This window comes from Bos indicus, chromosome 13 (genome assembly GCF_029378745.1).
Source record: "Bos indicus isolate NIAB-ARS_2022 breed Sahiwal x Tharparkar chromosome 13, NIAB-ARS_B.indTharparkar_mat_pri_1.0, whole genome shotgun sequence".
Taxonomy (NCBI): Eukaryota; Metazoa; Chordata; class Mammalia; order Artiodactyla; family Bovidae; genus Bos; species Bos indicus.
In genome coordinates this window covers 50,919,978-51,063,678 of record NC_091772.1, presented here as the reverse complement: position 1 = coordinate 51,063,678, position 143,701 = coordinate 50,919,978, and the positions used below count along the sequence as shown (strand labels likewise).

Here is a 143,701-nt window from a genome sequence, read left to right as displayed (position 1 = left end):
ATTGAGGTGCTCTTATGTTGGGTGCATATATATATATGTAATCGTTATATCTTCTTGGATTGAACATTTGATCATTATGTAGTGTCTTTCTTTGTCTCTTATAACAGTCCTTGTTTTAAAGTCTATTCTGTCTGATATGAGTATTACTATGCCGGCTTTCTTACCATTTATTTTTACCATTTATATGGAATACTTTCTCCCATCCCCTTACTTTCAGTCTGTAAGCCTGGCTAGGTCTGAGGTGGGTCCCTCATAGACAGCGTATACACAGGTCTTATTTTTGTATCCACCCGGGCAGTCTGTGTCTTTTAGTTGGTGCATTGAATCCATTTACATTTAAGGTAATTATCAATATATGTGATCCTTTTACCATTTTCTTAATTGTTTTGGGTTAATTTTTGGTAGATCTCTTCCTTCTCTTGTGTTTCCTGTCTATAGAAGTTCCTTTGCATTTGTTGTAAAGTGGTTTAGTGGTGCTGAATTCTCTTAACTTTTGCTTTTCTTTAAAGCTTTTGACTTCTCCATTTAATCTGTATGAGAGTCTTACTGGGTAGTGTATTCTTGGTTATAGGTTCTTCCCTTTCATCACTTTGAATATATCCTGCCATTTCCTTCTGGCTTGTAGAGTTTCTGTTGAGAAATTAGCTGATAACCTTATGGGAGTTTCCTTGTATGTTATTTTCCCCTTGTTGCTTTTAATATTTTATCTTTGACTTTAACTTTTGTCAGTTTGTTTACTCTGTATCTCAGTGTGTTCCTCCTTAGGTTTTTCTTGCCTGGTCCTTCCTGGACTTGATTGACTATCTGCTTTCCCACGTTGGGAAATTTTTGTACCTATTATCTCTTCAAATATTTTCTTGAGCCCATTCTCTCTCTTCTTCTTCTTCTGGGGCCCCTATAATGCAAATGTTGATGCATTTAATGTTGCCCCAGAGGTCTCTTAGGCTGTCTTCATTTCTGTTTTGCAGCAGTGATTTCCACCATTCTGTCTTCCAGGTCACTTATCCATTCTTCTGCCTCAGTTATTCTACTATTGATTCCTTCTAGTGTAGTGTTCATCTCTATTTGTTTGTTCTTTAGTTCTACGTCTTTGGTAAACATTTCTTGCATCTCCTCTGTTCTTTTTCTGAGGTCCTGGATCATCTTTACTATCATTATTCTGAATTCCTTTTCTGGAAGATTGCCTATCTCAACTTCATTTAGTGTTTTTTTTTTTTTTGTATTTATCTTGTTCCTTCATCTGAGGCATAAACTTATGCCTTTTCAATTTGATTAGTTTTCTGTGATTGTGGGACTGGAGTTCTGTGGGATTGTAGTTCTTCTTGCTTCTTCTGTCTGCCCTCTGGTGGATGAGGCTAAGAGGCTCGTCCAAGCTTCCTGATAGGAAGTGAAGTGAAGTGAAAGTCTCTCAGTCCTGTCCGACTCTTTGCGACCCCATGGACTTTACATTCCATGGAATTCTCCAGGACAGAATACTGGAGTGGGTAGCCTTTTCCTTCTCCAGGGGATCTTCCCAACTCAGGGATCGAACCTGCTGCTGTGCTAAGTTGCTTCAGTTGTGTCCAACTCTGTGCGACCCCATAGATGGCAGCCCACAAGGCCTCCCCGTCCCTGGGATTCTCCAGGCAAGAACACTGGAATGGGTTGCCATTTCCTTCTCCAATGCATGAAGTGAAAAGTGAAAGTGCAGATGCTCAGTCATGTCTGACTCTTAACGACCCCATGGATTGCAGCCTACCAGGCTCCTCCGTCCATGGGATTTTCCAGGCAAGAGTACTGGAGTGGGTTGCCATAGGAGGGACTATCAAAGACAAAGATAAAATATGAAAAACAACAGAGACAAAAGGCCAATAACATACAAGGGAACTCCCATAAAGTTATCAGCTGATTTTTCAACAGGAGGGACTGGTTGTGGGGAAATCTGGGTCTTGCTGTGGTGGGTAGGGTCTGCTCAGTAAAAGTTTAATCCTATTATCTGCTGATGGGTGAGGCTGAGTTCTCTCCTTGTTGTTTAGTCTGAGGCCACTCAACCCTGGAGTCTACAGGCTAGGTAGGTAGGGTGAGTGGTGACCTCCAAGATGACTTGTCAAAGAGCACCTCAAGACTGCTGCTGCCAGTGCCCCCGTCCCTGCAGTGACCTACTGTAGACCCATGCCTCTGCAGGAGACCTTACAACACTCATAGGTGGGTCTTGCTCAGTCTCCTGTGGAGTCATTGCTCCTTTACCCTGGATGCTGCTACACACAAAATTTTGTTTGTGCCTTCGAAGAGTGAAGTCTGTTTTCCCCAGCCCTGTGCAAATCCCACAGTCCAATCCTGCTGGCCTTTGAAGTCAGATTTCCTGGGTATTCCTAGTCTCTTTGCTGAATCACTAAGCTGGGAAGTCTGATGTGGGGCCCAGAACCTTTACAACAGCACAAGAATTTCTTTGGTATTATTATTCTCTAGTTTGTGGGTTGGCCACTGGTAGGTATGGGATTTGATCTTATTGTGATTGCGCCCCTCCTACTCTCTTATTGTGACTTTTCCTTTGTTCTTGGAGGTGGGTTATCTTTTTTTGGTGGGTTCCAACATTTTCCTGTCAATGGCTATTCAAAAAGTAGTTGTGATTTTGGTGGTCTTGCAGAAGATGAATGTATATCCTTCTACTCTGCCCTCTTGAATCAATCTGAATATTTTATACATTTTAATGTTTAAACATTTCTGAGTTCTGGAAGTAAATATAACTAGGGTATGCTGTATTGTTGCTTTAACTATCTAGCTGGATATATATATTTTTAGAATTTTGTATTGAATTCTCATATTTATGTTTTAGAGATATTGGTCTGTTATATTTCTTTCTCATTTTATTCTTGTTTGATTTGGACATTCAGGATTTTCTAACTTCATAAAATAAATTGGGGCATGTTCTCTTATTTTCTGGAACAGTTTTCATGAGATTGGAATGATCTGTTCCTTGAATGTTTAGAAAGTGAAAGTGAAGTCTTTCAGTCGTGTCCTACTCTTTGCGACTCTGTGGACTGTAGCCTACCAGGCTCCTCCGTCCACGGGATTCCCCAGGCAAGAGTACTGGAGTGGGTTGCCATTTCCTTCTCCAGGGGATCTTCCCAACCCAGGAATCGAAGCCGGGTCTACTGCATTGGAGGCAGATGCTTTAACCTCTGAGCCACCAAGGAAGCCCCTGGGAAACCCCTGGGAAGCCCCTGAATGTTTTCAAGAAACTGCCTATAAAACCATCAGAGACTATTAATGGGTAGATTTTTTAAAGTTTTGATTATATTTCTCAAATGTTTTTCAAATTATGTAGCATTTCTATTTCTTCTTGAGTCAGTTTGGGATAGATATAAAATGAGTACACTACCCGTTTCATCTAAGTTTTCATGTTTAGTAGCAAAAAATTTTCATAGTTTGTAGTTATTTATGGTTTAAATTTCTGTTTTTTATGTAATTAATTCTTACTTTTATTATTTTATTCCGTCTGCTTTCTTCAGACTTATTCTATTATTATTTTCTTCCTGTTTAATGTTGACTGATTAACTCAACAATTTTCCACCTTTCTATCTGTAGAATCTAGAAAATACAACAAACTAGTGAATATAACAAAGAAGAAACAGACTTATAGAGAACAAATTATTGGTTACTAGTGGGGAGAGGAAAGGGAGGAGGGGGGAGAGGATTAAAAGTTACAAACTATGATGTACAATAAATAGATATAAGGATATATTGTACAACACAGAGAATATAGCCAATATTTTATACCTTTTAGCCATGAATGGAGCATAACCTTTAAAATTGTAAGTCACTGAACTGTACACCTAGTCAAGGCTATGGTTTTTCCTGTGGTCATGTATGGATGTGAGAGTTGCACTGTGAAGAAAGCTGAGCACCAAAGAATTAATGCTTTTGAACCGTGGTGTTGGAGAAGACTCTTGAGAGTCCCTTGGACTGCAAGGAGATCCAACCAGTCCATTCTAAAGGAGATCAGTCCTGGGTGTTCTTTGGAAGGAATGATGCTAAAGCTGAAACTCCAGTACTTTGGCCACCTCATGCAAAGAGTTGACTCATTGGAAAAGACCCTGATGCTGGGAGGGAGTGGGGGCAGGAGGAAAAGGGGACGACAGAGGATGAGATGGCTGGATGGCATCATCGACTCGATGGACGTGAGTCTGGGTGATGTCCGGGAGTTGGTGATGGACAGGGAGGCCTGGCGTGCTGCAGTTCATGGGGTTGCAAAGAGTTGGACACGACTGAGCAACTGAACTGACTGAACTGTACATCTATAACATATAATATTGTACATTAACTGTACTTCAACTAAAAAAACCAATTTTCAGTCTTCCTTCTTTTCTACAGTTATTATTTATGATTTTATATCAATTTTATGCCATATTTCCTAGAAGTAGAGCCTAAGAGCCTAAGATAAGAATTCTTGCGTATGTAGTTTATTGAGAGAGGGCTCTCAGAATAAGGGAGCTGAGGGAAGCTGAAAAAAGTAGAGGAATGACTTAAACAAGGACATGGGCTCAGTTGAAGCCTGGGCCTGATGCATGGGGAGCTGTGGAACATGACTGGTCATAGAATTGTTCCTATCTGGAGGCAAGCAGGTTGGACATTTGTATTCCTACTTGGGTTAATGATTGGCTACAGACTGCTGGTGGGAGTGATAGATGGGGGGCATAATCTCCTGGGTGAGATGGCTCCCATGACTCAGTCATGTCTGACTCTTTGCGACCCCATGGACTGTAGCCTACCAGGCTCCTCTGTCCATGGGATTTTCCAAGCAAGAGTACTGGAGTGGGCTCCCATTTCCTTCTCCAGGAGATCTTCCTGACCCAGGAATCGAACCCAGGTCTCCTGCATTGTAGGCAGACGCTTTACTGTCTGAGCCACCAGGGAACTTCTCCCCATAAATTTAGTGAGGTTAATTCACTGGATAACAGGCAGACATGAATTTCTAGAAGAAATACTCACAGATGCTGGAGACAGGCACACTGATCTGTTGAAGGGGCACAAATAGCAGCTACTACATCCAATAATATATAGGTTGCATTTTTATTATTTCATATTTGTACTACTATATGATTTTATACTAAATTTATTTTATCTATAACTGATTTATAAATGAGTTGAAATAACTTATAAATGCAGTTTTTAAAGTTATATCTTTGTTAGATTTATAAATTAACTGTTTTGTATTAAGAGAATATTTATGATACTCATTTTTTGCTGTTGGTTGTGAAATGCTCCATTTTGTAAATTTATATGTGTGCTTGAGAGGAATGGCTTTTTTTTTTTTTTTTAACCTCTTATTGGGTGCTAAGTTCTACGTATGCCTTTTATATCAAGCTTACTAATACTGTGGGTCAACTAATCTATATTTCTAAAAATGTTTAATATATTTTTCTCAATTATTAAAAGAAATTTGTTAAAACTTTAAGAGCATTGATTTATCAATTTCTTCTTAAAATGCTAAGAAAATTTTCTTATCATAGTTCATCAATTCTAAGATGCACATTTCCCCCCACATTTTAACATTTTTGTTATTGGGATATATTTCACAACTGAAGGTACCTTGTTACTGCTTTTGGCCAGGTGGAGATCATAATGAAGTTGTCATTGCCTGAGCATGGATCAACTTGGGCATAGTTATTCTTATTGCCATCATTTCATTTGAATAATGTGCCTGTTGGTACATCATGTGTGGAATTTAATGACCATTTTACATTGCCATCAATATTTCATTAACTTAACACTGAAATAAAAAGTTGTGTACATTCTATGTACAAAAAGAGAGCAGTGGGGCAAAAGCACCTAAATGATGTTGATTGAAACAATTATAATTCTTTTTTTTCAAAACAGCAACCAGGGATTTTATGAAATAAAATGAAGATATACATAGGCAGATGAAGCTGTGTTAAAACTAAAAAGTTTGCTTGTCACTCACCAAGCAATGCCATGAAATTCAGGAGATATTCCCAAACCCCTCAAATTGAATCAAAGAGGTTTTGAAACAGTGAGAAGCTGGTATGACTGAGGTGTCATGTGGTATTTATTGCTGAAGCTTTGAAAATCTGTTTCCCAAGGGCTTTCTGCTTTGAACAGAGCTGTTTAATTTCCTGTTATGTGATTCAATGGGGGAAAAATGAAACTATGAATTTAGGCAAATAGAGAATGATGACAAAAATTGCACGTTCTTTAAATACCTCAAAACTTTACTGTCAATTTTAAAAGCACTAAAGAAATTGTTACCAAAATAGCAAATCACTGTGATTTGTGTAGCTGCTGCAAACCAAAAGATCTGAGCCACAGAGCTACCAGTCTTGTTTTTGCTGAATGTATAGAGCTTCTTCATCTTAGGCTGCAAAGAATATAATCAATCTGATTTCAGTATTGACCATCTGGTGATGTACATGGTTAGAGTCATCTCTTGTGCTGTTGAAAGAAGGTGTTTGCTATGACCAGTGCATTCTTTTGGCAAAAGTCTGTTAACTTTTGCTCTGTTTCATTTTGTACTCCAAGGCAAAACTTGCCTGTTACTCCAGGGATCTCTTGACTTCCTACTTTTCATTCCAGTCCCCTATGATGAAAAGGACACCTTTTTTTGGTATTCATTCAAGAAAGTCTTGTAGGTCTTCATAGAACTGTTCAACTTCTTTGGCATTAGTGATTGGGGAATAGATTTGGATTACTGTGATGTTGAATGGTTTGCCTTGGAAAGAAACCGAGATCATTCTGTTATTTATGAGATTGCACCCAAGTACTGCATTTCAGATTCTTTTGTAGATAATGAGGGCCACTCCATTTCTTCTAAGGGATTCTTGGCCACAGTAGTAGATACAATGATCATCTGAATTAAATTCACCATTTAATGTGAATCAAATTCACCATTTTAGTTCACTGATTCCTAAAATGTTGATGTTCACTCTTGCAATCTCCTGTTTGATCACTTCCAATTTACCTTGATTCATAAACCTGATATTCCAGGTTCCTTTGCAATATTGTTCTTTACAGTATTGGACTTTACTTTCACCACCAGACACATCCACAACTGGGTGTCATTTGCAATTTGGTTCTGCCTCTTCATTCCTTCTAGAGCTATTTCTCTGCTCTTCTCCAGTAGCATACTGGACACTACCAACTTGGGGCGTTCAACTTTCAGTGTCATATCTTTTGCTTTTTCATATTATTCATGGGGTTCCCAAGGCAAGAATACTGAAGTGGTTTGCCTTTCCCTTCTCCAGGGAACCATGTTTTGTCAGAAATTTCCACCATGGCCTGTCTTTCTTGGGTGGCCCTACACAGCATGGCTCATAGTTTCATTAAGTTACACAAAGCTGTGGTCCACGTGATCATTTTGGTTAGTTTTCTGTGATTGTGCTTTTCATTCTGTTTGCCCTCTGATGGATGAAGATAAGAGGTTTGGGTAAGCTTCCTGATGGTGGGGACTGGGTGTGGGGAAAACTGGGTCTTGTTCTGGTGGGCAAGGCCAGGCTCAATAAATCTTTAATCCAATATTCTGCTGATGGGCAGGCTGATTATAGCTCAGATCATGAACTCGCTATTGCCAAATTCAGACTTAAATTGAAGAAAATAGGTAAGACAACTAGGTTGTTCAGGTATTTCCTAAATCAAATCCCTTATGATTATACAGTAGAAGTGACAAATAGATTCAAGGGATTAGGTAGGATAAAGTGCCCCAAGAACTATGGATGGAGGTCTGTAGTGTTGTACAGAAGATGGTGATCAAAACCACTCCCAATAAAAAGAAACACAAAAAGGAAAAATGGTTGTTAGAGGAGGTCTTACAAATAGTTGAGAAAGAAGAGAAGCAAAAGGCAAATGAGAAAAGGAAAGATATATCCATCTGAATGCAGAGTTCCAAAGAACAGCAAGGAGAGATAAGCAAGCCTTCTTAAGTGGACAATGCAAAGAAATAGAGGAAACAATAGACTGGGAAAGACTAGAAATCTCTTGAAGAAAACTGAAACCAAGGGAGCACCTCATGCAAAGATGGGCACAATAAAGGACAGAAATGGTATGGACCTAACAGAAGCAGAAGATATTAAGAAGAGGTGGCAAGAATACACAGAAGAACTGTACAAAAATGGCCTTAATGACCTCAATAAGCACGATGGTGTGATGACTTACATAGGGCCAGACACCTGGAGTGGGTGAAGTCAAGTGGGCCTTAGGAAGCATTACTGTAAATGAAGCTAGTGGAGGTGATGGAACTCCAGCTGAGCTATTTCAAATCCTAAAAGATGATGCTGTTAAAGTGCTGTACTCAGTTCAGTTCAGTTCAGTTGCTCAGTCGTGTCCAACTCTTTGCGACCCCATGAATCACAGCACGTCAGGCCTCCCTGTCCAACACCAACTCCTGGAGTTCACTCAAACTCACGTCCATCTAGTTGGTGATGCCATCCAGCCATCTCATCCTCTGTCATTCCCTTCTCCTCCTGCCCCAAATCCCTCCCAGCATCAGAGTCTTTTCCAATGAGTCAACTCTTCTCATGAGGTGGCCAAAGTACTGGAGTTTCAGCTTCAGCATCAGTCCTTCCAATGAACACCCAGGACTGGTCTCCTTTAGGATGGACTGGTTGGATCTCCTTGCAGTCCAAGGGACTCTCAAGAGTCTTCTCCAACACTACAGTTCAAAAGCATCAATTCTTCGGCACTCAGCCTTCTTCACAGTCCAGCTCTCACATCCGTACATGACCACTGGAAAAACCATAGCTTTGACTAGACGGACCTTTGTTGGCAAAGTAATATCTCTGCTTTTCCATATGCTATCTAGGTTGGTCATATTCTATGATCCAACAGATATTGGCAATTTGATCTCTGGTTCCTCTGCCGTTTCTAAATCCAGCCTGTACATCTGTAAGTTCTCAGTTCATGTATTGCTGAAGCCTAACTTGAAGGATTTTGAGCATTACCTTGCTAGCATGTGAAATGAATACAATTGTGTGGTAGTTTGAACATTCTTTGACATTGCCCTTCTTTGGGATTAGAATGAAAATGGACCTTTTTCCAGTCCTGTGGCCACTGAAGAACTTTGCACACAATTGTATTCATTTCACATACTAGCAAGGTAATGCTCAAAATCCTTCAAGTTAGGCTTCAGCAGTACATGAACTTAGAACTTATAGATGTTCAGGCTGGATTTAGAAAAGGCAGAGGAAGCAGAGATCAAATTGCCAATATCTGTTGGATAATAGAAAAAGCAAGGGACTTCCAGAAAAAACGTCTACTTCTACTTCATTGACTATGCTAAAGTCTTTGACTGTTTGGATCATAAAAAACTGTGGAAAATTCTTAAAGAGCTGGGAATACCAGACCACCTTACCTGACTCTTGAGAAACCTGTGTGCAGGTCAAGAGGCAACAGTTAGAATCAGACATGGAAGAATGGACTGGTTCAAAATTGGGAAAGGAGTACATCAAGGCTGTTTATTTAATTTTGCCTTTTTGCATTTCTTTTTCTTGGGGATGGTTTTGATCACTCCTTAGGGGAAGGAGGCTTCCTCAAGGCTGTATATTGTCACCCTGCTTATTTAACTTATATGCAGAGCACATCATGCCAAATGCTGGGTTGGATGAAACACAAGCTGGAATCATAATTGCCGGGAGAAATATCAGTAACCTCAGATATGCAGATGACACCACCCTAATGACAGAAAGTGAAGAGAACCTAAAGAGCCTCTTGATGAGGTTGAAAGGGGAGACTGGAAAAACTGGTTTAAAACTCAACATTCAAAAAATGTTTTTGACTAAGATTATGGCATCTAGTCTCATCATTTCATGGCAAAAAGATGGTGAAGAAATGGAAACAGTTACAGATTTTATTTCTTTAGTCTCCAAAATCTCTGTGGGTGGTGACTGCAGTCATGAAATTAAAAGATGCTTGTTTCTTGGAAGGAAAGCTATGACAAACCTAGACAGTCAATTAAAAAGCAGAGATATCACTTTACCACAAAGGTCCATATAGTCAAAGCTGTGGTTTATCCAGTAGTCATGTATGGATGTGAGAATTGGACTATAAAGAAAGCTGAGCACCAAAGAATTGATGCTTTTGAACTATGGTGTTGGAGAAGACTCTTGAGAGTCCCTTGTACAGCAAGGAAATCAAACCACTCAATTCTAAAGGAAATCAATCCTTGATATTCATTGGGAGTACTGATACTAAAACTGAAGCTCCAATACTTTGGCCACCTGATACAAAGAGCCAACTCATTGGAAATGACCCTGATTTTGAGAAAGATTGAGGGCAGGAGAAGAAGGGGGTGACAGAGGATGAGGTGGTTGGATGGCACCATTGACTCAATGTACATAAGTTTGAGTAAACTCTGGGAGATAGTGAAGGACAGGGAAGTTTGGAGTGCTGCAGTCCATGGGGTCACAAAGAGTCAGACATGATGGAGTGAATGAACAAAAAGAAACCAAAAGATGCTTACTATGAATAAGGTATTAAGATAGTTTAATTTCCAAAATAGAATACTGCAGAGAGACAAAGAGGGAGTTATAAATTCTTTTTTAAGGATAGAAAGGACAGTCCCAACTAAACTGGGTCACCATAATTTTAAATTATAAAACAATTTCTGAGGAGAATTTCTCCAATGATTCATAAAATAACGGAAGGATGCTGGCTGGGCCAACTAAATCCATCTAGAATAGATATGGACTTCTTTGGTAGCTCAGCTGGTAAAGAATCTGCCTGCAATGCAGGAGACTCCAGTTCATTTCCTGGGTTGGGAAGATCCCCTGGAGGAGGGCATGTGACCCACTCCAACATTGTTGCCTGGAGAATCCCCTTGGACATTGGGGGCTGGCGGGCTACAGTTCATGGGGTCGCAAAGCATAGGACATGGCTGAACAACTAAGCACATGATGGATTTCATTAGCAATTATTTGAGGCAGGAGATAATAAGCTTACGTGATGCAAACAATGAAAATACACAAAAGAGGGCCAAAGACAGAGAGCACAGTGAGAAGTTCTAAAATATCAGTGTTCTTAAAGTTGAAGACCTAGAGAAAAGATGGGGACAGAAGCAATAATTGAAGAGATAATAGCTGAGAATTTTCTGAAACTGTTGAAAGATACCTATCCACAGATTCAAGAAGTTTATTTCAAAACAGTCTACAAAAAAAAGAAAAAAAGAAAAGAAATCTTCACCTAGGTACATTATAGCAAAGCTACAGAGAACCAAAGACACAGAGAAAAATCTTAAGAGCAGCCAGAGAGAAGAAAAAGAGATGATTACTTTTAATTAGCTGGCAAGAAAAGTGAGAAGAAAGTGGAATAATATTTTCATTATATTTCTTGGGCAAAAGCCCATACAATTTTATACCCAGCTAAAACATCTTTCAAGAAAGGTGAAGCAAAGGCATTTCCGTAAAACAATACATTTAAATTATGAGTTTATCCCCAGCAGAACTTTACTAAAGATTGTTCATTCAGAACTAAGTAAATGTGCTCATGTGCTTTTCCATTGTATTCACTTTCCAATATCAGATGCACTCTCTTGTTATGGCTTTCCTACTAGACCAATTCTTAGGACTTTCTGAAGTAGAAAATAAAAGCACTGTTACCAAATGCTTTCAGAAGGTTGAGAGAAAGTCATTTCAAGGCCAGAGTATTTGCTGCCATTAGAAAGACTATGACTGTCTTTATTTTGAAATATGTGATAGAAACCAGAGATAAAAATATGACTTTAAGGAAAAACATTACGGAATCATTTCAAGACCTATCTACTGTTTAAAATGGAAATCTAAAAGGAACTCTTAATTCAACAACAAAACAAGCAAGGACAGAGGATTTGAATAGACACTCCACAAAGAATATATAGAGATGAGAAAAATTCACATGAGAAGATACTCTACATGCTTAGTCATTATGCAAAAGCAAATCAAAACTAAATGATCTGTAACAAAACACTTACCATATGACCCAGCAATCCAACTTTTAGGGATTTATATAATACTGGATAAACCTGTTCACACATATATCCATATGCAAATGTTTATAGAAGTTTTATTCACAATCTCCCAAACAAGCAATAACCAAAATGTCCTTTAACTAGTCAGAAGATAAACTGTGATACATCATATAATGGAATACTACTCAACAATACAAAGGAATGAACTACTAATATACACAATATGGATGAAGCTTATAGGCATTTGGCTAAGGGAAAAAAGCCAGTCTCAAAGGCTACCTGATGTGTAATTCCATTTTTTTTTTCCCAGAAGAGGTAAAACTATAGGGACAGAAAACAGATCAGTCGATTCTGGAGGGTGGTCGAGGGATAAAGTTTCATTACCAAAGGGCATATAACATAACTGTAGTGGTGTTTCAAAATGTGCAAAACTGCACATGAAAAAGAGTGAGCATTCCTATATGTATTATAATTTATATCTTAAAAAAAGAAAAAAATGCAGGCATCTTCAGGGTACAGTCTCATGCTTGGCACGTAAATAAATACTGTTCATCTCTCTCTCTCTCACTCTCTCTCACCCACACACCACCACCACCAGCACAGCTCCTCAAAGCAAAAACACTGGTCCTTGTTCTGTCATGTTTCCAGAATTACTTCCACGAGCCTTCTATCTCCTTTTAGCAGATGACTTTCCCACCTACTGTACCAATAAGAATTGGATTAGATGAACACATCTGACCTTTCTCTCCTCTACTTCAAGGTGGTTTTTCTTATTTTTATTTATTTATTTTATTCTTTAAAAATTTTTTTGGCTGTGCCATGCAGCATGTGGGATCATAGTTCCCCAACTAGGGATCAAACTTGCTCTTCCTGCATTAGAAGCACAGAGTCTTAACTGCTGGACCACTCCAGAAGTCTTGAAAATAATTATTAAAAAATAAAATAATCTCAGGAAAAAAAGTATAATAACAGTGGTATTACCAGACACTGGCATCCCTTGACATTTTCAGATCATATGAGGACTAAGTAACCATTTAAGGCTAAATGGAAGAAGCTGATTTGAAATGATTACATACTGCATGGTTCTAACTATATGACATTCTGGAAAAGGCAAAATTATGGAGACAGTAAAATGATCAATTGCTGCCAGGGGCTTGGGAGGAGAGAGGGGTGAATTGGTGCAGCATGGAGATTTGGGGGGCAGTGAAACCATTATTCTGTATGATACCATAATAGTAGATACATTTCATTATACATTTGTCAGACCCATAAAATGTACAAGGCTGAAAGTGAGCCCTAATGTAAACTATGGGCTTTAGTTAATAATGATACATCAATATTCAATTATTGGCTCATCAATTATGACAAATGTACCACCAAAATGGAAAATGTTAAAAACTGGGAAAATTAGGAGAAAGTGTGAGGAAGTGTATAAGACTCTGTACTTTTTGCTCATTTTTTTTTTTCCTGTAAACCTAAAGCAGTTTTATTTATTTATTTACTTTTGGTTGCACTGGGTCTTATTTGTGGCATGCAGGATCTTTCATTGTGGTGTGCTGGTTCCAGAGTGTGAGAGCTCAGTTGACCCTCAGCATGTGGGGTCTTAGTTTCCTGACCAGGGATCAAACCTTTGTCACCTGCATGGGAAGGTGGAATCTTAAGCAATGGACCATCAGGGAAGTCCCTAAAACTATTTTAGAAGACCAATTAATTTTTTAAAAAGTGATGCAGAAGAGTTGAACTTTAGTTGTGAAATTTTAGGAGTAATCAATTTTACTTCACTTGAAATTTATTCAAGTGAATAAATTTCACTTGAATACACATTAAAAAAAAGATACACATTACACATTAAAATAGTGATAGTAGTGATAGTTCAATGATCACACATTAAAAAAACAAGATACACATTAAAATATGTGTAAGATACATTTTACACTTTAAAAGATACACATTAAAAAAATACAAACCTCTGAATCAGGACACATCTTAAGATAGATGGTATTTTAGATTTGATGAAATATGGTTTGATAAAACATATATGTCTAAATATGTCTAAAGGTATTCTTTCAGTACATTTAATAGAATAAAATCTAAGATTAGAACACATTGTTTCATAGTTTAATTGGTGCTGTTTTTCTTTTTAAGTGGGGCTTACAGCCCATGGTGTCTCAGATTAGGTGAAATATAGTATAGGTGTACACTATAAACGGAGAAGGCAATGGCACCCCACTCCAGCACTCTTGCCTGGAAAATCCCAGGGATGGAGGAGCCTGGTGGGCTGCAGTCCATGGGGTCGCTAGGAGTCGGACACGACTGAAGGACTTCACTTTCACTTTTCACTTTCATACATTGGAGAAGGAAATGGCAACCCACTCCAGTGTTCTTGCCTGGAGAATCCCAGGCGGGGGAGCCTGGTGGGCTGCTGTCTCTGGGGTTGCACAGAGTTAGACACGACTGAAGCGACTTAGCAGCAGCAGCTGCAGTACACTATAAAAACTGGATAAATAATTCATACTTAATTTATCTATTGTTGACTCTGGTGGAGGGATTAAGAGGGGATTATAATTTGAATTACAATGTTTTATTTCTTATATTTAAAAATGCTAAAGCAACGGACAAAATATTTACGATGATTAAATCTGAGAAGTAGAAGCATGGTGTTATGTCTTTTCTGGCTATTTTTCATATTTAAAACCTTTAAACAACAAAAATACCTGAAAAACTAAAGTTGAAGGACAACAAAAAGCTCAGAAACTTATTTACTCTGAAGTGTTGGTCAGTTGGGGATAGTGGAGCTTGAAGGAAAAAGTTGGGCATGCAGACACAAATATTGCATGATTTCTCTTAGATATCTGCTGCTGCTGCTAAGATCCTTCAGTCGTGTGTGACTCTTTATGATCCCATGGACTGAAGCCCGCCCAGCTCCTCTGTCCATGGAGATTCTCCAGGCAAAAATATGGAGTGAGCTACCATGCCCTCCTCCAGGGGAAATTCCCGACTCAGGGATTGAACCCACATCTCCTGCCTGCATCTCTTGCATTGGCAGGTGGGTTCTTTGCCACTAGTGCCTCCTGGGAAGCCCATGTCAGATATGTGCTGCTGCTGTTGTTAAGTCGCTTCAGTCATGTCCAACTCTGTGTGACCCCATAGATGGCAGCCCATCAGGCTCCCCCGTCCCTGAGCTTCTCCAGGCAAGAACACTGGAGTGGGTTGCCATTGCCTTCTCCTATATCAGATATCTAACAATAGTTAAATTCATAGAAACAGCAGAATAGTGATTACCAGGGCTGAGGCCAGAGTAGGAAGGTAGGGTGGGGGGAAGGGAAGTTTATACTGAACAGTTTGGGATGATAAAAAGTTCTGGAAATACGTAGTGATGTGGCTGTACAACATAACATATGCATTAATACTTAATGCCACTGAATTGTACACTTAAAGTGGTAAATTTTATGTTATATGTATTTTCACACCCCAAACCCTCCCCACTGACCCCCCCTCCCCCCACACACTAGTTGGGCAGGGGAAATCAAGAATTTTATTTTAGGCATGTTGAGTTTGAGATGCTCAAATGTAGTTAGACAAAATTCCAGGTGCAGGGGAAGTGACCATGGGCTATAGATGCAGATTTAACAGTCAGCCTGTTAGAGCCATGGGCTAGAGTGAGTGTAGGGAAGGGAAGATCGTCAGTTCCAAGGCTAGAGCCCTTCATTATTCAGGAGGCACATCCAGTGAGGTAGGTGGAGAACCCGAAGAGGGTGGGACCAAAGAAACCTAGAGTCAAAAATCTCAGCAGATTCTGGGAATGGGGGAGTGGTTGGGGATTCAGCAGAGTGTGAAGGAAGGAAGGCAGACTAAAGTGGACTAAGAAGGGAGGAAGTAGTGATGGGAACTATCCATAATACTTTGAAGAAGGTATTTAAAAAAATTATTTATATTTACTTATTTGGCTGACCCAGGTCTTAGTGGCAGCACATGGAATCTTTGATCTTTATTGCGTCTTGCAGGATCTTTAGTGGCCTCATGGGGGGGGTCTAGTTTCCTGACCAGCGATGGGATCTAGTCTTCTGCATTGGGAGCTCAGAGTCTTAGCCACTTTCTCTGGACCACCAGAGAAGTCCCTTGAAGAAGTTTTGCTTTCAATATTAGGTGAGGAATAGGGTGGTATCCAGAGGCAGATATGGAGGTCTAGGGAAACTCTTCACCTCTCTCTTTTTTTTAAAACATGAGAAATGCTGGAAATGTTTGTATACTTGTGGTAATGACCCAGTATTCTCATAAGGGAGAAAGTAAGGGAAGAAATAGGGGAAGAGGGAGAACGAAAAGAGGAGTGACATGAATGATTTTTGATAGACACAGGTTCTCCTCTGTCTCTGAGCAGGGTGGGCAGAGAAAGTGGGCCCTGAGGAGGTGGGTCTGATGATTTAGTGGCGGGAAGAGGATGGCATCTGTTTCCTCAATAAAGAGTGACGCCATGGAGAGGATGGTGTCTGTTTCCTCACTAGCTGGGTTGGACACATGAAGAGATTTGAAGACAAAGAAGATGTGAGCCAGTCACGGCAGAGAGTGGGAGAGCCAACACCCACAGGAAGTGCAGTGTGCCCAGCAGGCAACACAGAGAGCCCTGTAGCCCAGGATGTGAAGAGACCAGTGCTTAGATAGAGTGACTCTCCCTGAAGCACTAGTTTTCCAAGTTTTTTGGGGTGTGTGCAGAGAGTGCTAGGAGGCTCAGCTAACTCAATCAGTTATTCTTAAAGTGTACCTTTTCAATCAGCAGAATGAGACTCACCCAGGAACTTGTTGAAAATGTAAACAATTGGGTGCTACCCGAAACCTATTGAATCAGAAGCTCTGAGGTTCAGCCCAGCCATCTCTGTTTTTCACAGGCTTTCCAGTTTATTTGGAAAGTTTGAGAGGCTCTGAACTAGAGTTGGGGCTTCCCAGGTGGCGCCAGTGGTAAGGAGCCTGCCTGCCAACGAAGGAGACTTAAGAGATGTAAGTTCAATCCCTGGTTCAGGAAGATTCCTTGGAGCAGGGCATGGCAATCTACTCCAGTATTCTTACCTGGAGAATCCCATGCACAGAGGACCCTGGCAGGCTACAGTCCATAGGGTTGCAGAGTAGGACACAACTGAAGCGACTTAGCAGCAGCAGCAGCAGCAGCAGGAGCGAACTAGAGTTGAGGGCATGAGGGATGATCTGCAACTTGCAAGTGAGAACTACCATTCTCTGGGGCAGAAGTTCCTAGTGGTGTGAGCTCGAGTGCATGTGTTTGTGCTCAGTCATGTCCAACTCTTTGGGACCCTATGTACTATAGCCTGCCAGGTTCCTCTGTCCATGGGATTCTCCAGGCAAGAATACTGGAGTGGGTTGCCATGCCTCTTCTAGGGGAACTTCCCATCCCAGGGGTGGAACCTGCATCTCCTCTGTTGCCTGCATTGAAGGCAGATTCTTTACCCACTGAGTCACCTGGGAAGCCCAAGCTCCAGAGTGTCTTCTGTCTTAACTAGTTACAGATCTATAAGCAAACCTTGGAAATTGCCAAGATCAGAATGCTATATAAAGTTAAGAGCTCTGATCTTAATGATGAAAAATTATTTCACAAGGCAAACATAGCCTTCAAATACACTTTTTATTTTTCTGAGTCTGAATTTGAATGAGTTTTTATATCTTGATCTTTGCTCCTGCCATGGTATTTTGAAAGGACCCCAGACTCTCCTTTCTCTCCACAGGTCATGTTTTCCAGGCTTGTCACAGGGACATTCTTGAAGCCTGTGCCATCTTTCCTTATGACTCAAATCCAGCTTTCAAGTCTGTGGAGAAACAATGATGAACCGGCCATTTTCCTCTGTGTGAGGACTTTTCTTTCTCCACTGAAATATAAAGATGAAGATGAGTCAGCCTCTGCCAACCTCCAGAATCTCCCAGTCTTCCCAGTGACTCAGAGGATGGTCTGTTTAGGGTAAGTGCTCCTCCCAGGAAGTTGGCAACTCCAAACTCCCCCTACCTGAATCACCAGCCTTGAATGCTCCTATTAAGACACAATTACCACTGAGACCCAGGGTTGATGCTGCTTAGTCACTTCAGTCGTGTCCAACCTCTGTGTGACCCCATGGACTGTAGCCCACTAGGCTCCTCTGTCTATGGGGATTCTCCAGACAATAATACTGGAATGGATTGCCATGCCCTCTTCCAGGGGATCTTCCCAACTCAGGGATCAAACCCAAGTCTACCACATTGCAGGCGGATTCTTTTTTTTTTTAATTAATTAATTTATTTTAATTGGAGGATAATTACTTTACAATATTGTGGTGTTTTTTGCCATACATCAACATGAATAAGCCATGGGTGCCCATGTGTCCCCCCATCGTGAACTTCTCTCCCACCTCCCTCCCCCTGGGTTGTCCCAGAGCACTGACTTTGAGTGCCCTGCTTCATGTAGGCAGATTCTTCACCGTCTCACCAGAGGTGCTCCTATTAAGACACAATTACTGCTGAGACCCAGGGAGGCAGGCCAAGAAAGGTCAAGGATAAGTGGAAAAGGATAGAAGATGAGAGATGAAAGGCTAAGATGTAGGAGGCTAAATTTGTTCTGCATTTGCTGGTAACCTTGGATGGACCAACGAAAGGTTCACTGTCCCTATACCGAGTATCCTACAATATTAATAGACTCAGTAGAGGGCCCCAAATAAAAGAAGATGAATCTTCCAGGAGTTTATCTGGCTGGAGACAGACACACTTTGGACCTTTCTGTACAAATAAGGGGGAGCCCTGGAGATGGCTTATCCTTGAGGATTTCTAGGACAAGCTATAGCCTGATCAGGGCCTGCAGGAGGATAGGGAGGCCTGCATGGAAGGAGGGACAGGAGGTATGATGTGGGGAGGCAGGCCCAAGGCAAGGGAGCTTGGCAAGTAGGGGCATCTCTGGGGGCACAGAGCAGCTGGTGAAAACACAGTAGCCCAAGACCTTTGTTTTGGTACTGCCTACAATGCTGGCCCTGGTTTTCTTCTCTCTGTCTCCTTCACTGCTTCCTTGTCCATCTTTGTTTTTCTCTATCCATTTCTTCCCTCTTTCCTACAATACAAAGAGTTGTGAAGGTTCCTCTCCTGATGGGTTGAGTTCTTTCTTGTTTAGATGGTGACTGGTATTTGGTTACCAAAGCAGCAATAAACCCATCCTGTTTACTTATTGACACAGTGGGTTGTGGTCAACAAGGCTGTCTGCCAGCAAGGGTGGTGTGGGTGGGGGCCAGGATGCTGACACACACAGGTAGAAACACACTCAGCCATGACCAGGTCAGCCTGCTCCACCAGAGCTGCGAGGTCCTGGGCTGTCCCACTCTGATGTCTGGGATCTTGTGAGACAGTCAGCTGGTCTGAGCTTGGTAAGGACTCAGAGCTCAGAAAAGATATACTGACTGAAGTTGAGTGTATAGGGCACAGCTCCTTGGAGGGTAGTGGAGGTCTCAGAAGCCAGAAGGGCAGCATTCAAAGTGGATAATGTAGAAGGCATCTTGCTCAGAGATCCCACTTCTGCCTGAGGAGGGCATTAAGACCAGAGACAGCAAAGAGCTTGGAGAATGGATCACCCTAAACCACGTCCCCTCTATGCTCTGCCTTTCTTGACTAGTTCATGTGATTTGAGATACGCATTTTTGTTTTTCTTGGTTTCCCCAAATCCTATGCCATGGCTAATATACAGGGGTAGGCTGAGGATTGACAGGGTCTTCAGGTGTTGGTGGTATGAGTGGGGAAAGGGTGGGAGTAAGGCTGGACATGTAGGGGTTAAATGTTTTGTGGAGGCATGGAGGAATCCAGGCCAAAAAGATGGTGCTCTGTTTTCAAGATGCTTGCCTGGGAAGAGCCCAAGTAGACAAAGACTGTCAAACAAAAAATGCCAAGGAACAAAAAAAACACATGTAAACTGAGAGTCTAGGTGGATGCCCTTTGATACTTTGAGGGGGCTGTCAGAATTCCTGAAGTCATCTGGAGCTTGCCAGGGTCCGTGTCCAGGCCTGATTGCGTACCAACTATGATGGTGAAGAACCAGACAGAGGGTTCAGGGGTCCAACTCCAACACTCACTACTGTGTGACTGGGGCCCATGCTTCCACTAAGAAATGACTCATTGTCTGAAACTGAGATTGAACTGGGAATCTCACTTGATCTGGCAACACTTCCAAACCCTTCAGAAGTCAGCCTCTACTTCCAACCTGAGACAGACCCTGAATTATTTTGAAGTCTGGGATTTCATCGAAAAAACTCACATAAATTTAACTTAATATCCACGTTTCTATCCTTGTTTTGATATAAAACATGTATTAAACTATTTGGGTTAGAAAGCAAACATATTCCACTTATTTACACCTGGTTGTGGACTAGTTAAGGCCTTGTTTTCTCCTGCATTGGCAGGCAGATTCTTTACCACTTGCGCCACCTGGGAAGCAAAGCCTTGTCATTTCAATGGCCAGTTTTTCAGGTGGACAGAAGGAGGTCCTGGGCTGCATGTGGGGCCCTGGAATTCTTTGCACCAGGCACCAGTGAACTAGGAAAGGAAGAGCAGGAGAGTGGGACTTTGACAAGGTCATAGTTCAGTTTTAAGGACTTAATTTTTGTCTTCCTATTTTACCTTTTTGATAAATGGTTGTCTCTTCTTTCACAAAATAGAAATTATTTTACTTGAAAAATATTATATTCTCTTACTTGGTAAAATAAAGGATAGTCAGGCACGCTGAGAGCCAGAGCCTCCAGAAAACAGGGAGGAGGCAAGAGGGCACAAACCCCCTGGAAACAGCAGAGGGTGCTCTCAAAGCAGTGGCTATACATTGGAATAGCCAGGATGCCCAAGTGGCATCCCAGACCTCCCGCATCAAAACCTTTAGGGGTGGGACCCAGGGATGGTTAATGTTTTTAAAGCTTCTTAGGCTATTGTGCAGCTAAGATTGTGCAACCAACGTTGATACCCTTGCTTTGGAGCTTTGCTACTCAAAGTCTGGCCTGAAGATCAGAGGCATCAGTTTCACCTGGTAAATGGTTAGAAATGCAGAATCTCAGGTGCTATCCCAGACCTGCTGAATCAGAATATGCACTTAACAAAGTTCCTGGGTGCTTTGTATGCAGTCTGAGAGGACCTGCTTTAGTGGATCTGTCAGGAGCCTAGTCTTGATGGGGTGGTCTTGGTAGCAGTTGGCTTCCTTCAGTGGGAACCTGAAAGCCATGGGTCCCTCCATCAGTCTGCTCAGTATCTCCTGTTCTTGGGCATACAAAGTTGGAGACTTAAGTAATGGAACTTATGTTTGTCTGGGTCTGTTAGTGTCTTTTCTTTAATGCATCACTATTACATCAGAATAACCATACAGTGACCAAGGATGTTGGCTGAAAATCAGGGAATACTGTCCTGGAAGAGAAACCTAAGGATTCCAAGTCAGGGTGTGTGGAGAGGACAAGCAAAGTATACAGTTTGGCTTTGACTTCAGATGCAGTGTTCATTTACTGCATGCCTGGTGCTGAGCCAAGTAATCTCTTATTTTCTAACTCTTTCTTCAGTCAGGTGTGTCAGGAAGCATTTAACAGGAGGCTTCCTGTGCGCTGTTTTGGATCTATCAGGAATTCTTTGTTCCTCATTAATTCCTGAATATTTGGGAATTAAGAGGAGAGGCAAGCCTCTCTGGAACTGAGGAATCCAGGCATTTCCTTCGTTAGTTTTTCTATACGGTGATAAGTACCCTCTTCCTTTTTATGAACCATATGGTAAAAGTGGTTATTTACAACTCTCTCTTTCATGTGGATGACCTCATGTTTTCTTGATAACTTGTAAGTTTTGATTTTATCTCTGCTGAAAATAGCTATCTTGTAAGACAGTATAAATACCTACACAATGTTGAATAAAACACCTTTGCTCCATCAGAGCTCTGGTCCCCGTGTCTTTCTTTCTCTCGCTCCCTCTCCCTCTCTCTCTCTCTCTCTCCCTCTCTCTCTCTCTCCCTCTCTTTTTCAGGCTGATCCCCTGGAGTGCAGAGGCTCTCTGAGTTCACTTTCCTGCCCGGGCTTCTAAGACCCTCTCGAGAAGGTGCTCTGCGCCTTCACCCCATAGAGAGGGCGCCTGAGGCCTTTGTGAACAGAGTAAGCCCCGTGCTGGGGCTTTATTGGCTTTCTGGTAAACCAAAGAATATCAGCCTCTTTCTCTCCTTTACTTCCTTATTGTCGACTCCGGACCACCAGGTTCCAGTCCATTAAAGGACCTCAAGACACGTGGAATGGACGTCACTTGTGCTTCCCAGGTGGCACAGTGGTAAAGAATCTGCCTGCCAATGCAAGAGATACAGGTTTGATCCTTGGGTCGGGAAGATACCCTGGAGTAGGAAACCCACTACAGTATTCTTGTCTGGAAAATTCCATGGACAGAGGAGCCTGATGGGCTATAATCCACGGGTTCGCAAAGAATAGGACACAACTGAGCACTTACAAAAGGCTAGGGGGAATGAGGATACTCTTTATTTGTCCTTCTGTATCAGCAGCTATTGCCACAATAGTGTTGTGTAAGAACCATGAAACCTCAGTGGCATACAAAAACTAGTATTTATTTCTCATGTGTATGTGAGTTGACTGAGATTACTTTGCTGATCTCATGTATCTACAAGTTGGCTGGGTGCTGGGGGATCTAAACTTGCATCAGACAGGCACTTCAAGATGATGGCCTTAGTGAGCTGGGCTTTAAGTGCTGGGCTGAGTGCTGGTCTGCTTCTCTTGTCTTCACTCTGCAGCCCCAGGCTGAAGGGCAGTAGTTATCCAGGGGAGAATTTCTAGTGGAGATGGTGAAAGCATAAGAAAAGTAGAAACATGCAGAAACTCTTAAGACTGAACCTCAAAACTGACACACTACCACTTCTACCTGATTTCAGTGACCAGAGAAAGTCATATGGTCAAGTCCAATATCAGTGGGTGGGAAAATATACTCCACCTCCTTGAGTCCATGGCAATATTATGGGTACACAGTACTATATAGGAAAGTGAAGAATTACGGCCCATACATCAACTCACTGCATCCTCTAACCAGAAACTATACTTCCTTGGGAATATGTGATCCATCCCTTCTAGAACTTTATAAACTCTCCCATGGAAGAGATTACTGGCTGTTCACCAAAAGTCACTTTCCTACCCTTCCTGGTCTCCTAGCTAGAACATATTTCCCAGCCTTCTTTGTAATTAGGTGACTATGTGACTCATTTTGATCAATGGTATACGAGTTGAAGTAGTGCCATTTGTCAAGCTAAGGCTTTCCTAAGCTGCAGATTTTGTGCAGGTAACTATAAGACTCTAATAGTCGCTGAAGGTGCAAGATAGAATGGGCCTAGAGCCCTGAATCTCTGTGTGGATGAAGACCATTATGAAACGGGAACACTTCTTTGTCATGTGGGTAAGATATACGTTTCTATTATGTTTGAACCACTGTATTCTTGGGTCTGTTTGTTATAGGAGGCAGTATTATTGTTACTAATACACTTATTTATTTTTTATTAATACACTTCTTAAAGTCCTCTCTTCGAGGTCTCTGTTCTTTTTTAAAAACTTTGTATTTTGTATTGGGGTATAACTGATTAACAAACAATGTTTTGATAGTTTCAGGTGAACAGCAAAAGAACTTTGTCATATACATACATGTATCCATTCTCCCTCAAACTTCCCTCCCATCCAGGCTGCCACATAACATTGAGCAAAGCTCCATATAGATCCTTGTTGGTTATCTGTTTTAAATATAGCAGTCCATTCCAAACTTCCTAACTATCCCTTCCCCTGCATCCCTCCCTCACCCCACCACCAGTGCCCAAAAGTTCATTTTCAGTCTGTGAGTCTCTTTCAGTTTTGTATGTAAGTTCATTTGTATAATTTCTTTTTAGATTCTACTATAAGGGATGAGAAGTGGAGTATTTCCTGCCATGTCAGTAAATAAGTATGTCACAGTCATCAGTTACTCCAGCCCTTCAATGTGAGTTCCTGAGGGCACTCAGGAAGGAGAATGCCTGTGATTTAGCAGCCGTCAAGCTGCAGTCACTCCCTGCCATGGGCCCTTAAGAACTCAGGATGTGAAAAATACAGGATAATTGAGATACATATGGCCCCGGATAATATGCCCCGGATAATTGAGATACGTATGAAAGGAATGATTCCTGTGAGCCCAGACCCTTGCATCTTCCCATACATAGAAAATCACTAAATTCCTTAACTTGGGATATCTAGTTTCCTTTACGTAACAATAACCTTTTGATGTTCAGGTTACCTGACCTTTGTTGCAAAATTTCTATATTACTTGCCTCCTCCTCTCCCCTCCTTGGAGCAGTTTCTCTCAGGTTTACTTGAGATGCTGTCTCTGGGGCTTAAGACCTAAAAATTCCCACCAAATAAAACATAATTCTCAACTTTTAGGTTGTGACTATTTTTTAAGTCGACACGGATGTCATACAATATTTCTCTTTCTCTGTCTGACTTGCTTTGCTCAGTATGACTACCTCTAGGTCCACCTATATTGCTAAAAATGGCATTATTTCATTCTTTTTTAAGGCTTAGTGATACTCCGTTGTATACAGGTACCATATCTTCTTTATCTATTCCTCTGTCAGTGGATATTTAAGTTGCTTCCGTATCTTGGCTATTGTAAACAGTGCTACAATGAACATTGGGGTGCATGTATTCTTTTGGATCATGTTTTTGTCCAGATATATGAAAGACTCTGTTCTCATAAAACAGACAGGTCTGACTCCCCGTGATGGTGGGTGTGGAAGTGCTTAGTAAACTGTGTAGTTCTCCACACAAATAAATTGCTATTGCTAAGTCACTTCAGTCGTGTCCAACTCTGTGCCATCCCATAGACAGCAGCCCACCAGGTTTCCCCGTCCCTGGGATTCTCCAGGCAAGAACACTGGAGTGGGTTGCCATTCCCTTCTCCAATGCATGAAAGTGAAAAGTGAAAGTGAAGTTGCTCAGTCGTGTCTGACTCTCAATGACCCTATGGACTGCAGCCTTCCAGGCTCCTCCATCCATGGGATTTTCCAGGCAAAAGTACTGGAGTGGGGTGCCATTGCCTTGCTTTAATAATGTTGCAACTCAAAATGTAGTCTAAGTCAGCTGTATTGATGTGGTAGAGACTGATGCCATTAATTATGGTCATCTAGAAGGCTTCCCAATAAACTGTGGAAAATTCTGAAAGAGATGGGAATACCAGACCACCTGACCTGCCTCTTGAGAAATTTGTATGCAGGTCAGGAAGCAACAGTTAGAATTGGACATGGAACAACAGACGGGTTCCAAATAGGAAAAGGAGTACGTCAAGGCTGTATATTGTCACCCTGCTTATTTAACTTCTATGCAGAGTACATCATGAGAAACGCTGGGCTGGAAGAAGCACAGGCTAGAATCAAGATTGCCGGGAGAAATATCAATAACCTCAGATATGCAGATGACACCACCCTTATGGCAGAAAGTGAAGAGGAACTAAAAAGCCTCTTGATGAAGGTGAAAGTGGAGAGTGAAAAAGTTGGCTTAAAATTCAACATTCAGAAAATGAAGATCATGGCATCTGGTTCCATCACTTCATGGGAAATAGATGGGGAAACAGTGGAAACAGCGTCAGACTTTATTTTTCTGGGCTCCAAAATCACTACAGATGGTGACTGCAGCCATGAAATTAAAAGATGCTTATTCCTTGGAAGGAAAGTTATGTCCAACCTAGATAGCATATTCAAAAGCAGAGACATTACTTTGCCAACAAAGGTCCATCTAGTCAAGGCTATGGTTTTTCCTGTGGGCATGTATGGATGTGAGAGTTGGATTGTGAGGAAAGCTGAGTGCTGAAGAATTGATGCTTTTGAACTGTGGTGTTGGAGAAGACTCTTGAGAGTCCCTTGGACTGCAAGGAGATCCAACCAGTCCATTCCAAAGGAGATCAGCCCTAGGATTTCTTTGAAAGGAATGATGCTAAAGCTTAAGTCCAGTACTTTGGCCACCTCATGCGAAGAGTTGAGTCATTGGAAAAGACTCTGATGCTGGGAGGGATTGTGGGCAGGAGGAGAAGGGGACGACAGAGGATGAGATGGCTGAATGGCATCACTAACTCGATGGATATGAGTCTGAGTGAACTCCGGGAGTTGGTGATGGACAGGGAGGCATGGCGTGCTGCAATTCATGGAGTTGCAAAGAGTCGGATACGACTGAGCGACTGAACTGAACTGAACTGAGAAGGCTTCCCTGGTGGCTCAGATAGTAAAGAATCTGCCTGCTATGTGAGAGACTTGGGTTTGACCCCTGAGTTAGAAAAATTCTCTGGAGAAGGGAATGACTATGCACTCCAGTATTCTTGCCTGGAGAATTCCATGGATAGAGGAGCCTGGAGAGCTACTGTCCATAAGGTTGCAAAGAGTTGGACATAATGGAGTGAATAACACACACACACACACACACACACACACACACACACACACACACACAGAAATCCTGATAGTTTAGACATTAGTTTTTACATACTTTGTTCTTTTAAATTTTCACCCCCATCCTGAGAGACAGTCTTTTATAACTACTCCCATTTAAAGAATGGCAAACAGGAATCTGGCAAACCTGCTCAAGATCTCATTGAGGGTCAGGTGCCTGAACCTGACCTTTTCCTCTTGTAGTTCTGGGAGAAAACAATGAGGGAGTGTCTTAGCTCCAGGTCACATTGCACCAATCAGACTCCAAAGTCTCCGCTGGGGGGAAAGAAAAACAGGTTATACCCAAGGCTGATGCTGGTGGCTAGATTTGTAAGGAGCATTTAAAGTTCCAGGCTCCAGTTAAAACAGCCTACCCGAAGAATCTGTTCTTGAAGATAAGAGAGAGGTATTTCTTGGAGCTTCTGCTTTGTGGTAGATATCTGCAAAGATGGTTACTAAGGACTCCTGTTCCTGTATTGCACATTTGTTATGGGTTGGATTATATTCCTCCTAATAGATATCTTGGATATGTTGGAGTCCTAATCCACAGAACCTCAGAATGTGACCTTATTTGGAGGCAGTGTCTTTATAGAGGGAATCAAGCTAAAATGAAGTCATCAGGGAAGGCCCTAGTCAACTGGTGTCTTTATAAGGGGGAATTTGGGCACAGAGATAGGCATAAGCATACTGAGAGAATGCGTGTGAAGATAAAGGGATGAAGGGTGCAATTGCCAGAAAATAGTCAGAAGCCAGGAGAGAGGAATGAAACATATTCTCTCCATCTGATAAAAGGAATCAACCCCCTGACACCTTGATCTCAGACTTTTAACCTCCAGAATTATGAAACAATACATTAATTAAGCCACCCAGTTTGTGTGACTTTGTTGCAGCAGCCCTAGCAAACTAATAGAACATCGTAATCCTCCCGTCAAGAGGTAGAGTAAACTTATTCTTCCCTTTGATCTGAGCTGGCTTTGTGACTTTCTGTAGCCAATACCAGAGAAGGCAATGGCACCCCACTCCAGTACTCTTGCCTGGAGAATCCCGTGGATGGAGGAGCCTGGTAGGCTGCAGTCCCTGGGGTCGCGAAGAGTCAGAAACAACTGAGCAACTTTACTTTCACTTTTCACTCACATGCATTGGAGAAGGAAATGGCAACCCACTCCAGTGTTCTTGCCTGGAGAATCCCAGGGATGGAGGAGCCTGGTGGGCTGCCGTCCATGAGGTCGCACAGAGTCAGACACAACTGAGTGACTTAGCAGCAGCAGCAGCAGGCAATACAATGTGACAGAAATAATGAATTGGCAGTTCTGGGCCTACATTTTGTGTTTTTTATCAGCTTTTTCCTGTAGTTGATATCTAATCTTATAGCTTTGTCGTCAGAAAAGATGCTTGAAATGAGTTCAATTTTTAAAAATTTGCCAGGGCTTGACTTATGGCCCAAGTGGTGATCTATCTTGGAAAATGTTCAATGTGCACTTGAGAAAAAAGTGAAATCTATTGTTTTGGGGTGAAATATCCAAAATCACTACAGATGGTGACTGCAACCATGAAATTAAAAGACGCTTACTCCTTGGAAGGAAAGTTATGACCAACCTAGATAGCATATTGAAAAGCAGAGACATTACTTTGCCAACAAACCTTCGTCTAGTCAAGGCTATGGTTTTTCTTGTGGTCATGTATGGATGTGAGAGTTGGACTATGAAGAAGGCTGAGCGCCGAAAAATTGATGCTTTTGAACTGTGGTGTTGGAGAAGACCCTTGAGAGTCCCTTGGACTGCAAGGAGATCCAACCAGTCCATTCTGAAGGAGATCAGCCCTGGGATTTCTTTGGAAGGAATGATGCTAAAGCAGAAACTCCAGTACTTTGGCCACCTCATGCGAAGAGTTGACTCATTGGAAAAGACTCTGATGCTGGGAGGGATTGGGGACAGGAGGAGAAGGGGATGACAGAGGATGAGATGGCTGGATGGCATCACTAACTCGATGGATGTGAGTCTGAGTGAACTCCAGGAGTTGGTGATGGACAGGGAGGCCTGGCGTGCTGCGATTCATGGGGTCACAAAGAGTCGAACACGACTGAGCGACTGATCTGATCTGATCTGATCTGTATATGTCAATTAGGTCCAACTGGTCCAATATATCATTTAGAGCTTGTGTTTCCCTACTTATTTTCTGCTGGTTGATCTGTCCATTGGTGTGAATATAGGATTGAAGTCCCCTACTATTACTGTGTTACTGTTGATTTCCCCTTTGATAGCTGTTAGCATTTGCCTTACATATTGTGGTGCTTGTATGTTGAGTGCATATATATTTATAATTGTTATATCTTCTTCTTGAATTCATCCCTTGATCATTATGTAGTGTCCTTCATTGTTTCTTGTTAACAGTCTTTAGGTCTATTTTATCTGATGTGAGAATTGCTACTTCTACTTTTCTTTTGAGTTCCATTTGCATGGAATATCTTTTTCCAGCCCCTCACTTTCAGTCTGCATGTGTCCCTTGGTCTGAGGTGGTTCTCTTGTAGATAGAATATATGTTTTTGCATTCATTCAGCCAATCTGTGTCTTTTGGTTAGAGCATTTAGCCCATTTACATTTAAGGTAATTTAATTATTGATATGTATGATCCTGTTACCATTTATGTTTTAGGTTTGTTTTGTATGCTTTTTCTTTTTGTGTTTCCTGTCTAGAGGTGTTCCTTTAGTGTTTGTGTAGATGTGGTTTGGTGGTGCTGAATTCGCTTAACTTTTGCTTGTCTGTGAAGCTTTTGATTTCCCCTTTGAATATGAACGAGATCCTTGCTGAATAATCTTTATTGTAGGCTTTTCCCTTTCAATCTCTTTAACTATATTCTCCCATTCCCTTCTGGCTTGCAGAGTTTTTGTTGAAAGATCAGCTATTAACTGTTAGCTTTGTAGCTGTTAGGGATCTGCTTGTATGTTATTTGTTGTTTTTCCCTTGCTGCTTTTAATATTTGTGCTTAATTTTTGTTAGCTTGATTAATACATGTCTTGGCAAGTTTCTCCTCAGGTTTCTCCTGTATGGGACTCTCCGGGCTTTTTAGACTTGGGTGGCTATTTCCTTTCCTGTTTTAGGGAAATTTTCAACTATAATCTCCTCAAATATTTTCTCATGCCCTTTCATTTATTTTCTTCTGGGATCCCTATGGTTCAAATGTTGGAGCACTTAACATTGTTCCAGAGAACTCTGAGATTGTTCCCATTACTTTTTATTTTTACTGTGTTCATTTCAGTTATTTCCACCATTCTATCTTCCAAGCTCACTTATCTGTTCTTCTGCCTCAGTCACTCTTTTGTTGGTTCCCTACAGTGTATTTTTAATCTCAGTTATTGTGTTGTTCATTGTTGATTATTTACTCTTTTCTAAGTCCTTGCTAAACATTTCTTGCATCTTTTTGATTCGTGCCTCCAGTCTATTTATCTGTGCCTTCATTTTATTTTCAAGATTTTGGATCATCTTTACTATTATTACTCTGACTTCCTGTTCAGGTTGATTGCTTGATTCCTCTTCATTAATTTGGTCTTGTAAGTTTTTATCATATTCCTTCATCCACTGCATTTTTCTCTGCCTTTTCATTTTGTTTAATTTACTGTGTTTTGGGTCTCATTTCTGTAAGCTGGAAGGTCACAGTTCCTCTTACTTATGGAGTCTGTCATCTTGGGTGGGATTGGGCCAGGGCTTTGTGATGGTTTCCTGGTTGGGAGGACTTGTGCCTGTACGCTGGTAGATGGGGCTGGGTCTTGTTTCTCTGGAGGGCAGTGCTGTGTCCAGTAGTGTCTTTTAGGGTGTCTATGGGTTTGGTATGGTTTTGGGTAGCCTGTCTGCCATATAGCAGGGTTGTGCCCCTGTTTTGCTGAAGGATTGGCGTGGGGCATCCAGCTCTGGAGCTTGCTGTCTTTTGGGTGTTGCTTGGCCTTCATGTTGAGATGGAGGCCTTTGGGAGGGCTCTTGCCTATTAATCTTCCATGGGGCAAGAGTTCTCTGGTGGTCCAGATTCCTGGACTCGAGTTCCTTACAGTAGCATGAAGACTTCACAGGTCACACAGCACAGAAAACAAAAATCTCTGGACTAACAGTGAAAAAACTCTAAATAGCCAGGAACTCCCAAGGAAATTCACATAATTATATAGGGAAACAAAGGAGGAAGAAGAAAAAGAAAAAAAGATGGGTAAGAAAAGGAGTCAGAAGACAGCAATCAAGATTATTATCAAACCCCTAAGTGCAAATTAATACTAAAAATTAGACTCTCAAAGATACAAAATCAGAAACAAAAGATCAAAAAACAAAGATAAAAAACCTGGGAAAAAATTAGACTCAAAAATACAAATCAAAACGAAACATCAAAATCAAAAATCAAAAATACGGAATTTATTTTAAAAATATAGTGTTTTTTTTAAAAGGAAGAAATAAGTCATAAAAAATTAAGGGAGTAATAAACATATTAGGACAATATGAGAAAAAAGGGCATAGGGGGTGGAAATATATAGATAGCAGTAGTGAGAAGAATCGGAGAAGGCAATGGCAACCCACTCCAGTGTTCTTGCCTGGAGATCCCAGGGACGGGGGAGCCTCATGGGCTGCTGTCTATGGGGTTGCACAGAGTTGGACATGACTGAAGTGACTTAGCAGCAGCAGCAACAGCAGTGAGAGGAATGACCAAGTGATTCTTCCATTTTCCTGTTTAAGTTGATTTGCCTACTCAGAAAGTCCTCCAATATACCTAGGAAGGTCTCTGGATCTGTTGTGGGCAGTGTGGGCTCAGTTCAGAATCAGATCTTCCCTTGCTCCAGCTTGTACTTGTTCTCAAAGTCTACAATTGTCCCTGAAGTGCAGTCTCGGGCTAATTGCAGGAATTTAAACCATTGCACCTGCCACTTCCAGGGTAGTTTCCCCTTCTTTCTTTTGTTCATGTAGCTGTTGGTGTTCTGCTTTGGTTTTGGGCCTACCTCCACTTGTAAATCTCTCTCTAGTGTCTCTTCTCTGCCCATACATGAGGTGGGTGAAAGTAGTCGCTTATTAGGACTCACTTGCTCAGTTGTACTGGGAAAGGGTAGAAGTACAGCCGATGCTGCTAGGGTGTGTGGGGCGTGCTCACCTCAGTTGGTCCCTGCAGGAGGTTGCCACAGTCTGAGGTGGGTCTTGCGTTTCCCTATGGGTCCTGGGTTGTGACACCCTTGGCAGAGCTGAACCACTTGGGCTCCTAGGAAGACATGGGTAGCAACCCGAGGCAGCTCACAGCTTGGCGGTAATTGTGATTTCTGGGGTTGGGACCATAGCGCCGCCCTGACTTCCGCCTCTGGCATTCTCACCAGCTTCTCTGCCTCTGGGGCTGTAGACTATAGCTGGCTCGCCCCCCTTTAGGCATTAGCTAGTACAGGGTTCCTTTGTCCTGTGAGCATGTGGAGTTAGAGTACTGTGTTAAAGCCTTCCTGCAGGAATGATATTTTGCTCCTCGGGTGGTTTTCCCTGGTCTGCCTCTGCAGTGTCACATTAGCCCCTTCAGAGTATTCTCATGGCAGTCAACCCTGGTCCTGTCCCTATGGACCAAGACCTGAGGCCTGAGCCTCTGCACTCAGCCCCCACTTGCTGTGGGCAGATGAGAACATGTAAGCTGCTTCTCAGCTGGGAAATGCCATTTGGCGTGATCTCTGTGGTGAATTTTCTCTGTTTTGCCTTCAGAGCTTCAGAGCACCTGTCTCGCTGCGCTCCTCTCTGAGGTTCTGAAGTTCCCCTCTGACCCTGTCTCTGAGTGGGTAGGAAACTAGGAAAGTGTGTGGAAAGTTTTCTTCCTTCACAACTCCCTCCCTGGGGTGCAGGTCTCTGTCCCGAACTTCTTTGTCTCCCTTTTTTTGTCTTTATTTTTTGCCCTACTTGATTCTGAGGAGATTGGTTTGTTTTTCTGGAAGTCTGGGGTCCTCTGCCAGTGTTCAGATGTTATGTGGGAATTGTTCCACATGCAGATGATTTTTTGATATATTTGTGGGGGAGAAGGTGGTCTCCCTGTCCTATTCCTTCACCATCTTGCAGGTCCTCTTGGGCCTAGTCTTAAGATGCCTAGCACATTCCATTCTCACCCTCTGGGAAGTCAAGCTGCCAGGTTGTTAGTATATTCTGTAGAGAGAAGCCATTTGGATTGTTTGAGCTCCAGACAAGCTTTAAGTTGATGTCAACTTAAACTGGTTAACACTGGTCAACTGGTCAACATTGAATGCAACAGAAAAAATTATCTAGCTGAGCCCAGTGAACCCAATGAATTCTGAGGAAGAAATCATTGTTGCTTTAAGCCACTAAGTTTTGGGGTTGGTTTGTTACACAGTAATAGACAATTACACCAGGGGCTTCCCTGGTGGCTCAGATGGGTAAAGAATCCACCTGCAATGTGAGAGACCTCGGTTTGATCCCTGGGTTGGGAAGATTCCTTGGAGGAGGGCAGGGCAACCCACTCTAGTATTCTTGCTTGGAGAATTCCATTGGACAGAGGAGCTTAGTGGACTCAGTTAAGGCAGGGCCCAGCTTCCACGGAAGGCTTGACCCCTTGGACTTAGACTCTGTCACTACCAGGAAGCCCTGGAGATGCTCACAGGATTAAATAGAATGAAATTGTCAAAGACACTCCCTCCTCCCTGCCATCAAAGTAGAACAGTGAAAGACTACCAGGGAGCAGAATCTCAAGTAGAAAATAAATGAACAAATAACCTCCAAATCTTTGGGGGTTTTTGTTTGTTTGTTTGTTTTGTTCTTTAAGGAAAAACTGACCCTCACATTTAGAGTTGCTTTGAGTTTTATTAAATCGAGGATGAGGCAGTGGGTACAAATGAAAAATAGTTTCTTACAGAGGCCACTTCCACTCAAGGTCATGTACTGTGAAGGGACAGGCTCCAGTGATTTGAATGCTCCCCCTCCCACCGCACTTTCCTCTTTGTGCAGTTAAACATTCGAGATTGATACCATGCAGGGTCCTGTGGGGCTTCTGGACACAAGGCCTTTCTGTGTCCCCCATTTCTTTGATTATAGTAAATAATCTTCATGCAGCCTCCATAACCTTCCCTGAGTTCCAATGGGTAAATTCAAACAGTTGATAATTAGGAAAGGGAGGAGGAGTGAGACCAGGGAGAAACAGTCAAGAGCGGCCTTGGGGCAAGGTCTTGTTTCCCCATCAAGGGATTGTTGTTGTTCCGTCACTAAGTTGTGTCCAATTCTTTGTGGCCCCATGGACTTCAGCACGCCAGGCTCCTCTGTCCTCCACCATCTCCCAGGATTTGCTCAGACTCATGTCCATTGAGTTGGTAATGCTATCTAATCATCTCATCCTGGGCTGCCCCCATTTTCCTTTTGCCTTCAATCTTTCCCAGCATGAGGGTCTTTCCCAATGAATTGGCCCTTTGCATCAGGTGGCCAAAATATTGGACCTTCAGCTTCAGCATCAGTCTTTCCAATGAATATTCAGGGTTGATTTCCTTTAGGATTGATTGGTTTGATCTCCTTGCATTCCAAGGGACTGCCAAGAGTCTTCTCCAGCACCACCATTGGAAAGCATCAATTCTTTGGTGCTCAGCCTTCTTTATGATCCAACTCTCACATCTGTACATGACTACTGGAAAAACCATACCCTTGACTGTGTTGCAGGGAAGAGCCAATTCCGACTCCATGATGTATCTGTTTCTTTGACTTTAACCTTTGTTTTTCATTGTTTTTGCTATTATAATCATACATAATGACCTGCCTTGGGGAACCTTGCCCCTCTGCCTGAAGAGATTAATACATCCCTGGGCTTCTTTTGTGGCTCAGCTGGTAAAGGATCCACCTGCAGTGTGGGAGACCTGGGTTCAATCCGTGGATTGGGAAGATCCCCTGGAGAAGGGAACGGCTACCCACTCCAGTATTCTGGCCTGGAGAATTTCATGGACTATATAGTCCATGGGATTGCAAAGAGTCAGACACGACTGAGCAACTTTCACTTCCACTTTCCCTGAGTTTGCGGCTTCCCAGGTGGTGCTAGTGGTAAAGAATCCACCTGCTGATGCAGGAGACCAGGTTTGCTCCCTGTGTCAGGAAGATCCCCTGGGGGAGGGCATGGTAACCCACTCCAGTATTCTTGCCTGGAGAATCTCATGGACAGAGGAGCCTTGCAGGCTCTTGTAGCTCCATTGAGTTACAAAGAGTCGGACTCAACTGAAGCAACTAAGCACAAGCACGCACTCTCTGAGGTTGGCCATTCCAGCAGATATTTGCGAGATAATCGTCTTTACTTTAAGTAAGGCTTTCTTATCTCTCCTTACTATTCTTACTCTTCTTACTGTTCTTTGGAACTCTGCATTGAGATGGGATAGCTTTCCTTTGCCCCTTTGCCTTTTGCTTCTCTTTTTTTCTCAACTATTTGTATATATTACATTTCTTTTTCTTGGGGGTGGTTTTGGTCACCGCCTCCTGTACAATGTTATGAACCTCTTTCCATAGTTCTTTGGACCTCTGTCTATCAGACCTAATTCCTTGAATCTATTTGTCACTTCCACTGTATAATCACAAGGGATTTGATTTAGGTCATACCTGAATGGCCTAGTGGTTTTTCCCTACTTTCTTCAATTTAAGTCTGAATTTTTCAGTAAGGAGCTCATGATCTGAGCCACAGTCAGCTCCAGGTTTTGTTTTTACTCACTGTATAGAGCTTCTCCATCTTCGGGGCTACAAAGAATGTAATCAGGCTGATTTCGGTATTGACCATCTGGTGATGTCCATGTGTAGAGTCATCTCTTATGTTGTTGGAAAAGGGTGTTTGCCATGATCAGTTCCCTAGGCAAAACTCTGTTAGCCTTTGCCCTCCTTCATTTTGTACACCAAGGCCAAACTTGTCTGTTATTCCAGGTATCCCTTGACTTCCTACTTTTGCATTCCAATCTCTTATGATGAAAAGGACATCTTTTTTTGGTGTTAATTCTAGAAGGTCTTGCAGGTCTTCATAGAACTGTTCAACTTCATCTTCTCTGGCATTATTGGTGGGGGTATAGACTTGGCTTTTACTTCCTCAACTCCTCCCCTATTCTGTCCTATAAAAGAAGTTGGAATCCAGACCCGAAAAAGATGGTTATTTTGAGACATTTGTCAACCATTTTCCTCTGTCAACTGGCTTTCTGAATAAAGTCATATTCCTTGTCTCAATACCTTGTTGCTGGGTTAACTGGCCTGTCATGCTGTAAACAGACAAAACTTGGAATTGGAAACAAATATATTGACTTTGTTGGCAAAGTGATATCTCTGCTTTTTAATTCCTGTTCTAGGTTTGTCATAGCTTTCCTTCCAAGGAGCAAGGCATCTTTTAATTTCATGACTGCAGTCACCATTTGCAGTGATTTTGGAGCCCAAGAAAATAACATTTGTCATTGCCTCTACTTTTCCCCTTCTATTTGCCATGAAGTGATGAGACCAGATGCTGTGATCTTAGTTTTTATTATGTTGAGTTTTAAACCAGCTTTTTCAATGTCCTTTTTCACCTTCATCAAGAAGCTCTTTAGTTTTTCTTCACTTTCTGCCATTAGAGTGGTACCATCTGCATATTTGAGGTTGTTGATATTTCTCCTAGTCATCTTGATTCCATCTTGTGATTCATCCAGCTTGGCATTTTGCATGATGTACTCTGTATATAAGTTTCATAAGAAGAATGACAATATACAGCTTTATTGTACTTATTTCCCAGTTTTTGAACCAGTCAGTTGTTCCATGTCTGGTTCTTCTCAGGAGACAGGCAAGATGGTCTGATACCCCCATCTCTTTAAGAATTTTCCACAATTTTTTTTGACCCCCCACACAGTCAAAGGCTTTAGTGGAGCCAATGAGTAGCAGCACATGTTTTTCTGGAAATCCTTTGCTTTCTCCATGATCCAACAAATGTTGACAATTTGATCTCTGGTTCCTCTGCCTCTTCAAAATCTAGCTTGTACATCTCGCTTCATGTTCTGTTGAAGCCTAGCTTGAAGTATTTTGAGCATAATCTTGCTAGCATGTGAAATGAGCACAACTGCCTGGTAATTTGAACACTCTTTGGCATTGATCTTCTTTGGAATTAGAATGAAAACTGACCTTTTCCAGTCCTGTGGCTGCTGCTGAGCTTTCCAAATTTGCTGGCATATTGAGTGCAGCACTTTAGCAGCAGCATCTTTTAGGATTTTAAATAGCTCAGCTAGAATTCTGTCATCTCCAGTAGCTTTTTTCGTAGTAATGCTTCTTAAGGCCCACTTCACTTCACACTCCAGGATGTGTGACTCTAGGTGAGTAACCATACTGTCATGGTTATCTGGGTCATTATGATCTTTCTTTTATAGTTCTTCTGTTCTTGACACCTCTTCTGCTTCTCTTAGGTTCTTTCTGTTTCTGTCCTTTATCGTGCCCATCTTTGCACGGAATGTTCCCTAGATATCTCCAGTTTTCTTGAAGAGATATCTAGTCTTTCCTAGTCTATAGTTTTCCTCTATTTCTTTTCCTTTAAGAAGGCCCCTTTATCTCTCCTTGCTATTCAAGGGATACACACAACAACATCTTTGAGATATTTCATAGATACTGAAACCTGCTCCAGGTGGGGGAAGTTAATGATTAATGATGGTATGCTGCCCACAGGCAGGTAGACCCCAGTTGGACCTGAAGGTTAATGATGCTGACTCCTACTTACCTCACCACAAGCCCAGCAGAAGAATGTCCAGGAGTTGATCATGCCCTCTTTAAACAATTAATATAAAACTTCTCACTATCTTCCCCAAATTGGGACATATAGTTTTGAGGGCATGAGCTGGCTGTGGCCTGCTTTGCGGGCAAAGCACTAAAGCTATCCTTTCCTACTTCATCCAAGACTCTGTCTCTGAGATTTGATTGGCACCAGTGTACAGAGATGCTGAGATTTCTGCACCGGTATTAATGTGAGGTGGCATGGGAAGGGGTGGTGGTTGCTGGGTGCGAAGTGGTGTTGCCGACAATCTGAGGCTAGAGGTAGCCCCTTAGGAAACCACCCCACCCCCGCCCCCAACTGAGATCCAGTGGATCTGTGGAAGTGAAGGCAGCTCTGGGAGGAGAGAGAGGTTCCTCTTCCTTTCGACGGTAGGGTTTGGAGTTCTGCGGGTAAACTGAGTCCAGGGGCCTAGCTCTGCTTGTTGCCTGGCAGGCAGCTTGGGCTCCACCTTACACCCAAGCACAGGGCAGGCAGGGCTGGACTAACTGCTTTTCTTTTGGGGGACAGGTGGGAACGTTAGGTGCCCAGATTGAGGAAGGGACGTTGGAGCTCAGGTAGGGAGCGCTGGGTCCCGGTCCCTCTACAAGAAGGGACACAGAGGTCCTCTGCCAACGCGGCCTCCAGCCTCCCCGCCCCTGTCCAGCCGAGCCTGGGAGGAGCTCGGCGCGTCCCCGCCTAGAGGCGGAGCGGGGGCTGGGCCTGAACGGATTGGGCGGGGTGGGTTGGGGACGCGAGGCTGAACGGGGCCCCACACAGGCCGCGGCGGCTGGCTCGGGCCCCTAAGGTCCCAGCAGCGGCTGGAGGAGGAAGCCAGGCGGCTGAGGAGAAGGGGAGGCGGAGGAGGCCGAGGTGGAGCGCCACTCACGGAAAACTCTCTTCCCCGGCTCAGCAGGGAAAGGTACAGCGCGCGCCTGCTCCCCGATCCTCGACCCCCGGCCGCCGGCCCCATTCGGGCGCAGGCTGGGGCTGAGTCGACCGCGGGAGGGTGAGGGGCCCGCAGCAGCCCCGAGGGCTCGGCCGGTCCGGGGCTCGGGCAGCTAGAGCGGCGGTTGTGCGGGAGGGCGAGGGTGTCCGGCGTTCCCGGAGGCTGGCGGGGGCGGTGGGTGCCGCGCCCCTTTGCTCGTGTTGCGGGAGGCGGCGGTCCGACCCAGTGGCCGTGGTTCCCGGGGCAGGGGCTGTGCTGGGGTGGAGGGCAGGCGGGACCCTGGGGCTGCGTGCGGCAGGAGACGTCCCCGGCGGGCGTCCTCGATGGGAGCAGACAAAGCAGGGCGCTGACGCCCCGCGACTGCTCGGGCGACCCAGAGGGTGGGCACTGGGGAGGGAAGAGAAGGCGCCGGGGCGATGGTCGGGACGCTGGAAGAGGCTGGGCCGTCCTCCCAAAGGGCGTCCAGGTAGTCTTCTCGCGGGGGGTATGGGAGGAGTCCCCTGGACAGGGTTGGGAGCAGCTCTCTCCGAAGAGCCAACTAGGGGCTCACAGACTGCTTTAGGTTAGGCTCCCTACCGTCTCGGAAAGGGGTAGGGAGTGTTGAGTGCTCAATTTGGGGGAGGGGCTTAGAGATAGAGCCGGTCAGAGGCTGGGGACCCCCTCGGAGCTTGCACCAGGAAAAGGCATGGCCTGATAAGACAAGCGCTGTAGCTGGCACCTGTGGTGAGTTGTGCCCACAGGTTGGTTGCAGGATCTGCCGGTGGTGGCACATCCCGTGCCAGACCGCGAAGTAGGTGGGTAACTTGTCTGTGTTTGGAGCAGGCAGCAAGACGGCAGGTGTCTAGGGGGGTCATTGGAATGCGTATGCATGCATCTGAAAGTGTGTAGTGAAGGACCCACATCTGCGTTTTGCATCTTTGCCCAGCATCCCAGTTCCTGCCTCAGGCTAATGCCTCCACTAGGATTCCAACGTAGTCTGCTCCCTGTCCCTCATTCTTCAGTTACTTCTCTTGGATCATTCCCAGGAGTACCTTCTTCACATGCTTTGGCACCCCACTGCTTCCCTTTTATGACCCTCCCCCACCTTTTTTTTCTTCATCCCTCATTCTCCCCCAGCTACAGATGACCTCACTTCCCTTCACAGTAATACTTCTCCAGAGAGCTGCCTGTACCTATGGTCTCTGTGTTCTTCAGCTCACTTGACCAGGCTTTGGTCCCACCGCTTCACTGAAACTGCCCTAGTAAAGGTCTCCAGTGGTTTACACTCCCCTATAAGCAGACCTTCCTTGACCTCCCTTGGTCTAGATCACTCTTTGTAATGTCCTCTCTTGACTTTTGGTTTTCTTCGTCACAAACCCCCTTTCCTCCTACCAAAGCCCTTCCTTGCTTGTTTTTAAGGATGAGTCTTTCACACAGTTGTAAATGTTGGAGGATCCTGGGCTCTGTTCTTACCTCCTCCTTTCTCCTGAGTCCCTTCTATTTAAGTTCCCCTCAAGCTCTCATTTTTTTTCTTATAATTTTTAAAATCATTAATTTCAAACATTAATTTACAAGCACAAATCTTAAATGTACATCATTTTCACTCTCATAATATTATGTAGCAAATTTTATCTTCAGTTCTAACCTCTCTGCTGCTGCTGCTGCTGCTGCTGCTGCTAAGTCGATTCAGTCGTGTCCGACTCTGTGCGACCCCATAGATGGCAGCTCACCAGGCTCCCCCGTCCCTGGGATTCTCCAGGCAAGAACACTGGAGTGGGTTGCCATTTCCTTCTCCAAATCTAACCTCTCTATCCAGCCACAATCTAATGATTTATGATGTTATAGGTATGAAAACTTAATATGGATGAAACAGAGTCCTGACTGCACTCCCCAAGCATGACCCTCCTGTGGCCTTCCCATCTCAGTAAAGGCCCCATAACCCACCTGCCATCAAAGACAGGAAACTAGGTGGAATCTTTTTCCTTCTCTCCACAGCTGGTACTACAGCAAGTTCTTTTGCCAAATCTATCTCAGGCCTATTCTTCATACTCTGACTCCATGCTACTGCCCTAGGCTACTGCCCCAGGCCAAGCTACCTTTTCTGTCTTGCCTTAATACTGTAGTAGCTTCTGCCTGCTTTCCCCAAGTCTGCAATTGCCTCCTCAAATCCATTTTAACAGCAACAAGAACAATTTAGAAAAATATTGAGTAGTCTCATTCCTCTAAGAGCCTAAACAGCTCCCTTTTGCACTTGGAGTAAAATTTCAAAGCTTTCCCCGGTCTTTCAGGTCTTCCATGATCTGGTCACTGCTGATCCTGACCACTGTCCCCTTTGCATTTTTCTGACAGCCACACCTGAATCACTTCTGCCGTTTGAACACCTAAGCTTTTTCCTGCCCTGTGGCCTTTGTGCTGTTTTCTCTGCCTTGAATGTACTTCCAAGGTTTTCTACTGGACTGGCTCTGCTCCTTCTTATTTTTCAGGTCTTACCTCAAATATGCCTTCCCATCCTCTTTGTAATTCATCATAGCACGTGGTTTACTTTCTTCATTGTGCTTATCACAGTTCATAACCATTTGTTGCAGTTGTCTGTTTACTTGGTGTAGCGTCCTAAGCACTGGCCCACTGTTGCATCTGGAGCATCTAGCAGAATGCCTGGAATGTAGCCAATACTCAGGAAATCTTCAGCCAGGTGGGAAGGTCAGGCAGTGCAGGAGCCCCCTGTAAATCTCAAGTGATCATAGGACTTTTATTTTCTTTCCTTGAAAGCAGTTGTGCAAATCACTGCAAGAATCTGAGGGGGCCAGTGGGAAAAGGGAAGTAGAGACAGTACAAATGGCTTAAAGGCAGGCCTGTACATGTAGTGGGAGATTGGATGGATAGGGGGTGTGGAGTTGATGTGAATTGCTGTGGGTTGGGGATCAATGATTTCCTTTGCTCCCTTTGGTGGAAATCCAGATTAGGTCAACAGAAGGGTATGTACCTGTGTGCTTGTGTGTGTTTTCTAACTCAGGAGATAGAGATGGCGTGGGCAGCCAGGGCTTTATTTCAAGTTACTTTCTTGGGTGACTGCTGGGTACCCAGCCCTGGGGGCAGAGAGTTGAAGGGGAGGAAGAAGCTGAGATTGGGGGGTCTCTAGTCCTTTATCTTCCCACTCACAGCTCTCCTCTTTGCACAGAGGAGCCCAGCTGAGAATTGAGCTGTTTGGTTAGTGCTCTCAGAATGAAGGGATCTGGGGGCAGGAAGCGCAGCCCTAGACAGGGAGACTGGTGATGGACCAAGATAAGACTGTGAGGTGAGTGCCAGACCTAGGGGCTTGGGGTTCAGATCACAACTGGGCTGGCATGCCTAGGAAAGGCTTTGAGCTGGGATAGAGCAGGGAGAAAAGAGGGTGTCCTAGGTGGGAGAAATTGAGCAGAGGCCAATAGGCTAGTCCAGGGCCTTGGTATACTCACTGGGTGCCAGGCAGTATTCTAAGGACTTTGCAAATATTAGCTCCTTTTATCCTCTTAACAGCTCTATAAGGTAGGTCTTATTCCCATTTTACAGATTGGAAGACCAAGGCATAGTCATACAGCTCAATAGTGACAGAGCAAGGATTTGAACTTAGGCAATTTGGCTTCAGAATCCATGCTCTAAATCAGTCTACTCTGTCACTTCTTTCTTACCTCTCAGATATGTGAGCTGAAGTCTTTTTAACAAGTGTTTTTTTTTCCTGACTCCCAAAGGTGCTTGGCCTTGGGGCTGGAGAGGTAGGAAAGAAGTCAAACCCTCTAAGGTAGAAGGGGTCCTTACTCAGAGTGGGTGGCTGAGTCTGTCTGTTTCATGCCTCTCCTTTTCTTCTAGGAGGGGCACTGTGCCCAAGCCAAATAGGGTGTCATGCATAATGTGATTTCAGGGAGCTAGGAAGGACATTTTCTTCTGGTACAAAAACAGCTCCCTGCTTGAGATACCACCATTAGAATATCACTTCTTTGATTCAGCATTGCCCCATTGCCCTCTTCATCTGCCTGTGAGGACTCCAGAGAGGTCAGATAGGAGCTCTGCAGATAAACTAGCCTGTTCTGGATTCAATCTAGGATGTTATGATGTGGAGGTTCAGACTTGGCCTTGGGAAACCTGGATGGGGGTCTAAGTAGGGCTGGGTTGAAGGTGGGAGCAGAGCTGGGGGAACAGAGAAATGGGAACTGAAAAGAGCTTACTCTACTTCAGTATTGGCCTTGTCCTTACTTCTTTTTGTGTCTGTAAAATGAGAGTCAAGAGACTTTTTTTCTTTGATCCCTAGAGGCTGTGGAAGCCAGGAACTCCTTGAGGTCCATGCTTGAATACCTTCTTGAAGACCCAGGGCAAAGGAGCAAGGACTTCCTATGGGATGCCAGCCTGCAGGATCTGGGCCAGAAAGGAGCGGGTGGGCAGGAGGGTGTGGCAGCCTTGTCCTTTGAGGCTTTTCTGTTTGGTCATGAGGATGCCTCGGGGCAGGTGACTTGGCCTTCTAGGGGCCTGGCTAATAGGCAGAAAAAAGGTTTGTTGTCCACACAGGGATGGAGTTGCTTTGCTCCACATTCTGACCCCAGGTTTTAGGGGATCTGCTTATCTATCTCAGCAGACCTCCCAGTCCCCCAGGAAAAGAGGGAGATTCGGAGGCATTCTCTCTGCATTTTCCACATTGTTGCTGGAAGCTCATTAAGCCCATGTTTCTGAGGAGTGCTTCTTCTCTGAAGTATGCAATGGGCTTCTCCACCCTGCCCGAGTCCTTGTCTGCTGAGTTGAGGTGAAGACAGACTAGAGCTGAGGGTGGACTTCCCAATAACTGGCACTGGGCCTTGTTACCTGGAATTGGCACCTGCCATCTTCTGTGCCCCATCCTGGTGCTTGGAGCCACTGGGAACCAGGACAGGGTCCCCACTCATCAGGAAAAAAGAGTGAGCCAAGCCAGATGTGATATAGTGGAACGTGGTTCAGAACAGCTTCTTGGAGGAGGTGGTGCTTTAAGGGGGCTCTGAAGTCCTGGGTGGCTTTGGCCAACACAGGATGGGATGGTTTTCCTGAGGAAGAGTGGGAGCCCAAGCCTGGACAAGTCAGTTGAAGCATTGATTGCCAAGTCACTGAGTCTAGACTTGATTCACTAGGCCCCCAAGGAGCTGTCAAAGCTTGCCATGGGTGCAAGGACTTGATTACATCAGTGGTCTATAAAACTATTTCTCAAACTCTAGCATACATGTGGGTCATCTGGGCAGCTTGTTAATAATGTTCAGGTTCCATTTCAGCAGGTCTGTGATGGGCCCAAGACTCTGCATTTCTAACAAGCTCCTGGGTGGTGTGATGCTGCTGGCTTATGGATTATCTTTGTGTAGTGAGGGTTGAGACTGGGGACTTTGGGCCAGGCAGATACAGGGATGGGCACAGATCAGGTGAGACCTGAAACAGGTGACTGTCTTGGGTCCTGTGGACTGTGTTGGGGGAGGTGTAGAGACTACTTGTATGAGGGCAGGGCAGAGGGGAGTTATGAAGAGTGTATAGGATGGAGGGGCTACTCTGTTGGGAGGTGGGGCCAAGTGAGGGGCTTCTGGGGACTTGGGTCTCAGGTTGGGAACACAAGCCTGATTTCTAGGTTGCCAGACTTTGAGGAGCTTTCAAAACCATGAGAAAGTATCTTAGGTGACTGCCCCAGGGCAAGATGACACGCGGGTAGCATGTAGGGCATCTTATCTCTCCCCACAGCCAAGCTGGCCTATGGTTAGCCAATCTGGGGTGAGCACCCTTCCTGTAGCCAGGGTGTGGCCAAGGAGATTAGGGAAACAGCTGACTCCAGCCCTAGACATGCCATCTTCTGCTCAAAGCCCCGAAAGTCTCCCCAGCTGCTGAGCCATTACCCCTCAGCAAGTAACCCTTATCCCTGCCTGGCCTGCATGAGTCCTTGAAGCTGCCCTGATGGTTGCATGAGTTGCTGTTGGGCCATGTGGGCGTGGGGAGGCCTGAATGCTTCTCTCTGCTCTGCCCCTGGCTGGGTCACTACAAGCAAGTGTCTGCTCTGCTTTGAGGCCTCAGTTTCCTGTAAATTGAGGGATTCAGTCCCCTCCCTGGGCAGCAGCGGGGAGAGTTGTAGGGTTTGTTGAGTGGAACACTGCATCTTCCCAGAATGGCAGCTTAATACATTTTAATCCTGGATTACTATTGAAACTCATGGGCTAATGATGGAGTAGAGTGAGTGATTTGCCTAGAAGAGCTGTCCAGCTTGATTTGGGGGAATCTCCCAAGACCCCTTGTTCTCTGGGCTTTGCATAGCCTGAAGGGTAGTATCTGAGGCAACTGGTCAAATGAGGTCCCTCTAGACTCTAGCAGAAGTGTAGGCAGTAACCTTACCCAAAGGAAGGTAGAAAGAGAAGACACTTGTTCTGCTGCCCTGGGCAGTGCCAGGAGGGGTTTTCAGGCTGAGCTCCCAGAATGTCACTCATAACTCCTAAAAGGGGACCAGATGCTCCCCTCCTTGATTCCTACCCATGTGCTCCCTGCTGTGCAGGCTGTCCTGAAGGGGTGGACTGTTGTTCTCTAGTTGTTGTGTCTAACTCTTTGTGACCCCATGGACTGTAGCCTGCCAGGCTCCTCAGTCCATGGGGTTTCCTAGGCAAGAATACTGGAGTGGGTTGCCGTTTCCTTCTCCTGCAGATCGAATCTGCATCTCCTGCTTTAGCAGGTTGATTCTTTACTGCTGAGCCACCAGGGAAGCCTGAGGGGATGGGAAGAGGAAGTGTTTCTCAAAGACTGTTCTGAGAAGCCTCAAGGTTTTAGGGGATAAACAGGGGCAGAAACTGGAAAAGCCACTCTACAATTCTGTGGAAGATTCAGAATGCATTTAAAAGACTCTTGAAGAGTCCTGCAGAAAATAAACTGGTATTTCCTAAACTGATTTGATCATAGAAAGAAAATTTTTCTGAAGACATCCTAATAATGACTAACTGACCAATGAAACACCTGATGGGAGGGGCTGATGTGGGAGGATGTTGTTCCACGAGAGACTGTAAACATGGGTGATGGGTGGGCCCACAGTGACAGGGAGGGGAGGTAGGATGGGGCAATAGCTTCCTGGGAGAGGTGGACTTGGTGGTTTGGGTTCAATTTGGACAGTCAGTGGAAGAAAAGAGCACTGTAGAGGAAGGGATGGCCAAGAGAGCACTGGGGCCCAGAACCAGTCCTGGGTTCTAGGACTCGGGTTCTAGGAAGCTTTGCTTCACTTGGTGGGTGGGCAAGGGACCCAACAGTAGCCAGGCCTGAGTCTTAGGGATTCTGGGAGGGCCTCCTACCCTATCATCCCCTGCCGTCTTCTTGCCCTACAAGTTCTCTCCCTTCCTTTAATCTCAGAGAGTGGGATTGTGATCCCTGGGCAAGAAGCTAAAACCTCTCTCTGCCTCAATCTCATTGGTACTGTGAGGATAATGCTATCTCCCTTTTAGGGTTGTGTGACACCCAGATTCTTGTTGCCTGCTCTTAGTGTGATTGACAGGGCTGCAGGCAGTGTCTCCAGGAGGATCCCAGGGAAGCGGACTGTCAGAGATTTGAAAGGCCCAAAGGTCAGGAGAGGGCGTTGATAGGGCCCACATGGGGTCTCATTGTTTTTTTTTTTTTTTGAACTTTTATTTATTTATTTATTTATTTTTCTCTCTAATTTTATTTTATTTTTTAAACTTTACATAATTGTATTAGTTTTGCCAAATATCAAAATGAATCTGCCACAGGTATACATGTGCTCCCCATCCCGAACCCTCCTCCCTCCTCCCTCCCCATACCATCCCTCTGGGCCGTCCCAGTGCACCAGCCCCCAGCATCCAGCATCATGCATCGAACCTGGACTGGCAACTCGTTTCCTACATGATATTTTACATGTTTCATTGCCATTCTCCCAAATCTTCCCACCCTCTCCCTCTCCCACAGAGTCCATAAGACTGTTCTATACATCAGTGTCTCTTTTGCTGTCTCGTACACCGGGTTATTGTTACCATCTTTCTAAATTCCATATATATGCGTTAGTATACTGTATTTATGTTTTTCCTTCTGGCTTACTTCACTCTGTATAATAGGCTCCAGTTTCATCCACCTCATTAGAACTGATTCAAATGTATTCTTTTTAATGGCTGAGTAATACTCCATTGTGTATATGTACCACAGCTTTCTTATCCATTCATCTGCTGATGGACATCTAGGTTGCTTCCATGTCTTGGCTATTATAAACAGTGCTGCGATGAACATTGGGGTACACGTGTCTCTTTCCCTTCTGGTTTCCTCAGTGTGTATGCCCAGCAGTGGGGTTGCTGGATCATAAGGCAGTTCTATTTCCAGTTTTTTAAGGAATCTCCACACTGTTCTCCATAGTGGCTGTACTAGTTTGCATTCCCACCAACAGTGTAAAAGGGTTCCCTTTTCTCCACACCCTCTCCAGCATTTATTATTTGTAGACTTTGTTAAGATGGCTCATTATGTTGACCTCGCAAACAAAGAATAAAATCACAGCGATCCTTGAGATGACCAAATTGCCCAAATGACATTCTGTTTCCTCACTGGCCTACCTTCTCAAAGCTACGAGACCACCAGATTCCAGACCTCTGGCTACGTGACTACAGGACTCAACTACAGGCTAAAAATTAACCATCTCTTCAGATAATTTTTTCATTGGGGGGGTATAAGAAAGACCCTGTCAGAAAGGGAGGACGCTGGTTCTCCTTAAGTGCCAGTCACCCTCTCGTTTCACTCTAATAAATTTCCCTTTTCTTGCCTGACAGCCTGGCTTGCTCTCTTTTTCTTTGCACTCACCTTGAGGCTCGGGGTAGGGTCTTGATTAGAACAGAAGAGTGATCTGGAAGAGCGAGAGAAAGAGTGAGTGAGGACTGGCTTTCTGGGGGAGTGGCTAGCAGGGTGGGGATATCTGGGCAGAAGGCATCTGGGCAGGGCCCACATGCCGTGTGGGCCAGGTCTGGGTGTGGGGGTCTTGGGGTCCAGTGGGTGTGCGCAGAAGACAAGGGGCCTGAGGGCAGGGAAGAGGTGTCAGGGACCTGTCTCCATTCATTAGGCCACTGGGAACCATTGAAGGTTTTTGGGCAGGGCAGTGGTTTGATCAGAACAGTGTTTTAGTGAGAAAAGTGGCTGGGTGTCATGGTGGGTTAGGAGTACAGGACTCTCCATTGGCTTCCTAAGAGAATTGTGTGCCCTTTCATGTCTCAAGCATGGGGCTGGGGGTGAGTGAACGGCTCATAGTCATTTTCAGAGCTCTGAGTCATTTTCCTAAGAGGTTAAGAATCTCACTTTTGTCACCTTCCCGGAAGGGGTGTCTAAAGTGTAGGACAGGGAGAATCCCTGGGCCTGTGCTCCTCCTGCCTCCCCTAGAGCTGGGAGAGGAGGTCAGTGAGGTCACCCTGCCTTGCCCCTTGCCACACCCCATTTCCTCTGAGGTGTGAGGACTCAGCAGCTCAGGTGGAGGTGATGGAGTATGGCATTTCAAACAACGATCCAGAAATTGCCGTAATAGTGCATGTGGGTAAGAGCCCTATGTGCTGACAACAGCCCTCAGGGAGGCCCTGGGTGCTCAGTGAGCTTTCTTACCCAGTTCAGCTGCACTCTCTTCTTCCTTTGCCCCTGTTTCTTTCTTCTTCAAATAGGCAGGAACCCAAAGTTTCTCCTGCTCTCTCTGAATCAGGAGTCAGTAGGAGGGGATGAAGAAAAACATTTGGATTCAGCCAAAACAGGGTGGCTTAGCTGTGTTGGGGCAGGTAAATTCAGTACCCCTGCCTCTTAGTCTAGATTCCATTTAAAAAAAAATTAACTTATTTACTTTCGTTGTGCTGGGTCTTCACTGCTGCCGTGGCCTTCTCTCTAGTTGTGGTGACTGGGTGCTAGTCTGTCATTGTGGTGCCTGGACTTGCCATTGTGGTGGCTTCTCTTGTTGGAGCAAGGGCTTTAGGCATGCGGGCTTCAGTAGTTGTGGCTCTTGGGCTCTAGAGCACGGGCTCAGAAGTTGTGGCATTTGGGCTTAGTTGCCCTGTGGCATGTAGGATCTTCCCAGACCAGGGATTGAACCCATGTATCCTGCATTGGCAGACAGATTCTTTAGCTGCTTCTTGGGGGAGGGTGTTAAGGAAGGTTTGATTTAAGACCGAGAGAAGCAGCACTTGGAAATGAGTTGTGATTTATTAGGAAACAGAACAAAGAACCCAGCCATCTTCTGCAGCCTTGTCCGAGGCCCTGATGGACACATAATTCCTCTCCTTGTGGTGCATGGGGTATGAGCTATTTCCCAAAGATGGGAATGCTGGCAGTGCCAGCAAGTAGCGTGACTGGGTCTCAAATCTGGGTTCTAGGACATCTGGTTTGATGCCCTTTTCTCAAGTCACAGACCCCTCAGAGCCTATCTCCACACCTTCAACCATGCCTTCCTACCCACAACCAGACCTCTTCCCCAGGCCAGTCCAGCCCAGCCCCCCCAAACTACTGACTCCAGGGAGAGAGGGCTGATGAGTGCTCTGAGTGGGTAGGCAAATATCTAGACCTTAAGTCAGCTAAGTAGGAGACATGCAGGACCACCAGTGGGCAGATGGTCATAGGAAAGATTTTTTAAGTGAGGTCTTTAAGTGTTGAATGCACATATCTCTTTTACTTTCTTCTGTTTTGGAAAATGAAAAAATCATATACACTTAGTGCAAAATTTTGAGTTAATCTGAGAAAGTAACTCAAGAAAATATGATGAATTTGATTCATTCTCTGGCTTTAAGAAAGAGTAAAATCTGAGCCTTAGTATCTTAGTATAGTTTGGATTGTCTTATGTCAGATGACAGGTTGTGAAACCTCTCTGAAACTCACTCAGTTTTGTCCTCTGTAGAAGGGGGTATTGACATGATTAACCTAAACATTCCATGCCAAATGCTTAGCATTGCCCTCTGTACCTTAGACATACTCAGTGAAAAATAGTGGTAACAGCGATGATAGAATTATAAGAACAGACTTTTCTTCATTCTAAAAGCTGGTGAGTTTTTAAGCTTCTCTTTGAACTCAACAAAAGAACTTGAAGAGTATGTTTATTGTCTAAGCTCAGTGTTTTAACTCTGTAGGTGTTTTATGGATTAAATCATGGGGCCCACATATGCATTTTGAAATGAACACCATTGGCTTTTCTGACTTGGTTCCAGCTGTTTCTAAGGCTGGCAGGTGATAGCAGGGGTGGAGGTGGTGGTGTTCTGCTTCAGGGTTGAATTTTATGAAGAGCTCTTTATTGGGTAATCCTGTATAAGGAGAGCACGGTTAAATCACCTTGGAGTTACCAGGAGAGGAAAATCTTGGGCCAGAGAGAAGAGGTGACTGTCTAGAGGGAATTATCATTTAGCCGCTCTTAGAATTTTCTTTTGTGCTACCAGAATCACTGTCCTTGTCACTATTTATGGAGGGTAAAACCAAGGGCAGAGGGCCGTGGTCTGGCAAGCCTTAAGTCAGTCCCCATGGGACCCACAGCCCACCTGACTAATGCCTTGGCCAGGAGGCGAGTGGCCTCTGGGCAGCAAGTTTTGGCAGTGTAGCTAGGGAAAATTGCCGGGCCGGGGACACCTCCTGCTAGCCCGGGGTGCCTGGTACAGTTTGTACAGTGTCACTGTGTGGGGAGGGGTAAGACAGAAGTGCCAGATAGAGGACTGTGCTCAGGCCTGCTGCCCCGGGAGGCTGACCGAGGGCCTGAGAGGTGGGCGAGTGCAGGGTAGAGAGCTGAGCCGGGCATTGACAAGCCTGCTTTGCCCTTCACTCTGTCTGGGTGGCCTCCGTCACACCTGTGAACATTTCTGAGCCTGTTTCCTCATTTTTTAAATGGGCATCAGGGTGTTTGGGAGGATTAAATGATGCCATGAATGGAATGTGCCCAGCACAGGGCCCGGCACACAAAGGGTTCAACAAATAGAGATTTGCCCTGGGGTTTATTTAGTAACTGGACTGTGGAGGGATGTTTTCTTCATGATCATGCATGCCACCTGTGCTCTGTGATAAACCATGTTGAGTTTGGGGGGTGGTGAGCACAGAATAGGGAGCTTTGCAGGAAGGGAACTTAGAATGAAGGGGAGCCTCTTCCTGCACATGCTGCCTGAACCAGCAAAAGCCTTGGATAGCCCAACTATGCCATTAGGAGCCTGAATCCTGGGCTGAGTAGAATGGGGACCCCTCCCGTGGCTTGGGAGACCCTACCCTGGCTCCAGAGCCTCTCCTGAAGAGGAAGATCTTTCCTTGAGAGAGCCATGGGTGAGGTCCCCACTCTACTTAGAGAGCCCCCCACCCCCTCGGGGCTGGAGCTGAAGCACAGATCGGCTTTGTGCGGTCACGAGGGGCAGGCAAGGGGGAACCGCGCCTGGCCGAGCCGTCTCACAAGCCTCAGTTCTTGTCAGTGATTTTGAAAGAATCAGTGGAAACTGCTGACTGTGCTGTCTTCCTTCCCTCCAGAACTGTGAGGCTGCGGCTCCTGGCAGGGAGAAGGGAGAAGCCCTGCCGGGAGGCTACCTCTTCATCTGCCAGCTTACACCTCGCTGGCCTCAAGTGCCCCATCTTCTGAATGGGTGGATCTCCACGTGGGGACAGTAGCTCAGGTCAGGGGCTGGTTAAGGCCACGCCTGCAGGTGATGCCCTATGCAGTGGGGCTGGGAGAGGGGCCCTTGGCTGTGTGTTTGGGGGCAGGCTCATCCCTGCGATGGGAGGTGGCCCGGAGAAGCATTCCTATCTCTCCTGAAGCCCCAAGGAAAGAACTGGGCTCTGGAATCAGGCCACCAGGGCCCTTCTCCTGCCTGTGGGTCCCGGAACCAATTTTTGTCTTTCCTACTTCACAGGCTTGTTGTGAGGGGGAAAGGAGACGACCAGTTGGAAGAGAACTTGTAAGGGTTGGTCCTGGTGTCATGACTGGCCACCCAAGTCATCCCTACCCCATCCTTGCTCTTACTCCCACATTCCTTCATTCAGCAAATCCCTAGGAGGTCACCACAGCATTTGTAGGCTCTGGCCCCCTCTTGCCTCTCACTTCCTGTGCTCTGTTGTCAGAGAGGCTTCCCTGACTCCCCGTACAGAGCAGCTGCCTCTCCCCTTATCTGCTTTGCTTTGTGGTACCTGTCACCCCTGGTGACTCAGACAGCAAAGAATCTGCCTGCCAATGCAGGCGATGTGGGTTCGATGCCTAGGTTGGGAAGATTCCCCTGGAGAAGGAAACGGCAACCCGTTCCAGTATTTTTACCTGGGAAATCCCATGGACAGAGGGGCCTGATTGACTACACTCCATGGGGTCGCAAAGAGTCAAACATGACTGAGTGAATAACACACACACACACAGATACCTGTCACCCCAATCCTTGACGGGGAGGCATCTGGCTGTTTCTGTACCTCAAGGGCCTGTCACAGAGTAGCACTCACTCAACTTTATTGTTGTTTTTATTGTGGTAAAATACACAGAAATTGATCACTTTAGGAGCATACAGCTCAGTGGTATTAAATATATTCACATTGCTGTGCTACCACCACCACTAAAACTGAAATTCTGTACTCTTTAAACACTAACTCCATTTCCCCCACTCCTCTGTCCCTGACAACTCCCATTGTACTTTCTGTCTCTCTGAATTTGACTGCTCTTCATACCTCATATGAGTGGAATCATACAGTATTTGTCCTTTTGTGACTGATTCATTTCACTTAGCATCATGTCTTCAAGGTTCATCCATGTTGTTGCGTGCGTTAGAATTTCCTTCCTTTTCACGGCTGAATAACATTCCATTGTATGCATGTACCACATTTTGTTTATTCATCCATTGATGGACACTTGAGTGGATTCCATCTTTTGGCTATTGTGAATAATGCTGCTATGAAGGAGGGGGAAGCTGCATCTTGAGGGAAGCAAAACATACATCCCTCCAAAAACTTGAGTGGGAGCCCAAGATCCATTAGAGAACAGATGTGATGACAATACCCATTTTGCAGATGAGAAAACAGAGTCTTCCCTGGGTCACTTAGAGTTAGACCTCATCCCTGCACTTTGGGTCCTCTCTGAGGGTTTTTCCTGTGAACCATGGTTTCCATGAAAACCATGGTGCTAAAGGTAGTCCAAAAGGAGGAAACTATTTAGCAAGCTGAGTCATCAAGGGAAACATAAAAGTGTGCATGTGTGTGTGTGTGTGTGGGGTGGTTTGGGGACAGAAAGACAAAGGAGGATGAGAGAAACAAAAGGTGCCTTCCTGGGGTTCCCCAAGGGCCATGGTGACTTGGGTGCCTCAAAACAGGGCTCATATGGTCTTGAGGCTGATTTTCTCTCTCCAGATTCAGCCCTTCCCAGGGTAGTGAGTGACTATGAGTACCATCTCCCTTCAGCCCTCCCCTGCCCATGGCCTGATTGACATCACCAAGGGCAGTCTCACACCAATGTAGTCACTGGCATAGTAACCAGCTCTGTGGTCTCTTTTACTTCTGTAGCTAATAGCTTCCTAGAGGGGTGGTTAGAGTTGGGGTGTCACGTTCTGCTCAGAGGGAGGAAAATCCAGGCCATGAGGTCTCATCCTAAGGGTTGCTAAAGGGAGCCACAGTGAAACCTGTGCCTTTAGGACTTTACTGGGGACACAGGACACTGGCTAATAGGGTCCAGGGTCCTGGCTGGCCTCATTCAAGGTATGGGTTGTGGATGTTGGCAATTTGATCTCTGGCAGTTCGATGTCAGAGCGTGATCCACTCATTTTTGCTGAAGGTGGGTGGGATCTCTAGGATGGATTCCCTGGTTCCACTGTCAGCTGAGCTTTATGCCCATCAAAAGGACCCTATCCCTTCCCTGACTTCTCCCCTTCCTTTTTCCCCCTCCTCCACTCCTTCTCAGGTAGTCCCCAGTTTCTGTCTCTGCAGGCAGCTATAAGCTGGGTTCCTAAAACAATTCACTTAGTCTATCCCACCTTGCAGAGCATCAAGGGAAATATAAACTAGCCAGAGCACTCACCTCCCCAGGAATGCCTTCCCGTCATGCCCACCAGTGCCTTCATGGGTCATGCCTTTGGCTCTGACAACCCCCCAGACACTGAGTTTAGGGCTGTCTTTTTTCCATGCAGTGCAGGCTACCCACTTCTCTTCTGAAAAAGGCTTATAAAGCCTTTTAAAATTGTGCTTTTAGGGACTTTACGCATTTGGTTACAGGAAAGAAATGTGGGTAATAAAGACATTATGCTTGGAGAAAAGTCTAAGTGCCAAGAAGGAAGGTGGGGTCCCTAGAGCCCCTTCCCCATGTTGGCCTGGGAGGGCCGGAGAACAGTGCCGGTGGGAGGGCTCTGCAGAATTCAGCCCACATGCTTTGTCTCTTTCATTGATTGAGCTTACAGTTGGCAAATGGCCACCATATCTGATGCCTACTCCCCACCCACTCCCTGGCAAGACTGGTGGGATAGTCAGGCTGGGTCAAGGTTGGGGGGTAGGTCATACACAGGCTGTGGGATAGTCTGGTTGATGCCAAGGCTAAGGTCCACTCTGATATTAGGGTTGGGGTCCAGGTTGAGGCTGGAGTCTAAGCTGAGATGAAGACAGGTTCTTCTACACATGAAATGGAGCTCTGGGCCCTAGAAGAGGTGGCTCCCTCTTCTGTACTAGTCTCTTTGGGGATCATCCTCCCTTTCCCTCCTTCTCTGAGGTGACCCTGGCAGGTGGTCCCACCTTTTTTCTGTGCTATCATTGAATTCTCCCAGCAGTCCCACCAGGTAGCTGTATCTATCCCCATTTTACCGAAGGGAAACTTAAAGACTGAAGGAGGCAGGCATTTACACATTAGATGGGGCTTAGAAAAATATGTCCAGCAGATGGGGTACAGGTGCTCTGCCTTTGGGGTGAGTTCAGAGGTATTTGTAGGTGAGACCCATAGAAGGGAATACACTAGTCTGGCGTCACTGCCAAGAGAGACTGAGCTGGGGCCTGAATCCAGGTCTCTGGGTTCCCAGGCCAGTGTTCTCTCCCTTCCCCCTGTGTCTTCTTGGGTCACAGACTGCTCTTGCCTTGTCCCCACATTGACCCACCCCAGCCTACCTTCCGTGACTGGCCAGGCCTGGCTCAGCAATCCTACTTTTTTCACTTCCTGGCTGGCTAGCCTGGGTGAGGAGGGCTGGAGAGGGTCTGGCTAGGCGGAGTTCAGGCTCAGTCCTTCCCTGGGGTTGACGGTGGGAGGAGCCTCATGGGCAGACACAGAGCCCCATTATCAGGGCCGCTGTGCAAAGCAGCTGGTCTGGGATTTCTGGGCGTTTTTTACATTTGAAGAATAATTGCATTGTCTAGGGGGCCCTTGAGAATCCAAATCCCTCCCCAGACCTGTCAGGCAGTCCAGAGAGATTCCTCAGGACCAGTATCCCAGCTTCCCTCCCCCTCCCTCCCTCCTGTAAGGAGCCTGAGGCAGAGAGGGGTTCCTTCAGAGAAACTGAGGTAGGGTTGCTTCTCCAGGGCACTAAGAATATCTGTTGGGAGGAGACCCTTTTAAGTCCGTGAGTTTGCTTAAGGAAGGTGCAGTGGCCCCTAAAGCTCTGGACAGAGCTCATATGAGCAAGCATGTTGTGTAGAGAAGCCTGCTTATTGGAAGGGGTAGGCCCATTTTGGAGTGCTTCAGCTGTTGGCAGTCTGGACTCTAAAGGGTGACTGGAGGTGAGCCAGGTGGGCTAACTGCTTTGGTCATACAGTTGTCTGGGATATGGTCATTCATCCTGGGGTGATGCTGAGAAAAGGACAGGGAGACAGACACATTTGGGAGCCTGAGCCTGTATTCAGAAGTGAGCCAAGGATAGGCAGACTTTTGTTTCTTCTGAGAGACAGTTCTGGAAGGGTGAGGGGCTCCTGGGAGCCTGGTCCCTTGTGGCATTGTTTTTGTTGCAGTGGTCATTATTAGGGAGGGAATTAGCCTGATAGGCTGAAGCAGGCTCCAACACTGAGGGGGATGGGGCATCCTGCACCAGCCTGGGTCATTGACACTCTTTGTGATTCACTCCCAGGGCTTGAGGAAGGGGTCACCAGTCTAGTCTGGGACCTCAGCCCTGCTCAGTGATTGTGGAACTGCAGCCTCACTCGAGTAATAGGCAGCAGGATTTCCTGGAGGTGAGATGCTCATGCTTTGGGAACAGGCTGGGGTTGGGTGGTGATGGCTGCAAAGTACTCTCATTTCCAAGATGTCTGTAGCTTCAGGAAACATCAATGGGGCAGGCCTTACTGGTGGTTCAGTCAACACAGAGTTGTGTAGTCACACAGTTGCACAAGCTCTGTGTCCTTCACAAGGCTGTACATGTATTAAGAGAACCCAGAGCTCCCTTCTGTAATGTGTGGGGAGGAGTGTTTTCCATAGGCCTTCAGAGAGGCGAGGCTGGGGATACCTGAGTCTTTGGTGAAGTTGGAGTATGTGTATATGTTTGGAGGGGGCAGGGAGTGTGTGTGAGTGAAAACTGAAAGCAGAAAGAACAGCTGGGTTCAGAGGGGTCAAGGGCTGACATGCTGAGGCCTTCCCCATAGAAGTACATAGTAGATGTTCATGAATTGTTAGATTTTCTCCCTGGCTGTGCTTGTCTTGGTTGGATGGCATCACTGACTCAATGGAATGAACTTTGGCGAACTCTGGGAGATAGTGAGGGACAGGGATGCCTGGTGTGCTGCTGTCCAATGGGGTCACAAAGAGTTGGGCACAACTTAGTGACTGAACAACATGCTGTCTTTAAGGGATGGAACTTGGAATAGGCCCAACAATTCTCCAGGAGTGTGGTTCAGTCGGAGGAGGCAGGCAGGCAGGCACCTGGGGAACAGTGATACGGGGTGTGGGGTAGACAAGGCTTGACCTGAGGGGTAAGGGCAGAACTTCTGCTTAGGATGCTTTTGAGCCTTGTGAGTGCTCTGGCGCTTCAGTGGTTTTACTGTGGTTGAGAAAGCATAAGGAGATGCATGGTGTCCCCAGTTCAGCTCTGGGCTCAGTGAAGTGGCTCAGCAAATTTAGCTGTTGCAGGCCAGGACTGAAACCTGTTTTTAGTATCTGGCAATTAGGAAATTCTTCTTGGAGGGCTGGACAGGACATCTCTTTTACTTTTTTAATTTCTTGGAGGGTAAATTTCCAAGGGTGACGAAATGAAACTGCTGAGTGTATTGAGAGAAGGTGGGTGGGAAAGTGGCAGTGACCCTGTGCTCGGTGGCTAGTGCCCGTTCTTGGCACCTGGCCTCGTGGTCTTCACTCATCCTTCTTTGGTGATCCTGCCATGGGCAGGGCCTTTCTTCCCTTTTTCCTCTCTTCTGTCTGCTTTCCAATTTGGCTACTTGGGTGGGTTCAGCTGGGGCAGTGTTGGCTCTGGCCTGCAGGGGGAGGTGGTGGCCTGCAGGCCAGAGAATTGGGAGTGAGGGTAGGAGGGGCGTGGGGGTTGGGTGGGGAGGCAGTGGGGCATCTGGATATCTTGAATGGGGGTGGAAGCTACTAGGCATGGCCTGCCTGGGGACATGGGGGCCCTACCCTCCTACCCATGTTTTGCCTTGGAAACAGGAGCAAGAAGGCAAGAGTCTTTCGCCCTGTCCCTGCTCCTTCCCCCGCCTTCTGCCCCCCCTCCCCCTCCCTGCCTGGCTGAGCCAGCACTTTTTTCTTCTCTCCTTTATCTGCTCGAAAAGTACAGGGTGTTCTGTTTCTCCTGTGCATACAGATCAAGGAAGGGTATGTTATTTATTTATTTATTTACGGAAGGCAAGAGGAGGAGAGGCAAGCACCAAGGAGAATTAAGTGATTTTTCTTCCCCAGTAAGGCATTTTCTCATAAAATTAAAAAATTTCAAAGGAAGAGATGGCACAAACCAACAGAAAACAAATGTGCTCCCTCGCAATCTGAGATAACAGAGGGTCCAAAAGTCCAGTGCAGCATTTAACTGAGGGCCCAGCACACAGTAGGTGTTTCTAGGTATAGTTTTCTCTCTTCACTTCAGTTTGGATCCCAGGGTAGATCGACTCTATGGAAAGATGGAGATGCCTCATTTTGCCATCTGTGGACAGTGCTTGTGGCTTCTCTGGCTTAGGGGCTCCAGGGGTTGACAGGCCCATCTGGGACAAGGCTTGTGGAGACACAGAACTAGGGTTAGCAGTGAAGGCCAGTGGAATAGGTGACCGACATGGCCCTTGTTTACCTGTTTCCACCATGACTTCCCTATAGCTCAGATGGTAAAGAATCTGCCTGTAATGCAGAAGACCTGGGTTTGATTCCTGGGTTGGGAAGCTAGGGAATGGCAACCCACTCTAGTATTCTTGCCTGGAGAATTCCATGGACAGAGGAGCCAGATGGGCCCCAGTATATGGGGTCACAAAGAGTCAGACCAACACACACACCACAGCACCCTATGATGTCTCTTTAAGTTGAAGGTCTCTGATATGTTGGGAACGTGGGGTCCTTTTTGTGTTCATCTTAAAGGCAAACTGTGTGCCCACATTTCCCACAATCCATTCCTGAAGCCTATTAATAAAAATTTAGTTATTATCAATTTTCTAGTTTTTATTTTAGATGATGAGTTCTTAGATGCTTATTTTAAAATAAGTAAATACAGACAATCAAAATAAATAAATAAATATCTTTTAAAAATTTAGCTACAGAATTTTACAAATGATTTTCCTGGACAAGGCTCTTAAAAATGCTGACAATCTCTAGACGTCCATAATAACGTAGGTTAGGACAAGCTGGACCACTTGAGAGAGAAAGAAATGGAGATGGGAAAGCCAGGAAGTTTAGGTATCCCCCACCCCAATGTGCTGACCCAAGCGTTTCTTCCCTCCACAAGCCTCCCAAGGGTGAAGTTATCCTACTCCTCCACGTTTTCAGAGGTGGTGCTCCAGGGAGCAAGGGAGTTCTGCCATGAGACCTTAGGGGCTTGAAGGAGTAGAGAGATCCCGTTTCATCTCAGTTAAACCCTGGTCTCCCCAGGAGCTTTTCGAGAAGGGGTTCCATCTGTAAGGTCTGAGAACCACTGCTGTAATCCCACCCCTTTACAGCGTAAAAGTGGCTGTTTCTGGGGGGCAGCCTCAGGTTGGGGGTGGGGCTGGAGGCCTAGGGAGCAACGCCCAGGAAGAGCCCCCCAGTCTTGGAGAACTGAGGCGTCGGGGCAGGGTGGGCAGTCTCGATACTCGCATAGCATAGCAGCGTGCTCACTGTGGTGCCCATCGGCAGCTCCCTGCGTGTTTACAAACCTGATGTAAAACACACTTCTTGCCTGCGCTGCGGGGCGGACTCTTCCTCTCTGTCGGCGCTGGTACAGGCAGCCACACCCTCACCTCTAATTTTAGTCCTCCCAAGGAGAACCTGGGGAGGAAGCGGAGGGCGGCAGAGGGGGTGCGGAGGAAGGGTAAGGGGGAGGGGAGGAAAGGGCTCGAGCCAGCTCTGACCTCCTCGCTCCCAGGAGGCGGAACCGAACATCACTGGGGTGGGGGTGGGCGAGACCGTAACCGCACAAGGAAGAATGTGGAAGCCGGGATACAGGTTCTCCTAGGAGGAGGGGAGCCCCTGCCTCTGAAGGTCTCCGTGTCTCGGGCGCCACCTTCCGGCCACCTTCCGCCACCTTCCGGTGCCTGACTCCACCGAGTCGGGCAGCATAGGGATGGGAGGTGGGGTGCGGTTTGGAGAGAGTTTGGGGGCAGGAATGGGGTGACACTCCTGTCCGTGCCCAGGTGTGACATAGGCAGGTAGAGTGGGACGAGGAGTTCAAGGAGCAGCTTCTCAGCCTGAGCATATTTATATTTAGAAAAAAAACTCTTTTAAAATCTGTGATAAATGTTAGAGGTGGGATGGAAACAAGCTGTCGGACCTTGAAGTGTGGGAAGAAGGTTGTTAGTGCACAGCTTTTATTTTTTACAGTGAGCCAGGAATGAGGTGTTTATGCATATATATATATATATATATATATATATATATATATATATATATAGTGGCACTAACCACCATTCATAGAAAGATGCATTTCCTTCCAGACCAGAAAGTTCCCTTCTGACCCTTTTACTCATTCCCCTCCTCTCAATCTCTCTTCTGTCATCTTTTTACTGCTTCATGAATTTCACATAAATAGAGTCATACAATATGGTGCTCTTTTGTCTCTGGCTTCTTTTGTCAATGTAATGTTGTTGAGAGTAGTTTGGTTCTGTTTATTACTGAAGAATAGTACCTTGTATGAATACACTACAAATAGCACAATATATTTATCTATTCTTCTGTTGATGTGCCTTTGGGATATTTGTTTTTGGTTATCATGAAGAAAGTTGTCCTGAACATTCTAGTGTATCTATTTGGTGGAGTATACCCTGTTTCTCTTGGGTGTTTTCTTAGGACTGGAATTGCTGTGTCATAGGAAGGGTTTTTCTTAGCTTTATTAGATTTATATGCCCCCTGTCCATTGCCCAGCAGCTACTTTCCACTCATGAATTCATTTCCCTGTTGTTAGGTCTTGAATACTATGGATAGTATGGATAACTAGACGGTATGCAACTTCTGCCTCTGAAAACTTAGCAAAGGCAGCTTGGGTCAGGAAGGAAGTGGGGACAGGATCAGAGCTGAGTGGCCCCTTGGGATGGCCCAAAGATACCTTCAAGCCCTTGTAGTCACTCTGGGAATAGAAGGGCAACCTCTCTCAGCCCTGGGGCCAGATTCAGGGACCCCTTGGGCCTCTCATCAGCTCCCTAGACTGGCGTCTCTGAGCAAGCTGGCTTAGTGTAACTGTCAATTTGATGTCTGGCCTCTGGTGCCACAGGTCCTCATGGTCCACTGTTTCCTGGGCTCTTTGCTGCTTTGTGGTGACTGAGGGGCTGAGTGGCCTGGGACAAAAAACCGGAGACCTACCCGGAATAGCAGAGGTTCATCCAATACCAGCCTCGTGGCACTTTCTTGGGGGAAGGTGGGACTGTGTCCTGCCCACCAAATTACCACCTCGTTTAGGCTCTGAAAGACTAACAGAAAGCAAAAGGAGAAGAGGAGACAGTGGAAGGGAGAGTGAGGGCCAGGGAAGGGCCAGGCCAGGGAGGGAGAGCAGAGGGTCTGGTGCAGTGGGTCCAAGTATCCTGGGGCTGGTTCCAGCACCCTGAGGTCTGTTCAGCATCCTGGGGTCCATGTGAGCATCCTGAGGTTGGTGTGAGCTGGACCACAGCAGTGATGCTGGGCTGTGCTGGGTTGTGCTGGTCTGGGGTCAGCAGCACCAGGGTCAGTTTCTCCTGCTTTTGACCTTCTTGATCATCCTCTTTCTTGTTGACTCTTGTCTCATCCTTGAGGAAGAAGCAGTACCTAGTTGATTGGGGGTGGGATTGATGGATTTCAGGGGTTTGGGATGGGCTCTCAGCTCTCCTGTTTGCTGATGAGGGCCCACAGTACATAACCTCCTTCCTATTTCCTTCTTATGGCTCCCTCTTTTCCTCTCTCCCCACATCCTTTGGAGGTGGCTCTTCTTGTCCGGATCCTCAGAAGAGAATGAGAGGGCTCAAGGTCCCCCCTTGAGGGCAGAGACTGAGAGCATCTCTTGGGGCAGGTGGGAAGTGAAGGCAGAGCAGGTGAGCTGTGACCCCCTCCCCGCTTCAGGTTCCTAGGAGGCGAGCGTGGACGGTATGCAAAGTTGTGAATCCAGTGGTGACAGTGCGGATGACCCTCTCAGTCGTGGCCTGCGGAGAAGGGGACAGCCTCGTGTGGTGGTGATCGGTGCTGGCTTGGCTGGCCTGGCTGCGGCCAAAGCACTTCTGGAGCAGGGCTTTACAGATGTCACTGTGCTTGAGGCGTCCAGCCGCATCGGGGGCCGCGTACAGAGTGTGAAACTTGGTAAGTGCCTCATTCACCGCAGTCCAGTCATCTCCGAAGGTCACCTCTTGTCTCCTAGTGCCCTGGCCTAGCCTGAGATCTTGTTATTTTAGCTTTTTCCCAGGGTTTAGTGTTCTGTCGTGCATGCGGCCTGGGCCTTTTCCAGAAACTTCCTTTGCCCCCTCAGCACCCTTCTGAGGTGTGCAGAATGGGGAGTCTGGCCTCTGTTTTTGGAACAAAAGCTAGGGTTCACAGTGTTTAGGTGGGAGAGGACACCCAGAACCAAACTTTGTAGTGGGTAGACTGGTTTCTATTTCACAAGAAGGGGAATTGTACAAGTTTTTATTAGTTGGTAACTTTTGAATATGATTTAGTATACCATTACTAAGAGCTAGCCCTGGGACAATAGGAGCTCAGCGCAGTGGAGGTGGAAGAAGACTTTGGGCCTCCTTGTGAGTGGTGGGCAGGTCTTAGGATTGTCTGGGAAGAGGATCTGTGTAGGTTTCAGAGTATTAAGGCTTCTGGAGAAACCAACCAGTTAAGAGATACACCCAAGAGTGGGCAGATTTTGCCAGGGGTCCTAGAGGGTGGGGGAGAGCCTGAAATGCAGCCAGAGGTCAGGGTTCCCTAGCCAAGGGGTCTGACAATGAAAATGGCCCAGTGGGACTACCCATGGTGGCCTGGCGTATGTGGGTTACACTGACCCTCCATGGGATTTTGTGTCCATTGTTACTTGGGCTGCAAGGCCACGCAGATTCTGTGTATTTACTTTTGATGAATGGGGCAATTGGTTCAGAAACGTAGGTGGTCAGGCTTAGAACAAGCAGAGGTTGAGGAGACATGGGAAACTTTCATGTTTTAAAAAACTCTGATCACAGTAAAAGTCTTCCTTAGAGCATTTCCTGGAAGGTATATGCGAAGTTATGTCTGTTTTCCCTGGCAGACACAGGAGTATGTGTTGGCAGTGAGGATGAAAGTGCGTCCCAAGGCACACGGAAACCTGAGGACAGTCAGCTGGGGGAAGCCTGGAGACTCTGCTCAACACCTGATTGGCTGGCTAGGAGCCTTAGGGATTGGCTGGCTAGGAGCTTTAGGGATGGGATGGCTCCATTTGTGGTTCTCAAGTCTTGATGAGACATTCGGGGTCTGACATAAAAGCGGAAGATGGGAGGACAAATGGCCCAGTCTCAGTGGTAGTTGACACCTGAGATGTGCTTTGCAGGGAAGTTGATACAGGGAGCGAAGTGGAAGAGATAGGGCTACAGGAGGCTGAGGAGATGCATGTGGCTGGAAGCCTTCCTTGGAGGGGAGGGAGCTTGGGTGGGCCTTAGGTGATGAGGGGAGTCGGATAGGTAGTCAAAAGAAGGAACGGATGATATACATGAGGAGTCAGATCAAGGCAGATTCTGCTAGAATATGGGAGAGCAAGTCCAGGCAAGCGCGTATGTGTTGTGTGTGCAGACACCTGGGGCTGAAAGCCCAGGCTGCAGTTGGACCTGCAGCAGTGTGAGATGCTAGCTGTGAATCCCGGTGGTAAGGGCAGCAGCGATGACCAGAAGCCCCAGGGACACTGTGGGCTAGTTGTGGAGATGGCGCCCAGTACCCTGTGGTTACAAGGACGACAGAGGTGAGAGGCCTGTGGGGGATGACAGGGAACATCCTAAGACTGAGGCTGCTCCGGGCCCCCCCACCTCCTTGTAACGCTTGAGGGATAGGGTGGAACTCTGATGTTGCTAACCTTGAGCTGCTCACCTTATTCCTGCTTATGCCTGGATACCCCATGCCTGGACATGGCTGCCCAGTGACTATGACTTGGAACTCCCTGGTGTACCCTGGGAAGGGTCCATGATGCAAGCCCCTTTTGCTTCTTTTGGAAGCTCAAAAGAAGCAAAACAAAAACAAAAAAATACCTTTGGGAACTTGAGGCTCTAAAGGATAATTAGTGATAAATGTCCCCAGTGACCAGCCCCCCTTCCTGAACCCTGTGGAAGAAGGGCACTGGGTTTCCAGCTTTTCATGCCCTCTAGTCTGCCCACTTTCCCTGGACAAAGGGACCCATACATTCCTGCCCCTGATTCCAGAGTCACCAGGAAGTTCTGCCTTACTGGCTGTGGTTTGAGGTTGATTGTTTTTTCTCTTGCTCTGTGTTTGGCGCATAGATGCATACAGGGCTACAGGGCTTTTTTTTTTTTTTTTTTTTTGAACTGATGGTTTAATTAGAAGCAGCCCAGGAAAGAGAAAGCACAGAAAAAGAGGAATGCCCAATTCCTGGGGTGAGGGGTGATTGTTGTCTGTTATGGTTTACAAGATAGCTATTGCTGCATAACAGAACAGCCTGAAATATTAGTGTCTTAAAACAACATTATTTTATTTGCTGATATTCTGTGGCTCCAGAAATCTGAGTTTCTCTTCATGGTGGTCACAGTCTAAGAGGGTGAGGCTAGAAGGCACAAGGTTTCTTGAGGCCTAGCCTCTGAAGCCACAACATTGCTTTCATTGCATTCTATTAATCAAAGCAAGTCACAAGGCAAGCCCAGATTCAAGGGGTGAGGAAAGACTCCATCTCTTGATGGGAGGACTGACAAAGTCACATTGCAAAGGGCCATGTGTGTAAGGATAGGAGGAATTACTGTGTCCATCTTGGCAAAAAAGTTATCATACATGATGTCTTGAATCAGGCCTCCAAAAACAAAACAAAACACAAAAAATGTTCCTCTATATTTTCCTTTCCTTGTTTCAACTTTCCTGGGAGCTAGGCAAGGGAGGAGACAACTGTATCACAGGCTCTGCAGCATAAGAAAAGGAAACTGAGCCCCAGAAGAGGAAATAGGCCCAGGCACGGTGGGAACTTGCCTCAGAGTATCTGGTCCCTTGGCTATGGATGGGGTGGTAAAATGAGCCACCAGCCTCATCCCAGTTTGGGCCCAAGATTTTCCCTTGCCCCAAACAGTCTCTTAAGGTTTTGCCACCTATGCCATAGGATGAGAAAGCTTAGTTTTCTCCAGAAGTGTGTTTTAGACTGCCCTGGGGAGGAGTCTTCAAAACTGGAATGTTTCCCTCTTTCTTCTGCCATAGACTGAGTTAGGAGTTGCCCATTTTCCATCTGGATGAGTGGTTTAGATTCCTGAACCACTGGATTTTGAAGAATTGGAATAAGGCCAAATGGGGACCTTGGGTCTGAAAGGCTGGGCCTCCTCACTGGGTATTTCAGGTACCTGTACCATGTGGTACCCTCTGGTACCGTAGAATTTCTCCTGAGAGGGAGGCATCAGCGAGGAGGGAGGGCCTATTGTCGGATGTTATCACAGAAGGAGAATCTTCTAATTCCAGTGAGGCGACTTGGTGTCGTCAGAGTCACTGAGGGTGGAAGTTACCTCATTTATAAAGTGGAATCCATTTTGTGCTGCATATGGTTTCTTACTGGGAGCTTTTCACTGAAGACTTTGGTTTGTTGCCAGAGGGGGGCCTAATCCCCTTCCTTGCCCTCTTGCTGGGGATGGAAGGATCCCCTTGGAGAAGGAAGATGAGGCAGTGTTCTGGCCCTCTTTGAAGAGTCCTTGCTGTGCTAAGAACCTGTTGTTGCCATCAGGACACGCTACCTTTGAGCTGGGAGCCACGTGGATCCATGGCTCCCACGGGAATCCTATCTATCATCTAGCAGAAGCCAACGGGCTCCTGGAAGAGACAACTGATGGAGAGCGCAGTGTGGGCCGCATCAGCCTCTACTCCAAGAATGGCGTGGCCTGCTACCTCACCAACCGTGGCTGCAGGATCCCCAAGGATGTGGTTGAGGAATTCAGTGATTTATACAACGAGGTGAGGTATTACGGGAATAGTTGAGCACAAGAGTGTGGGGGACAGGGAGCACACTGGTGTGTGTGTGTGTGTGTGTGTGTGATGGGGGTGGGGGCCTAGGCAACTTGCTAGGGTTTTCTGTGATCCTGGTCATGTCTGTACATTCTCTGGGCCCCAGTTTGAGGGTAGAATGAAGACAATGAGTAGAGAAGTACTAGGGAAGAGATTATTGATACTTATGATTAAATATTTCCGCAGAAAGTCCTTAAATATCTATCAGATTTGTTACTAGGTAAATGTGTATGATCATTGTTGTTAATGTTCTTAGGCACTTTTGTAAATGATAACTTAAAAAAAACCCTTATTTTCTAATTGTTCCTGGTATATAGAATTATAACTGATTTTTTAAAATTGAAGTATAGTTGATTTACCATATTATATTAGTTTCAGGTGTACAGCATAGTGATTCAACATTTTTATATATTATACTCCATTTAAAGTTATTACAAGATGATGGTTATATTTCCCTGTACTGTACAATATATAGTTGTTGCTTATTTATTTTTTATACATAGTAGTTTTTATCTCTTAATCCCATACCCCTGTTTTACCCTTCATTCCTTCCTTCTCTCCACTGGTAACCACTAGTTTGTCCTCTAGATCTGAGTCTATTTCTGTTTTGTTATGTTTGTTTGTTTTGTTTTTTAGATTTCACATATAAGTGATGATCAGAGTATTTGTCTTTCTCTGTCTCACTTATTTCAGTAAATATAATACCCTCTAGGTCCATGCATGTTGTTGAAAATTGCAGATTTTCATTCTTTTGTATGGCTGAATAAAATTCCAATGTGTGTGTGTGTCTATATACATATATATAACAATATAGTTTATATCTATCTATCTAACATGTTTTGGAGAAGGCAATGGCAACCCACTCCAGTACTCTTGCCTGGAGAATCCCATGGATGGATGAGCCTGGTAGGCTGCAGTCCATGCGGTCGCTAGGAGTCAGACATGACTGAGCGACTTCACTTTCACTTTTCACTTTCATGCATTGGAGAAGGAGATGGCAACCCACTCCAGTGTTCTTGCCTGGAGAATCCCAGGGACGGGGGAGCCTGGTGGGCTGCCGTCTCTGGGGTCGCACAGAGTCGGACACAATTGAAGCGACTTAGCAGCAGCATCTAACATGTATATAAAACATGTGTATGTATACTACATATATAACTTATGTTTTATATCTATATCTATCTAACATCTTCTTTATACATTCGTCTGTTGATGGGCACATAGATTGTTCCCATAGGTTGGCTATTATAAATAATGTTGCAGTGAACTTTGGGGTACAAGTATCTCTTCAAATTAATTTTTCTTTTTCTTTGGATATATACCCAGGAGTGGAATTGCTGGGTCATGTGATAGTTCTAGTTTTAATATTTTGAGGAACCTCCATATTTTCCATAGTGGCTGCGTCAATTTACATTCCTGGCAACAGGGTAAAGGTTCCGTTTTCTCCATATGTTCACCAATGTTTGTTACTTGTGTTCTTTTTGATGATAGCTCTTCTGACAGGTGTGATATCTCATTGTCATTTTAAATTTCTCTGATGATTAACTATGTTGAGCATCTTTCATATGCCTGTTGGCCATCTGTATTTCTTCTTTGGAAAAATGTGTATTCGGGTCTTCTGCCCATTTTTTAATCAAGTTGATAGTTTTTTTTTTTTAATTGAGTTGTATGAGCAGTTTATGTATTTTGGATATTAGCCATTACTGGTCATATTATTTGCAAATGCATTCTTCCATTCAGTAGGTTGTCCTTTTGTTTTGTCAGTGATTCCCTTTGCTGTGCAAACATTTTTAGATTAAATTAAATTTGTTTTTGCTTTTGTCTCTTCTGCCTTAGGAGAAAAAAAAGTGCTTCAATTTATGTCAAAGAGTGTTCTGCTGATGTTCTCTTCTAGGAGTTTCATTATTTCCATTGTTACATTTAGGTCTTTAGTCCATTTTGAGTTTATTTTTGTATATGGTGTGAGAAAATGTTTGAATTTCAGTCTTTCACTTATGGCTGTCCAGTTTCCCCAGCACCACTTGTGGAAGAAACTGTCTTTTTTGCCATATATATTCTGCCTCCTGTATCACAGAGTAATTGTGTGTGGGTTTGTGTCTGGCTGTCTGGTTTGTTCCATTGATCTGTGTGTCTGTTTTTGTGTCAGTACCATGCTGTTTTGATTACTGTAGCTTTGTAAGTCAGGGAATGTGCCCTTGTCTTATTTTGGCTTAAAAAAAAGTTAATATTTTTAGAAACTTTGCTGTGAACTGCAAAAAACAAGCAAGGTAACTTGTAGATCTTGCCTTCTGATAGCTTCCATTTATAGTGTAATGACCCTTCACTTTAGGTTAGTAAACTGGTCAACACTTACCTATTATACATTTTTTATGTCTCTTGGGCATAGGAAAGGAGAACTGACCCTTGCTTTGGGGTTGTCCCTGCTCAATGGAAGGCAGGAACACTCATTGTCTTATGGGTGTGCACTCATACAGTGTGTGTGTACAATCCTATAGTGTTGTGTGTTCTCACTCAATATTAAGCAAGTAAGAATCAGCATTCTTGAAAGTAGACCTTCTTGGTGTACTGAGAATCAGTCATGTCCTGATTCCTATATTACTGTGAGTGCTTCAAGCATGGATGCCTCTTGAGAATGATGTTCAGGGTCCATGACTTACTTGTTCTTTTAAACGTTCCTGAAGGTAGATCATCATCAACTTCTGCTTGTGGGTCTGATTTTTGAAAGCCAAGAGTGTGAGTCATGGAAAGTAGGATAGATAAAGGTAGGTTATCATTGGAGAAGGAAATGGCCACCCACTCCAGTATTCTTGCCTGGAGAATTCCATGGACAAGGAGCCTGGTGGGCTACAGTCCATGGAGTCACAAAGAGTCAGACATGACTGAGCGACTAACATTACATTATTATTATTATCATTCTAAGTGGTGCTGCTTTGAGTCAGAAGGAAAAGGTGTTAACCATGAGGTCAAGAGAGAGATTTCCTTATATAGCTCTTAGACAGTGCTGGAGGCCATTCTGAAGAGGTGTGCTCTAAGCATGTGAAGCCTTGCCTGAGGGTGGCTTCGTAATAAATATGTAGCCTCCCTCCCAAGGCAATGACTTTGAAGGGCTACTCATTTGAATGTCTTATATTTGTTAACAAATAGATGAGTTTGTTCGGTAGTTATCATAATAGAGTTTAATCTCTGGAGCAAGATTGCCTTGACTCAAGTACCAGTTCTGCCATTCATATAGAATGGTACATACTTGTATATTCATGAGCTAGTTATTGAGACTCTCTGAGCTTTACTTTCCTCATCTGTAAAACAGACACAGTTATACCTACTTCATAGTGTTATGAAGGATAAGTGAGATCCCAGTGAAAAGTGCTTAATGAGAAATGGGGTGAATATTGTTAGCTCTTACAGACCCATCCCATTTCCCTTGGGTCACATTAGGAAGATGTTGTTTAACCTAGGACAGGAGACCACCCACATGACAAATGCATGTTCAATTATGGCAGTCCTAGTCAGTGGTTGACACAAAGAATCATGCAAATCTGTTAGTCCTCAGCTGGGCATTTTGGCCTTTAGTTAACATAAGCTGATTGGCTGGCTACTCTGTTGCTTATCACCAAGGGGAAAAATCTAAGGGGGAGGAGGCAAGTTGAAAGCCTGACTCCTTGGCAATGGTACTAGGTGAGGAATTTGCTGAGGACTTCAGTTAAAGCCAAACACCCAGCATCTTGTGACTGTTGGGAGAAGAAAAAGGAATAATTTAACTTGCTTTCTTCTTTATATTCAGAGAAATGTTTAATTTATGTTTCTGTCTTATGTGGAGGCTTTTCCCTTGAGGGAGTAATAGGGGTTGGGCCATACCACCTTTCTTCCTCAGCAGTCCTAGAGCTGAGTTGCAGGGTAGACACATTCCTGTCAATGTACGGGCCCCTTTTGCTCTTTCCCCTGCAAAACACCAGTCAGGACACAGCTCCATGCTGCCTTCCTGGGAGAGGGTGAAGCAGATACACTTGGACAGGAATGTCAGGGGAGAGTCTGTGCATTTGGTTCTTGAATAAGAGTTATCTGTGTAGACGTGGGTTCTTTAGTGGGCGGTATGCTTGGCTATGTGGAGCACTTGAAAGGGCAGTTCCTTTCCCACACACTGTACGGGCACCAGACATTTCACTTTGTTCTAAGCAGGGGTTCAGTAAGAGAGCTTCTGGGGCCCATCCCACCTCCCTGTGTCTGGAGGCAAGGAAGCTGACTGCCCAGGTTCAGTTTGCTATCCCCAAACCTCCATTTTGTTGGTGCAGCCTCAGTACAAAACTGAGTACCACATTAATTCTCCAAGGAAGAGGTGCCATGGGCTCAGCATATCCGGGAACACTTTGGAGATGGTGAGTATTGAGTTAGAACCCTTAGGTCTGAGATGAGGTGGGACGAGTGAATGTGTTTTCAGTCTCCTGGGATCTCTTTGCAGGTCTATAACTTGACCCAGGAGTTCTTCCGGCATGGTAAACCAGTTAACGCTGAGAGTCAGAACAGCGTGGGGGTGTTCACCCGAGAGGAGGTGCGCAACCGCATCAGGGATGACCCTGATGATCCAGAGGCCACCAAGCGCCTGAAGCTCGCCATGATCCAGCAGTACCTGAAGGTATCTTTGCCATCTCGGAGCTCTGTTGAGTACAAATGCCAGAATGAGAAAGACTGACCCTGGGGAAGTTGGGTCCGAGGAGGGCAGCACTGCCCTAAAGTCCTGCTTCTATCCCTGCCCAGCCTTGGCGGTCACCTGGCTCCCCTCTGGCTCTTCCCACAGGTGGAAAGCTGTGAGAGTAGCTCGCACAGCATGGATGAGGTGTCCCTGAGCGCCTTTGGGGAATGGACTGAGATTCCTGGTGCCCACCACGTCATCCCCTCGGGCTTCATGCGGGTTGTGGAGCTGCTGGCTGAGGGCATCCCAGCCCACGTCATCCAGCTGGGGAAACCCGTCCGTTGTGTTCACTGGGACCAGGCCTCATCCCGCCCTCGGGGCCCTGAGATTGAGCCCCGGGATGAGGGTGACCATAATCATGATGCCGGGGAGGGCAGTCAGGGTGGAGAGGAGCCCCGGGAGGAGAGGCAGGATGAGGATGAGCAGTGGCCAGTGGTGGTGGAGTGCGAGGACTGTGAGGTGATCCCGGCAGACCACGTGATCGTGACCGTGTCACTGGGCGTGCTCAAGAGGCAGCATGCCAGCTTCTTTCGGCCAGGCCTGCCCGCCGAGAAGGTGGCTGCCATCCACCGACTGGGCATCGGCACCACTGACAAGATCTTTCTAGAATTCGAGGAGCCCTTCTGGGGCCCCGAGTGCAACAGCCTACGGTTTGTGTGGGAGGACGAGGCGGAGAGCTGCACGCTCACCTACCCGCCCGAGCTTTGGTACCGCAAGATCTGTGGCTTTGATGTCCTCTACCCGCCTGAGCGATACGGCCATGTGCTGAGTGGCTGGATCTGTGGGGAGGAGGCCCTTGTCATGGAGAAGTGTGATGACGAGGCAGTGGCCGAGATCTGCACAGAGATGCTGCGGCAGTTCACAGGTGCGTCCCTGTCCTTGTCTCGCCGCCGGCTCAATAGGCCTCGCTCTGTCTGTCCTCCTCCTCTAGCCCCTCTGAGTCTCCTGAACCAGTACTAGCATCCTCATCCCCAGGTTGTGAAACTGAGGGGGCGCACCCCTTGGGAGAGATGCTGTAGGACACTATGTCTTGGCTTTGGCCTCCTAAATTGCAAGCTCTCTCCATTTGGAATTTGAGACACTCAAGATCACAGGCTCTTTGTTTCTTCTCTGTTTCTAAGGCTGATGGTGAAAGACTCAGATATCACCCCAACTCAGATTCCCCACTTCCTAGTCATGTTGTCTTGCTAAGAGATGGACTTGTGGTTGTTTTGTCTGATTTTTGTTCAAACATCTTTCCTGCACTATCCCAGAAGAGCCCCACAAGAACCCCTGAAATTGGAATGGGGAACATGATTATCTGGGATGTTTTTCAGATAGGAAAATTAAGGCCCACGGAGAGGAGCTGTTTTTCTTGGGGAGAAAAACAAGGAGACATTGAGGGGTATACAGCTTGAACCCCAGCCTCCCTCCCTCCCTTCTTCGTGCCTGGCCTTCCTGGAGCCCCCGAGATACAATGGGAGTTGTCTGCTCAGGAGTGTCTTCTGTGTGCAGCCATTTCTTATCCTCCTTCCCCTTGGCTCTTCTCACTCCCCAACAGGGAACCCCAATATCCCAAAGCCTCGGCGAATCCTGCGTTCAGCCTGGGGCAGCAACCCCTACTTCCGGGGATCCTATTCATACACACAGGTGGGCTCAAGTGGGGCAGATGTGGAGAAGCTGGCCAAGCCCCTGCCGTACACGGAGAGCTCCAAGACAGCGGTGAGTGTGGGTGTGCTGGGTACGTGAGGGGCTGCGGGGTGAGGGGTCTTTGAGGGGTGGGTGTTGTGTATGTGTCTTTGGTCCAGGGGAGGAGTGCCAAGGTAAGATAGGTGGAGTAGCTCCTGTAATGATGGAGAAAACAAGAAAAAGTACACTTAACATCTGGAAGAACAAACAGGGTCAAACTAGGATATCTTAAATGCTTTCTTGAGGTTATAAAAACTGAGCCTTTTAATTCTGTGCTGTTCAATATGGTCGCTGTTAGCCACATTTAATTTAATTAAAATCTAAAGTAATAAATACAACATTTTGTTCCTCAGTTGCATTAGCCAGATTTCAAGTTTGAGAGCCACCTGTTGCTCATCAGAGTGGCCACGTTAGAGGCCACATTAGTAGCCTCATTAGGTTGCCACATTAGAGTGTGTCATTATGGAGCATTTCTGTCATTGTGGAAAGTTCTGTTGGGCAGCACTGACCCAGTATGTTTTGCTTATTTCCCCCAATGTATTTTAGGAAATAAAATACTGACCTTCCCCCAAACTATAGTAACTATATAGTAAAACACACAGAAAAATAATAAATTGAAATTATCTCTATATATTTCTGCTCCTATAAAGTAGATTTTGAGTTCCCCCCACCAAGCATACCCATACAATAAATGTTAAAACCCCAACAAAATTATATTTAAAATAATTCTCTGGTGTAATTGATGAGGAAGATTGCAGTTAAGCAATGTGTTGTGTGTGTCCTAGCTGTGCTCAGGAAAGGCTACTGCTATAGCCATCCTCCTTCTCTCATCCCCTGCGTCAGTTAGGACTAGCGCATATAACAAAAAGCAAAACAAACTGGTTTAAACAAGACAGAAGTTTACTTAGGTCACACAAAAGGAAATCTGGAGGTAGATATTGGGGCCCAGTACCAGTAGAACCTGGCTCCATCTTCCAGGCCACCTTGTGATCCAAGAGGGCCGTGGAGGTTGCTCCTCTCGTTCTCATGTCTGTGACAGGCTGATGAGTGAAAGAAGGGAACCCTTGAGAAGAGTCAGTGTCCCTAAGCAATAGTGCACTTGAAGTTGATTGGCTAGAACGTAGTCACATGACTCTACCAGCTGCTAGAGAGACTGGGATACATTTTTTTTTTCCCTGGATGGCAGTGGTGGTGGTGGTTTGGTCGCTAAGTCGTGTCCAACTCTTGCGACCCCATGGACTGTAGTCTGCCAGGCTCTTCTGTCCATGGACCCAGTTGAATGTCAGGATTTTTGTTACTGAGGAGAAAGAGAAAAGATGTGGAGTAGGCAGCTTGCCCTCTGCCACAATATGTGCCTCCCTTTCAGCTTAACCACCTCTGCAGGCTTTTTATTGGTGGGTTAAAACCTCACTACTCAAGGTGGGTGGTCCATGGACCAGCAGCACTGGCACCATGTAGGAGCATATTAGACATAAGACTTGCAGCCCACCCAGACCTGATGAATGAAAACCTCATTCTACAAGGTCCCCGACTGGTACCTTACACATTCAGTTTGAGGTATTTTGGAATAAAATCCAAACTCAAGCTTGGAATGCAAGCATTTGTTCTATGCTTGGACCCCACCTAAACAGCCTGCTTTCTTGATGTTAAGCTTGGCTCTGCCAAAATTTTCACCATCTCCTAGACAAGGCCTAGGAGATGCATTTGCCCCCATTTTTCCTTCTTCCTGAAACATCCTTTGCCTGTTTATTTATCCAGCATCTTCTGAGAAGAAGCCCAAAGGTCCTGTCCTCTGGGAAGCTTTGTGTGATCTCCCTGACAGAGGGCCTCTTTTCTGGGCTCTCAGCACCTCGCCCAAACACCCATCACGTCACGTATGATGCCATTTAGTAATTGGGTTTCGTGTCTGGCTTCCCCACCAGCAAGGAAGCTCCTCAAAGCAGCTGCCTGGTCACCTTTTATCTTCCAAGTGCCCAGAACAGTCCCTGGAACCTAATAGGGGCTCCATAAAGGTTTGTTAAATTACTGCCTAACTTTATTGAGTTCTTATATTCTTTCAGGTTCTGAGTCCTTTAGATACATTATTTCAGAAGTAGATGGTATAAACTCATTTTGGAGATGAAGAAATCAAAGCTTAGGGAGGTTAAATCATTCCCCAAGTTCACTAGTAAGAGGCAGTGTGAATTTCTGAAATTGTAGAGCCAGGACTCACAAAAACCTCAGAGCAAAAAGGACTGAGGCCCGGATGTTTGGGGAAGAAGCAGGGGAAGATGGGCAGGTGGGATGGGCAGCTCCTCCTCCTATGGAAATAACAATACCTGCATCTGAGATGCCCGCCTATTCCTTTCTAACTTGTAGTATGGATGGGGGTTCTGGGGCAGACAGGTAGCTTTTCTTGCTCCTCCATCTTCACTTCCCTGTCCCCCTGCCCAGCCTATGCAGGTGCTGTTCTCAGGTGAGGCCACCCATCGCAAGTACTATTCCACCACCCATGGTGCTCTGCTCTCTGGCCAGCGTGAGGCTGCCCGTCTCATTGAGATGTACCGAGACCTCTTCCAGCAGGGGACCTGAGTGCCTCGTTGCTGCCGAGCGTGTTCCTTAAAGAACCACTAACTCGTGACTGCCAGCCCTGCCCCTTGCTGCTGTGTACTCCTCATTTCCGAGTCCTCTGTAGAATGGATTTGTATCTTTTGTAGAGCTAGACATCTAACTGGCTTCAGACCTGGCCCTGTAGCTTCTTCTTTTCTCCTTCCTGGGTGGTGACCAGGGTGGGGTCCATTGATTTACCTCTGTGCTCTGATCTCTGACCTCCCTATGCTTCCCCTCATCTCTAACCTTGTTATTGTAAGTGCCTTCAATACTTTGCATTTTGGGATAATAAAAGAGGCTTGCCCTTCCTGTGCTCCTCAGCTTCTCTCTTCCATTTTTCTTAGCCTTGTGTGTGTGTGTGTGTGCATGTATGTACATGTGTGTGTATGTATGTCTTTGTGTGTTTGTCATATCTTCTTCGAGGGGATAACGGGGCCAGCTGTGGTCTGGTTATACCCCCAGAAAGGAAGATGCCTGCCTTTAGTGGAAGGGGCATCCTCTCACCCCAGTCTGTTTGTGATTGTTTCCCTTCCTGCCAGTGAGACTCCTTAGGAGTAAGAGCCCCTCATAACCCAGCCCCAACTCCTTCAAGATAGGCCTGGGTCTGCCTGCTGGCCTTTTGTTGGACTTCTCAGAGCCTGATTGGGTAACATAGCCACATGGAGTGAAGGTGAGTTTTATGGGAGGGGACACCTGTTGTGGCTCCATGCCAAGCTCAGATGTGTTAATTATTAATCAATGTCATCTGGCCAGAAGGCCCTGGTTCTGCCCTTGGGATGCTCCAGTTGACTTCTGGGAAGCTTTTTCCCAGAAAAACTTCTGGGAAGTACAGTAGTACAGCCATTTTGGTGGGTGAAAACATACACACACATATACATCCCTTATATATCCACACGCACATACGTCACTCCTACACAGATACACCACCCCACACCCTTCCACCTATACACAAGTACAACTACACACACGTGCATAAAACCTTAAAGAACATTTAGTCATTTTCTTACTCCAGATTTCTAGCGACAGAGTTTGAATTCTACAGAGTTGAGGGGTTGGGTGGTGGAGGATGTGATGAAAAGCCGGGTGTACCCCCTGGTTTAGCTCTGTGTGAATTTAGGTTGGGTTAGCTCTTCAGAAGCTTAGGGCACTGCCTTTCATATGACTCTATATCCTTTACTCCCTTACCTTAGGCTGTGATGAAGATGTCCAACACATGGCTATGCCTCTACACTCCTCCCTGTACCTGTCTGCACACCCCTACATGCACACCCACCTACATGCACATACACGCTGCCCCCCACCCCCCTCCCTCCCCCCCTCCCCCCCACACACCTACATGCACATGTCAAAGAGGCATCCTTGTTTTGTGAAGGTTGACCTACCCGACATCCCTCATGGAGTTTATGTTAGGGATTCGTATTCACCTCATGGGTAACTTGAAAAATTGTAAGTATATGTATTAAAATATGTTTGGAATAGAGGATCTATCAATGTAGTTCATGCTCAAAAGTCATAAAAGGATACACTGAACAACTTCCTCCCACAGCTGTCCCCAGTACCACTGCCACTCCCAGTGGTATTCCACTGGGAGTGGAATGCCACTCCCAGTATTATTATATTATATATATTAGTATATTGTGTATCCATTTCTGGATATGTTATTATAAATATATACCCTTCTCTCTTTTTATGTGAAAGTGACAAAGTATCCACCCTGTTCTGCACTTTGCTTGTTTTAGTTAACATGATGTGTCTTGGAGATCTTACTGATCTTACTTACTTACTTACATAATGGTACTTAAATGGACAATGTAAATTTGGATCTTACTTTGGTCAAGGAGTGTCTGTCTCCTTCCTGGCCAGAGTTGTGTGGCAGGAAGCACCTCCTATTAACTTCACCTTTGGAGGCACTGATCCAGTCTTGACCCCTCCCCACGTCCTGGATTTTTCCCACTAACTGTGCCGGGATGGACAGAAGTGGCCCATCACATAAGTATGAAGGGTGAAAATAATACGTAGAATTTCCAGATCACAAGTGTAGGAATTTAAAGAACTCTGAGGGTGAAGTTTATTTGGTGATTGCAAGTTGGAGAGCTTCAGGTGTGGGCAGGTCAGGAGGGTAGTCTGACTTGCCCACACTTAAGGGCTAGACATAGAGTCTCTTAATTTAACATGGATGCCACCTCAGACTAGGGAGGGTGATTCATCCCAGTGAGGAAACAGAACCTCCAGAGGTTTATGTAATACAAGTAAGGCACCTAAGTTCACTCAGATAGGTGGTATGAGACTTAATCCAAGGTCTGTTTGGTGCTACATGCATGCTAAGTCGCTTCAGTCGTGTCTGACTCTTTGCAACCCTATGGACTGTAGCCCGCCAGGCTCCTCTGTCCATGAAATTCTCCAGGCAAGAATACTGGAATGGGTTGCCATTTCCTTCTCCAGAATATCTTCCCGACTTAGGGACTGAACCCACATCTCACTGGCAGGCAGGTTCTTTACCACCTGCGCCACCTGGGAAACCCCGATGCTACACTGTTTGGGGCTACAGTGAAGGGTTATTCTAGTTATTGTGTGATAAAAAGAAGAGGCTGGTGCCATTAAAAAAAAAATCTTAGGCCATTATAGACAGGGTGGAACTGGGTGCAGCCACACTAGGAGACCGTGTGGCTGATTCTACGAAAACTGGCCTTGTGCCTGGCAGCATTTCTACTCTTGGCTCTACACCCAAGGGAAATGAGTGGATATGCCCACCTGAAATATGTGCCAGAGACTAGATAGACACAGGATGAGTTCCTTGCTGTGACTAGGTTTCTTAAAGAGCTGTGGCATTGATTGATACTCAGATGACTCTATTAGGCGTGTCTAGATGGCACGCTCAGGCCAACATCCTGTGCCAAAACTGCTACACAATTCTTGTCACTTGTGGGAGGTCACTTGACAGGGAAGTTCTCTCCTGGCACTGGATTCTGTGTAGAACTGGTTGCATGGTTTCTTGTGCTGTGGGCATCAGTGAATCCACGACCCAGGTGTTTGGTTTGTGGCTTTGTGGAAGCCTCTGAAATGTTCCTTCAGGTTCCCTGGGGTACTCGGCAAGTACTGTCTCTTCCTACTTTTGCTGCTCTGGAACAGGTATTCCTCTTCACGGGAGCCACTTGGAATGTCTACCCTACCCACACACAAAGGTAGGAGTGAAGTGCCTCTGGTCTGAGTCACTCTGAGTTTGCTTGGGCCTGTCAAAATGAGCCCACGGGTGATCCCAAGGTGCAAGAGTGAAGTGGGCTGTTGGTTCCGTTCTAGGGAACTGCCTGTCTAACTAATGGTCTGCCAAACATAGTGGTAGATTCACATAAAGCGTGTTTTCTCATACTGACCAGCTGGTGTCCCTTCTTCCATGCTTGGCCCTTTTAGCCTGTTCTCCACACAGGAGCCTGTATGATCCCTTTACCAATATGAATCCAGTTATGTGCTTCCCTAGTTCCAGTGACTCCCATCATACTGAGCATAAAACGTGATTTCCAGCGTCCCGTGTGACCTATTCTTTGGCCCCGTTTCCTTCTGTGTCCCCCTTCTGTTGGCCCTGGCTGTCCTGTTTATCTGGAATGCTTGCCCCCAGTAATGCAGGTCTCGTTCCCTTGCTGCATTCAGCCCTCTAATCAGCTGTCACTTCTCTAGGAAGACTTCCCTAAGTCCCCATTCACAGCACTCTCAGCACTCCCTATCCTTCCCTTTGCCTGTTTCTTCATAGTTCTTCTCTTTCCATGATGTCATATTTTTAAAATTTATATGTCTATTTATTTGTCTATCTGCTCCCCTTGCCCCTTCCCCCAGGCTGTAGCTTGCATTGTCCAAAATGGTGCCTGGTATAGTGGGTTATCAATGAATATTTGCAGAATGAATGAGCAAGTGAATGAAGAAGCTGAGCTGGATAGTGTTATGTCCCAGACCCATCCTTGGTGCTGGCCAGCAGTCCTCATGGGCTTCCCTTGTCAGCACCCCTTCAACTCTGACACCTCCCCTCCCCTACCAACTGTCAACAGGCAGAATGGCCTCCTGCTTCACAGACAAAATAGAAGCCACCTGGAGGCAACTTCCTTGACAAATCTACAGACTGCTAGCCTACACACCCGGAGAAGGCGATGGCACCCCACTCCAGTACTCTTGCCTGGAAAATCCCATGGATGGGGGAGCCTGGTGGGCTGCAGTCCATGGGGTCGCGAAGAGTTGGACTCGACTGAGCGACTTCACTTTCACTTTTCGCTTTCATGCATTGGAGAAGGAAATGGCAACCCACTCCAGTGTTCTTGCCTGGAGAATCCCAGGGACGGGGGAGCCTGGTGGGCTGCCATCTATGGGGTCGAACAGAGTCGGACACAACTGACGTGACTTAGCAGCAGCAGCAGCCTACACACCCATCCTTGCAGACCTTTCCCAGACACAGTGGAAGTGTGTGATCCATCACTTGTGTATTCCATGCCCCAAACTCAGGGACTTTGCTTGTCATTTCCTATCCCATTCTGTCTACTCCTTCCCACTTGAATTTCAGTTTCCTCGTGTCTTTCCCATCCCCAGCCCTCATCTTACTCCCACTTTTCCTTGCCTTTTTTTCTGGTCAAGCCATTTTCTACCATTTTCTACACTTGCTCTCTCTGCATCCTCACTATCCTCACTCTAGCGGTGGTTGGTGGGGGTCCTCAGGCCACAGAGGGAAGGACTAGGCTGGCTCTCTTTTCCATGGCTGGGAGAGGTAAGGAGGACTCCTAAGGTTTATGAAAGGACAACCTCATGGGCTGAACCACATCCTCTGGTGCCATCTGCTGGCCATATCAGAATGCAGCCCTCTTGCTGCACAGAGAACATCTGTGTCTGGGATTCTGTGAGATTTTCTGAATTAAAAAAAAATTTTCAATAAGCCATAGAAAATAAGTTAATACTGAATAAAGTTAATAAAGTAATATTGCAACTTATTCCAGGGCATCATTTATTTTTCATTCTTAACCTTTTGTAAAAAGAGGCTTTGTTGGCCTCCAGGATGAGACCACCTTACCGGCCTCCTGAGAAACCTGTATGCAGGTCAAGAAGCAACAGTTAGAACTGGACATGGAACAATGGACTGGTTCAGAATTGGGAAAGGAGTTCGTCAAGGCTCTATATTGTCACCTTGCTTATTTAACTTCTATGCAGAGAACATCATGCAAAATGCCAGGCTGGAGGAATCACAAGCTAGAATCAAGATTGCAAGGAGAAATATCAATAACTTTAGATGTGCAGATGATACCATTCTAATGGCAGAAAGAGAAGAGGAACTAAAGAGCCTCTTGATGAAGGTGAAAGAGGAGAGTTAAGAAGCAGGCTTAAAACTCAACATTGAAAAGTTAAGATCATGAAAAACAACCCCCAGAATGGGAGAAAATAATAGCAAATGAAATAAGTGGCAAAAGATTAATTTCCAAAATATATAAGCAGCTCATACAAGTCTATATCAGAAAAACAAGCAACCCACTCAAAAAGTGGGAAAAGACCTAAACAGACATTTCTTCAAAGAAGACATACAGATGGCTAACAAACACATGAAAAGATGCTCAACTTCGCTCATTATTAGAGAAATGCAAATCAAAACTACAATGAGATATCACCTCACACCAGTCAGAATGGGCATCATCAAAAAGTCTATAAACAATAAATATTGGAGAGTGTATGGAGGAAAGGGAACCTTCCTGCACTGTTGGTGGGAATGTAAATCGATACAGCCACTATGGAAGACAGTATGGAGATTTTTGTATTGTATTATAATAAGTATAATAATAAGTATTATTATAATATGTATAAGTATTGTAATATAAAGACAAATTTAATAGTATTCTGTATCCATAGTAATGATTGCATCAAGCTTAGATGAGAAATTTTTTTCTGGCCTTTAAATTACTAATGGACAATTGGCTTTAAAGGTAGGTCTGTTAACTTTCTTTGTGTGTTCCTGATGGAATTCACCATAGCCTTACAGCTTTTCTCAGAAGGGAACTTGTTACAAGAGAATTGGCATTGCATGTTCCAGAGTCAGAACCTGTACAGTATATAAAACATAAACCTTGAATTTGATTTTAGTTCACCACATTCAAGGATCCAGGATGCCCAAAAATATGTGTGAACATTTGAAACATTTTTCATTTGCTGCTTTTTCCCCTTCGATCTAGTTGAAAGAATGTATTGTCAATTGGCATATAATACTGCCTTTAATAGAAAATAAATGCTGGGGCATGTTTCACATATCGACTACCTGAGAAATTGCTATGTGTCCCACTATTAGTAAAGCAAAAAGTATAATGTTCTTCACTTGAACTAATCAAATACAATAGATTATAAATTGTGTATTGTAAATAAAAGTTCACTCTGTGAGTGCACATTATGGTAAATTATTTATTTATGTTAGCATTTAAACATGAAAGAAAAATGCATTTAACCAGGATAAATGAGGTATGTTGATCATGGCTTTGCTTTATACCTTAATATTAAAGCTGGTTTTTCATCCTGGTATTTTTAAAGCTGTTTTGCATTTTTCCTTTTTATCCTTTCCTTTTCTTTTTCTTTCTTTCTTTTTTTTTTTTTTAAATGTAAACTAACCTCCTGCATGACAGAGGTTAAAATTTTGTCTGCACTTGAGTTCACTTGAGTTTACATTTGAAATGTGCATGTTTATTTATACAGATTTCAATAAAGCTATTCAAGGCCTTAAAAAAAAAAAAAAACCCACCATATGAACCAGAAATTCCACTACTAGGCACATACCCTGAGGAAAAAAAATTGAAAAAGACATGTGTAACCCAATGTTCGTGGCAGCACTATTTATGATAGCTAGAACATAGAAGCAACCTACATGTACATTGACAGATAAATGGATAAAGAAGACATGGTACATATATACAATGGAATATTACTCAGCCACAAAAAGGAACACCTTTGAGTCAGTTCTAATAAGGTTGATGAACCTAGAGCCTATTATACAGAGTGAAGTAAGTCAGAGAAAAACAAATATCGTATACTAGCGCATATACATGAAATCTAGAAAGATGGTACTGATGAATTATTTGCAGGGCAGCAGTGGAGACACAGACGTGGAGAACAGACTTATGGACACAGCGGCGGGGGTGGGCGGGGAGGGGGTGCGAAAGGAGAGGAGAGGATGGGATGTATGGAGAGAGTAACATGGAAACTTATATTACCATATGTAAAATAGATAGCCAGTGGGAATTTGCTGTATGATTCAGGGAACTCAAACCAGGGCTCTGTAACAACCTAAAGGGGTGGGATGGGGAGGGAGGTTCAAGGGGGAGGGAACATATGTATACCTATGGCTGATTCATGTTTATGTTTGGCAGAAACTAACAAAATTCTGTAAAGCAATTATCCTTCAATTAAGAAGAAAAAAAAAAAGCTAAGATCATGTCATCTGGTCCCATTACTTCATGGCAAAGAGATGGGGAAAAAATGGAAACAGTGACAGAATTATTTTCCTGGGCTCCAAAATCACTGCAGAAGGTGACTGCAGGCATGAAATTAAAAGATCCTTGCTCCCTGGAAGAAAAGCTATGACAAACCTAGTGTAGTAAAAAGGAGAGACATTACTTTGCAGACAAAGATCCATATAGTCAAAGCTGTGGTTTTTCCACTAGTCATGTACAGATGTGAGAGTTGGATGATAAAGAAGGCTGAGCACCAAATAATCGATGCTTTTGAACTGTGGTACTGTAGAAGACTCTTGAGAGTCTCTTGGACAGCAAGGAGATCAAACCAGTCAATCCTAAAGGAGATCAGTCTTGAATATTCATTGGAAGGACTAATGCTGAAGCTCCAATACTTTGGCCGCGTGATAAAGATTGAGGGCAGGAGGAGAAGGGGGCAACAGAGGATAAGATGGTTGGATGGCAAACTCTGGGAGTTAGTCAAGGACAGGGAAGGCTGGTATGCTGTAGTCCATGAAGTTGCAAAGAGTTGAACACAATGAGCAACTGAACAACAAGATTTTGTTTTTTTGTTATTTTCTTTTTTGTTCCTTCATTCCGTCATTCATTGATTGTTTTGTTTGTTCATCAGACTTTTTTATGCCAGCTTCTGTGCTAGGAAGATTTAATGATGTTTCAGTAAGTAAGTTTACTAAATAAATAAATAGGAACTATGAACTTATTTTATTCCCCAAGTGAAGCTGAACTGTATGATCTCAATTCAATTTGTTGAGGGTTATAGAGGGATGGGAGGTGGGAGGTGGGAGGAAGGTTCAAGAGGGAGGGGACATGTGTACCTAAGACTGATTAATATTGATGTATTGCAGAAACCAACACATATTGTAAAGCAATTATCCTTCGATTAAAAAGAAATAAAATTTGTTGAGGTTTGTTTTATGGCTCAGGATATGGTCTATCTTAGAATATGATCTATGGTGCTTGAAAAGGATGTGTTTATGCTACTGTTGGGTGCAGTATCCTACAGCTGTTGACTAGATACTGTTGGCTGATAGTGTTGTTGATTTCCTCTATATCTTTGCTGATTTTCTGTCTAGTTCTTTTGATTGTTGAGAGAATAGTTTAAGTGTCTAAATATAATTGTGTATCTGTTTATCCGTTCAACTCTATCATTTTTTTGTATTAATAGCTTTTTAAAGAACAGTTTTAGACTTACAGAAAAAGTGAGTATTTAGCCTCTACCCCCATTTTCCCTATTAACATCTTACATTAATATGGTATATTTGTCATAACCAGAGAACCGATGTTTTAATCAGTGAACCAAAGTTCATAGGTTAAACTAAGGAAAGATGAATAAACTAATGTCTTTTTCTGTTCCAGAATTCTGTCCATGATGCCACGTTACATTTAGCCATCATGTTTGTTAGATTCTTCTTGGTTGTGATGTTTTCTCAGACTCTGCTTATCTTCAATGATCTTAACCATTTTGAGTAGTATAAGCTAAGTCACTTCAGTCGTGTCTGACTCTGTGCGACCCCATAGACGGCAGCCCATCAGGCTCCCCTGTCCCTGGGATTTTCCAGGCAAAAAAAACCACTGGAGTGGGTTGCCATTTCCCTCTCCAATGCATGGAAGTGAAAAGTGAAAGTGAAGTCACTCGGTCGTGTCCAACCCTCAGCGACCCCGTGGACTGCAGCCCACCAGGCTCCCCCATCCATGGGATTTTCCAGGCAAGAGTACTGGAGTGGGGTGCCATTGCCTTCTCCCTTGAGTAGTATAGTCAGATGTATTGTAGGATGCCCCCTATTGGAATTTGTCTGATGTGTTTTTCATGACTAGACTGGGATTATAGGTTTTTAGGAGGAAAACTGTGGAGTTAAAGTGCCATTTTCATCTCACCATAGAACCTTGATCACTTTGCTGAGATAGACTTTATCAGGTTTCTGCACTGTGAAGTTATCCTCCCCCATCCCCCTGCCATCATACTGTCCTCTTTGGAAGGAAGTCACTTTGCAGCCCACACACTTAGGGAGTGGGGAGTTATGTTCCCCTCCTTTAGAGAATAGTATCTATATAATTTATTTGGAATTCTTCTGCACAGGAAAATTGTTCCTTCTCTTCCTTTCCCCCTTTCATTTATTAACTTGTTCAGTCATTTATTTATATCAGAATGGACTCATGCATATTTATTTTATATTTTGGATTATAATCTAATACTACTTTGTTTTGTTGTTAAATTATTCCAACTTTGGTTGTTGGGAGCTCTTTCAGTTGGCTCCTATGTCTCTGACCTGCTGCCATCAATGTTTGGATTTTTTTTTTCTTTTCTTTTTGAACACTTTCTGACTTTCCGGCACTATAAGGTGCTCTAGGCGTATCTTGTATATTTCCTGTCGCTGTCATTGAAACAGCCATTTCTTCAGAGAACCCTGATTCCTTTTGATAGAGCTTGGTCTAGCTTGGGGCAAAAGCTAGATTGGTGTTGCCACTTGGGGTTGGTAATGGCAAAAGTGACCTCAGTTCTTTATTTCTGCTTGCTTTGCTATGTGAACTTGCATCTCCTCTCACTAAAGAGGTTGTTATTGGCTGAATTGTGTCCCCTCAAATTCATGTGTTGCAAGTCCTAACCTAACTCCCTGTGGTGGATTAAAGATTATCAGCAAATATTGATATTGATACTCATTGAAATTGATACTCAGCGAGTATCAATCACTTTTCTTCCTCTGGGAATAGAGGATATTTCCTGCCTTTTGACTTTGGGCTTAGCCATCTGACTTGTTTTGGCTAACAGAAGGTGAACAGACACACTGTGGTATGAGCTGAAGCTCCCAACACGTTTGCACTTGGGTTTCTGCCTCTCATGTACTTGCAATTTGTCACAAGAACAGGTCCCTCATAGCTGATGCTTCATGGAGAATATGGACAAAGGGGGAATAGATCTGAGCTTATAGAAGCCTGGAATCCAACCTAGGGCCTGTAGACAGACACATAAACAAGAAAGACAAATGCTTGCTCTTATAACCTATGAATTTAGGGGTGGCTTGTTTTGCAGCATTATCACGGCAGTAGCTAACATCTCTCTTTGGGAGAGTCATCTAACCCAAGAGGGATATTGTTGGCACTGGTGATAGAGGGAACAGTGGCCCATGCGACGGGAAGCCACCCAGGGTACAAAGCTGGCACAGCTCCAGCAAAGGGGCCTGGCAGGAATGGGCCAAGGGATTCAGATTCCTGGAGGATTCATTTCATGGCTTGACTCTGGCTCGAGGAGCTGGAAGAGACAGAAGCTCTTTTTAGTTCTGTCCTGCCCGACTGAGGAAAGATCTAACCACTGCCTCGTTCTCAGCTCATTGTTCTAAAAATTCAGAATTGCTGTGACTCCTTTTCTAGCAAATGGAGAATTGAGAAATGACAGTTTCCCTCCACTCTCAATGTCCTTTCTGACCCAGACCTACAAGCCCGGACAGTATTGAAGTCCTTGCTAAAGGCAGAAGGTTCCTGCAGGGAATCGGGATGATGGGTGATCATAGACTGTATTCTTGGCTTCTCAGAAAGCAATTCTTGGCAGTAGGACAGTGGTTGGAGATTACATGACTGGGCAAGCTCTTCTTGGAGTTAGGAGTAGGCTGTGGGGGGCTCTGGTGGAAGAGGGTAGAGCCTTTTCCTTACTCACCCTCAGCCAGTGGTGCTTTTGATACAAGGGATAGAACTCTGGCTAGCCTTTTAATTCTATTTCCTTGCCTTTAGAGTTCCCACTGTTTGCCAAATGGTTGGCTGATATCCTTATGTTTCAGACATGTCTTGAATTTCTATTCTATTTTAAAATATTTATTGGTATTTTAAGGAGAAGGGTTTTATTAAGGACTTGACAGGATGTCACTTTAAGTTGGAAGTGGTTTTGATTTAACAATAGTCTTTCCTGAGATGTTAAGGGCTTCTAATAAGGCAGGCAGGTATAGATGGTAACTTGGGAAAGGAAAGCTGAGCATGGATGTAGCCCATGGAAATGCCATCTCCACAATATCCAGAATCTTCCTCTTCTCATTCACCTGCATTCCTCTGGCCAAGCCATTATCAGCTTAGATTGTTGCTGTCACTGCTCTCTAACTGGCCTCCTGCTTTCATTCTGGTCTTTGTGTGGTTTTTTTTTTTTTGATTTCCACACAATAGCTAGAATAACTCTGTCCACCCAAAGTCAGACCCTGTCACTTCTCTCCTCAAACTCTTGTAAGGCACCACTTCACTCAGAGGGAAAGCCCGAGTCCTGTGTTATTTACACGGCTCTGTGCACTTTGACACTCATCACCTACTACATCCGGCAGCCTCATTTTCTATTCCTGTACTTTGCCTGATCTGCCTGATCTACCCTGCCCTGCTCGCTAACCTGAACACACCAAGTCTTCTCCTAAGTTAAGACTTTGCACTTGCTGTTCCATTTGCAAGGAATGCTTTTCCTCAACAATTTGCACAGTTTGCATCATTACTACCTTCAGGCCTTTTCTCACATATTAACTTTTACCTGAGACTTTCCCTGGGTACTCAGTCTGAAAGTACAATGTTCTACAGCTTCAACATTTCCTGTTCCCTTTCCCTGTTATATTTTTTTTGCTTATCACCATTTACTATATATTTTGTTTATGTTATTGCCTCTCACTCCTGAGGAACAGAGTAAGACAAAAGGCTGACATGGGGAAACATGAGACGGGAGGATGGAGAGGGAATCAGAGGCACAGCGCCCTGGGACATGGAACCCTGTCCTGGGAACCAGTCCCCATACCTGGCGTACTAAATAAGTGAATTTTCCCTTTAACTTTCTGGCTCTGTCTCTGAACTCACTAAGTATCTTTCAGACCACAGTTTGGCTTCCCATTAAGTTCAATTATTGTCATGAGAACACTGGCTTGTGTGATAGTTAAGTTATGCTGCTGCTCCTGCTGCTAAGTCGCTTCAGTCGTGTCTGACTCTGTGCGACCCCATAGACGGCAGCCCACCAGGCTCCCCTGTCCCTGGGATTCTCCAGGCAAGAATACTGGAGTGGGTTGCCATTGCCTACTCCGAGTTAAGTTATAGTTCCCATTAAAAATGAGTACATTGGCTTTGGGCTTATGAACTTCATGTCCTAGTTAGGTAGGCCATCTGTGTAGCTTATATGAGACTGGTAACTGTGGGACACTGGCAAGACTCACTTTCTACAACTGTAATACCAAAGACCAGCCCCTTGGCTGAGGGCAAGTTCATTGAGCAGATAATAACTGATTGAGTCTTTTGAGGCATAGCCAGACAGATATTTCATTGTGTCCCCTTTTACTTTTTCAAAATTCCACACCTTTGGTCAGTTTGGGAAACTCTCCTTGAGGTAGAGGGCTTCCTGAAAACCCCCCTTGGTTAGGTTCCTGATGAGAGGGGGAGCTCTTAGCTTATGCTATTGCAGATTAGATAGCTGACAAAGGCTTGCATTGCAGTGACTGGCCTATGTGACAGACACTGAGAACTGCCTGCATGATATCCATTGCTTCCTCCTGCTGCCAGAATTGTGATTTTCTTCAGAGTAGCAGTGGTTTCCAATGGGAGGCAATGATTCATGTTGCCCTAAAGCAGGGTCAACAAACTTTTTGACAAAAAAAAAATTTTTTTTCCATTTAGGCTTTGTGGGCCAAGAGGTGACTTTCATATAATACACCTGTCATGAAATAATCTCTCGATCTTTTTCCCCCTCATCCATTTAAGAATGTAAAGCCCATTCTTAGTTCATAGTCTGTATAAAGTCAGGTGGTAGGCTAAATTTGGCCCACTTTGCAGACCTATCACTCTGTCTTGTTTTTTATGTTACCAGTCTCCCTTGCAGGGTGGTCATGACATCCACTTCTGGAGGTAAGCTGGGAAAGGGTGGTTTGGGGAAAACTTTTATTATTTTGATAAAAGGAGGCAGATGCCATAGCCCAGACCCTTCTCCTTTTTCCTCTGCCTTGAATATGAATGTGAATCATGGTTCCATTGATCACGGTGAAGCAACAAGGAGTATAAAAACCAACACACCGAAGATTATGAAGCAAAGATAGAAAGATCTTGGGTATGTGACTGACAATACCAGAAAGTGCCTACTTAATAAGTTGTGAAGTGAGAAAAACAATAACCAGTGTTTAAGCAGCTTATTACTTGCAGTTGCATTTTCAGCATATCCAGGGCGCTTCTGTCCTTCGTTATCTGCTTCACTCCTCCCCCATCTAGGAGAATTACTCTACTCACAGACACTGGCACCCAGGCAGCTGTGTTTTGTACTATGTGCTTCATCTCACGCCTATCTGTCTGCCCAGATGTTCAGACCTGACCTCTAATTTGTCAATCCATAGGCTGGCCAGTGAGCCATAGCCTTTGTGGCTTGTCTCCAGAATGGAAGCTGAGAGTCCTATGGTTTCTGGCAGGACAGAAGAAGGTGTATGCAAACAGTATGATGGAGTCACATGAATGTCAAACTCCTGGAAGGGATATCCACAAATGTCATGGGTGAAGTCCTCTTCCAGTGTGTCCTTCCTTCTAGCTCCTGGCTCTAAAAGCTCAGCCTGTTGTGGTCCCAGTTCCTATATTTCTTCTTGGTTCCAAGTTCACCCTGCAATTCCTGCTTCATTTTTCTCTAGACAAGAGCAATTTGAGAATGTAGGCCAGTTTCTTTGTTTCCCTGCTCCCTCAAAGTGTTGGATGGGAAAGGGAATAAGTGACAGCCTAGACATTCAGGAGAGCCGAGTGCAGCCCCTCTTCCCAAAGTTACCATCCCCAGCACCACCTGGATCTACTGGGCTCCCTAGAGAGCCATTCTGAGCTGAGAGGCTATGGGACGGGTTTAGCCTTTATAAGCATCTGGTTTTGTGCTTCATTGAAACCACAAGAAGAAGAAAAAAAAAAGGAAATTCTTTTCCAAGTGTACAGTGAACATGCAACCCCCTGGGGGTATGACAGGATGGGAATAGAAACGGGGTCAGGAGGGCACAGAGGAGTTGAGCTCTGACAAGTCACTGAGGTCCAAAAACTTTCCCCAGGACCTGTCAGCGCCTGGAACCAGAGGGACTAAGGGACTGGCTTGTAGTGCTGGTGGTGGTGATGGTGAGCGGCCTGCAGAGTAGGGCTCCAGGAGAGGTCTGGGCAGCAGGGCATGTGGAGCAGGAGACTTCTTTCTTCAGAAGTCCAGGGTGTAGCTGGCTCTCTGGCTGGAGAAGGATGCAGGCTCGAGCTCCTTGAGGACTGGTAGAACTGGCTGTGGGGAGGGTCTTACAAAGACAGTGATGTTGGCCAGCCATCAAGTGGGCACTGGAGCAGTGTGGCAGGAAGGGGTAATGGGGCAACTCCATTGATCCAGGATTTAATGAACGCTCACACCTAGTCTTGAATAGCCTAGGGTCAGACAGCCCACTTCCACGTAGTGGATGAAGATATGGATTCTATTGGTGAACTCTAAGCCTGGATGACCTTGGTGTGAACTACCAGAGAGGCTGAGGGCCACTCAGGGCTTAATTCTGAGCCAGGGGTCTGGGAAGGAGGTCTTGGGAAGATAATGGTAAGAGGGCAGGCAGGCTCAGGGCCTCTGAGATACTGAAGCTTCAGCATCAGTGGGTTTGTCATGCCTGCAAGAAGTAGAGGACATGACTTTGGAAGAGGCTGGAGGGCTTGTATTTGAGGTGTTTGAGGTCATCCAGGGGAGGGTGATCACACACATTTGGAGCTAGAGACAGACAGATACTTGGGAGCCATTTATGTACAAGTGGTCATTAAGATGATTTGGAGTGGATGAGATTGGGTGGCAAGTTGAGATAAGAAAAGAACCTTGGGGACAAGACCGTAGAGGCACCTGCACAGGAGGCAGAGAGAGAGATGGAGAGAATGTGGTCAGGGGACCAGAAGATCCCAGGGGTGTGGATCAGGCAGGGAGAGGAATATTTCAGGAAACAGGGAGTGGCTACCAGTGTGGACTGTGGCAGAGACAGAGGGGGAGGAGATTGGGGAAATGAAAGGTCCCAGGTGAATTGCAAAAGCAGCCCTGGGCGATGCTGGGACAGAAGTCCTGAGACTGTGGGAAGAAAGCAAGATGGGTGGCAAGAGCCCAGCTGGAAAGGGAGGATGGACTGGAGCTGGGACCTTGGGATGGAAGTGGGAATGCAGCTTTCTAAGGAATTGGCAGGGGGCGGGGCTGGGGTGGGTGGTGGAATTGGGCAAATACCAGTGCCCTTGGAGGCTTGCTTCTGTCTCTGTCAAATCTCACAGGAGCATCCTTCTTCTCACTCATGACTCCTTCAGGCTTCACTCCATCCCTTGAGGATTGTGTAAAGGAACACTTAGTCCCATTTTCATGGGCACTGAGAGAGTCTTCTCTACTCCCTCAGTCGTGGACTGGGCTGGGGCACCTGAAGACCCAGAAAGTGGTGCAATGAATGCACTTCTTCCAGATGTCCCAAAACCACTTGCAAGAGGCTCCTTCCTTTAGAAAGGCTGTTGCTACTCCCTCCATTCCTCTTGGCTATTCCAGGACTCTTTGCCACGTCCTGAGAACAAGGTCAGCAACTCTGCTTTACTGATGTTTAGAACTGGGTCACTGGATGCCCTTGCTGTGGCACAGCCTCTCTAGGGGCTCTGCAGCCCCACCCCCCTTCTCCTGCAGGCTTGTTCCCTGGTATGGAGGGCATAAGAGGAGGCCAGCTTTGTGCTGAGGGCCCCATGTGCAGGAGACCGAAGCTGAGGCTTAAAGGTCAGATATGTTTTGCTGATTGGTCATCAAGTCTAGAGAAAGTACTGGGCAAGCTGCTGACCCCACCTGTCTCTACATTCACTGTCATCCAGGACAGGGAGCAACCCCTGCTCCCCTCCCCCCCACCCCCACCCCCACCCCCCCGCCACTTAAATCCTTCTGATGAAAGCTCTCTCTCCACATTTATCCCTTGTCCCCACTATGGACCTCCTGTGGGCTCAACTGCCTTGGCATGTGGGAACCCTCTAAGAGACCCTCCCCTGCTGTTGAACTCTCCTGCTCAGAAGCCCAACGTTCAATACATTGACACAAGAGTCTGCCTCCTTGCTTTGACAGATGGGCCCACCTCTGTGAGAAGATTCTGGGGGCCATGCCAGTGTTCCCAGAGTTAGGGCAGCCAATGTGCTGCAAGATGGGGCCCTCTTTGATGTACGCAACATGCTCCCAGTATCTGCTTTTAACTGCTCCTCCTGTGCCTTGGGGGATGCCAGGCCTGAAAGTCCAGTACTTGCTAGACCCCCAGGGCGAAATTTCTGCTCCTGAGCCCAGATGATATTGGCTGTCTTTTTACCTTGTAATATTGGGATGAGGAGTCTGAAATTGTGGTGACCTTTTCAACAGACTACCTCCCTACTACAGGAAGCTTCTGGTTGAAAATGCTGGTCCATGTTGGCCCCAGCAGTTGGTTCTTCCTGTTTCAGAACACCTCCACTCCAGACACCCCAGGGTATTGTCTAGCAGTTCTCCTTCCAAAGGTCCACTGGGCTACCATCATCATTCCTTTGCTGGTTGGATATGTGTGGTTGGTATTATCTAGCTGAAGACTGGACTACCTATAGCCTCTTGGGAATACAACAAATTTTGGACGGTTTGTTGAACCATCAACGCTAATAAGCACGGCTCCAGGTAGGTGTTCTCTCACTCACCATGTACACATGTCTACTTGGGCTTGTATATTTTTTCATGTAAAGTAATGTTTCACCCATTTTACTGATGGCCACCTTCCAGACTGAGGCCCTGAGAGCATCACAGATGCATCTGGTGAGACTGAACAAGTTAAACTTTGTTTACTTTCAAAGACTAATCATGTGAGTTTTAAGAGCCAACAAAATTCCCAAATCTTTTGGTCATGCTGAAAGTCCTAAAGGACAGTAGCCATCGGTTAAAGAGGCAGGCTGAAACTAAAAAGTGAACACAGATCACAGGATAACTCAATTTATCCTGTTGTGGGCCTTTAGTACAAAAAGGAGTTCTTTATGGGTTGTAAGCTAAAGAGGAACAGTTTGCACAGTTTGGAGAAAACAGAAGTACCCTGACCAATAAATATGTCTAAAAATGACAAAGCTCTCCCCATTTGATGGTTCTAGATCCCAGCAAGAAGTGATGGGCACAGCCATAAGGAGCTATATACAGAGTGTAAACAGTAAGCCCCTTTGGAAGACAAAATGAGGGGCAGGGCAGAGCCTCTGTAGGGCAGAGTGGCCTGCAAGTTATACAATAGGCTTGTAGGACAGTCATTTATTCTGCCACCAAAGCGTGCCGGTGGCAATGGCAGGCTCACTGGATTTCTCCAGTCTGCAGTAAGGAGAACTTGTGTCCATGGAGAATCCTTGGCCCCAGTGACCTTTCCTGGAAGGGAGGCATTGGGAACAGCCAGGCAGGGCCTCTGTGCCCTTTCCTCCCCAAGAGGAGGGACAGGGCTGCCTGGTTATACTTGGGGCCACCTACCCAGGGTTCACAGCATAGATGGGGCAGTGTTTCTCAAGCAGGGATTGGAAGCAAATGGCCTCAAGGAGCCTGTAGCCCCTCTCTTGAAAGGAGGAGCTGGGGGTGTCTGTGTCCAGGAGGGGAGCCCATAACTTTCAAAGCCCTCACCCCATCTCAGTTTCTCATGGATGCTGGAGAGCAGTTGCCAAAACTGATGCTGATTAGTTTCTGGGTCTCTGATTCTCACCAGCCTCTTGAACAAAGACAGTCTCCTTCTCCATACCCTTCCTGCCACCCCAGCATACTCCTCGGCCTAACTCAAGGTCCTTAAATATCAGTCTCTTGGAGATGGCTGTAGTCCTCCAGTTTATAAGCCTGGCAGGTAGTACCCTCAGCTGCATCATGGGGGACACCTAAGAACACCACTTCCACCTCTGAGTGCAGGGCGCACATGGCCTCTCTGGTGTGGATCTTTTGCGACGGGCTGGAGACTTTGGCATGCAGCTGGGTAGCAGGTCTCTGGAATGGCCGGAGAAGCCTCCACTCACGGAAGGTGCAGGGCATCTTTCGACAGGTGACAGCTGGAGCCTGTGCTTTGGATGCGCCCAGGGAGCCAGGGGCTGAGGGCACAGTGAAGGCCTGTGGGGCCCTGGTGGGTATGGCACCTGGGCCAGGAGGGCAGTCTGGGTGTGAGCTGCCATTTGAAGCTTGCCAGTTGCGACTGTAGATACTCCAGAGTGGGCGGCGGCGCTGGCGACTATGATGGCACTGGCAGCGCAGGAGGCGGAGGAAGGCACGCTTGAACTCCCTGCTGGAGCAGGGGTAGATGAGTGGATTCACACAACTGTTGAAGTAGCCCAGCCAGAAGATAACCTTGAAGACACCCTCTGAGGGCTTCAGCTGTGGGAACAGGGAGCCTGTGGGGAGCAGAGACCCAGGCTGGTTAGATGCTCAGGAAGAGGAAGCCCCAGGGAGCCCCAGGCTGCCCCTGGTGCAGCCCCTCTCCACAGGCAGCTCCTCTCCACACTACTCCCCTCCCACAGCACCTTTCCTGGGCTCTGACCATTCATCAACTAGGGGCTATCAAGATATCTCTCCTCAATGAGTCCCTGATATAATTCAAGAGTGTCCATGAACTTTGATGAAGAAAAACAACCATCTTTAGTTTTACTCACACTTACCTGAAATCAAGCATTTCCTGCAAGTGTAAGCAACAAACCTGAGTAGAATTAGACAAAATGATATTGAAATCACTCTTTGGTAGCTCCAAACTGCAGCTATAAAACAGTGCAATATTGTCAGTTTTCTACCTAATATTAGCAGTTGGTGGAGATGTTTTGAAATATTGCCTATGCTCCTCCCTATTTGGAAATGGTCACTGGAACGCACCAGGGGATCCTGTTCTTTAGAGCCTTCATGTGGAAGTACATTTAATACTAAGTCACAAATTGCAATTAAAAATCAATGAAATTGATTCCATCTGTAATCCTTTGTATTTTATTTTATGCATTTGAAAGAGTAATTCTGATAAAGGCTCCATAGACTTTGTCAGATGCCCAAGTAGTCCCTAGCTTTATAAGAAGGGTAAGAACGCCTGAATCAAATGTTGACCAAGGCTTGCTCCATGCCAGGCACTGTCCTGGACTCTCCTCAAATACCTGAGGTCCTGCTCTCTCAGTAGCAATGTGGATCAGATATCATAAGAAATAAGATGGGATGATGGGTGCCCAGTATATTGGGGTGGGGGGCTTTCAAAATCTCAGGATAGACAGGAGCCAGGCAGGATGAGGAAGGGTAGAGGTTATCAGGAGTGGAAGGGAGAGGTAGGCAAGAGGATAACAAGTTTGGGGCAGGGGAATGTCCAATAGGATATGCTCAGAAAACTTCATTTGGTACAGATGGTGAAGGGCTTTAAATTCTGGAAAGTTAGGCTTTTATTTTGCGGATGGTTAGGAGATATGGATATTTTTGAACAGGCAAAAGATAGAACCTAGAATTAAGCCTCAATAAACACAATGCCCAAATCACTGTGGACAGTGACTGAAGCCATGAAATTAAAAGACACTCCTTGGAAGGAAAGCTATGACAAACCTAGACAGTATATTAAAAAGCAGAGACATCACTTTTGTTGACAAAGGTCAGTATAGTCAAAGCTATGATTTTTTTCAGTAGTCACGTATGGATGTGAGAGTTGGACCATAAAGAAGGTTGAGTGCTGAAGAAGCTTCGAAAGAAGCTTTTCAACTGTGGTGTTGGAGAAGACTCTTGAGAGTTCCTTGGACTGCAAGGAGATCAAAGCAGGCCATCCTAAAGGAAATCAGTCCTGAATATTCATTGGAAGGACTGATGCTGAAGCTGAAGCTCCAATGCTTTGGCCACCTGATGCGAAGAACATCATTGGAGAAGACCTGATGCTGGGAAAGATTCAGGCAAAAGGAAAAGGAGGTGGCAGAGGATGAGATGACTAGATAGCATCAGCCACTCAAGGGACATGAATTTGAGCAAACATCTGGTGTGCTGCAGTCCATGGGGTTGCCAAGAGTCAGAAACGACTTAGCGACAAATGCAATGACCATGGGCTGCCGGAATGCAGGATAATGGGGCTGTCCCAGTGGAAGTGGGAAGTGGTCAGGGAAAGCTTCTGGGATGGCTTTAAAAGGGAGCAGAGTGCCTGACAGGAGGGAATGGGGGCACTGGAGGTCTGAGTTGTGCCAGAAAGACCTTCTTCCCCACAAACCTCTCCCCTGCCTTCCCCACCATGGACCGTAAGGAGTCATACCTCCAAGGGCAACTAACAAAGTGCAAAGACATCATCCAGGAAGCACAGGCCACTTTGTCACCCTCATCATCCTCCACAGCAGTAGCAGCAGGGGTCAAGGATAGGTGGCGAGTGTCCCATCCCAGGCAAAAGCCTCAAGTGTCTGCCAGGGTGAGCAGAGCAAGGGTAGTAGTCCTTGAAAAATCATGAAAACATGCTTTGTTTTCTTGCCCTCAAAGAAATAAGAGCAAGGTCCCGTACTGAGGGAGCAGAGGCACCATGCGTCCCTCTTTGACCTGTGAGCTCTTGTATATCACCCACCTCCCACTTGGTGAGATTCCTGGTGCTAAGAGACAGTGTGGAGAAAGAAGAATGTCAGGTAGTACTGCGTGGCACAGGATTTTCAAACTCTGGTCATGCAGCCTTCAGCAAGTTATTTGGCCATCTAAGTCTCACTTTCCTTTTCTGTGAAATATACATAACAATGTTTCTCTGGAAGGGATTTTTTGACGAATCATAAATTTCAGGGTGTAAGACTTAGCAGGTTTGTACTAAATACTGGAGTCTATTCACTTCCCCCTTCCCTATTTCTGTGGCTTTTTGAGAGAGGAGACCTCAGTCCTGAAGGGACTCCGCTCTCAGCTCTGAATAGCGGCCAGAAACAGAAGCTGAGATTTGGTGGGTCTGGGGGAGGCTGCAGCATCAGTCAGAATGTGTTTAGGAGATAATTTCCCTTGGGAGAAGTGTCGGGCAGTTGTCCCTGGAATCCAGGGGCTACCAGGGTTGACCTCAGCCTCCAGAAAGACAGCCTTCTGAACAGCATCCTTCAATGGCTGCAAAGTAAGACCGAGTGCTGAAAATAACTTTCTGACTCAGGCTAGAATTCTTTTATATTTAGCCCAGGATGACAAATCAGGGGACTATGCTTTCAGCAGTAAGCCAAAAACCAGCCAAGGGGCTTTGTTATCAATGTGGTTTTGATTTGAATTTTGTGGGGAACATGGCATATCTGTAGTGTGGCCTGGGCCTTGTTTTTAAGAATTAGAATTCTAATTTATGCTTAACCAACCTATGTGGAAGCTTGCTGCCAGCTCGAAATTCCTTACACACAAAGGAGCTGGGATTCAAACTCAGCCTTTCAGCCCCACATTTTTCCTACTGTGTCTTGCTGAGGCTTCTGTCTTACTCTGGTCCTCCCAGAAGCAGACCTGAGACAAGGATGCAAATACAACTTGTTTACTTGAAAGGTAAATGAAATACCAGTAGTGAAGTGTGGTAAAAAGAGGGTAGAGAAGGAAGCCAATGAAAGGAGAGTTAACAAGTTAGTCACTGCTATGGGCCACCAGGGTGCAATCTCACTGGGAGCTCTGGGGGACTGTATTTGTCGCCCCAGTGGGGTGAGGGAGGTGAGGTATCTATAGCCCCAATGCCATCAGTCAGCGTTTGGGCTGCTCCCTCACGGAGTTAATTTTCCATAGTCCTGTCTTCTATGTGGGTGGACAATGAGGATTTTGCTGGTCAGAGAAAGTCGAAGGCAAAGAGATGGAGGCAGCTGCTGGGGTGGAAAGTGACCCATATACAGGGGGCAGGGTGGGGCACTGATGGCAGCCTCCACAATTTTGTTTCATTTGCTGCCTGCCCTCTGTGCACAGACATCTTGCATGTAAAATACAGACATCTATGTCTTGGGCTCCAGCTTCCACAGGCAGGCGCTCCCGAGAGATTTCACTCTGCTCCCTTCTCACGGCAGTGCTGAGCTTCACATATACCTCTGCAGAGTGCAGCCGTCCACCCCATACGCCTTCTTGCACCCTGCCTCTTTGCTGCCTGCCTGCCCCAAACTTCTCTCATCTGCCCACAGCCTCTTTCAAGGATTCCTGGGTCAGGGGACAGGGAGGCGTGTGGACACTTCCCTCCCCTTTGCCATGGACAAGGTAGGTAACTGTCCCGAGACTCCCAAGGGTGCTCACTTGTATTATCCCTACAGTGCTGCCTGGGCGTGGGGGCATCAGTCGACAAGCCCCTTCTCAGCCACTCCCAACTTTCTCCTCCTCCAGCCACTCTGCGTTATGGCCTCTTAGGCTGACCATTTATTTCACTTCTCTTGCCTTCTCATTCATCTCCAGCTTCCCAGCACAAGCCTTTGCCAGTCCTGGAAGCCCAGCGACAGGAAAGCCTCAGTGGGTCCACAGGGGTTCTAAGGCAAGGCCTCTGTCTCTCTGTACCTAGCAGCCCCCTTCTCTGCCCTGAGCTGATTCCCTCTCCCACTCCCCACACTGTTCACGGCGTTTCTTGCATGCATATAACCCAGCTGTGCTAACTCATCTTGGCAGTTGTCACTGGAAAAAGGTGCTCATGGGACTTCCCCCCTCAGCATCCTGCCGTCCAGGCACCTAGCACAAACTCCCTTGTTCTTTCTCTTGTGATTCCTATTTCTCGTCCACCTTCCTGCGCATCAGCTAAATAGCCACACTGACTGCTTGCTACCCTCTGGCCACAGCGGGCTCCCCAGTCTTATCTCTGCACTTTTGAACAGTCATCCTGGAGTGCACTTCCTCTTTCTTCCACCTGGTAGTGCTGGCTCCAGTGGCATCTCCTCCTGGAAGCCTTCCTCACACCACCCTCTCCCAACCCAGCAGAGTTAATTGTATTTCCTCCTCCCCTAGCATATCTATTCACTTCTAAGTGCCAAGAAGGCAACTACAGGTAACTACTGGTTTCCCATCGATTTGATTCTTAAATGGTGAGCTCCCAACACCATGCTTGGCACATCACAGGTGCTCCACACATTCTGACCCCTCTCTTTCTATCACACTGTGAATCCCATCCATCACCAACTCTTGTTGGTCCTGAATCCCCCACTGTGCACCATCCCCAGTTATCACCCTGGTACTATCATCATATACTTACAATGCCCTCCAAGTGGGCTCCCTGCTCCTGTCCCTGTGCCCCCATGGTACCCTGTTCTTTACACAGCAGCTGGGGAGATCCTTTTAAGACATAAGGCTGAGCTTTTCATTTCTTCACTTCAACTTATATTCCACTGCTGACTGCAGCTTTCTACCCTCTCTCTCCCTCTTTGTTATCTGTACTTTGACCTGCCAGCCCCTTGGATTTCTCCTGTTATCTCTGCTTAACTGAGACTTCTGTTCTCTTGCACTCCAGCTGTTCTTTCCTCAGTTCTTCCACGCCCATGTCCTTCTGGATTGGGTTGTATTTATTCAGCCAGATCCTAACTCTGGAGAGATTCACCCACTCCCTGAACACGCTTAGGGTCTCCGACCTCAGCTCTGTGTCCTGGCTTCCAGCAATCTTGCTGCCTATCCTCAACCCAGTCTCCCACAATTCCTCTGCCTTTGAGCTTTTATCCCTCTCCACAGGCCAAGCAGTCTTCTGCTGCTTCACCTTCTCCAGAGCAGCTGATCTTACTTCCTGTTTTGCAGAGAAAATAAGACAAAGAAATACATGCATATGTACGGCTGAGTCCCTTCACTCTTCATCTGAAACTACTACAACATTGTTAATTGGATATATCCTAATACAAAATAAAAAGTTTAAACTTTGAAAATAACAAGAGAACAAGTTAAAGAAGTTGGACACTCACTCAAACCTTCTTTACCTCTCTTCCTTCTTGTTAAGAAAGGAGTCTCTCTTCCCACCCAAGGTTCATGTCCCTACTTGCGTTGTGGAGCTCTTGACCCATCAGTCACTTGTGAGCTTGCCTCTATCACAGCTGCACCCTCTTTGCTGATTCTCTGGCTGTTACTTAATTCTCCCCACCCTTTCTCTCCACACAGGCTGTCTCCTCTCCACCACCTGCTTTTCACTCCACTGCTTTGCCCTACTGCCCTACTCCACCCTGGACCCCTACCTGCAGATATTGCTCTCATCCATCCTGGACACTTCTCATCTCACCTGGGACTTCTAGGGCACTGTTCTCTTGGGTTTTCTGTTCCATATCAATTGCCTTTGCCCCCCTTTTTTCATGTCCCCACTGCTTTGTGTAGGAGTGCCCTTGCAAGAAGAGTCTTGTACTCTCTTCTTTTTGCATTTGCATTGCAGTTTCAACCAGGTGCACTGACTTTTGGCCAACTCCCACAGTTCTATCTCCAGCTCAGTCTATTCTCCCAAATTCTAGACTCATCGGTCCAATTACCACCCAGACATCTCTACTGGATGCCTACTTGCATCTCACACTTATCTGGCCCTCATGAAGCTTACATTTCATAGAGCAAGACCAGTAATAAATATGATAAACAAGAAAAATACAAGCATGTCATACAATAAGACATGCTAATAAGAAAAAACAAAGCAGCAAAGATAGCTAGTGTGTGTTTATATGTGTGTGTGTGTGTGTGTGTGTGTGTGTGTGTGCATGTGGCTGGGGGTGGCGGTATAAATTTTGGATAAAGTGGCCAGAGAAGGCCTACTAAGGATGTGACATTTGAGTAAGAGATGAATAAGCCATGTAGACAGCTTGGGGAAAGCATTCCAGATAGAGGAAACAGCAAATGCAAAGGCACTGAGGTGGCCCTGGTATGTGTGCAGAACAAGGACAAGGCTAGTGTGGATAAAGTGGAGTGATTGAGGGCAGAATGGAAGGAGATGAGGTTGAAACTCAACCACTACCTTCCACCCTGTGCCCTTGTACCCTGTCTGAGACACCATCATCTCGCTCCTTGAATAATTCAGCAGCCTTCCCACTGTCTCTTGTTTGTACTCTTGCAGCCTGAAATCTATCCTCAATCTGGCAGCTGGAACAATCCTTTAAAAATATAAAGAGATCTGTCACTCCTGAGGCTCAAAACCCTCTAAGAGCTTCCATTCTCCCGTACATAAAAATCTATGACTGCCTAGCTCAACATGCGGCCCCCCAAACCCCCGACACCCTCTCCTACTCCGTCTTCCAGCCTTACTGCCCTACTTTTGCTTCTTGGAAGACACATTCCCACCTTAGGCCTTTGAATTTGCTGTCCCCCAGAATCTTTGCCCCCAGAAATTCACAGGGTTCCTGCCTTCATCTTTGCAGTGAGGTCTCTCTGACCTCCCATTTAAAATTGCAGTGTGCCTGGAAACAACCCAAGGGCCCATCAACAGATGACTGGTTGAAAATATGGTATGTGCAAAGAGTGGAATATTATTCAACCACAAAAAGAATGAAATAGTGCCACTTGCAGCAACACGGATGGACCTAGGGATTATCACTGGAGAAGGCAACGGCACCCTACTCCAGTACTCTGGCCTGGAAAATCCCGTGGACAGAGGAGCCTGGAAGGCTGCAGTCCATGGGGTCGCTAGAGTCGGACACGACTGAGCGACTTCACTTTCACTTTTCACTTTCATGCATTGGAGAAGGAAATGGCAACCCACTCCAGTGTTCTTGCCTGGAGAATCCCAGGGACAGGGAAGCCTGGTGGGCTGCCGTCTATGGGGTTGCACAGAGTCGGACACGACTGAAGTGACTTAGGAGCAGCAGCAGGGATTATCATACTAAGTGAAGTTTCAGCAGAGAAAGACAAATATCATATGATATGACTTACATGTGGAATCTAAAAAAGGATATGAATGAATCTATGTATAAAACAGAAACAGATTCACAGACATAGAAAAGCAAACTTATAGTTACCAAAGGGGAGAAGGAGAGAGGGGCAAATTAGGAGTGTGAGATTAACAGACACAAACTGCTATACATAAGATAGATAAGCAATTTACTGTATAGCACAGTGGACTGTATTCAGTATATCGTAGTAACCTATAAAGGAAAATTATCTGACAAAAATCTTTGCTGTACACCTAAAAATAACATGATATTGTAAATCAACTTCAATAAAAAATGGCAGTGTCCCCCACCCCATACTCCTCATCTCCCTCAACTATATCTGTGGCCCTTATCACCTTCTCTTGTACTATTTGAGTTATTCTTCATATTGTCTATCATCTTTCTCCCTGCAGTAGGAGTCTGTGGGGCAGGACTAGTGTCTGTTTTGCTTGGCAATGCATTCCCATTGCCCAGAAGAAAGACTCATGAGTACACCGAGCACACAGTAGGTGCCCAACACTTGCTGAGTTTACTGAATGATTCCCTCTTTTCTACCCTTTATGTCACCATGTCTGGTACATTCATTTGTCTCTCTAGTGGGGTCCCTCCCTTTACCTCGTTCCTGAAGCCTTTGCTTACTCTGGCATCTCATTGTATTTACTTGGCTGTGACAGCCCCCAGTGGTCCCTTGTCTCCTCTACTCTGCACACAGCTGCTAGAGACTTATTGTAAAAAAGAAAAAAGTTTCTCTCCTTTCCCTTCTGAAAACCGTTAGCAGCTTCCTATGGCTCTGAGGAATACACCCCAAATTTCTTGTGTTTCATTCAAGTCTTTTTAGACTCCCATGCTGAATTCATCTTACCTCCTTCCCAAATTGGCTGCACAAAGCCACAAGCATGTCTTCCCGCAGGGGCTGGACTCCTTCTGCATTCCTGCATGACTCAAACTTCTCCCAAGGTGATTTCTGCTTCTTCCCACCCATCCCTCCAGCCCAGGTCAGGTGTCCTCCCTGACGAAACCTGAGTTAGGTGCCCCTTTATGCATGCCTGTATTTTAACGAATAAAATTAGTTACTGCTCTGTCTATTCTCCTAGACTCTAGGTTTCTTGATGGCAGCTGTAGGATTCTTTTCATCCCAGCCTCTAACACAAGTGCCTGATCCAGAGAAGGGGTTGTAAAGTGAGTGAGTAAGTGCTGTTTGGGTAGATGTAGGTAGCCTCTAAAGTGACAAAGAAGGAAATGGGAGCTCATGCTTGCTTTCTGAGTGTTTAGTACCTACCAGGCTGCATGCTGGGCCCTGTATGCAGCACTTCTCATTTAATTCTCATGGTATTAGCATCCTACTTTGCAGAGATTCTAATTACCTCCAGAGGACAAGTGGAAGGGTCAGGATTTGAACCTGAGTCAATCTAGCCCTAAAATGCTTGGTCTTCTCATGACATCATGTAAAGATAGGAAAAAAACTTCCCCTGGTCCTCCAGGGGTCCTGGAGGTCAGGCTCCACAAAGGATCACTTAATACCTTCCAGCAGCTACTCCACAAGCAGCAGGCCCATCCCTGCCTCTGGTCTTTCATACCGCTGGCCTGGCCTGGAGGATGGCCTTCCTCTTTTCTCCACAGTGGGTCTCTCCAGTTCTTCAGACTCAGGCATAGAACTGCCTCTCCAGGAGCATTTCTGTGATTAGTTCCACTCCTAGGGTCTGCTGAGCTGACAGTGGTTTCTGGAGTGTGTGTGCCTTGAGCACCTTGATTCTGCCTCCATGTAAGTGGCATTTGTTGGCCTTCCCTATGACCTTTGGGGTGGCCTGTGGGGCCTACCACATTGAGTTCAGCTCCTGTGCACCCATAACCATCCAGAACATTCAGAAAGTCTGGGCTGTTGCCTGCTTGCTGCATCTCAGGAGGGAGTGTCAAACAGACTCCAGACTCCTGGGAGGAGCCCCAGAAAGCCACCTGGCCATCTCCTTCCTGTCCTTCAAGTCTCTGCTCAAGTCACCTTAAAGGTTTGAAGTTGATGTTATTAGTGCCCCACCCAGGTGCCCCCAGTTCCCAACTGCTGTGAATGTTGGCTGCTAATGGCTTATAATTGCCCCTTCTTTGGAGAATTACCCTTGACTAATGCGAGCTGCTTCAACTGGGAGATGATACTTTCCCTCCAAGGTGGCAGTCCACAGCCAGTGACAGACTGAGTGGGATGGAACAGGTCAGCCTTCTTGTCTCCAGGTGGTGCAATTCTCCGCTGTCATTCTTGCTCCAGGTGTCCCTGTGGGGTCAGGCTAAGGCCAGACTTCGAGACCACATCCTGGGGTTAAGTCTTTTCTGACTTACCCTGCTTCCCTCCCTCCCTCCCAGATACCACCAGAGAGCTTCCCTCGGATCATCATTTGCGTAAGAACCCCTGCCTTAGGCTCTACAGGGACATGACCCAAGACACTCTTTGCATGGATGTGTCTTCAAAGCTCTCTTGATTGGTCCCAAATCTATAATCCAGGGATTAGCTCTTGGTCACTGTTTCAACTCTTCTGCCCACTGCTGGGAAAGGCAGGGCACAGATGTGCATGTTCATGTTCCTTTCTCTCCACTCAACAGGCAGGCTGGAGCATGGGAGTTGACACACTGGCCTGCCTATGAGGAGAGGTGGTCAGGATGTAGCAGGAGAGGACTGCAACCACAGCTCTTGCTGCTTCTCTCTGCTCCTTGACCTTGTTCTCGCACGTGTCCATCGAGCTTGCTCCCGCCTGCCTTCCTCTATTCTCTGTATTGGGGTGCCTCTATCAGGAATCTAACCTGATGTCCAGGATGCTGAACATCCACTGATCAGAAGAGGCGGGGCTTGGCTGTGAGGGCAGGTTACCCCACTCTCTGGCATTCATGGTTGGGCCAGCCTGGCCTGCACATTACTGGGGAAACTAGGACAGCCTGTGAGCTTTGTGGGAAAGTCTGCAGCCTTATCACAGGTCAATCCCCTCTCTTAAGTAAGAGAAATGTCCAGGCCCAGGAGATGCTAGAGCTGGCCAATCTGGCCAAGCCTTGCTGAGGAGTGACAGTGCTGAAGGCAAGAGGGGAATGTGTGATTAACAGCATTATTTTGGCATCACCAGAAGTGAACTTGTTCTTGGAAGAATGTCAGAATTCTCAGCCACCAGCCCTGTTCATAGCTTGCAGCCAACAACGAACTATCAGGCTGCACCCCAGCCTTTCCCCCTTCGCACTCCCTCCCCGACTAGTGACTTTTCTATACCAGGCAGCCATTTTCTCTAGCCAGAATGAAATATAAGGGTTAAAATACCATGTTCTCTCAGATATTCACATCTCTCTTGCTTCCCAGGAGGGACTTGCCAGGTGGTGCAGTGGTAAAGAATCCACCTAATAATGCAGGAGACGCAAGTAATGTGGGTTCAATCCCTGGCTCAGAAATATCCCCTGGAGTAGGAGATAGCATCCCACTCCAGTATTCTTGCCTGGAAAGTTCTGTGTACAGAGGGACCTGGCAGGCTACAGTCCATGGGGTCACAAAGAACCAGACACACACACACACACACACACACACATGCACTGCCTAGGAGAAAAGGAATTCCCAGTCCTAGACTCCCTTTTGTTCTTCAGCTGCTCACTCAATGCTTCTATTCTTCAGAATTCAATTTTGTCTTCCCCAAGAGAGGCTGGAAGCAGTGGGCCTCTTTGCTATATTGTAAAGGGTCAGCCTCTCTCATAAGGCACACTTGAGCTGAGGCCTGAAGACTCTCTGAGGGAGTGAGTTGTGCATCTTCCTGAGGAAAGAAAATTCCAGACAGAGGAAAGGGGATGTGCAAAGGTCCCGAAGCAGCAGAGCACCTGACAAGTTGGAGGACAACCAAGAAGTTAGGACTGCTGGAACAGAGAAGGGGAGACAGAGATGCTAAGAGATAAGGCCATTTTGAAGCAGAAACAACCGTGGAAGGCTGTCAGAAAGAAGTAACCTGAATAGGGTCCAGATCTCAGATGGATGATGAAGACAGGGAGTTGAGGGTACTGTGGGGCTAGCTGTGTCAAGCCAAATCTCTTGAATTTCCTGTGTTGACAATTTTCCATGGTGACAGGTAACTGGTGGGTATCTGGTTTGAGATAGGAAAAGAATAGATCAGAAGTCCTTCTGTGTCCCATGTCTGCCTCAGGATCCTTGAACTCTGTGGGGCTGGCCTAGAACTACCGGTCTAACCTTGGATACCCTTCTGCAGCTGTAGGGATTGACAGGGAGGGCCAGTTCCTAGAGCCACAGAGGATGCCTGGTAGGGCCCAAGGCAGGGAGATGAGTCATAGACCTATCCAGTGTCCTCCACTGGACCCCACTCTCCCTTCAGTTCTTCTCCCTTCCCTTCTCACCTCTCCAACATCTCTCTCTCCCCCTCATTTCACTCTTGTCACTATTTAACTCATTTCCTGGTCTGTGGCCTTGGAGGAGTCACACTCCAAGCTCCATATGCCCAAGGCCAAAGTCCCTGCCAAATGGCCCTGTGCTAAGCTGAACATGACCCTAATCTGAACATGAACCTTTTAGTTCTTGGGTCATACTGACAAATGGTTCATAAGTCGGAGCAGATCAGTGCTTGTGCCAGAGGAGAGAAGGTTTCCAGACAGTAGTCACTCTGTCCAGGAGTCCCAGCACTGAGTAGATGGTGCATTGCTCATTAGGTCCCAATGCTGGTTTTCAGGGGCCCAGACCAATGTTCTGCTGGGTCATCATCTGCAAAGGAGGGCAGGAAAATCCTCTAGTATTCAAGAAGACATTTTTGTGGGCATATAGCTCAGGATGGGGCAGAGCTCAAGTGGGGTCAGAGGTAGGCTCAGGAACTCAGAGGTTATCTCATGAGGACTAGGCTCAAGGGCTCTAGGGGTTTGGGATGATCAAGACAGACAAGAAGTGGTCATGTCCTGTGGCAATGCTCAGGGCCCTCATGGCCAGGATCTGGGGCAGAAGGGAGCCTGGAACTGAACCTGAGGGGAGTAAGCAGGCACTGAGGCATTTGGTGAGATTTAAAGCATAAAACATGGCTGATCCCAACTGATCCTTAACCCTAGCTTCAGCCTGACCTCTGTTCTCTGACCTAGGGCGGAAGTAACAAGGACTCTAAGGGCCAGAGTGCTTGGGTTCTAAACTCAGCTCTGATATTTAGGATTAAGATTAATATCAGAATTTTTTTTTTTAAAGAGGTAAGTAGCAAGGAATATTCAAGAAGGTTAAAATTTCAAGAAGGTGAAAAAGAGGAAAGATTACAGTGAGAAAGTGGGAGAGAGTGAGGGTGAAGGGGCTACAGGGTTGAGGGTGAATCATTTTTAAGAAGTTGTGGACACATATACATGCTGTATGGGCAGGCAGAGGAGAGGTGGAATTAAGGAGAGATGAGCAATAACTGACAGAGGGAAATCCCTTGGGAAGGAAAGAGGGTTGGGAGAGATTCAGAGTTGACAGGGACCTGCAGGACTTTAAGGACATCCTGAGGACTGCCCTGAGGAGGAGACCTGCCAATGGAAAGTAGGATTTTTCTTTTCTTTCTTTCTTTTTTTTAACATGTTCTTATTTAGACACTGGTTTGTTGTGGTTCACAAGAGCTGATTGATAAATTTTCAGGAACTTTGCAAGCTGACTATTTCTTTGGTAGTTTGAAATTGACCATGGTGGGAATATTTCCATTTTACATCATGGAAATGGACAGATGTTACACATTAGCCCCCATTTCAGAGCCAATCTTAAATACTTGCCAGCACACCTCTGTGGAGGAATGACCTGATTCAGGGTCTGGGGCTCACAGAAGTAGGTGGAGGCAAGGGAGTTAAAGATGGCAAGAGAGGATGAAGTGATGGATTGTGGTGCCAATTGGAAACAGAGGCCTAACTAACCAGAAGACAAGGTGAAGGGCCGGGAGGTGAAGTCTTGGTCAAGGCTGGAGTCAGTAAGTAGAATGAGCAGGTGGACTCAAGTGGCAGAGATTTACTGAGGATTTAGGGGCTTATAGATCAAGGTGGGCACATAGGCCAGGGCATGACCCTGGGAGAAAGAGTGGAAGGAGAGTCACAGGGTATCAGCATGGGTCAGCCTCAGTACAGTGGAGTCACAATGATAACCAGGGTAGAGATGAGCATGGGGGAGAAAGCACAGGACCCCTGTATCCTAGTTTTAAAGAATGAGGTGGAGTGATTAACAGCTCATCAGATGTTTGGGATAAACATATCAGCAGGAGTTGGGCAGAGGACAAGACCCTAGGCAGAGGAAGGATCTGTATTCACCCAAGAACAGGAGTCTACCCTCCATCAGTGGGATATTTTTCTTTTCCAAAAAAAAAAAAAAAAAAAAGTATCTCCTAGCTCTGTCCACTGAGTCAGTGGCCAACTTAATATCAATGAACATCTGAAAGCTCTGACTGTGGTCTTTAAATGATCATTTTCCACTAAAAGAGAACAGGCCTCTTTAGAGAAATGGGACAGGTCAAAAAAAGTACAAGCTGAGCCTGAAACATCTCATCAGACCAGAAAGTTCAAGACTCTCTGGGTTATGCCATACGTCTCATAAGGCAACTTGAAAGGGCACCTATTGGGTAGCCCCCGAACAGTGACATATATAATGTGTGACAGATTTTAAAGTTACTTTATCATGGTACTAAAAAATCTTTTGGTCCCTTTCGGAAACATTGCTAGGAAATTGACTTTTTTTGATAATGGAGAGCATTGAGGAGCTCTCCTGCTTTTCTTGTATAGCCTCTATTTCAAGTGACCAAACAGCTAGTGGTGAATTCTTTTTAGAATTTTAGTCTACAAATGCAGAAGGAATGACAGAATTTGGATATTACCACTTTAAGTCCCAGTGATACAATGGCTCCCAGCCATGGTCAACGGCTGCTAAAACTAGCAGGTAAAGGTTGACGCGACATTTTATAGTAAATGAATCAAGCTGACTGCATCTAAACCCCTGGTCAATCTTAACATTACAAAAGAAGAATTCTTGTCCAAGACACTGAGCTTGAATCTGCTTAAGCCAATTTATATGATGTACCAGGAACAGCAGGACACATTAAAAGGCACTATAGGGATGTATGGAGAAGGCAATGGCACCCCACTCCAGTACTCTTGCCTGGAAAATCCCATGGATGGAGGAGCCTAGTAGGCTGCACTCCATGGGGTCGCTAAGAGTCAGACACGACTGAGTGACTTCACTTTCACATTTCACTTTCATGCATTGGAGAAGGAAATGGCAACCCACTCCAGTGTTCTTGCCTGGAGAATCCCAGGGATGGGGGAACCTGGTGAGCTGCCGTTTATGGGGTCGCACAGAGTCGGACACAACTGAAGTGACTTAGCAGCAGCATAGGGATGCAGGGCTTCCCTAGTGGCTCAGACAGTAAAGACTCTGCCTGCAATGCAAGAGACCTGAGTTCGATTCCTGGGTTGGGAAGATTCCCTTGGAGAAGGGAATGGCTACCCACTCCAGTATTCTTGCCTGGAAAATTCCATGGACAAAGGAGCCATCGCAAAGAATTGGACATGACTGAGCATCTGAGCATACAGGGATGCCGGCCCCAAACTGCGGGCAACTCCTTTGGGATGAACAATCTGATTTCTTCACCAAATAAGCTAAAAAGGAAAAGGTGGGGAAAGGGTAATCTTATCAATTAAAGAAGTTGTGGAGGTAAATCAACTGCATGTAATATATGTAATTTTTTTGAGACCCTAATTCAAACAAACTAAAAATTTATGAGGCAATCAGCTACATTTGAACACAAAGACATTTGGTATCCATTAAACAAGTATTTTTATGTATTATAATGGATTGTAGTTTTTTTTAAAGTCCTTCTAAAAATATTGAAGAATTTACAGATAAACTGATATGGTATCTTGGGTTTTCTTCAAAATAATAAGCAGTGGTGGAAAGCGGGTGGGGGTTGGAATGAACCAAGATCAGCCTTGGGTTGATACTTGTTGAAGCTGGGTCATAGGTACTGGGGCCATCACACTGTCTACTCATGTATTTGAAATTATCCATGATTTTTAAAAGTGGAAAATAAAACCCCTAGCCATTACTTGTTTGTAATAATCATGCAATAAATGTTAGCTGTTATATTTAAAAATTTTCGGGTCACATAAATAGGGGGTCATCCCCAATGCATTGCTAGTAAGAGGGGGGTCTACTTTATATAGAGGCTGTTATACTAAGTGAAATAAGCTAGTCACAGAAGGACTGCATGATTCCACTTCTATGAAGTACCTAAAACAGTTAAAATTCAAAGAATCAAAGCAAGGAATGGTGGGAGCCAAGGGCTGGAGGGAGGGGGTAAAAGGGGAATTGCCAATCAGTAGGCATAAAGTTTTAGTTAAGCAAAATGAATGAATTCTATAGATTTGCTGTACAAACTTGTACCTAAAGTTAACAATATTTGTAGCTCTCATGTTAAGTGTTCTTGCCACATTAATAACAATGATAATAATAATAAAGATAGAGGGCTACGCTTTGTCATCCAGATCGTTGGCATGGCAGGAAGTGAAGAGGCCCTGGATTCTGCCACTTTTTCCCTCTACACTCGCTGACTGAGGACCTACTATGTGCCAGTTGCCATAAAGGCACAGATAGGAGATGTAATGTCAGTCTCTTCTTCAGGCTTTTGGGCCAGGGCACAGTAATATTATTCCTGAAGACTTGCCACAGTACACCCTCTGCCTCTCTCCATGTGTCTGTGGACCTTGTACCACCTCAGGGAGCCTGTGGAGATGGGTCCCTCCGCACTTGGCCAAACTCTGAGATGCAAACACTGATTCTACCCTCCGTGTCTGTTTGCTTAGAATGTTCCCTGTTTCTCCAAAAGTGCCTCCCTTCTTCCAGGCCTGCCTCAGAGCTCCTAGAGGGGGAGGCTTGCCCTCTCCTTCCTGCACAGCCCTCAGACGACTCCTGCTTGTACTGCAGGCTCTGTCCTCCTGTTCTTTCTGTTGTCCTGCCCTCCAAGCCACATCATGGCAGATGAGAATATTCTGTTTCCTTGCTTGGCCTCAGTCCTGCTTGCTCATTATTGCCAGGTTCCACTCAGTTTGGCTTCATCAGTGGCCCTGGGCTTTGTTCCAAAACTTGGTGAGGTGCCCATTGCAGATTAGCAGGAAGGGAGAGGCAAGGATAGCCCCTGGGTTGCCATGCCAGGTGTGAGGAGCAGCAGAGATGAGGGACTGAGGAAGAGCAGCATGCCAACACGGGAAGAGGCCAAGGAGATTTAGGGACGACTTCCTAGAAGAGGCAGACGTGATCTCAACCTCAAAAAATAGTGGCCTTTTGCAGTGTTGATTGTAACGGTGGAAAATTAGAAAAACTGAACACTCAGCCGGAGACTGTCAACACACCATGGAATACGCTCAAACAGAATACTATATTGTTGCTAAAATAACCAGAATGGATAAATCTCAATGGCAAAACGTTGGGTAAAAAAGGCAAACTGAAGATGAATGTGCACAGCTGGTACAACTTATATAAGTCTGCAGGACACACAGAACGATATTGTTTATTATTATGGATTCAGGTGTTTATGGTAAGAGTATAAACGTGTGTGGGAGTGATAAAGACTAGATTTACCTCTGGGGAGAGAGGAAGGGACAGGAGGAGGGAACTTAGTTGTGGCCGTTCTGTTTCTTTGAAAAGAGAGAGAGGAAGTGATCTGAGGCAAATATGGTGAAATGTTGTCATCTGTTCAATATGGGTGATTACAGATACATGGGCACTTGTATTATTTTCTCCTTATCTGTGCATTATTCTGTAACTAAAAATTTTAAAAGAAGTTAAAGGAACATAAAGGGAGGTGGCATTCTATATGCACCCTGATCATTCCTGACAGGGGGCCAGTATGAACCAAGGGGTAGGCAGGAGGCTGAGGGCACCTGGAACAGGTCACAGCTGGGGTTTGGTTGGTAGGCTTGGGAGGATTTTAAATCCTGGGTATGTGGGTTTCTAAGAGGGGGGCCATACCGACTTTCTCTTGCCTATTTGCCACGTCCTGCTCCATCCATCCCTCTCTCTTCCCTGACAGCAGCCTCTGGCAAGATGATTTTCAAGCTGGTGATTTATTCATTCCTTATCTTGTATTTACTGAGCCTATACTACAAAAGCAACAGCTCATACTGCACTCACCATGTGCCAGTTATAGTCACATATAATATCTCACTCAAGTATCACCATAGTAGTACTAGTGGGTATTATTACCATCTTTGCCATCCCTAGTTTATAGATGAGAAAACAGAGGCAGAGAGGTTCAGGGATTTGCTAGCAGTTACACAGCTAATAAGGAGAAGTGCTGGGGTTTAGACCAGGCTCTGGCACCAGAGCCTATTGTCCATTCCATTCTCCTCCACTGTTCTGCATGTGCCAGGCACTGTCCTGGGCATTGGTGATTACATAACTGACATAGTCTTTCCTCACAGAGCTTCTGGGTCAGTGGTGGCAGGGGGAATCATACCCCAAGTCAAGCAACACAGAAATGTGATTACATCTAAGGAACTAATGAAAGAAGAGAAACTTGTGTCCAAGAGAGAATATACAGAGAAAGACACAGCAAAATTGAGAAAAAAGAAGAAAGGCCTTAATGAAGTGGGAACATTTATTCTGAGACCTAAAAGATGGAGAGATAGCCAGCAGGACTTGGGGAAAGCAAGCCAGACAAAGGGAAGAGCAAGTGTAAGGGTATGAGCTTGGCATGATCAAGGACCCAGAAGAGCGTCAGAAGGGCCTGTGTGTGCACAGTGGGCAAAGTTCAGGGCAACAAAGCCATGAGGTCAGGGGGGAGGTGACTTATCACTCAGATCCTTCTTTGCAGAAGGGGGACCACATATCTGGGTTTACCCACCATAGTCCTGGTACGTACTTGTGGTCTCAGTGTAAATATACATAAGAGCTCATTTTGGTCTGGACAGTAAAAAACTTGAAGGTCACTCTATCATAGGTTATGATGGACAGTTTGGATTTTGTTTCCAGGACAGTAGAAAAGCATTGAGGGATTTTAGTAGAGAATGACGCTCTAATTTATAATGCATAAAGATCACTCTAACTGATGTGAGGAGAGGGCCTGCAAGGGAGCAGGAAGGGGCTACTGTCCCTTTCTGGACACAGCTGCAGAGCATGGAAGGAGCAAGGCCTGAGAAAAGGGAGGTTCTGGCTTGGGCTGGCTGAAGTTACACCATGAGTGTAATGGATGTGTCCCCAGAGATGCTGTTCCCCTTCCCCTCCCTGTATTGACCCAGCCCCTGGGCTTTCAGGAGGGGCCTCAAGGTATGGGAGGAAGTTCCTAAGAACAGCTGCCCACCTCCCAGGACTACAAGAGAGCCCGTGAAAGAAATAGCAAAGTTCTCTGGAAGTGCTGAAGGACTCGGTAAATTTAAGAAGCTACAATGAACAATATTAACTTTCCATATGATAATATGTCCTTTACTTTTCTTTCTCATGCCTACAAAGATCCCTGCTACACCCTCCTTCCTCCCCGCCCTCCACCCTCGGCCCCTGCCCACACCTCCAAGAGATTTCAGAAGTGAGAGACCAGGGTGTTCACACATACCAGTTGGGGAAGGCCTCTCACAGAGGGGCCAGCTTCCCGACTGAGAGAAAGCAGGTGGCTTTGGGTGTCTGCTGCTGTTCATTGTAGACTGGCCAGGAATTGCTGCCCATGAATGAATGCAGGCCAACCCACCCTAGGTGCCACTTCTGGGCATTGGCATTTAAAGCTGGGGGTACAGGGAGGGGGATATATAAACAAGCACATACACTGCTTACCACTTACTATGGGAAGACACCTACACAGATGTCCATTGGTCTTTTATATTTAGAACAGTCGGGTGCTTAAAACAAGGCCAGGGCTTCTAATAGCAGTGAAGAAGGCGGGTCAGAAAAGTGAGTTCCTAACAAAATCCTGCAAGCATGATGAGCCTGTTATTCTCCCACAAAGCAGCACAGCACCTAAGAGACCAGGCAGGTTACTAAGTAAACCTTCCATGTTCAGGTGGACAGCCATTCTCCACTTGGAAGAGCCATCCAAGTCTGGGTGCCAGGAAGGGACAGCCACAGGCTCAGCGAGGGAGGTTAGAGGTTGGAGGGAGAGGGGTCACTCACCCAGTGGGAGGACGAAGAAAAAGGGGAACCAGCAGAGCACAAAGACGCCCACGACAATGGCCAGCGTCTTGGCCGCCTTCTTCTCGCGGGAGAACTTGAGCAGACGCACCGACAGTGAGCTGCGGAACTTGCGACCCTTGGTGCTGTGCATCCCCCAATGGGTCTCAGCTGAGCCAGGGCTGGCGCCGCGACAGTGGATGCGCAGCACCACCTCCGAGGCCTTGCCGCGCTCGCGCTTGACGCCCGCCTCCAAGCTGCGCGTGGTGCTTCGCGCCACCACGTACACACGGCAGTACATGACCACGATGACTGCCATAGGCAGGTAGAAAGAGCACAGGGAGGAGAAGACAGCATAGCCTGCCTCCTCTGTGATGCCGCAGAAGCTCTCGTCCGGGGGCACCGGCTCCTTCCATCCCAGCAGTGGCCCCACGGACACGACGACAGCTACGGCCCAGAGCAGCGCCAGGATGGCTGCTGCCTTGCGCTCGGTCATGATGGAGGGGTACTTCAGCGAATGGCGTACACCCACGTACCGGTCCACCGAGATGGTGCAGAGGCTGAGGATGGAGGCCGTGCAGCACAGCACGTCCACGGCGGCCCAGACGTCGCAGAAGGCCCGGCCAAAGGCCCAGAAGCCCAGGACCTCCATGGTGGCCGAGAAGGGGAGCACTGTGGCACTTAGCAGCAGGTCGGCCACAGCCAAGTTCACAATAAAATAGTTTGTGACCGTTTGCAGGTGGCGGTTGCAGGCCACCGAGAGGATGACCAGCACGTTGCCCGCCACAGCTGTGAGGATGAAGGCTGCCAGGAAGACGCCCACACCCACTCCCTGAGCACTCACCACCAGCCCCTCGACGGCCGCTGTGCCATTCACCTCGCCGCCGGCGCCGGGGCTCCCGGGCTCTCCAGCGGAGCTCCGGTTGTCCTCGCTGCTGCCCGCGCCCACCACGCCGCCGCCGCCGCCGCCGCAGCCCGCGGCCCCAGGCACGCCGTTCACCGCCTGGCCCTCCGAGGCGGCAGCGCCGCCCGCGCCTCCCCCTCTACCAGTCCCACTGGCGCTGCCGTCCGAGCCGGGTCCCTCGAAACTGAAGCTCAGGAGATCGCGGAAAGTCATCTCAACGCGCGGCCGTCCGGGGTCCGGCCTGGGCTCACGACGAGCGACTGGTACAGCGTCGGGGCAGCGAGCATAGCCTCGGGGCTCCGTCTCCAGCCCAACGCGCCGGTCTTGTCAGGGTCCTACTCCAGTTCCTGTGACGTGGAGCGCAGCTGCTAGCGAGCGGAGTGGGCTGGCCGCTTAGTGGAACCGAAGAGCCTGGGCCGGCGACGCGCGCCGCTCCCGCAGCGTGCCCAGGCGAGCTGGCAAAGCGGCGGCCGGGCTGGAGGGCGGCGACCGCTGTGGCGCTCGCTCTTGAGCGCCGGGGGCGGGACCGAGCCAGGGCAGCTCGAGGAAGGAGGAGGGGGTGGCCGGCTCCGAGGGACCCGGCGCCACACTTGCGGGATGAAGAGGATCTGTGCTCCGAGCCAGCTGGCGTTCCGGGGTCCCCAGGGGCGGCAGCGCTGGCTCACGCTCCGACCCCGCGGCAGCCACCCCTGCCGCGCCTCAGATGCCCTCGCCGGCCCTCTGTCTTTGCGATCCGCTCCCGGCCCTCTCCCGCGTCTGTCCCGAGCGTCCTCACCCTTTTCTCTCAGCTGCGTCTTCCTGCCGCCTTTTCCCCAACGTCGCGGTCACTGCTGGTGCCCTTAGGTGCCCTGAGAGGAGAAGGTGCGATTCCAGGGTCCCTGATGGCCGTCAGAGAGCAGCAAGCGCCTGAGATCTGCGGGCTGCGGCCTGGACCTCGCCGGGCTGCGGCGGGTCACCTCCAGGGACAGCCTGGATGAACCTGCTGCACCTCCTTTCTTCTCTCATGGTACTGGACAAGGGAGGATCTCAGCCACCTCTGTCCAGTGTCTTGGTGTGGAGAGCCAGGGAGGAGGTCTGAAGCTTTGGGGGACCTGTGATGGGGAAGGAACAAGAGACTACTTATATGGTTACAGCCTTTTGACCCTGCCCGGGACACATCAGTCTGCATATACCAACTTCTGCACTGTTACTTTACTCCATATCCGACGTCATAAAACTTCCCATTGTTACACTAAATAAGTGGCTTCCTTCTAGGGAGGGAGAGTTTAAGGGCTGGAGGGTGGGAAAGGCCACTTGGCTGGATGGTTAAAGGAGCTGGGGCAGACAGTCTGGCTCCAAATCTAAGCTCCGCCCCGTGTTAGCTGTTGGACCTCTTTATGTCTCAGTTTCTCATCTGTAAAATGAAGGTGAGTAGTGTCTACCTACTGGCCTAAAGGCTTAATGAATTAATATGTGTTAGGGCTCCAGAGTTACGGTGTCACTTCCCAGGTGGCACTAGTGGTAAAGAACCTGTCTGCCAATGCAAGAGACATAAGATCCCTGGGTTGGGAAGATCCCCTGGAGAAGGAAATAGCAAGCCACTCCAGTGTTCTTTCGTGGAGAATCCCATGGACAGAGAAGCCTGGTGGGCTATAGTCTATGGGGTCGCAAAGAGTTGGACATGACTGACTCAATTAGCATGCACACACACACACTCCAGAGCAGTGCTTGCTTCCTTAGCTGAGTGGGACTAGGCAGGGTAGGATTTGAACTGGAGGACAGAGGGCAGAGGGAATGTGGAGATGAGATGAACCGGGGACACAGGTGGAGGAGTGGGCTTGAGGAGACTCTTGTTGACTAGCAAGACTGGGTAGGGAGAAACAAAAAGAGACCATTCCTTTGGCCGACATAAAAATACTTACCAGGCTGCTGTCATGTGTCAAGCCCGATTGGACATTCTGGGTGGCAGGGGAGTAGGGAACTGTAGGGAGAATAATGCCACTGAGTAAGTGCAGGATGAGGAAGGCTTGAACCATGCCAGGGAGATGAGGACCTGTTTGGAGAGGTATCTGGGAGTAGCCAGAGAACTCGTGGTCTCAGTGCCCACTGACTGTGATGTCTGAGAGTCTGAGAATGTACTTTGGAGAAGTAGCAGAAAAATGGCAGAAATGAGATGGATAACTCTCCCTCCCCAGACTAGGAAGCCAAAGCTGCTATAGTCTTGGGTTAGAAACAGCTTTTCCAAGGCCATTAGCTTCCCATTACATCTTTCATCTTTTACTTGGGTCTTTGGGAACTTACAGTGGAGAGTTGAAATGAAAGTAGGGGCCTTATAAGGATTACCTGGCAGCTGACCAAAAGCACAACTGTGAGTATGGGTTTCCTTTATGAAGGGGAGGGGCAAAGGACTCTGGAAAGAGAGGCCAGGAGCTTGTCACATGGGAATAACGGATGGCAGGCTCTGTGTCTGTAACTGGCTGCCATCTCACAGCGTAGGACAAGGGTAACACTGGTGGAGTCTATCTGATTCTGGTCAGTTTTCAAAGATGTTTGGGAATAGGAGACATAGTTAAACCTAAGCTGGGCCTGGGGTGATAGGGGGCTACTTGACAGGTGTCACATAGAGATCTGTGCCTAATTCTGGTTTAGAGTAACAGCATAGGACTGGCTGGAGGTATACTTGCCAGTAGGTTGAGGAGGAATTGTGGGATAGGTTGTCTGGAAGGAGACAGGGCAGCTTTGCTGCTTTTCAGATCTTGGTCTGCAAGAGAGCTTTGGAGGTTCTAGAGCTCTAGAGGAGGAAACAGAGAAAGGCAGGAGCTATGAAATTGTTACTTTCCTCTACTAGTTTATTATGCTCAAATTTGGAAAGGGGTCAAATTGCTGGACCAGTAAGCCCTGGAGACCTGGTTGGCCCTTTGTGATCCAGCAGCATGACTTCTAGTTTAAGAAGGAAAACTAAGAACCTGTGTTTGTCTCTTTTCCCTTAAGAGACCCCTTTAGAGTGAGAGTAAAGAAAAAGCGGACTTCACTGTGGCTCCGTGGTAAAGAATCCACCTGCCAATGGATTTAGGACCCAGGATTTAGGATTTAGGACCCAGGATTTAGGAGACCTGGGTTTGATCCCTGTCTTGGGAAGATCCCCTGGAGGTGAAAATGGCAACCCACTCCAGTGTTCTTGCCTGGGAAATCCCATGGACAGAGGAGCCTGGTGGGCTACAGTCCATAGGGTTGCAAAAGAGTCAGATACAACTTAGTGGCTAAACAACTACAACAACAATATATGACAAGCCCATAGTAAACATCTGCAATGATGAAAAGCTGAAAGCATTTCCTCTAATATCAGGGACAAAGCAAGGATGTTCACTCTTGCTATAGTCCATGGGGTTACAAATAGTCAGACATGACTTAGTGACAAACAACAGCAATAACAAAAGAAAATTCCTGACTTCCTGGAGTTTGCATTCAAATTATAGTAAGTGCTACCCAAAAGAGTTAAGAGAAGAGCTTTCCCATGGACAAAAAGTTTTCTTTGGGTTTTGTATCTGGCTCCTGAGACTCTTTTCAATTATGTCCTCAAAACCCAAAGGAACTGTTTTCCAGTTCTTCCCTGCCTCAGAGTAGCAGTGGAGGCTGAAAGCATGCACATTCACATATGTTATTGGAAAACTTGGCTAATGTTACCACTTCCTGGGATCAGTTATTATGAACAACATGGACATCCCTTCTATTCTTCAGCTGCAGATGGATCTCTAGCTCTGGCCTGACCTTTAAACTTACAATGGTCTGACCCTACCTCTGATTACAAGTTGACCTACAACCCTGACTGACCTGAAACCTAAGGCTTCCTGATCCACCTAATAGTGCCATTCACCTCAAATACATACTATGTATGGTCAATAGGGGTACTGAATGAAGGGAAGGGATTAGTGCTACACTGTTTCACCATGAGGACAGTACAGTTTGGTGCTGGCTATCTCTCAGTGCTTGTGGGTTACAGAGTATGTGGGGAAAATATATTTATGCAGAAAGGAGATTCATACTTTGTAATTCATCTTCCCATCTTCATTCATTTGTCAGTAGAGGCTACAGGGGACTAGGGGCCTGTTATTTGACTGTTTAGGCTAATATTTACCTAAAATCAATGGAGTTGGGAGTTAGTGATTTTATCTCTCCTCATAGTAGAAATGGTAGATTCTGGGAATGGGCACCAATGGAATGATATTCCTCACTGAAGCCTGGCAAGCAGCCTACTGCTTTGGGGACTCTTGGTGTGGCTGTTTGCTTTGCAGCTGTGTTTGATTCTGCTCCTAAGAGATACTCTTCTGTTTTTTTTCTTGTTGTTGTTTTATTTATTTTTGTTGTTGTTTTTTTGCATAAGAGCTATTCTTTTGTTTCTTTTTATTTTCTTTAGGAGAGGAAGTAAGCTGGAAAGCAGGATATTGAGGAAAGTTGGAAGGCCCACCAAGGTGGAAAACTCTTGGAGTGGGGGCAGAGATTAGTTATGGTAGGTTAAAAGTTGTAATAGATAACCCCCAAACTTCAGTAGCTTAGCACAGTAAAACTTTATTTGTCATTTACTCAGCATCCAATATGAATGTACCCATTTGGCAGCAGCTCTCCTGGACAGATCTCCATGGGATCCAGGTTTCTTCCAAAGTGTGACTCCACTATTTCCTAGAATCCTGGAATTCTCCAAGGCCTTGGAGACCTCTTCTAGATTGTCTATATCCACCTGCCCAAAGTAAAAAGGGATTCTTTTTGTGGAGGATTATATAGACATTTTAGGAATCAAGTACAGCAATCTTGTCTAAGCTCATGGCCCCACTTGGATGCAAGGGAGAAATGTGCGTCAGCCAAGTGCCCAAGAATAGGGAATGGATTTGATAACCATTCAGCCTGCAGGATACTATGCTTCAGGAAAGCAGGGGTCCCAGGAAGACTCCATTTGAGCACTAACTAGGCAATGCCCGATAGATGCATTGTGAAAAGAGTAGGTGGACTGACTGATCTGAACCCTTGGCTAATATTCTACCCAGGTCCACTGGACACTTTTCATGTGGCTGTTTCTTCTGGACCAGTCCCAAGGGGCACATTTCCAGTATGGCTTACTAAAAAAGCATTAAAGTTGAGAATGCCATTTAAGAATATGCTGGTGACAACGATAATTCCAATTCACTCAGCTCTGGGAATACAAAATGAGAATTAAAGTGGGCAATGGAAATTTTCAGGTAGCATTACTTTAACCTCCCTGGAGAAAAAGCAACCCCTCTCTAGTAGAGCCCACTTAGTACCAAGGGGAATCCCTTCGTTTCCTGTATTAGTGCCTGAAATCCCACCCTTACAACCTTGGTCCTCTAACTCCAGGAACAAGTGTTTCTCATTTCTTTACATTCTTTGTCCCTCCATTTTCAGCCAAAGAGTAGAGGTTATAAGGTTACCATCTCCTCCATTCCCGCGATCTGATTACCCATGGTGGGATATGGAACTGGGAATAGTGGGGAAGGAGTTCCATAGGGATATTCTGTGGTAATGAAAAGAAATGTGAGAAAATTCTATAGGTAAACTTGACTAACCTGATCCCCAAATGGAGCTGCAAAAGCTAATAAGGGAGAATTCCTAAAACAGAGAAAATATAGGGCACTCAATTTTGAGGAAGTGACCTATAATCAACTCAAGAGGCCTGGCAAGATTGTATGACTCCAATCCCAATTAAGGAGGCTGAGACCACTCCTGCTGGGATGTCAACCTTCTAACTCACAAAGAAGATGGCACGAAGCCATTTTCCATTTCCTTTCTTCTGGCCAACATTCAGTCTCTGGAGAAAACAGTGAAGGAAGGAAGATTTCCCTTGATAATGATTCATTAGAGGAAAGGAAGAATGGAGGAAACAAGAAAAAATTCCAAGTGTCCCAGGAAAAAAATTAGGAGGTGAGGCTGGCTCTCCTCACTTTAGTGTTCTCTATGGACTTCTAGCAGTTCTCCCTTCCTCTGTCCTCTGTGAGTTATTCACTTAATCTCTCTGATGCTTCATTTCCCTGTAAGTGTAAAATAATGGTAATAACTCTGTCCTGTATGAGGATTAAATGTTTGCAAAAATCCCATTTATGTCTTCCTCTGTGTCCCCAGCATCTTTTGATTTATTCTTTTTTGAGTTGTGTTTTGTAATTTTGTTGTTTACCAGTGGTAGCTAGGGATAGTGAAAGTATGAATCAACAAATGAAGAAATGATAAATGCACAAAAGAATGGAGAACTGTGCACCCCTGAGTATCACTGATGGTTAGAGTATATGTGTCTATCCCAGAGTTCCAACCTTTTGCAGTAGATGACTGGGGAGGGTTTTCACACATTCCAGGGAACCTGGTCTGCTAGGGAAGGCATGAGTCTCTTTCTCATAGGAGAAAAGCTTCTGAGAAGCATCAACAAGAATGAGGGTAACCATCTATATTTATAGTTAATATATGTTGGATGTTTGGGGGAAAATACCTTGGATATTTATGCTAAAAACCTGAATGAACTTTTTGGCCAACCCAGTATATATGTATCACATCTTCTTTAGGCATCCATCTGATGGACTGAAATTGTTTCCATATCTTGGCAATTGTAGATAATGCTACTTTGAACATTGGGGTCCATGTATCTTTTAGAACTAGCATTTTTTTTTTTTTTTTTTGGCTATGGGTCATATGGTATTTCTATTTTTAGTTTTTTGAGAAACCTCCATACTGTTTTCCACAATGACTGCACCAATCTCTGTTCTCATCATCAGTGGGTGAGGGTTCCCTTTTCTCCAGCATCCTTATCAACATTTGTTGTTTGTTTTCTTTTTGATAACAGCCAGGTTGAGGGATATCTGATAGGTTGAGGGATATCTCCTTCTGGTTTTGATTTACATTTCCCTCATGATCAGCTATGTTGAACATCTTTTCATGTGCCTGTTGGCCATATGAATTTCCTCTTTGGTAAAATGTCTATTCAGTTCTTCTGCCCATTTTTAATTGAATTGTTTGTTTTGTTTGTTTGATGTTGAGTTGTATGAGCTGTTTATATATGTTGAACATTAATTCTTTACCAGTCATATCATTTGCAAATATTTTCTCCTATTCAGTATGTTGTCTTTTCAATTTGTTGTTGGTTTATTGTCTTGATTACTGTAGCTTTGTAGTATAGTCTGAATTCAGGGAGCCTGATTCCTCCAGCTCCATTCTTCTTTCTGAAGCTGTTGGCTATTCAGAGTCTTTTGCATTGTATACAAATTTAAAATTATTTGTCCTAGGTTTGTGAAAAAATGTTATTCACAATTTGATAGAAATTTCATAGAATCTATAGGTTGCTTGGGTAGTATGGTCATTTTAACAATAGTGATTCTTCTAATCCAAGAAGATGGTATATCTTTCTATCTGTGTCACCTTCAATGTCTTTTGTCAGCAGCTTACAGTTTTTAGGGTAAAGATATTTTGCCTCCTTAGGTAGATTTATTCCTAGGTACTTTATTCTTTTTGATGTGATGGTAAATGGGATTGTTTCCTTAATTTCTCTTTATGATACTACATTGTTAGTATATAATAATGCAGCATATTTCTGTATACTAATTTTATATCCTGTAGCTTTACTGAATTTATTGATGAGTTCTAGTAGTTTTCTGGTAGGATTTTTAGGATTTTCTATGTATAGTATCATGTCATATGCAAACAGTGATAGTTTCACTTTATCTTTTCCAATATTGATTCCTTTTATTATTATTTTTTTCTTCTCTGATTGCTGTGGCTAAGATTTCCAAAATTATGTTGAATAAAAGTGGCAAGAGTGAACATCTTTGCTTTGTCCTGGTATTAGAGGAAATGCTTTCAGCTTTTCATCATTATATATGATGTTTACTATGGGTTTGTCATATATTGTTGTTGTAGTTGTTTAGTCACTAAGTTGTGTCTGACTCTTTTGCAACCCTATGGACTGTAGCCTGCCAAGCTCCTCTGACAATGGGATTTCCCAGGCAGAAGTACTGGAATGGGTTGCCATTTCCTTCTCCAGGGCATCTTCCCAACCCAGAGATTGAACCTGCATCTCCTGCACTGGCAGGCAGATTTGATATCACTGAGCCACCAGGGAAGCCCCTTGTCATATATATGGTTTAAAAAATCTTATTTATTTCATTGCCTTAGGTCTTAGCTGGGCATGTGAGATCTAGTTCCCTGACCAGGGATAGAACCTGAGCCCCCTGCTTTGGGAGTGCAGTCTTAGCCACTGGACCACCAGGGAATTCCTTATATGACTTTTATTATGTTGAAGTATGTTTGTTTTTACCTGTTTTCTGGAGAGTTTTGATTATAAATGGATATTGAATTTTATCAAAACATTTTTATGCATCTGATGACATGATCATATGGTTTTTACTCTTCAGTTTGTTAATGTGGTATATCATGTTGATTGATTTGTAGATATCAAAATCTTCTTGCATCCTTGGATTAAATCCCACTTGATCATGGTGTACGATCCTTTTAGTATATTGTTGGATTTGGTTTGTTAGTATTTTGTTGAGGATTTTTGCGTCTATGTTCATCAATGATCAGTTCAGTTCAGTCGCTCAGTTGTGTCCAACTCTGCGACCCCGTGGAAGGACTGCCGCACGCCAGGCTTCCCTGTCCATCACCAACTCGGAGCCTACTCAAACTCATGTCCATTGCGTCAGTGATGCCATCCAACTCTCATCCTCTGTCATCCCCTTCTCTTCCAGCCTTCAATCTTTCCCAGCATCAGGGTCTTTTCCAATGAGTATCATCAGTGATATTGGCCCCTAATTTTCTTTTTTTGGGGTATGCTTTTGGTATCAGGGTGATGCTAGTCTCAGAGAGTAAGCTCAGAAGTATTCCTTCGTCTGCATTTTTTGAAAGTAGTTTCAGAAGGATAGGTGTTAACTTTCCTCTAGATGTTTGGTAGACTTCACTTGTGAAGCCATATCTGATCCTGGTCTTTTGTTTGTTGGTAGTTTTTAAAGTCTGATTCAGTTTCATTCCTGGTAATCAGTTTGTTCATATTTTAGGTTTTTCCTGGTTCAGTCTTGAGAGATTGTACCTTTGTAAGAATTTGTCCATTTCTTCTAGGTCGTCCATTTCATTGGTGTATAGTTGTTTGTAGTAGTTTCTTATGATCCTTTGTACTTCTGTAGTGTCAGTTGTAACTTCTCCTTTTTCATTTCCATAATAATTTTATTAATCCGATCCCTTTCACTTCTTTTCTTGATAAGTCTGGCTGAAGTTTTTATTAATTTTTGTCTATCTTTACAAAAACCAGCTTTTAGTTGCTCTTTTCTACTGTTTTTTTAAAGTCTCTATTTCATTTATTTCTGCTCTGATTTTTACTATGTATTTCCTTCTATTAACTTTGGGTTTTATTTGTTCTCTTTCTCTAGTTGCTATAGGTATAAATTTCGGTTGCTTATCTGAAAGTTTTCTTTTTTTTTCTTCTGATTTATTTTTCTTATTTATAGTTTATATTGTTATAAGCTTCAGTCTTGGAACTGCTTTTGCTGCATCCCATAAGTTTTGGATCATTGTTTTTTTGTTTTCATTTGTTTCTAGGTATATCTTATTTCCCTTTTAATTTCTTCAGTGATCCATTGGATGTTTAGTATCATATTGTTTGGTCTCCATGTATTTGTGCTTTTTGCAGTTTTTTCTTGTAGTTGATTTCTAGTCTCATAGTGTTGTGGTTGGAAAAGATGTTTGATATGATTTTAATTTCCTGAATATACTAAGGATTGTTTTTGGCCTAGCATGTAATCTAACCTGGAGGAGACTGTTCCATGTGCACTTGAAAAGAATGTATATTCTGTTGCATTCATATGAAATATTCTTTATAGATATCAATTAAGCCCTTTCAGTATAATGTATTATTTAAGGCCTGTGTTTTCTTTTTATTTAATTATTTAATGATATAGAAATAGTGTATTATTTCTCTTAGTTCTATGCATTGATTGAGCTAAACTTGACATTTTTCCCTACACTGTACAGGCCAAATGAGGTCATCTTCAATTGGGAAGTCAGTTGGGGCTGAAAAGACCAAAATTTTCATTTTATCCACCAGAGTGTTTCTACATATCTTTAGTTTAATAACTGTACCCAAGAGGCAGAAAACAGATGTCAGTCCTCTTAACACTGGGGCCAAGAATGTAGTTTCAGCTGCATTCAAGCAAGTCATGAGACCAGACTAGTCTCACTCTCTCTCTCTTTTTTTTTGATTTTCCCATTTTATTCTTCTTTTTGAAAATTGTTTGAACTATTCTAGTTGCCTTGAATTTCTTTTTATTTTATTTTTTAATTGGAGGATAATTGCTTTACAATATTGTGTTGGTTTCTGCCATACATCAGTGTGAATCAGCCGTAGGTATACTTATGTCCCCTCCTTCTGAAACCTCCCTCCCACCTCCCACCCCATCCCACCCCTCTAGGTTGTCACAGAGCACCGAGTTTGAGCTCCCTGTGTCATCCAGCAAATTCCCACTGGATATCCATTTTACATATGTTAAAGTATATGTTTCAATACTACTTTCCGAATTCATCCCAACCTCTCCTTCCCCGAAAGTGTCTACAAGTCTGTTCTCTAGGTCTGCATCTCCATTGCTGCTCTGCAAATGAATTCATCTGTACCATCCTTGAAAATTCCATACACATGTGTTAATGTACAATATTTGTATTTCTCTTTCTGATTTACTTTGCTTTGTATAATAGGCTCTAGGTCCATACACCTCATGAGAGCTGATTCAAATGCATTCCTTTTTATGGCTGAGTAATATTCCATTGTACGTATATACCACAACTTCTTTATCCATTCATCTGTCAATGGACATCTAGGTTGCTTCCACGTCCTAGTTATTGTAAATAGTGCTGCAGTGAACATTGGGGTACATGTGACTTTTTCAAATACGGTTTCTTCAGGATATATGCCCAATAGTGAGATTGCTGGTTCATATGGTAGTTTTATTCCTAGTTTTTAAAGGAATCTCCATATTGTCCTCTGTAGTGGCTGTATCAATTTACATTCCCACTGACAGTGCAAGAGGAGAAGGCAATGGCACCCAACTCCAGTACTCTTGCTTGGAAAATCCCATGGACGGAGGAGCCTGGTAGGCTGCAATCCATGGCGTCGCTAAGAGTCGGACACAACTGAGTGACTTCACTTTCACTTTTCACTTTCATGCATTGGAAAAGGAAATGGCAGCCCACTCCAGAGTTCTTGCCTGGAGAATCCCAGGGACGGGGGAGCCTGGTGGGCTGCCGTCTATGGGGTCGCACAGAGTCAGACATGACTGAAGTGACTTAGCATAGTCTGTAACCAGGAAGATTGATTCCTCCACTTCTATTCTTCTTTCTCAAGATTGCTTTGGCTTTGGAGTCTTTTGTGTTTGCATACAAATTATGACATTTTTTGTTCTAGTTCTGTGAAAACTACCATTGGTAGTTTGATAGAGATTGCACTAAATCTGTAGATTGCTTTGGGAAGAATAGTCATTTCTACAGTATTGATTCTTCCAATCCAAGAGCATAGTATATCTCTCTGTTTGTGTCATCTTTGATTTCTTTCATAAGTGTCTTATAGTTTTCTGCATACAGGTCCTTTGTATTTTTAGGTTGGTTTATTCCTAGGTATTTTATTATTTTCGTTGCAATGGTGAATGGGATTTATTCCTTAATTTATCATTCTGATTTTTCATTGTTAGTGTACAAGAATGCAAGGGATTTCTGTGTATTAATTTTACATCCTGTGACTTTATTATATTCATTGATTAGTTCTAGTAATCTTTTAATGGCATCTTTAGGGTTTTCAGAAAGTGAAGAGGAACTAAAAAACCTCTTGATGAAGGTGAAAGTGGAGAGTGAAAAAGTTGGCTTAAAGCTTAACATTCAGAAAATGAAGATCATGGCATCCGGTCCCATCACTTCATGGGAAATAGATGGGGAAACAGTGGAAACAGTGTCAGACTTTATTTTTCTGGGCTCCAAAATCACTACAGATGGTGACTGCAGCCATGAAATTAAAACACGCTTACTCCTTGGAAGGAAAGTTATGACCAACCTAGATAGCATATTGAAAAGCAGAGACATTACTTTGCCAACAAAGGTCTGTCTAGTCAAGGCTATGGTTTTTCCAGTGGTCATGTATGGATGTGAGAGTTGGACTGTGAAGAAGGCTGAGCACCAAAGAATTGATGCTTTTGAACTGTGGTGTTGGAGAAGACTGTTGAGATCTTCTTGGACTGCAAGGAGATCCGACCAGTCCATTTTAAAGGAGATCAGCCCTGGGATTTCTTTGGAAGGAATGATGCTAAAGCAGAAACTCCAGTACTTTGGCCACCTCATGCGAAGAGTTGACTCATTGGAAAAGACTCTGATGCTGGGAGGGATTGGGGGCAAGAGGAGAAGGGGACGACAGAGGATGAGATGGCTGGATGGCATCACTGACTCGATGGACGTGAGTCTCAGTGAACTCCGGGAGTTGGTGATGGACAGGGAGGCCTGGCATGCTGCGATTCGGACACGACTGAGTGACTGATCTGATCTGATCTGATGTATAGTATCATGTCACCTGCAAACAGTGAGAGTTTTACTTCTTGTCCAATCTGGATTCCTTTTATTTCTTTTTCTTCTCTGATTGCTGTGACTAGGACTTCCAAAACTATGTTGAATAATAGTGAAGAGAGTGGGCAGCCTTGTCTTGTTCTTGTTCTTAGAGGAAATGCTTTCAGTTTTTCTTCCTTGAGAGTAATGTTTGCTGTTTGTCATGTATGAGTTTTATTCTGTTGAGGTATGTTCCTTCTATGCCTTCTTTCTGGAGAGTTTTTTCTTTTTATCATAAATGGTTGTTAAATTTTGTCAAAAGCTTTCTCTGCATCTATCTATTCTTGTTCAATTGCTCAGTCATGTCTGACTCTTTGTGACCCCATGGACTGCATGCCAGGCTTCTCTGTTCTTCATTATCTCCCAGAGCTTGATCAAACTCATGTCCATTGAGTCAGTGATGTCATCCAACCTTCTCATCCTCTGTCATCCCTTTCTCCTCCTGCCTTCAATCTTTTCCAGCATTAGGGTTATTTCCAGTGAGTTGGCCCTTTGCATCAGGTGGCCAAATGATTGGAGTTTCAGCCTCAGCATTAGTCCCTCCAATGAATATTCACGATTGATTTCCTTAGGGATTGACTGATTTGATCTCCTTGCAGGCCAAGGGACTCTCAAGAGTCTTCTTCAACACTATAGTTCAAAAGCATCAATTCTTTGGTTCTCAGCCTTCTTTATGGTACAACTCTCACATCCATACATGCCTATCGGAAAAACCATAGCTTTAACTATATGGACCTTGGTTGGCAAAGTGATGTCTTTGCTTTTTAATATGCTATCTAGGTTTGTCATAGCTGGAGGTGATCACATGATTTTTATCTTTCAATTTGTTCATGTGGTGTATCACATTGATTCATTTGTGTATACTGAAGAATCCTTGCATCTCTGGGGAAAGCCCACTTGATCTTTTAAATTGTGTTGTTGGATTCTGTCTTTTAATATTTTGTTAAGGATTTTTACATCTATATTCACCCATGATATTAACCAGTAATTTTCCTTTTTTGTGGCTTCTTTGTCTGGTTTTGGTATCAGGGTGATGGTGGCCTTGTAGAATGAGTTTTGGAGTTTTCCTATTTTGCAATTTTCTGGAATAGTGTGGAAGAATTCACCTGTGAAGTCATCTGGCCCTGGGCTTTTGTTTTTTTGGAAGATTTTTGATTATAGTTTCCATTTCTGTGCTTGTGACTCATCTGTTCATTTTTTTTTTTTTTTATTTCTTCCTGGTTCAGTTTTGGAAGGTTATACTTTTCCAAGAATTTTTCCATTTCTTCCAGGTTGTCCATTTTGTTGGCATATATTGCTTGTAGTAATCTCTTATGATCCTTTGTATTTCTGTGTTGTCTGTTGTAATTTCTTTTTCATTTCTAATTTTATTGATTTGAGTCTTTTCCCTCTTTTTCTTCGTGCGTCTGGCCAATGGTTTGTCAATTTTGTTTGTCTTCTCAAAGAACTAGCTGTTAGTTTTATTGATCTTTGCTCTTATCCCCTTTTATTTTTCATTTATTTCTTCTTTGATCTGTGTGATTTCTTTCCTTCTACTAACTTTGGGTTTTTTTGCTCTTCTCTTTCTAGTTGCTTTAGATGTAAAGTTAGGTCATTTATTTGATGTCTCTCTTGTTTCTTGAGGTAGACTTGTATTGCTATAAAATTCCTTCTTAGCACTGCTTTTACTGCATCCCATAGGTTTTGAATTGTCATGTTTTCATTGTCATTTATTTATAGGTATTTTTAAATTTCCTCTTTGATTTCTTCAGTGACCTCTTGGTTATTTAGAAGCATATTGTGTGTGAGAAGCCTCCATGTGTTTGTGCTTTTTATATATTTTTTCCTTTAATTGATATCTACTCTTATAGCACTGTGGTCAAAAAAGATGCTTGAAATAATTTCAATGTTTTAAAAGTTACCAAGGCTTGGTTTGTGACTCAAGATGTGATCTATCCTGGAGAATATTCCATGTGCACTTGAGAAAAAAGTGAAGTCTACTGTTTTTGGATGAAATGCCTGACAGATATCAATTAGGTCCAAATGGTCAAATGTATCATTCGAAGCTCATTTCTCCCTATTAATTTTCTGTCTGGATGATCTGTCTATTGGTGTGAGGGAGTGTTAAAGTCCCCCACTATTATTGTGTTACTGTCAGTTTCCCCATTAGCCTTATGTATTAAGGTGCTGCTATGTTGGGTGCATATATATTTAGAATTATTATATCTTCTTGGATTGATCCCTTGATCATTATGTAGTGTCCTTCCTTGTCTCTTGTAATTGTCTTTATTTCAGTCTATTTTATCTGAAGTGAGTATTGCTACTCCCTCTTCCTTTTGATTTCCATTTGCATGCAATATCTTTTTCCAGCCCCTCATTTTCAGTCTATATGTGTCCCTACGTCTGAGGTGGATCTCTTGTAGACAGCATTAATAGAGGTCTTGCTTTTGTATCCATTCAGCCAATCTCATTCTTTTGATTGGATCATTAATACATTTACACATAAGGTAATTTATGGATATGTGTGGTCTTGTTACCATTTATTTTGTTGTTTTGGATTTGTTTTTGTAAGCCTTTTCTTTCTCTAATGTTTCCTGTCTAGAGATATTCCTTTAACATTCGTTGTAAATTTCCTTTGGTGGTGCTGAATTCTCTTAAATTTTGCTTGTCTGGAAAGCTTTTGATTTCTCCTTCAAATCTGAATGAGATCTTTTCTGGAATGAGTAATCTTGATATTAGTTTTTTTTCCTTTCATCATTTTAAGTATATCCTGCCACTCCCTTCTGGGCTGCAGAGTTTCTGTTGAAAGGTCAGCTATTAGCCTTATGGGTATCACCTTGTATGTTATTTGTTGCTGTTCCCTTGCTGTTTTTAATGTTTGTTTTTGTGTTTAATCTTTGTTAGTTTGATCAATATGTGTCTTGGCATGTTTCTCCTTGGATCTATCCTATATGGGACTTTTTGGGCTTCCTAGACTTGGGTGGCTATTCCTTTCCCCATGTTTAGGAAGTTTTTGAGTATAATCTCCTCATATATTTTCTCATACCATTTGTTTATCTCTTCTTCTTCTGAGATCCCTATTATTTGAACCTTGGTGCACTTAATGTTGTCCCAGAAGTCTCTGAGATTGTCCTCATTTCATTTTATTCTTTTTTTGTTATTCTGCTCTGCTTAAGTTTTTTCCACCATTCCAGCTCACTTATTCATTCTTCTGCCTTAATTATTCTGCTATTGGTTCCCTCTGCTGCTACTGCTAAGTCGCTTCAGTCGTGTCCAACTCTGTGCGACCCCATAGACAGCAGCCCACCAGGCTCCCCTGTCCCTGGGATTCTCAAGGCAAGAACACTGGAGTGGGTTGCCATTTCCTTCTCCAATGCATGAAAGTGAAAAGTGAAAATGAAGTTGCTCAGTCGTGTCCGACTCTCAGCGACCCCATGGACTGTAGCCCACCAGGCTCCTCCATCCATGCGATTTTCCAGACAAGAGTACTGGAGTGGGGTGCCATTGCCTTCTCCATTCCCTCCTGCCATTGGTTCCCTCTAGTGTATTTTTATTCTCATTTATTGTGTTGTTCATTGGTGATTGTCTATTTTTTAATTCTTCTGGATCCTTGTTAAGCATTTCTTGTATCTTCTCAATCCGTGCCTCCAGTCTTTTTATCTGTGCCTCCATTTTATTTCCAAAATTTTGGATCCTCTTTTCTATAATCACTCTGAATTCTTGTTCAGGTAGACTGCTTATTTTCTCTTCATTTGTTTGGTCTTGTTGGTTTTTATCATTTCTTCATCTGCTGCATATTTCTCTGTCTTTTCATTTTGTTTAATTTACTGTGTTTGGGATCAACTTTCTGCAGGCTGGAAGGTTGTATTTCCTCTTAAATATGGAGTCTGTCCCACATGGTTGGGTTTTGACCAGTGCCTTGTGAAGCTTTCCAGGTTGGGAGGACTTGTGCCTGTGTTCTGGTGGATGAGGCTGGATCTTGACTCTCTGAAGGGCAGTGCCATATCCAGAAGTGTTTTGGGGTGACCATGGGCTTGGTATGGCTTTGGGCAGCCTTTCTGCTAGTGGGAAGTGTTGTTTTGCTAACGGTTTGGTGAGAGGCATCCGGCACTGGAGTTTGCTGATCTTTGAGTGGTGCTTGATCTTGGTGTTGAGATGGAGGCCTTTGGGAGAGTTCTTGTGGAGTAATATTCCATGGGGTTGGGAGTTCTCTGGTAATTAAAAGTCTTGGACTCATTTCTCTGACCTCAGTGGTTCAGCCAACCCCTTCCTGCAGCACCTAGGCTTCACAGGCACACAGCACAGAAGACAAAACTTCAAGATTAGTGGTGAAACAATGCTCAACAGCCAAGAACATGCAAAGAGACTCGCACATTTACAAAGAGAAAGAAAAATGGAGAAAAGAGGAAAAAAGGATAAAAACAGGAGTCTTAAAAGAGGAGAGCGATCAAACCAATAAACAAACCCCTAAGTGAAATAGAGTGCTAAAAACTAGACTAGTATAAATACAAAATCAAAAACATTACTAAAAATGCTTTGTAACTAAGCAGTACAGTAAAAACAGGAAGAAATAAAATGAATTTATTTAAAAATGAGGTGCATAAAAAAGGAAAAGTAATTATAAAAGATAAAAATTAAAGAAATAATAAAGAACAACATTAGAACAATATAAAAAAAAGAAAGAAAAATGGAAAACTATATAAAGTGGTAGTCAGAAGAATGTCCTTGTGATTCCTCCATTTTCCTCTTCACACGGTGTGCTCCAGTCACCCTGCCTATCAGAAAGTCCTCCAATATCTCTGGGAATGTCTCTGGGCCTGTTGTGGGTCAGCTCAAATTCAGACCTTGCTTTACTTTAGCTTGCACTTGCTCCCAAAGTCCACAATTGTCCCTACTCTCCAGAGTCTCAGGTTAATTGTGGGGATTTCATCTGTAGCACCTGTGGTTGCAGGAGCTAATTACCCTTCTCTTCTTTGGTTACAGAGAAGTGTTCCACTTTGGTTTTGTCCAACCTCTGCTTGTAGGTCACCCTCTGGTGTTTGTTGCCCACCCAGACAAGAGGGGGCATAGACCAAGGTTTATTAGGGCTCACTCACTTGCTCAGTTAGGCTGGGGAGAAGAAGGGGTATAGCAGCCTCAGTTGAGATGTACTGGGGAGTGCATTAGGCAGTAGAGACCCACCAGATGTTCTAACAGTCTGAGGTGGGTCATGCTCGTTCCCAGAGGAATTGGCCCTAGGTCATGCGTCCCTTGTTGTTTATGTTCAGTCGCTGTTGTATCTGACTCTTTGCCACCCCATGGGCTTCAGGACTCCAGGTTTCCCTGTCCTTCACTATCTCCCAGAGTTTGCTCAAACATGGTCCACTAGAGAAGGGAATGGCAAACCACTTCAGTATTCCTACCTTGAGAACCCTATGAACAGTGTGAAAGGGTGAAAAGATAGGACACTGAAAGATGAACTCCCCAAGTTGGTAAGTACCCAATATGCTACTGGAGAAGAGTGGAGAGATAACTCCAGAAAAAATGAAGAGATGGAGGCAAAGTGAAAACAACACCCAGTTGTGGATGTGAATGGTGATGGAAGTAAAGTCCAATGCTGTAAAGAGAAATATTGCATAGGAACCTGGAATGTTAGGTCCATGAATCAAGGTAAATTAGAAGTGGTCAAACAGGAGATGGCAAGAGTGAACACAGACATTTTAGGAATCAGTGAACTGAAATGAACTGGAGTGGGTGAATTTAATTCAGATGACCACTATATCTACTACTGTGAACAAGAATCCCTTAGAGGACATGGAGTAGCCCTCATAGTCTGAAATGCAGTACTTGGGTGCAGTCTCAAAACTGACAGAATGATCTCTGTTCATTTACAAGGCAAACCATTCAATATCACAGTAATCCAAGTCTATGCCTCAACCAGTAACACTGAAGAAACTGAAATTGAATGGTTCTATGAAGACCTACAAGACCTTCTAGAACTAAGACCCTAAAAAGATGTCCTTTTCATCATAGGGGTCTGGAATGCAAAAGTACGAAGTCAAGGGATACCTGGAATAACAGGCAAATTTGGTCTTGGACTACAAAATGAAGCAGGGCAAAGGCTAACAGAGTTTTGCCAAGAGAACACACTGGTCATAGCAAACATCCTCTTCCAACAACATAAGAGATGACTCTACACATGGACATCACCAGATGGTCAATACCAAAATCAGATTGATTATATTCTTTGCAGCCAAAAATGGAGAAGCTCTATACAGTCAGCAAAAACAAGACTGGGAGCTGACTGTGGTTCAGATCATGAACTCCTTATTGCCAAATTCAAACTTAAATTGAAGAAAGTAGGGAAAACCGCTAGACCATCCAGTTATATCCGGAATCAAATCCCTTATGATTATACAGTGGAAGTGACAAATAGATTCAAGGGATTAGATCTGATAGACAGAGTATCTGAAGAACTATGGACAGAGATTCATGACATTGTACAGGAGGCAGTGATTAAAACCATCCTCAAGAAAAAGAAATGCAAAAAGGCAATATGGTTGTCTGAGGAGGCCTTAAAAATAGCTGTGAAGAGAAGAGAAGTGAAAAGCAAAAGAGAAAAAGGAAAGATATAAGCATCTGAATGCAGAGTTCCAAAGATTAGCAAGGAGAGATAAGAAAGCCTTCCTCAGCGATCAGTGCAAAGAAATAGAGGAAAACAATAGCATGGGAAAGACTAGAGATCTTTATAAGAAAATTAGAGATACCAAGGGAACATTTCATGCAAAGATGGGCACAATAAAGGACAGATATGGTATGGACCTAACAGAAGCAGAAGATATTAAGAAGAGGTGGCAAGAATACACAGACGAACTATACAAAAAAGATCTTCATGACCCAGATAAGCACAATCTAGAGTCAGACATCCTGGAGTGCGAAGTCAGGGGCACCTTAGGAAGCATCACTATGAACAAAGCTAGTGGAGGTGATGGAATTTGAGTTGAGCTATTTCAAATTCTAAAAGATGATGCTGTGAAAGTGCTGCACTCAATATTCTAGCAAATTTGGAAAGCTCAGCAGTGGCCACAGGACTGGAAAAGGTCAGTTTCCATTCTAACCCCAAAGAAAGACAATGCCAAAGAATGTTCAAACAACCACACAATTGCACTCATCTCACATGCTAGCAAAGTAATGCTCAAAATTCTCCAAGCCAGGCTTCAACTGTATGTGAACCATGAACTTCTGGATGTTCAAGCTGGATTTAGAGAAGGCAGAGGAACCAGAGATCAAATTGCCAATATCTGCTGGATCATCAAAAAGGCAAGAGAGTTCCAGAAAAACATCTATTTCTGCTTTATTGATTATGCTAAAGCCTTTGACTGTGTGGATCACAATAAACTGTGGGAAATCCTTAAAGAGATGGGAATACTAGACCACCTGACCTGCTTCCTAAGAAATCTGTATGCAGGTCAAGAAGCAACAGTTACAACCAAACATGAAACGACAGACTGGTCCCAAATTGGGAAAGGAGTACGTCAAGGCTATATACTGTCACCCTGATTATTTAACTTATATGCAGAGTACATCATGTGAAATGTCAGGCTGGAAGAAGCACAAGCTGGAATCAAGATTGCCGGGAGAAATATCAATTACCTCAGATATGCAGATGATACCACCCACCCTTATGGCTGAAAGTGAAGAAGAACTTAAGAGCCTCTTGATGAAAGTGAAAGAGGAGAGTGAAAAAGTTGGCTTAAAACTCAATATTCAAAAAACTTAGATCATGGCATCTGGTCCTGGCTTTCCATAGGAAAGACAAATAGGGAAACAATGGAAAGAGTGACAGACTTTATTTTCTTGGGCTCCAAAATCACTGCAGATGCTGACTGCAGCCATGAAATTAAAAGACGCTTGCTCCTTTGAAGAAAAGCTATGACCAACCTAGATAGCATATTGAAAAGCAGAGACATTACTGTGCCCACAAAAGTCCATATAGTCAAAGCTATGGTTTTTCCAGTAGTCATGTATGGATATGAGAGTTGGACTATAAAGAAAGCTGAGCGCTGAAGAATTGATGCTTTTGAACTGTGGTGTTGGAGAAGACTCTTGAGAGTCCCTTGGACTGCAAGGAGACCCAACAAATTAATCCTGAAGGAAATCAGTCCTGAATATTCATCAGAAGGACTGATGCAGAAGCTGAAACTCCAATACTTTGGCCACCTGATGCAAGGAACTGACTCATTTGAGAAAACCCTGATGTTAGGATTGCTGGGAGAAACATCAGTAACCTCAGATAGGCAGATGACACCACCCTTATGGCAGAAAGTGAAGAGGAACTAAAAAGCCTCTTGATGAAAGTGAGAGGAGAGTGAAAAAGTTGGTTTAAAGCTCAACAAATGAAGATCATGGCATCCGGTCTCATCACTTCATGGGAAATAGATGGGGAAACAGTGGAAACAGTGTCAGCCTTTATTTTTTTGGGCTCCAAAATCACTACAGATGGTGACTGCAGCCATGAAATTAAAAGACGCTTACTCCTTGGAAGAAAAGTTATGACCCACCTAGATAGCATATTGAAAAGCAGAGACATTACTTTGCCAACAAAGGTCCGTCTAGTCAAGGCTATGGTTTTTCCAGTGGTCATGTATGGATGTGAGAGTTGGACTGTGAAGAAGGCTGAGCGCCAAAGAATTGATGCTTTTGAACTGTGGTGTTGGAGAAGACTCTTGAGAGTCCCTTGGACTGCAAGGAGATCCAACCAGTCCATTCTGAAGGAGATCAGCCCTGGGATTTCTTTGGAAGGAATGATGCTAAAGCAGAAACTCCAGTACTTTGGCCACCTCATGCGAAGAGTTGACTCATTGGAAAAGACTCTGATGCTGGAAGGGATTGGGGCAGGAGGAAAAGGGGTTGACAGAGGATGAGATGGCTGGATGGCATCACCGACTGAGTGAACTCCGGAAGTTGGTGATGGACAGGGAGGCCTGGCGTGCTGCAATTCATAGGGTTTCAAAGAGTCAGACACGACTGAGTGACTGAACTGAACTGAACTGATGCTGGGAAAGATTGAAGGTAGGAGGAGAAGGGTATGACAGAGGAGGAGATGGTTGGATGGCATCACTGACTCGATGGACATGAGTTTGAATAAGCTCCGGGAGTTAGTGATGGACAGGAACGCCTGCAGTGCTGCAGTCAATGGAGTCCCAAAGAGTTGGACATGACTGAGCGACTGAACTGAACTGAGTACAAAGGATGTGCTCAGTCACTTAGTTTGTCCAACTCTTTTTGGCCCTGTGGATTGTAGCCTGCCAGGCTCTTCTTTCCATGGAATTTTCCAGGCAAGAATACTGGAATGAGTTGCCATGTCCTACTGCAAATGATCTTCCTGACCCAGGGATCAAACCAGCATCTCTTGCATCTCTTGAAATGGAAGGAGAGTCTTTACCACCAACACCTGAGAAGCCTCAGAGCAGGCAATGCAGGTTTGGGCATCTTTCAGCTCAGGTCTGGATCCCTGCTGTGCACTGAGTGGTGGTTATGCCAGAAGGTCCTCTAGATGCTGGGAGCTGGTATCAGGGCCTGCAGGCTCAGGGGATGCCTGACAGGGGTCTTGAACTTCTGTTCTGGGTTGGGTGGTCTCAGCCCAGGTCAGAGTCACGGCCTTCTCCTTGGCAGACAGTGCCTGCCTGGGGTCAGAGGTGTCAGCAAAGAGGACAAAAGGCTGGTCAGGGGATTCTGGCTGCTGCTACTCCAGGACTGGTCCAGGATGGCCAGGGCGGCCTCCCTGGTGTAGAGGGAGCAGGGATTCCTCTCCAGCCAAGAACTCCCATTCCTCCTACGTCTCCTCTGCCTGTAGCAAGGCTGGTCTGAGTGGGTCCCCTGCTGTTGGCAAGGGCTCAAGGGGGACAGTTGGGGCCTGAGGATAGCCCTCACCATCCCCTTTGGGGTTGGGGAGACTCATGGATCATCCATCTGCACCTGGGAAGCAGGCCTTCTGGAGCTGACAGGGCCCCTTGTACAGGCTGGGACATGCCTACCTCCCTGATGTACACAGCGCAATCTCCAGCCTCAGCAGCCTCAGTGGCCTCAGTGATAGAAGAGGGGTTGGGAGTCCAGCCACCACACCACTGGACCTGAAGGCTCCATGGGGAGGGTCCATTCAAAAGACCATGACAAGCTCTGGTTGGATTCTGTCCTACTCCCAAAGGGATGATCCAACCGGCTCCCCTGGGTGTGGGGCAGGGCTAACAGCGAGGCCCCAGCTTCTCCTTGTCTTGGCCGGGTGGCTGCAGAATACCTTCAGAAAATCGACATTGAACCAAGGCAATGGGATGGCGGTCCTCATCACCTGTGGCTGCCTCCTCTCCTGATGAAAACATCCAAGGGAGGTCCAGCAGCTTATCTCCCTCCATCGGGGGCTGGCATGAGGTGGCTGGGGGTTGCTCCAGGATGTGGTGCCTGAGAGCTCCTGGATGGGAGGGCTTCAGGGTCTGTGGGCCTCCAGGGCTGCCATAGTGGGGGCCTCTGGACTAGGGGGATGGCAGGAGTCCTCTCATCATGTGGGGCCATGGCTGGAGATTCTGGAGTCTTGGGGAGGCAGGAAGAAGCCCTGGAAGCTGCAGAGCTCTGGTCTTCTGGAAGCTTGGGCTGCAGAATTCACACCTAGCCCTGATTTATCATGTTGGTATGGATTTGACAAGCCATGAGCATCAAGTCACAAGGGGCTCATATATTATTATCTATAGATAATGCATCTGGCCAAAGGCTTGGATCTGCAGTGATGGGTAGTACAGACTGTATCTCATTGGGACCTCCAGGAAAACTGGAAATAATATACCACATGTATTGCTGATCCTGTTTGTGAGGCCAGTTGTCTCGTTGTTCACACTGTCTTCACTGTTTCTGAACCCAGAGCAGGCAAGGCATGAGCTAAGAGGCTGAAAGAAGACTCGAGGAGCTGTAGGAACTGCAGACATGTTTATTCTTTCCTGGCTGGCATGGCAGCCATAACACAGCCTCTCTCCTGGCTGACACAGCAGCCATGACATAACCATAATTTAGCCATGACATAGACATAACAGAACCTCATATAACATAACCATGAGGCTGCTCCAGTGTAGCCCCAATAGAGCGACAACCAAGGCTTTCGTGGTGAAGCTCATATAGGTGTACTGCACAAAGTTGCCTGTGACCAAGTGAGTACTTTGTAACATGCATGCACAGTGCTATGAGTGATCTCAGCTGTTACAAAACCCTGCAAAGTCATTGTTTACAGAACATGGGGCAAGAGCACATGAGAGTGTGGGGCAAGAGAGCCTGACTGAGGCCATCTTGTTAATTTCCCCAAATCACCCAAATGAGAAAAAACAGAAGCCATTTATTCAGAGCCTGGTCTAGCAAGGGAGTCAGTCATCATCACTTGCATTTGTCAGGGACTCAAAGGCAGGCAGAGAGTAGGGAAGAATTACAGCCAAAAAAAGAAAGGGAAAGTTTCAGGTATGCTATAATTGGAGGTTGTTTGCATGAGGACCCTGGAGGGGTCCAGACAAGAAGATAAGCATCTTGTATGATTGGTTTGGGGAACATACTTGCCCTTTTCTAGTTGGTCCTGAGTTGGAAGCATATGTAACAAATAAGGAAGCTGGAAGTAACTGACTTATTCCTGACCCTTCTGGGATGATTGCTGTAGGGGTTTGGCTTACTAGGCTGGTTGGTACAGATTGTGGATTAAAGTTCTATTGTCATATATGGTCTGGCCATTGTCCATTTGTATATTCAGTCTCTGAGGAGACATTAGTGTCTTGCCCAAGAAAGTTCACAGTCTGGGTAAAGAAATAAGATGCACATTCAAAGACAAGACTGTTTGTGGCTGAGATAAGGTGATCCATCTGAAGGCAGGCTGAAGGTCAGGTGTAGGTGGAGTGAGGGTTGGGTTGTACTCAAGAGAGGTGTTGGGCTGTGGTCAGAGCAGAGTAAGGGGGTTGGTCAAAGAAGATAGGCTAGTGATGTAAGGATGACTCAGCAATTCTGGTCTCTGACCAGCTCTAACTTAAGCTCTTCTTGCTTTCTCAATATCTCGTTTGACATTAAGAGACCTTCCCCCAACTGCTGCATTCATTTTGCAAGCAAAATTGGAAAGCTCAGCAGTGGCCACAGGACTGGAAAAGGTCAGTTTTTATTCCAATCCTAAAGAAGGGCAATGCCAAAGAATGTTCGAACTACTGCACAATTGCACTGAATTCACATGCTAGCAAAATAATGTTCAAAATTCTCCAAGCCAGGCTTCAACAGTATGTGAACTGAGAAATTCCAGATGTACAAGCTGGGTTTAGAAAAGGCAGAGGAATCAGACATCAAATTGCCAACATCTGTTGTATCATAGAAAAAGCAAGAGTATTCCAGAAGAACATCTACTTCTGTTCATTGACTAACCTTAAGTCTTTGAGTGGATCACAACAACTGTAGAATATTCTTAAAGAGATGGGAATACCAGACCACCTGACCTGCCTTCTGCAAAACCTGTATTCATGTCAAGAAGCAACAGTTAGAACTGGACATGGAACAATGGACTGGTTCCAAATTGGGAAAGGAGTATGTCAAGGCTGTATATCGTTACCCTGTTTATTTAACTTATATGCAGAGAACATCATGAGAAATGTGCGCTGGATGAAACACAACCTGGACTCAAGATTGCTGGGAGAAATGTCAATAACCTCAGATACCCAGATACCGCCGCCCTTATACCATAAAGTGAAGAGGAACTATAGAGCCTCTGGCTAAAGGTGAGAGAGGAGAGTGGAAAAGCTGATTTAAAACTCACCATGGCAAATAGACAGGGAAACAATGAAAACAGTGACAGACTTTATTTTCTTGGGTTCCAGAATGACTGCAGATGGTCACTGCAGCCATGAGATTAAAAGATGCTTGCTCCTCAGAAGAAAAACTATGACAAACCTAGGCAGCCTATTAAAAAGCAGAGACATCACTTTGCTGACCAAGGTCTGTATGTATAGTCAAAGCTATGGTTTTTCCAGTAGTCATGTATGGATGTGAGAGCTGGATCATAAAGAAGGCTGAGCACTGAAGAACTGATGCTTTTGAACTGTGGTGGGTTTTTAAACATTTTTATTATTTAAAAAATTATTTGTTTTAATTGAAGGCTAATTACTTTACAATATTGTAGTGGTTTTTGCCATACATTGATAGGAATCAGCCATGGGTGTACATGTGTTTCCCATCCTGAACCCCCCTCCCACCTCCCTTCCCATTCCATCCCTCTGGGTCATCCCAGTGCACCATCCCTGAGCATCCTGTCTCATGCATTGAACCTGGACTGGTGATCTGTTTCACATATGATTATATACCTATTTCAATGCTATTCTCTCAAATCATCTCACCCCCACCTTCTCCCACAGAGTCCAAAAGACTGTTCTATACATCTGTGTCTCTTTTGCTGTCTCGCATATAGGGTTATCATTACCATCTTTCTAAATTCCATATATATGCATTAGTGTACTGTAATGGTGTTTTTCTTTCTGACTTACTTCACTCAGTAAAATAGGCTCCAGTTTCATCCACCTCATTAGAATTGATTCAAATGAATTCTTTTTAATGGCTGAGTAATATTCCATTGTGTATATGTACCACAGCTTTCTTATCCATTTGTCTGCTGATAAACATCTAGGTTGCTTCCATGTCCTGGGTATTATAAACAGTGCTGCAATGAACATTGGGGTACATGTGTCTCTTTCAGTTCTGGTTTCCTTGGTGTGTATGCCCAGCAGTGGGATTGCTGGGTCATATGGTAGTTCTGTTTCCAGTTTTTAAAGGAATCTCCACACTGTTCTCCATAGTGGCTGTACTAGTTTGCATTCCCACCAACAGTGTAAGAGGGTTCCCTTTTCTCCATACCCTCTCCAGCATTTATTGTTTGTAGACTTTTGGATAGCAGCCATTCGGACCAGCGTGAGATGGTACCTCATGTGGTTTTGATTTGCATTTCTGTGATAAAGAGTGATATTGAGCATCTTTTCATGTGTTTGTTAGCCATCTGTATGTCTTCTTTGGAGAAATGTCTGTTTAGTTCTTTGGCCCATTTTTTGATTGAGTCGTTTATTTTTCTGGAATTGAGCTGTAGGAGTTGCCTGCATATTTTTGAGATTAATTCTGTCAGTTGCTTCATTTGTTATTATTTTCTCCCATTCTGAAGGCTGTCTTTTCACCTTGCTGATGATTTCCTTCGTTATGCAAAAGCTTTTATGTTTAATTAGGTCCCATTTGTTTATTTTTGCTTTTATTTCCATTATGCTGGGAGGTGGGTCATAGAGGATCCTGCTGTGATTTATGTCAGAGAGTGTTTTGCCTATTTTTTTCCTCTAGGAGTTTTATAGTTCCTGGTCTTATGTTTAGATCTTTAATCCATTTTGAGTTTATTTTTGTGTATGGTGTTAGAAAGTGTTCTAGTTTCATTCTTTTACAAATGGTTGACCAGTTTTCCCAGCATCACTTGTTAAAGAGATTGTCTTTTCTCCATTGCATATTCTTGCCTTCTTTGTCAAAGATAAGGTGTCCATAGGTGCGTGGATTTATCTCTGGGCTTTCTATTTTGTTCCATTGATCTATGTTTCTGTCTTTGTGCCAGTATCATACTGTCTTGATGACTGTAGCTTTGTAGTATAGCCTGAAGTCAGGCAGGTTGATTCCTCCAGTTCCATTCTTCTTTCTCAAGATTTCTATGGCTATTCGAGGTTTTTCATATTTCCATATAAATTGTGAAATTATTTGATGCCGGGAGCAGGAGTTCCTCCCATGGCAAAGGTCATGAGGAAGGAGGCTCGGCATACGCAAAGGCAGGATCGAGCCTCAGGAGTCCCCCTGGAAATTCTCGAGCATCTACCCCCAAAACCAGAGTCTGCCTACTTTCTGCTTTGTGCTCTCACCTGCACCTCTGACTTTATGGGGAGCTGTCCCCCACTACCTCTCTCTGAAAAAAGAGTTAACTTACAGCTCCAGTTAATAATTCCTGGGTGTGACAGTGTTTCAACCTACAAACTCCTTTGGAAGTCCTCTAGCCTGCCTGAATAGGTTTTTCCAGCCACATGTGATTGTTCAGAGCCTCCCAACTGTGAGAGGCATGAGATGTTCTAAACTGTCTAAATACAGATTCCTTTGAGCAGTTAAAAGATTGATTAGAAATTGTATTGGTGAAGGGTTTTTCACTTGTTGGGCCAATGTTTGCTGCTAAGTTTCCATATCCCTTACCTGCTGTGTCCCTGGAAGTGTATTGAATAATATAATTGGTGTAAGTAGTAGCTTTAATGTTTGTAACCTTGGACCCTTGAGTTAATTCTTTTTCTTGTTGTAGCCCACCACACCCTTGACCTATAGGAATGCAACTTTATCTAATGCTTTTGGAGGGTGGCGCCTGACTAATCACCTTTAGAGAAAAATAAGTTTTCTGAAGAAAGGGTCTTAAAATGTTAACAGGCCTCCGGGCTAGAAGATGATGCAAATCACCTAAACTTTTGCATATGATAAGTTTGCAGGAAGAAAGCCTGGCTTACTGCATGACTACCCCTTCCCCCCATTATCTTCTATGCATAACTTAAGGTATAAAAATTACTTTGGAAAATAAAGTGTGGGCCTTGTTCACCGAAACTTGGTCTCCCCATGTCGTTCTTTCTCTCACCTTCTGGCTGAATTATTCAGCCTCTTTTCTCCACTAAAATTTCTCACTGAGCTATCCTTATTTAACCACTCTTTATATCTTTAATTAATGCTTAATTGGTCTATTGTTTCCTGATCGCCGATGCCATCTCCTCTTTGAATTCCCTGGATCCACCGGGACTGGACCCCGGCAATTTGCTCTAGTTCTGTGAAAAATATCATTGATAGCTTGATAGGGATTGCATTGAATCTATAGATTGCTTTGGGTAGTATACTCATTTTCACTATAATGATTCTTCCAATCCACGAACATGGTATATTTCTCCATCTATTTGTGTCCTCTTTGATTTCTTTCATCAGTGTTTTACAGTTTTATATATATAGGTGTTTTGTTTCTTTAGGTAGATTTATTCCTAAGTATTTTATTCTTTTCATTGCAATGGTTAATGGAATTGTTTCCTTGATTTCTCTTTCTGTTTTCTCATTGTTCATGTACAGGAATGCAGGGGATTTCTGTGTATTAATTTTATATCCTACAACTTTACTATATTCATTGATTAGCTCTAGTAATTTTCTGGTGGTGTCTTTAGGGTTTTCTATGTGGAGGATCATGTCATCTGCAGTGAGAGTATTACTTATTATTTTCAGACATGGAATCCTTTAATTTCTTTTTTTTCTCTGATGGCTGGGGCTAAAACTTCCAAAACTATGTTGAATAGTAGTGGTGAGAGTGGGCACCCTTGTCTTGTTCCTGACTTTAGGGGAAATGCTTTCAATTTTTCACCACTGAGGATAATGTTTGCTGTGGGTTTGTCATATATAGCTTTTATTATGTTGAGGTATGTTCCTTTTATGCCTGCTTTCTGAAGGGCTTTTTAAAGAAATCATAAATGGATATTGAATCCATAAGGCTTTCTCTGCATCTATTGAGCTAATCATATGATTTTTATCTTTCAATTTGTTAATGTGGTGTATTACATTGATTGATTTGTGGATATTAAAGAATCCTTGCATCCCTGGGATAAAGCCCACTTGGTCATGATATATGATGTTTTTAATATGTTGTTGGATTCTGTTTGCTAGAATTTTGTTAAGGATTTTTGCATCTATGTTCATCAGTGATATTGGCCTGTAGTTTTCTTTTTTTGTGGCATCTTTGTCTGGTTTTGGTATTAGGGTGATGTTGGCCTCATAGAATGAGTTTGGAAGTGTTGAAGAAGACTTTTGAGAGTCCCTTGGATTGCAAGGAAATCAAACCAGTCAGTCATAAAGGAAATCAATCCCGAATATTCATTCATTGGAAGGGCTGATGCTGAAACTGAAGCTCCAATACTTTGGCCATCTGATATGAAGAGCTGACTCATTAGAAAAAACCCTGATGCTGGGAAAGATTGAAGACAGGAGGAGAAGGGAATGACAGAAGATGAGATGGTTGGATGGCACCATTGACTCAGTAGACATGAGTTTGAGCAAGTTCTGGGAGATGGTGAAGGACAGGGAAGTTTGAAATGCTGCAGTCGATGGGATCACAAAGAGTTGGACATGATTGAAGACTGAACAGCATGAACAAATGTCCAGACTGAGCGACTGAACAACAATAACAACCCCAACTGCACCTGGTACATTTGGGGGATAATTTTAGGTATAGTCTAGTGTTGGGGAGGAAGTGGCATGACTTTGATAACAGTGTGGCTGGGCAAAATTATACCGTGTAGTCTTTCTCTGCTGCTGCTGCTAAGTTGCTTCAGTTGTGTCCGACTCTGTGCAACCCCAAAGATGGCAGCCCACTAGGCTCCCCCGTCCCTGGGATTCTCCAGGCAAGAACACTGGAGTGGGTTGTCATTTCCTTCTCCAATTCATGAAAGTGGAAAGTGAAAGTGAAGTCGCTCAGTCATGTCTAACTCTTAGCGACCCCATGGACTGCAGCCTACCAGGTTCCTCCATCCATGGGATTTTCCAGGCCAGAGTACTGGAGTGGGGTGCCATTGCCTTCTCCCAGTCTTTCTCTACTGTGTGAGTAAAGCATCATCACATCTACACACAAAGATGTTTTGATAATCATGTCTTCTGGTGAATCAGAGCTGCCCTTGTGCCACTGTGTTAAGAATCCAGATGCTACGATTCTGCAAACCTCCCAGGTTGGTAGGAGTGAAGAGATGGTAGGAATGATAGGGACCTTGTTCCTGTCATTGTGTTGTTTAATGCATTTCCTTCTCCTTAAAAGATTGTTCCTCAGAAGAAAAGTTATGACAAAGCTAGACAGCCTATTAAAAAGCAGAGACATCACTTTGTTGTCCAAGGTCTGTATAGTCAATGAACACTCACATGGCACTGTGCAGGATCATGGATGGCACTGGGAAAAATAGGTGAGAGAGTGGCATTTCAATTGAGATTGGATTTTCAGAAATATAAAATTTGTGAAGAGCAGACAAATGCACTTTAGGCATATGAAAAAGCATGTAGAAAAGTCTCAGCTCAGGAAAATCTTGGAATTCTGAACTTAGAGCAGAGTATGAGGATTGAAGGCATGAGTTGAAGCTAGAGAGGAAGCTGGTGGAAACACAGGGATGTAGATATCTGTGTATCTGCATTTAACTTCAAAGCTCCACATAATGAAATTTTGTCAAGTAAACTTTTAATTAAAGTATAACATACATAGAGAAAAAGGAACAGCTCA

General features: G+C 45.1%; 2 protein-coding genes across 5 annotated transcripts; one reads left to right on the top strand and one right to left on the bottom strand.

Moving 5' to 3' along the window:
* The first annotated feature begins 37,850 nt into the window (after window positions 1-37,850).
* Window positions 37,851-73,930, top strand: SMOX (spermine oxidase). 4 transcript variants are annotated; one of them, XM_019971905.2, is made up of 8 exons: window positions 37,851-38,022; window positions 60,590-60,823; window positions 64,392-64,618; window positions 69,123-69,296; window positions 69,864-70,218; window positions 70,894-71,054; window positions 72,944-73,033; window positions 73,455-73,930. In XM_019971905.2, the coding sequence occupies exons 2-8, from the start codon at window positions 60,616-60,618 to the stop codon at window positions 73,590-73,592; spliced, it is 1,353 nt and encodes a 450-aa protein (XP_019827464.1). In that variant the 5' UTR covers window positions 37,851-38,022; window positions 60,590-60,615; the 3' UTR covers window positions 73,593-73,930. The 4 variants fall into 4 exon arrangements, with proteins under 4 accessions (XP_019827464.1, XP_019827461.1, XP_019827462.1 ...); XM_019971902.2 differs by having other exon boundaries at window positions 69,459-70,218; XM_019971903.2 differs by lacking the exon at window positions 72,944-73,033 and having other exon boundaries at window positions 69,459-70,218.
* Window positions 73,931-90,997: 17,067 nt separating this feature from the next.
* ADRA1D (adrenoceptor alpha 1D) lies at window positions 90,998-113,954 on the bottom strand. Its single transcript, XM_019971901.2, has 2 exons — window positions 111,906-113,954; window positions 90,998-92,422 (listed from the first exon to the last, which is right to left on the bottom strand). Exons 1-2 carry the CDS (start codon window positions 113,017-113,019, stop codon window positions 91,833-91,835), a joined length of 1,704 nt encoding a protein of 567 aa, XP_019827460.2. The 5' UTR covers window positions 113,020-113,954; the 3' UTR covers window positions 90,998-91,832.
* Window positions 113,955-143,701: the final 29,747 nt, after the last annotated feature.

Coding starts and splice junctions, on each gene's coding strand:
- SMOX (XM_019971902.2), top strand. CDS start 60,616: ATGCAAAGTTGTGAATCCAGTGGTGACAGTGCGGATGACCCTCTCAGT. Junction 69,297..69,458: donor TGATCCAGCAGTACCTGAAG/GTATCTTTGCCA, acceptor CTCTTCCCACAG/GTGGAAAGCTGTGAGAGTAG. Junction 70,219..70,893: donor GATGCTGCGGCAGTTCACAG/GTGCGTCCCTGT, acceptor ACTCCCCAACAG/GGAACCCCAATATCCCAAAG.
- ADRA1D (XM_019971901.2), bottom strand. CDS start 113,019: ATGACTTTCCGCGATCTCCTGAGCTTCAGTTTCGAGGGACCCGGCTCG. Junction 92,423..111,905: donor TTTCTTCGTCCTCCCACTGG/GTGAGTGACCCC, acceptor TGCTCCCCACAG/GCTCCCTGTTCCCACAGCTG.